We start from the raw sequence: 144179 nt of genomic DNA on the forward strand, positions 1-144179 counted from the left end.
TCTGAGAGTATTTCTCGTGGATATCCTACCTGGGAAAATATTTCTAGTAAGGCAGTGGCAATTTTCTCTGGTTCTGTGGAGGATAAAGCTACCGCCTCAGGATATCTGGTAGCAAAGTCCACCACTGTCAATATATATCTTTCCCCAATCTGGCTAGGGACAGCTAGAGGCCCCACTATAGCCACATCTATTCTCTCATAGAGCTCACTGATAATGGGTAAAGGTTTCAGGGGAGCTCGGGTTGATCGTGGGTCTTGCTTACTCTTTGGCACGCATCACAGGTTTGACAATAGTCAGCTTCGGCTCGAGATACTCCCGGCCAATAGAAATTCTGTGTCAATCTAGTGCATGTGTTGGTCACCCTCTGATGTCCTGCTAGTGGAATATCATGTGCAATCTGTAGGAGTTGTTCTCTGTATGCCCTGGGCACTATAAGCTGCTTGCCTGCTGTCCAGGGCCTATTAGGATCAACAAGATCAGTCTTTCTGTACAAGAAGCCTTCTTTCCATAGGATAAAATCTTTACAAGTCTCACTGGTTACCCAGCCCTCTGCCTCAGGGCTTCCAGGTCAGGATCAGAGCTCTGTGCTTCCTGAAAAGCATGTCTTTGTCCTATATCAGTATCCATATCTGGAAGGGTCTCTGCTGGTGACTCTGACAAATCAGGGTCCAGTCTGATCAATGGGTGTGTCAGTTAAGTCAGGCTGTTCCATACTCATGGTCTCGGTCACCTCTGGAACTGGTACTGCTGGAAGTACTGGAGTGCTTCCTCCTGTCACTTGGAGGGGCATAATCGAACGGCGCCGGCCATCTATTTTGGCGCTGCCGCAAAGAGCTGTCCGGAACTGTATTAGCAAAAAAGATGGCTGGCCATCTTTTGTTTCAATAATACGGTTGGGGCCGGCCAAATGCCATAGATCGCCGGGTTTGAGATGGCCGACTTTGTTTTTCAGCGATAATGGAAACTGGAACCGGCCATCTCAAACCCGGCCAAATCCAAGGCATTTGGCCATGGGAGGGGCCAGCATTCGTAGTGCACTGGTACTTCTGGATATTTAGATCTTGCTGATCAGTTATGTTATGACTTACTTGTTCTGGAGTGCTGTATTTTGTGATACTGTTTTGAGAAATGTTCAATAAAGATCATACAAATTAAAAAAGTCCGTGACGTGCACTTTCCTTAATGGCCATCGTTCTGTTGATGGCCATCTTTCTCCCCAAATGGGAAAATCAAAACTATTCTTGCTCACAGCTTTTTTAGTAGTAACAGTGGGATTTGAACCAGCCACTTCTGCATTACAAGACCAGTGATGTAACCACTTGGCCACAGCTCCATTTACTTGGCTGACCCTCCCTTTTGATTATGCCCCTCCAGGTCTCTCTCAGCCACTCACAGACAGCTAGACGCGCTGTGATTGGCTGAGAGAGACCTGAAGGGGTATAATCAAAAGGGAGGGAAACCCAACTAAGTGGAGCTGTGACCAAGTGGTTATATCAGTGGTCTTGTAATGCAGATGTGGCCAGTTCAAATCCCACTGTTACTCCTAAAAAAGCTATGACCAACAACAGCTTTGATTTCCCTGTGCACGGCAGGGACTTTTAAAATTTGTATGAAGTCTTTATTGAACATTTCTCAAAACAGTATCATAAAATACAGCACTCCAGAACAAGTAAGTCATAACATAACTGATCAGCAAAATCCTTTTTTTTTTTACGAACTGGCCGACTGGCTTCCCCTCCTAAGGAAGGAAATTCGCGTGCAAATGAGCAGCTCATTTGCATGCGATTTCCTTCATACATGCCCTTCCCTTACCGATTCGCTAAGGGATCGGTAAGGGAAGGACTCTTCCGTGCAATTTAGTGCACCTGGCTTTAAATCTGCTCCAGGGACCTGCATACTGCTGTCATGGAGCTGGCTGGCAAAAAAAATGTTTTAAAGTTTTTTTTTTTTTGGGTGGGAGGGGGTTGGTGACCACTGGGGGAGTATGGGGAGGTCATCCCCAATTCCTTACGGTGGTCATCTGGACAGTTTGGGCACCTTTTTGAGACTTGGTCGTGAAAATAAATAGACCAAGAAAACCGGCCAAATGCTTGTCATCGCCGGTTTTCTTTTTTCCATTATCGGCTGAAGCCGGCCATCTCGTAAGCACGCCCACGTCCCGCCTTCGCTACCCTGCCGACACGCCCCCTTGAAGTTTGGTCACCTCTGTGACGGAATGCCGGCGAGTGTGTCCAAAAATCGGCTTTCGATTATACCGATTTGGCCGGTTTTAGGAGATGGCCGGCCATCTCCCGATTTGTGTCGGAAGATCGCCAGCCATCTCTTTCAAAAATAAGCCTGTTGGTCAACTAGTCCCACCTTGACTGGTTCAGGATCTTGAACTGGAGAGGTGATCTCTGCTGCTTCTGCTTGTTGGGTCACCTGGACCCGACTTCAGGTCACCATAGCGGAATGCTGACTCCACTATCAAGGGTAATATTCATTAGACCCATGTCAGTCCCACACAGCATTGGTACTAGTACACTTTTCATTATGCCTACTTCTCTGTATCCAGGCTTGGTACCCAATCCAGGGATTTTCGAGCAATGGGTACAGTCTCTCTGGACCTACTGGTTAACACTACCTCCACAGTGTGGCCTGGTAGAATAGCATCTTCCGGCACTAGCTCTGGTTGTAACAAAGTCATGCTAGAGCCAGTGTCTGCAAGCTTAGCCACCTGGGTCTGATTCACAGTTACTGGGGTGCTGTAGTGTTTTGGGAACCCATCTACTTCCTTGCTGGATGAGTGGCCAGTAACATTTTGTGCTGCAACAACTGTATGGGCCTTTTTCATAGAACTGGAGCCAGCCATGAAAGCCACCAGCCTTGGTGCAGGAACTGGAATGCTCTTTAGTGCAGGCTTGGGCAAGCCGCTTTGCAATGTCCTGTGCACTCGCACTGGTAAAAAAGACATTCATGCCTGAAGTCTTTAGGTTTTTGGGAAACACTGGAGGGTTTGCTGACTGTCCCTGAGGTTACAGGAATATTTGCTTAGGGCCCTGGCTGCCCTTAGATACCGGCTGCTGCGGATACGGACTGCTTCTCATTGCCAACCAGGGACGGTTAGCCATAAAGATGTCAGCCAACTCAGCTGCCTTCTCTGGAGTATGGGGCTAGTGATCTTGAACATGTTCCCTCACCTCTGGATGACAATGCTGAAGAAACTGCTCCAGGACCATCAGGTTTTGGCAGTCCTCCAGGGTGCAGGCGGACCTGGGCTGTGCTGGGGAAAGACCCTCTAAGTGGCCATGGGGTAACCCCAAGCAGGTGGCTAGGCATTTCATCAGACCAATAAATAAATCTTTTCCAGCACCCACTTTTGAGCACCATTTATAGAATGTGGCTCTATACCTCCAATGAATTATATTTATAAAATTGATACTAGGAATCGTGCAGGAATACACTGTTCTCTAGCTGTAGTTTGTACATTTGCTACATTTCATGTTTCAACAGTAAAAATGTACAGGGAAGAGATGGGTGTAATATCACTCAGCTGGTTTAGTCAACAAAAATACAGTTTGACCTCAGATTAAACATGAAATGATTATCAAGAGGGAGCACTGATGTAACTGACAAGCAGCAGTTATGTTGGAGCTCAAGTTAATCTTGTTCTTCTGACAGTGAAAAGTGTTGGAACAGAAACAACCCAACTAGATTAATGCCTCAGCCTCTTCTACCATTCCTAACCAAAAGAAAAAGATTATTTATTTTAATCCATTTTACCTGATTTAGCAGTTCATTGTAGATTCAGCTGTTAGCTGCCTTTCCTTTCATTATTCAAATCTCTTGCCATCCCCGTGAACATGGTAGCCTATAAAATTTAATCTAATATGACACACATTCTAATTTTCCTGATCTGGATATTCTAAGATGATTATTTCAGAAACACTATTTGCCTTTTAAATATGTGCATAAACCAGCCTTTAGGGGAGAGTTTCGATGCAGGCCACAATTAAGACATGCTATTTCACAGTTAACCCCAGATTGTAGTAACTAGTTCTCAATGCAAAAAATGGGACCTGTGCTGAAATAGTAAGAGATAGTGGTAAAATAGCACACTTTAACCATACCCCACATTGATACCTACTACCCCTTAGATATTTATATTATACTAATAAAAAAGGCCCATTTCTGTTTTAAAGGAAATGGGCGCTAGCAAGGTTTTCCTCGGAGTGTGTATGTTTGAGAGTGTGAATGTGCGAGTGTGTGTGTGTGACAGAGAGAGAGTGAGACTGGGTGCGAGTGTGTGTGTGAGAATGAGAATATGTGCCAGGGTCCCCCCTCTCTCCCAGTTCCAGGGTTGTCCTCCCCCAGGTATGTCTCCCATTTGCAGGGGTGTCCCCCCTCCCTCCCTTCCTTCCTTCCTTCCTCCCAGTTGCAGGGTTCCCCCCTCCTCCCCTTTTCCCAGTTGCAGGGTCCCCCCCTCCATCCCTTCCTCCTTTTTTCCCAGTTGCAGGGTCCCCCCTCCCTTTTTCCCAGTTGCAGGGTCCCCCCTCCCCCCTCTCCCCCTTGCAGGGTCCGTGTGTCTCCCCCTCCTTTTGTCCAGTGGAAAAAGCTGTAAAAACGGCAATGAGAAGCAGCTCCTAGGTTTCCTTTTTTTTTTTTTTTTGAGTGTATAGGAATGACGGCTGCTTTGGGGAGTGGAATCAGAGCTTAACCAGTGGGCTTCCTTGCTTACCATAGACTTGCTTTGTTCACTTCCACTCCTGTGTATTGAACGTTCTGCAGCATGTCATAGCAGCCAATCAGTGGCACTTCAGGAATTACATCACTTTTATCACTTTCCTGAGCAGCTCTGGCAGGAAACCACGGTTCCAGGCAGCCTCAGAACGTTGGAGGTGAGAATTATTATATAGGATAATTATATAAACATCTAAATCCCAGTTTTACAATGCTGGGATATGCATGTTTAAAACTGGAAAACATCCACTGTCTTCAACCTCCAGTATATATCAGATAAACCAAGTGCCTCAGCAGTGCACTTTACCGGTTTATACTTTATGCCAGCAAGACTTACGCACCCACCTCCTCATAGGCACATTGGAGATTGAAACTTTTAAAAAATGAAATCAAACAAAATAAAACATGGAAAAGAAAGAAAATAAGATGATACCTTTTTTATTGGACATAACTTAATACATTTCTTGATTAGCTTTCGAAGGTTGCCCTTCTTCGTCAGATCGGAAATAAGCAAATGTGCTAGCTGACAGTGTATATAAGTGAAAACATTCAAGCATTACTATGACAGTCTGACAGGGTGGGAGGATGGGGGTGGGTAGGAGGTATGCATGGGGACATCAAAGCATATCATTGATATTCTAACAGGATGGGTGTGGATAGGTGAGGGGTGGAGTGATCAACAGAGAAATACAGCTTTTATGGTTTATAATGGGCTAGGAACCCCAGATCCTTGTTAATCTGCTTCTTCTCTAGTCAGTATAAGCAAATTATAGAAACGTTCATTTACACAATATGGTTACATGATTTATATAATCTCTAATATATATTGTGGGCATTTTTGTTGCAGCTATCCCACTGGCTTGTTTCTTCTATGACAAACACACAAAAGAAAGGTCCAAATTTCCCGTGAAAATGAAACAAACCACAAAAAATGGCGGAAGATAAACCAAAACAGACCAAAAACCAAGGGAGTAAGAGCGCCAGAAAAGTTTAATAGGACCCTACATGGTCCATGTTTCGGCCAACAGGCCTTCCTCAGGGGTTTTCGCCCTCTCCACTCAACCGAAACTGCGCTTACTAAAGTCTCCAATGACCTATTACTGGCTAAATCCAGAGGTCAATATTCCATCCTCATTCTTCTTGATCTTTCCGCTGCTTTTGACACTGTTGATCACAGCATACTTCTCGATACCCTGTCCTCACTTGGATTCCAGGGCTCTGTCCTTTCCTGGTTCTCTTCCTACCTCTCCCTCCGCACCTTTAGTGTTCACTCTGGTGGATCCTCTTCTACTTCTATCCCTCTGCCTGTCGGCGTACCTCAGGGTTCTGTTCTTGGTCCCCTCCTCTTTTCTATCTACACTTCTTCCCTTGGTTCATTAATCTCATCCCATGGCTTTTCCTACCATCTCTATGCTGATGACTCCCAAATCTACCTTTCTACCCCTGATATCTCACCTTGCATCCAAACCAAAGTTTCAGCGTGCTTGTCTGACATTGCTGTCTGGATGTCTCAACGCCACCTGAAATTAAATATGACCAAAACCGAGCTTCTCATTTTCCCCCCCAAACCCACCTCCCCGCTCCCTCCGTTTTCTATTTCTGTTGATGGCTCTCTCATTCTCCCTGTCTCCTCAGCTCGAAACCTTGGGGTCATCTTTGACTCTTCTCTCTCCTTCTTTGCTCATATCCAGCAGATTGCCAAGACCTGTCGTTTCTTTCTTTACAACATCTGTAAAATCTGCCCCTTTCTTTCCGAGCACTCTACCAAAACCCTCATCCACACCCTTGTCACCTCTCGTTTAGACTACTGCAATCTGCTTCTTGCTGGCCTCCCACTTAGTCACCTCTCCCCTCTCCAGTCGGTTCAAAACTCTGCTGCCCGTCTCATCTTCTTACTTTATTTATTTTTTGTCTATTAGATTGTAAGCTCTTTGAGCAGGGACTGTCTTTCTTCTATGTTTGTGCAGTGCTGAGTACGCCTTGTAACGCTATAGAAATGCTAAATAGTAGTAGTAGTAGTAGGGTCCTGAATCTGACGTTTACAGGTACACCTTCTATGCTCAGGGCTATCTGAGAACTCAATAGTCAGTCTTAAAATCAAAGAGCAGTTCTGTTTTTCTGCTTCACAGGCTTTTAAATTCACATAACACTTTCTGCAGACACACTTTTATCTTATTGTTTTATCTGTAGGTTATTGGTTCCTTATCAGCTTCAGTTAAGGCCCCCCTTGAATTGAAAAATGTTCTCTGCCACAGCTGCTTTTCATCAGACTATTGGTTTGTCTTTCATATTTCCTTAGGCTGAATCCCTACCCATAGTCCAGTGGCATCCAACTGTGGCCCATGGGCTAAATGCAGCCTGTCTGACCTCAGGATGTGACTGGCTTGAAATTTATAGCAACCCCCCCCCCCCCCCCCCCACACCCCTTCAGAACAGATTCACAGATTTGGTTTAGTGTTAATCATGTTATATAACAAGCCAAAATATTCACATAGCCCATAAACATGAATTTAGAAAGATAGAAACAGAAACATAGACACATGATGGCAGATAAAGGCCAAATGGCCCATCTAGTCTACCCATCCACAGCATCTAATATCTCCTCTTCTCCCTAAGCGATCCCACATGCCTGTCCCGCGCTTTCTTGAATTCAGATACAGTCCTTGTCTCCACCACCTCCACTGGGAGGCTGTTCCAAGCATCCACCCCTCTTTCTGTAAATTAACTTCTTAACTTCATTTTATGCCTCCTCATTCTGGAGTTTTCCTTCATTTTGAAAAAAAAAGCTCACCCCTTTTCAATTAATACCACGGAGATATTTAAACATCTCTATCATATCCCCTCTCTCCAGCCTTTCTGATAATTTCTTATCATGTGGACCGTTATAAAAAATTCAAGTGGTCCACACCTGTATAAGTTCTGATCATGTGGCTCACTGTTGAAAAGACAAGGATGCTCAGGCCCTAATCATTTGACATTAACAAGGAGACCTGAATCCAGAAGTGATCTCAGTTTGACTTTCATTTATTTTTGGAGCAATAGTCTCCTGTCAGTTGTTCCCCTTATGCATTAGTGACATACCTCTGAGGAAGGCTTCATGCTGAGACACAACCCGAGTAGGTTCAGGATTGTTTAAGCATTTGGTGGGTAAAGACCGTACATGCATTTGGTACACTGTTGGAGAATAAAGAGTTTTGGGAAGCTTTGAACTTTTTTTTTTTTGACTGACATCCTTGGAATATTATTCTTCCACCCCTTTCTGTTTCTCTTTGTTTTCTGTGGAAGTTTTGCATTTCTCCTCCATCTTGAAGTTCATTTTCTCTTTGCTTCTCTTGGCTGCACTGAAAATGTTCTTCTATGTCTTTCCCTTACTACCTCTCCTGTCCCCTTGATGGTATGTATCACAATGGAAACAAGTATATTATGTTGACTAGAAATCAAATCACAAAAATATGGGAGTACTGTCTCATATGTTCAGCCTCAGATCTGTGTGGTGTTTTCTTTCCTCTCTATTGCATGTCATTTTTAGCATGAAACAACAGGAAAACAGTGGAGAACTGGTTAATCAGAGCACCTTACCGTAACCTGAATATGCTGGGTACCAGGTCTAAACATGGACATCCATCTTTTTGGATGTAGACATCCCTTCCCCTTCTGAAATTGGAGATGGATATTCATAATTTAGCCCCATCCCACCCAAAATTCTCCCCGACCACTCCCTTGACATAAGGATGTCCTTCAGTTTTATATGTATACTAGTAAAAAAGGCCCGTTTCTGACACAAATGAAACGGGCGCTAGCAAGGTTTTCCTCGGAGTGTGTATGTTTGGGAGAGTGTATGTGAGAGTGACTGTGTGAGAGTCAGAGTGAAAGTGTGAGTGTGTGTGTGTGAGAGAGAGAGTGAGTCTGGGTGTGAGTGTGTTTGTGAGAGTGTGTGTGTGAGAATGAGAGTGTGTGCAAGTGTGTATGTGAGACACAGTGTGAGAGTGTGTGTGTGTGTGTGTGTGCGAGAGAGAGAGTGTGTGTGAGAGACACAGATTCTCTGTGAGAGTGAGTGTATGAGACCAAGCGAGTGTGTGAGTAACTGTGTGGCACATAGAGAGTGAATGTGATACATTGTGAGACAGAGTGTGTGAGAGTGAGAGTCAGAAAGACATTGTATATGAGAGAGAGAGTGTGAGCCTTGCCCTCCCAATCCATGCCCATCTGTCCCCTGCACCCTCCATTCATCCTTTTCCAGCAATTCCCCTCTCTCCCTGAGCCCTGCCATCTCAATCCATGCCCATCCATGCTTCTCTGCCCCCTGCCCCCTCCATTCATCCTTTTCCATCAATTCCCCTCTGTTCCTGAGCCCTGCCATCTCAATCCATGCCCATCCATGCTTCTCTGTCCCCTGCCCCCTGCCCCCTCCATTCATCCTTTTCCAGCAATTCCCCTCTCTCCCTTCCATGACCCCCCCTCGCATCCATGCTCTTCTGTCTCCCATGTCCCAGCATGTCCCGCCCCCTTCTTCCCCCCCCTTCGCATCCTTGCTGTCGTTTCTCCTCTGCTCTCCCACTCCCATTGTTCAACTGCCCACCCTCTTCTCTTCCCCCTACATCCTTTTTTTTTTTTTTAATTTACCTCCGTGGCGGCGGTTCCGGCAGCGCAGCGTCAGGGAAGGAGGCGGCGCTCCCGACATCTAGCCTTCCCTTCGTTGTGTTCCGCCTTCTTCTGATGTCATCCTTGACGTCAGAAGAAGGCGGAACACAGCGAAGGGAAGGCTAGAGACGTCGGGAGCGCCGCCTCCTTCCCTGACGCTGCGTTTTTTTTTTTTTTGCGCCGTCGACGTCATGACGTTTGCCCTGGACGTCATGACGTTTGACGCGAGGGCGGGGCAGAGACGGCTGGCAGCCTGGCTGGCTTCACACCACAAACGCCGCGAACCCTTCAGGGAGTGTTTTAGTGACTTCAGAACGTTGTCCTCATTAGAACGTTCACGGTGCGTTTTATTATATTAGATATCCCAGATTTATAAATCAGGACTTGGACATCCATGCAATATGGATGTCTAAATGCCAGTTATTAGATGTCCAAAACACAAATAGAGCTTTTAAAACAAGTGCCATATTTGGCTTAATGCTTAAAAGCCTACCCCAAAGACCCAGATTAATCTCATGAACCCATCTACCTTACATATACTGAAGAGAAAACGACATTGACCCAGAATCCATCTCCCACCTTACCTTCCTCTCTCTATCACCTGTCTCTACCTACCTACCCATCCATTTACTACCTATCCATCCTTCTATTACGTTACATTTAAATTCCTACTTTACATAACAACATTCTGTGTTACCTATTACTATCTAAGCCGCCTTGAGCCTGCTTTTAGTGGGAAAGTGCGGGATACAAATATAATAAATAAATATTGCTCATTATTGTGCTCTCTTTATCAATAGGCACACTATTGCACAGTATTAAGTGATAGGGTGCAATATTTGAACAGCAGAGTGCATTATCATGTAACAGTATGCATTATAACATTTTCTAAAAACAATATAAACATTTTAAAAAAGGATGAATACAATGAAAATGCCATAAAAGACATGGAAAGCTGAACAGCATACAAATTTTTGGCCTGCCCACATTTATAAATCTGTTTCCCTAGTTTTTCACCTTCCCGTTTTTCTCTGCCTCATACCTTTTATTTCCTCATCACCTTCCTACTTTCACCCCATGGCTGCTCCTCCTAACTCACCATGTCTGGTCCTTTGAGTTTCTCTTCTGTTCATATCTCCTTCTTTTCAGATCCTTCTTCTCCTCTTCTTTCACCTTCCCTCAAATTCTTCTTCTTCTTCTTCTCCACATATCTTTGCAAGTTTCTGCCACTCTCTCCTACTTTCATGAGGTTCATGTCCAGACTCCTACCCACTGTTCTCTCTAAGCTGAGCGGGAGTCTTCCACGTATAGTCCTGCCAGTGGGTGGATGCTGTTTCAGCATCACATTTTCCACTGCCGTAGTGAGGGTGGCTGACACCCGGGGAGGGTCGCCGCTGCGCACCCCCCCCCCCCCGGGTGCAGCATGGCGCCCCCCCCTCGGCACGCACCCTCCCCCCCGGAGCGCATTCTTACTTCAATTAGGAAGCGAGGGGCGGGCGAGAGGGCCGATCTGCCCCTGAGTGCACGTCGCTGGGAGCTGCGTTGGCTCCGCTGGTTCCTTGCTCTCTCTGCCCCGGAACAGGAAGTAACCTGTTTCGGGGCAGAGGGAGCAGGGAACCAGCGGAGCCGACACCCCCCCCCCAGCGGCGTGCACCTGGGGCGGACCGCCCCACCGCCCCCCCCCCTTCCTAGGCCACTGACATTTTCAATAGTGAGGGGCAGGTAATCTGTGCAGGACTCCAGGGAACTTGCCTGCCCCTAGTAATTCCACCCTCTACTGGCAGCAATGAATTGCAAGACTCTCACTTGGCTTACAAGGAACAGTAGCTTTCTCCCTCAGTTTAGATTTCTCTCCATCCCCTCATTGAAGTTCTTTTCCTCATTCACACTTTATTTTACCCCCTTCTCTTCCTCTTTCTTCTTCCTTTCAAATTTTTAGCTAATTTTCTCCTGAGAGCAGTGACAGAGAGGCAGTGGCGTAGCAAGGAGGGCTGCCACCCGGGGCAGTTCGCCGCACCCCCCCCCCCGGGTGCAGCATGATGACACCCCCCTCGGCGCATCAACACCCCTCCCGACCCAGTGCCTACTCTCCTCAGCTCCCTCCAACCAGCTCCCGCACCCTACCTTTAAAGAAATTTCGGAAGCCGTGGAGAGGCGAGGCGCAGCGCCTCACGCCTGCATGTAAAAGAAGTGTGGATCGTCATCTGGCCTTCCCTCACGCTGTCTGTCCCGCCCTCCACTGACGCAACTTCCTATTTCCGCAAAGGCGGGACAGACAGCGTGAGGGAAGGCCCGATGACGATCCACACTTCTTTTACATGCAAGCGCGAGGCGCTGCGCCTCGCCTCTCCACAGCTTCCGAAATTTCTTTAAAGGTAGGGTGTGGGAGCTGGTTGGAACCGGAGGGAGCTGAGGAGGGTAGGCACTGGGTCGGGGGGGGGGGGTGTTGATGCGCCGAGGGGGGGGTGTCATCGTGCTGCACCCGGGGGGGGGGGGGGAGCTGGCAGGGAGCACCCCCCTGAGCTGACACCCGGGGCGGACCGCCCCCCCTTGCTACGCCACTGCAGAGAGGTCAGTAGCATGAGGTCATAGTAATCATATATTTCAAGGTCCCATGGTTGCTCTTTACCAAACCAGTGAACTTCATTTCTATGATGCTATCTAGCAGGAAGTCTATGTTCAGGCCTCTAAGACTTGTAGCTTCTAAGTCTTATATCCTGACCTATAACCTCGGTACACCAGTTCACACCTGAAGACTCTATCTCTCTGAAGGTCCTTTATTTGAATAACACAATGTTTACACACTGTCAGCTGTAGATCAGAGGTTCTGCCAATGGCAAAGAGTTCTCCTTGGTACTGAGAACAACATTAGCTCAGAGCTGATTGAATGGTGTACAATATCTTTTTCCGCAAGATATATTCAAGGTAAAAACTAAGTACTCTAACAGAGGGTGACGCAGGAAAGGGTTCTGCACTGTCTAACAAATGGAGCCTACCTCAGACTAAAGGGAACAGAAAAAGGGCACATTGACCCAGTGAGCAGGGGGAAAACCTCCAATGGGAACAGAGCCTGCCAACTAGCAACAGCATAACAAATCATATAACAGTTCTATGCAGACAGGCTAGTGAAGTCACGTTGCCTGATAACTACACCCCCCACAATGCAACGCTCATGTGACTCTGCAGTGAGAAATGACAGAAAAAGTGTCACACCCACCCCAGAGCCACATTACAATCAGAGGACAGAACAGTCTACATGGAATGGTAACAGTACTTGGGATTCACTGTGTCCTTATGTTGTTCCTAACTCTGCTACATTTGGGGATTGAGGTAAGATGTGGGGACAGTTGGGACCAAGTAATCAAGTGTGCTTTTCATCATGACTTCACCTTGACTGGGGTGAAAAAGTGCCAAGAAGAGCACATACCAATGAAAGTTCCCTGCCTGGCACTAATGATTTACTGGGGGAGCCCAAGGTTTATTCTTACAATAAAAATCAAATTCCAAATCATCTTCCTCTTTAAAATATTTTCTAAACTGAAAGCTGCACTACAGAGAGTACATCATTTTGATTCATTTTGAATTCGAGTGTGAAACAACTTTACCAGGACCAAACTTATTTATGAAAAGCTAAACCCATGCCATAGATTATGACAAGGACTGTGACAACAGTAAGGTTACATAAAAAAAACTGAATGCATGTGGAGTTTTATTAGTAAGTGGGAGAGAGTAAGGACCTATAAAATTGTAGCCTTCTGTTACTAACCACTTGGATGATTCTGGACATGCCTTGCAAAATAAATGCAACTGTTTAGCAGGATGTGTTTTGAGATTATTCCAGTAGGTGGCAGAGTCTCTCCCTGGAGTGGGTGAATTTGTGCCTATACGTTCCAGAGCAGCAAGCTGCACTGTTTTATTCTGCCGTCGTTCTCAAATGCAAACTGCAGAAACTATTCTGGCTGCCTGGTAGAACAATACTACTGTTCTCAGAGAAAAAAAATGCAGATTCCATCGTGGTCAACCTGGTCTCAGACTGAAAGGGCTCTAGTGAGAAGCTCTGTTGTGCAAATGCATAAAACTTTCTTGATAGCCCAAGTTCAAGTTCAAATTTATTTGATATACTAGTTATCTTGGCGGTGACATAAAAAACAACAGCCCCCCTCCCCAGAAAAATAAAGCTTTTCCTCCATAAAATGTAGATATCCCCTCCCCTCCCTGACCCATCTACCTACATTAAAGATTTTTTGGGTAGTCTAGTGGCCCAGCCCTCGACACCAACCTAAACTCCAACCCGACCCCTTTCCTGAAATAATAAAATTAAATCCCAGGTGTCTAGTGGTACTCAACCCAACCCTGCCATACCTTAGAAGAGAGGCAGGAGTGATCCCACTTGCTCCTGTCCCCAGTGCCGCCACCTTGAACAAAAGCAGTGCCCTGCCCTGTACGCTGTACCCTGGGGATGCACTGGGCAGGGGCTGTCTGCCATATAAGAGAATTTTCCTTTTTATGGCAGCAGGCCCTGTATGGTGCATCTTCAAGATGTATAGCACAGGGCAGGGAGCAGCCATTTTTCAAGATTGCGGTGTCGGGGGCAGGAGTGAGAAGCATCACTTCTGCCTCTCTTCTAAGGTACAATGGGGAAGGCTCGGGTGGACTGGGGGAGGGGTCGGAGGGTGCCACCAGACACCAGGGATTTAATTTGTCTTATTGAACAAAAGTGTTTGGGTTGAGGAAGGGAGGGAGTGGGACACTAGACTGACAGGGAAAAATATAAATGTGGATGGGAGGATGGGCTACTGGACTACCAGGGAAATCTCAACTGTGTGTGTGTGTGTGTGGGGGGGGGGGGGGGGGGGGTCAGGTCTTTGGAGAAGGGGCTAATGCAGGGATCCAGGGCAATGTAGTTGGGTGGGGTGGGGAGAGAGAGGGTGCCAATAGATACCCACTCCTCTCAACCAACCCATCTATGCTGCTCTGGGCCCTGGCATTATTTTTCTTGTTGAAGTTGTGTGGGCAAAGCTTTTAAAAAATGTTTTAGTTTGCATACTGCGGGGTAGCAAATGTATAACATTCACACTCATTCAAATTCAGTTGTGATCAGGTTTTCGCTATTACTAGCCTGCAGTAAAATTGAGCTAAACTCACAGTGAGCATGTGGGAAGCTTTCTGCATTGGCTCCCGTGACAATGTGCAGGAAAGAAAAGGGGAGGAGGAGAGGGCAAGGTTGCAGCAGAAAGATCAGGGAAGAGCTATTCTGCTTTCAAATACAGTTCCTCTCCTCCTGTCATTCCCAGAGTAGGAGAGGAGGGCGTGAAGTTGTAGTGGACAGATGAGCTATTTTACTTCTTAATCCAGTCCTTTCTTTCCTGTTGTTTCTTCCCACTTTCAGGAATCCTGCAGGGAACAGGAGGTGAGGGCCTTGCACCAGGTCATTTCCAAGCTGTCCCTGGAAATTTCAGTGAAATCCCCGAGTCTCAGACCTAAAATAGTAGATGACAGCAGATAAAAACCTGCATGGTCTGCTCAACAAGATATGTTACATCATATTGTATGTTTGAGTTTAACATATGCATAACTGATCCTGATCTGTTCTTGCCATTTTTGGGCACAGGCCATCGAAGACCCAACTACTGGACTTGCCATCAAACCACAAACCACACTTCAGCCTATCAACATATGTCTAACCAGAATCGAGACATAGACCATAGAAGTCTGGCCACCACTGGCCTTATTTTACAACTTTCTAGAGTTGCGTCAAAGCCCCCCACACCAGCCCATCTAGATCCAGCTCTGTCTAGCCATAATTGGGGCACTGATCGTAGAAGTCTGCCCAGCTCTGGCCTTATTTCTCTATTACTGGAGTTGCTGCCTAAGCACCACTGTTTGTTCTGATGCAATTTTCTTTCTGTATAGGAATCCTTTGTTTTGTGGAGGAGTGGCCTAGTGGTTAGGGTGGTGGACTTTGGTCCTGGGGAACTGAGGAACTGAGTTCAATTTCCAACACAGGCAGCTCCTTGTGACTCTGGGCAAGTCACTTGACCCTCCATTGCCTGCCGCATTGAGCCTGCCATGAGTGGGAAAGCGCAGGGTACAAATGTAACAAAAATAAAAAAATAAATCCCATGCATTTTTGAATTCTGTTCCCATTTTTGTCTCTACCACCTGCCACAGGAGGGCAATCCAGGTATCTACCACCCTCTTTATGAAAAAATACTTCCTGACATTACTTCTAAGTTGACCTCCCTGCAACTTCAATTCATGATAGTTCCCAATTTCTTTCAGCTCAGAGTACAAGATACTACAGTGAGGCGTGAGAAGAATGAATAATAGCAGTTAAGAAAGGGTATCCTGAGCCTATTCATTCAAGCAAAGTAAATAAAATTAAAATAAAATAATTCAGCTGTAGAACTGTTTGGGTGACTATCAGGCTTATTTTCGAAAGAGAAAGACGCCCATATTTCAACCCAAATCGGGAGATGGGCGCCTTTCTCTCATGGGCACCCAAATCGGTATAAATCAAAAGCCGATTTTGGGCGCCTCCAACTGCAGTCTGTCGCGGGAACGGACAAAGTTGATGGGGGCGTGTTGGGGTGTGGTGAAGGTGGGACTGGGGTGTGTTTATCGGCCGAGGAGAGATGGGTACGCTCAGCCTATAATGGAAAAAAGAAGGGTGCCAGAAGCGAGAATTTGGGTCACATTTTTTTGGACCCTTTTTTTCACAAACAAGTCCCCAAAAAGTGCCCCAACTGCCCAGATGACCACTGGAGGGAATCGGGGATGACCTCCCCTGACTCCCCCAGTGGTCACTAACCCCCTCCCACAAAAAAAAGAACTTTAAAAACTTTTTTTCCAGCCTGTATGCCAGCCTCAAATGTCATATCCAGCTCCATCACAGCAGTATACAGGTCCCTGGAGCAGTTGTTAGTGGGTGCAGTGGACTTCAGGCAGGTGGACCCAGGCCCACCCCCCCCCCACCCCACCTGTTACACTTGTGCTGCTAAATGGGAGCACTTCAAACCGCCCCCAAAACCCACTGTACCCACATCTAGGTGCCCCCCTTCAACCATAAGTGCTATGGTAATGGTGTAGAGTTGTGGGCAGTGGGTTTTGGGGGGCTCAGCACCCAAGGTAAGGGAGCTATGGACTTGGGAGGTATCTTAATTTTTTAAAAATTGTTACAAGTGCCCCCTAGGGTGGCCGGTTGGTGTCCTGGCATGTGAGGGGGACCAGTGCACTATGAATCCTGGCCCCTCCCACGACCAAATGCCTTGGATTTGTTCGTTTTTGAGCTGGGCGCCTTTGGTTTCCATTATTGCTGAAAACCGATACCGCCCAGCTCAAATCCGCCCAAATGCGATGCATTTGCCCGGCACAAACCGTATTATCGAAACAAAAGATGGACACCCATCGTTTTCGAAAATACGGTCTGGCCCGCTCCTTCGCGGACCCATCCTTGGAGATAAACGCCCATGGAGATGGGCGTTTGCGTTCGATTATGCCCCTCTATACATAGCAAACTATCTTTAAAGCATTTTAAAACTGCAATTAAAACATTGCTTTTTCAGCAGGCCTATGGAACTTGAGCTGGATTAGGAAATGCTTGACACCACCTTGTTCGGTTTGTTTGTTGGAATGAATATTTGACTTTCATATTTTATACTGTAGTTCCTTTCATTTATATTGTAGTCTGTACATCACTTTGCCCTACTTGTTAGTTACAGTGCTATAGCAAGTGTTGAATGAATAAATAAATTAATAAAAATAAATATATTTCTCCGAGGACAAGCAGGCTGCTTGTTCTCACGACTGGGTGACGTCCGCGGCAGCCCCCACCAACCGGAAGAAGCTTCGCGGGCGGTCCGCACGCGGGGCACGCCCACCGCGCATGCGCGGCCGTCTTCCCGCTCGTGCGTGACCGTTCCCGCCAGTCTTTTCTTTTCCGCGCCTGAGGAGAGTCATGCCGTCGCCGCTCTCCCTTCGCAGCCCCGTAAAGACCGTCGCGTTTACGCGATTTTGTTTAACTTTTGTTTGTTCGGTATACCGCGTGCTCCAGTTTTTCTTTTCTTCAAAAAAAAAAAAAAGAGCACGCGCTCCTTTTTCCCTCGTTTCTAGCGAGGGCGTCGCGTTGCGGCCTTGTGGCCGCGCGATCGATTTATTTTTTCGAGGTGTGATTTCCGCCACCATCGACGACTTTAACTTCGCCGACGCGATTTTTCCGTCGATGTCCTCGAAGGTCCCGAGTGGATTTAAGAAGTGTGGTCGGTGCGGCCGGCCGATCTCGCAGACCGACACCCACGCTTGGTGCCTCCAGTGCCTCGGGCCGGAGCACAATATCAAGTCGTGTTCTCTGTGTCTCGGTCTCCGGAAACGGACTCAGGTTGCGAGGCAAGTTCTGCGGGACCGCCTTTTTGGAACTTGCGCCGGCCCCTCGACGTCGACTTCGACGGCATCGGTATCGACGCCCGGTCCTTCGGTACCGGTATCAATGCCCGAAAAATCGGCACCGATGGCATCGACCCCAGGAGAACAGGTCCCGTCGGCCCGCCGGTCCTCCGGTGAGGGTAGAGGTGAGAGACCGCGTGGGCAGTCAGCCCCGGTCACTCCTTCAGCCCGTGGCCCTCAGGACCGAACCCTGTCTGACCCGGTTCCTCGGGACCGAGGGGGATCGACCTCCTCCTCCTCCATACCACCCGGCACCGGTGACGGGCACCGTAAGAAGGCAAAGAAGCACCGTCACCGGTCGCCCTCGACGCATCCGGCTCTCGGTACCGGAGAGGAGTCGATGCCGAAGCGTCCGCGTCGAGAGGAGAGGTCCCCCTCGGTGGTGGAGGTACCGCCACGTCAGGGTCCCAGCACTTCGGTGCAGTCTCCTGGACCCGAGCAGCTTCCGGCACCGATGCCTCTACCGGCCCCCACGTCTTTCCCGACAGCGGGCCTGGACGAGTGCCTCCGAGCCATCCTTCCGGGGATCCTGGAAGGGCTGATGCGCCAGGCTGTGTCGGCGCCGGGGGTGCTTGCGCCCTCGGCGCTGATGACTGTGGCGCTGGCGAGCTCTAGCCCGGTGCCGAGGCCGTCGACACCGCCGCCGCTTGCGGCGCCGGTCTCGACCGCCACGCAGGTGGAGTCCCCGTCGACGTCGATGGAGGGAGCTTCGTCCCCGCCGGCGCAGGAGTCCACCGCACGACGACATCGAGGCCCCGGCGCCTCGACGTCGAGCCGGGCCCGGTTCAGGACTCAGCTACATGAGCTTATGTCCGATACCGAGGAAGAGGCTTCGTGGGGGGAAGAGGAGGACCCCAGATATTTCTCCTCAGAGGAGTCTGCGGGTCTTCCCTGGGACCCCACGCCTTCACCTGAGAGGAAGCTCTCCCCCCCCTGAGAGTCTCTCTTTTGCCTCCTTTGTGTGGGATATGTCTATTTGCATTCCCTTTCCCGTGGTCTCTGTGGATGAGCCGAGGGCTGAGATGCTCGAGGTCCTCGACTATCCATCACCACCTAGAGAGTCCACCACAGTGCCGCTGCACAATGTCCTCAAGGAGACACTGCTTCGGAACTGGATGCGACCATTATCTAATCCCACCATCCCCAAAAAAGCAGAGTCCCAGTACAGGATCCACTCGGACCCAGAGTTAATGCGGCCACAATTGCCCCATGACTCGGCGGTCGTGGATTCTGCTCTCAAGAGGGCACGGAGTTCCCTGGAGCAGTTGTTAGTGGGTGCAGTGGACTTCAGGCAGGTGGACCCAGGCCCCCCCCCCCCACCTGTTACACTTGTGCTGCTAAATGGGAGCACTCCAAACCGCCCCCAAAACCCACTGTACCCACATCTAGGTGCCCCCCCTTCAACCATAAGTGCTATGGTAATGGTGTAGAGTTGTGGGCAGTGTGTTTTGGGGGGCTCAGCACCCAAGGTAAGGGAGCTATGGACTTGGGAGGTATTTTAATTTTTTTAAAATTGTTACAAGTGCCCCCTAGGGTGCCCGGTTGGTGTCCTGGCATGTGAGGGGGACCAGTGCACTACGAATTCTGGCCCCTCCCACGACCAAATTTGGATTTGTTCGTTTTTGAGCTGGGCGCCTTTGGTTTCCATTATTGCTGAAAACCGATACCGCCCAGCTCAAATCCACCCAAATGCGATGCATTTGCCCGGCACAAACCGTATTATCGAAACAAAAGATGGACGCCTATCGTTTTCGAAAATACGGTCTGGCCCGCTCCTTCGCGGACCCATCCTCGGAGATAAACGCCCATGGAGATGGGCGTTCGCGTTCGATTATGCCCCTCTATACATAGCAAACTATCTTTAAAGCATTTTAAAACTGCAATTAAAACATTGCATTTTCAGCAGGCCTATGGAACTTGAGCTGGATTAGGAAATGCTTGACACCACCTTGTTCTGTTTGTTTGTTGGAATCAGGGGCGTATCTGCGTGGGGCCACAGGGGCCTGGGCCCCCGCAGATTTCGCCCTGGACCCCCCTACCACAGACCCTCTCCACCTCCCCCTCCCTCCCGCCCGCCACCAACCCGTCGCCGATCTTTGCTGGCGGGGGACCCCAAGCCCCCGCCAGCCGAAGTCCTCTCTTCTGTGCAGGATGCAAGTTGCAACGCTTCCTGTTCTTCTGAGTCTGACGTCCTGCACGTACAACGTGCAGAACGTCAGACTCAGAATTTGGAATTCAGTCTGACGTCCTGCGCGTTGTAGGTGCAGGACGTCAGACTCAGAAGAACAGGAAGCATTGCAACTTGCAGCAGCGCAGCCTGCATGGAAGAGAGGACCTCGGCTGGCGGGGGGTTGGGGTCCCCCGCCAGCAAAGGTAAGTGACAGCAGCGGGGGAGGGTTGGCGGCGGCGGGAGGGGGTGGAGAGTGTCATTGGTGGCGAGGGGGGGGGGGCTAGCAGTGGCGGGGGGGGGGGGGGTCCGGAAATGGTGGGGGGGGGATCGGTGGCACCGGGGGGGGGGCTAAAATGTGCCCCCTCCCTCTGGCTCTGGCCCCCCTACCGCCAGAGTCCAGATACGCCCCTGGTTGGAATGAATATTTGACTTTCATATTTTATACTGTAGTTCCTTTCATTTATATTGTAGTCTGTACATCACTTTGCCCTACTTGTTAGTTACAGTGCTATAGCAAGTGTTGAATGAATAAATAAATTAATAAAAATAAATATATGTCAGTGAAAGGTTGTTGGGTTGTTGTTTTTTTGTACACTGCTTTTGAGCATTAGACCTCCATCCCCTGTGCAAGAACTGTCATTGCAATATGAATCCACTGTTCTCAGAGCTTGTCAAATACTATAACTGGAATGCAATTTTATTCAACTGCACTAATTCCTTTGGCAGGTAACATCCAAACTGTGATCACAGTTTTCTCACTGCTAACATGAAATTAAAAGACACCACACTCCTTCCAACTATGGCAATGCCTCAGACAAACACCACCTGTAAACTTACTGGGCAATATTCAAAATGATTAAAATAGGCAGGAGAGACTCCTACCTGCTTAACTTGTACATGGCTAACATTTAGTGGCACTTACACTATCACAGTTAGCACCTGTGCCAAAGCCAGCTAACTTATAGGAGTTGGCAGTTATACACTTAAGTGCCAATACTCTTAATCAGGAAAAAACGCAGTGCCTTATCCTCTCCTTCCAGTTCAACAAGTCTATACCGGGCACGGTTACTGCGCAGAACTTCTCCATTCCTATCGCAGCAAGTTTGAAACTCCTTGGGGTCATTCTGGATCCCCATTTGACTCTTGAGCTTCACGTCTCGTCAATCACGAAGCGAATGTGCCTTTCCATGAGGTCCCTTAGGCATATCCAGGGCTTTTTATGAGGGGGTACTTGAGGGTACTGAGTACCAGCACCTTTTCCATTGTCTCCTAAAATTGACCCATTGAACCCAAATTTTAATGATAGAGCTCAGGCTGTACACACCAATTCTGCCTTGTCATAGATTCTGTGATTGGTTGCAGGACGTTAGACTCAGAAACAGAACGAAGGAAGAAGAGGAACTCGGCTGGCGGGGGATGGGGGTCCCCCGCCAGCAAAGGTAGGTGACAGCGACTGCGGGGGAGGGTTGGCGGCGGGAGGGGGTTGAGAGGGTCGTTGGCAGGGGGGGGTCAAAGTTGGTGGTGGTGGTGGCGGCGGTGGGGGGGGGGTCAGCAATGGTGTGGTGGGTCAGCAGCGCCGGGGGGGGGGGGGCTAAAATGTGCCCCCTCACCTTGGGCTCTGGACCCCCCTCCCACCGAAGTCTGGCTACGCCCCTGCTTAGAATCTGGCCCTTTGTGTCTAATTTTGGTCATGAGCACTTACATCTGTCAAAGGCCAATATAAAAATGCTGGCACCCAACTGATGGCAGCTAGGCATGCAAATGCAGGTATTCCATAACATTGTGCCTATTTTCTGGGAATGCCCCTGATGACCCATACCCCTCTCCCATGGCCACACACACACTTTGGAGTTGCATGCTGTGAAATTTAGGCACACAGGTTATAAAATAGGGCATACTACAGGTCTGCCTGTAACTCCTAATTACTTCTAATTAAATGCTTGTTAACTCTAATAATTGATTGTTAGCACATAGTTGACTAAATAGTTTATGGGATCCACGCCAAATCTAGGTTCCCAAATTTGGGTGATCTATACAGAATTCAGAGTATACTATATGGCTAAAAATGTATTTGTTCAAAGTGTGGTGGGTTTATTGGGGGGGAGGGTTCTGATGGGGGCCAGATGTTATAATGAGAGTAGTGAAATTCAGCTCTCCTGCCTGGATAAACTCCTTTGAATATCATGCCACCAGTAGCTGGCATGATTATACAGAAATAGTTTTATTGATGGCATTTAAAAACAACACTGATCCCTGTACTTGTCCAACTTGTCTGGAAATGAAAATATATATTTCAATCAGGATGGTACTTAAAAGCATACTTGCTGATAGTAAGCAAAACAAAATGTTCATTTCTCGTTGAAATCAGTTTGCATTACTATGCATTACTATGAGGGCCTCGACCTCATAAGAAAATTATTTGGGCATCAGCGCATAAGAATTGGCATTTATTTTCATCTGCTTGATAAATATGCAATGTCAACGTTTTGCACTATTCATCTTGTATTGTAAGCTTCTGTGTTTATTATTGATAACAAAAACTTAAATGGAATAAATCTGCCTCTATATGTTCCAACATTTTAAAATGATTGGGGGGGGGGGGGGGGAACCAAATACAAAACAAGTTACCCTTCCCTGGACACAATGAAAGAGCTTGCTCAATTTTGGGGGTGCTTGGTGCTCACTGGCACCCACAGAGTCAACTCCTATGTCTGCCTCCATTATCAAATATATTTTACTGAAGATGAGACTCAAGTTGTCTACCTAGGGGCATTCCCATTCTTGATAACAAGCTCAGATTGAAAAAGCTGGATATTTCAGTTCTCATGCAAATTCTGCTCTTCAGTGAACTCTGCCTGCCGGGAGCCACACTTAGGAGCTCTGCTCTTTAACTTATTACCAGTGCTCAGTCTTAGGTGGGACGTTATCAATCTGAATTATGGCCATAACGCTTGTTTTTCACCCTTTGACATATGAAAAAGGGCTCTTTTGGTGCTGTAACACAGCCTTAATTAAATTATTGTGGGGTACATATTAATGATATGCAAAACATGCAAATGAATGTAAAGCAGCTCATTAGTATGCAAATACCATAACACATTTTGTGGTGAACACTGCAAAACACTTCAAAACCTGCACCTTAGTCCACAAAATCATCTACGGCATAGTCCCAGGATATATGACAGACCTCATTGATCTACCAACTAGAAACAGACTCGGATCAGCACGATCATACCTAAACCTACATTACCCAAACTGTAAAGGGCTAAAATACAAAACAATTTACGCACTACATAAGCGCATAACTATGGAATGGACTCCCCACATGCAGTGAAAACAATACATGAACATCTAAACTTTAGGAAATCATTGAAAACCCACCTATTCAAAATAGCATATCCCACCAATCCAACATAAATCCCCACACCTAGCAACACAAGATAATCTATGATCGTACTGGACAATTTACTATCCTCGACCCCATGACGCCTGAAACACTTCTACCTGTGACCATAACACAACCTTGTATTTAATATCAACCGTAATGGCAATCACCACTACGATACTTTGTAAGCCACATTGAGCCTGCAAATAGGTGGGAAAATGTGGGGTATAAATGTAACAAACAAATAAATAAATAAAAAATTATAGCTGGAAAAATTGTTCCTTCCCAGGAGAATCGGGCTGCATCTTAGAGTTGTTGATTCTGCTATCTGTTCCCTGATCAAGGACCACCCCGATCCACTTGTTTCTCCCCAAGTATTCCTCGCTTACCAGCATGTGTTCCTGGTGGACCAGTAGATACTGTGGCAGGAGTGATCCTCAGTTTCTCCTGCCCTTTTTTGATCCAGGTACAAAATGATGCTGGTGATCCTTGACAGTATTCTCACAGTACTACCACTAGGGGTAAAGTTGCCATATAAAAGCCCCACATACAGCAACTTGACCCTTAGCAGTAGTACTGTGAGACTACCACTAGGGTTAACCAGTGCCATTTTGAACCCAGCCCCAGAAAGGGTAGGAGCAACTGGGTATTGCTCCTGCCCTAGGACCCATTAGACGACTAGGGATGTGTGCCAGTAGGCCCAAGGGTGCCAGGAAGCTAATAGGAGGAATGCTCTAGAGGACCTCATGGGGATCTTGCTGCAAGTGTGAGTCTTTGGGGAAATGCCTTGATCGGGGAACTGACTGTACAGTCATCCTCTTTAAAATGTGACCCAGGAGCATGGGGCCATTGCTTTGTGGCCCGATGCTCCTGACCATGCGAAGGTGGTCACAAGCAGTATTGTTTAGATAGCATGGAAGTCAGTAACCTGCGGTACTGGGCTACCAACATTTGCTGATTCCTGTGGTAAATCAAGGTGTGCTAAAGGCCTAAAATTTACTCCCCTTAGAGTTCAGCTCCCGGTTCTGGCCATCGTTATAGTACCTGTTGGTACCCTTCACTCCAGCTTGTTCTTGACCACTGTCAACTTCTGCATGAGCCTTAGCCTGCTCCTGATCTCACTACCTGCTGATGTCCTGGACCACTTATGTCTTGCAGTCTTGCTTCCCCATCTGTGTCTTGAAGTATGTAAAAAGTTCAGCAGTGAATAAACAAATAGTGTATTATTTAACTTGAATTGTAGGAGCCCAATGTGAACACAGCCTCTGCTTCCTTCTGTCCTTCCTTTGTACCATATAGTACCTTATATTTATTTTTAACAATGCACTACATATAGGACTAGATTCTATATATGACACCTGGAAAATCAGCACTGAAAATATTTCCGCCTAGGTGTATTCCCTACACCGCACCTAGATTTAGACACAGTTTATAGAATATGCCTAGTGGATTTATAGAATATGCCCCTCCCATGGCCATGCCCCCTTGAGTTGTGCACTATGGGATTTGGGCACCAAAGGGGAGATTCTATATATAGCGCCTGGAAAATCTGCGCAGAAATAATTTTTGCCTAAGCATATTCTGTAAGATTTAGGCGCAGTATATAGAATACGCTTAGCTGATACCCTAGCGCCTAAAATTATGCACATACATGTACACCAACGAAAATGTGATACAAATCCCTGAACTTAAGATTTACGTGGACCAGGGGCGTAGCTACGGGTGGGCCTGGATGGGCCCAGGCCCGCCCAGTTTTTAATCAGGCCCACCCAGATGTCACCGTGTCTCCTCACCCTCTCCCACCCTGCCGTAGCGCTTGTCTTCTACTACGCTATCGGCGCTGCGTCCTCCACCTCACAGTCTCCGAGTCCATCTCCCACTCCCGTGGCAGCTTGCGATTTGCTACCGGCACTGCCTGACAGCTGACAGACACGGCGCAACGTCCTGCTCCGGGGGCGGGGCCTTCCCTCTGCCACGCTGATTCAACTTCCTGTTTACGCAGGGCAGAAGAACGCACGCGGCAGAGGGAAGGTCCTGGAGCAGGTCGTCAGCTCCGCGTCTGTGATGTCAGGCAGCACCGGTAGCAAATTGTTAGCGCTGCCACGGGGGGGGGGGGGGGGGAGACGGAGACTGTGAGGTGGAGGAGGCAGCGCCGATAGCGTCAAATACAAGCGCTGCGGCGGAGGTGGGAAAGGGTGAGGAAGACAGTGGTCTGCTCGCCCTGCAAGGGGAGGGAGCTGAAGGGAAGGGAGAGGTTCTGGATGTGTGTGGGGGAAGGGAGAGGTTCTGGACGTGTGGGGGGAGGTGAGGAAGACAAAGGGGAGAGGGCTGAAGAAGGGAGAGGTTCTGGACGTATGTGGGGGAAGGGAGAGGTTCTGGACATGTGTGGGGGGTGAGGAAGACAAAGGGGAGTGGGCTGAAGGGAAGGGAAAGGTTCTGGACATGTGTGTGGGCATCAGGGAAGGAGTGGGGGAAATCCTGGCCACACTGGATCACAGGAGAGGGGGGCAAGACGAAAGAGAGAAGTGACAGGAAGATGCTGGGAGGGGTGAAGGTGGGGAGAAGAGAGGGAGCAGATGCTGGGCTAGAAGGGTGGAGGGAGAGAGACACTGGGAAAGGTGGAACCATGTGGGAGAGGCCAAGGGGGTGGCAAGGAAATAAACGGGAGGAAGATGGTGATTACAGGGGAAAAATATGGTAATGGGGAATAGATTGAAGATGGAAGGGAATGGATGGCTGGGAAAGTAGAGAGATGGGGAATAGGAGAACTAGTGTGTGGAAAGGAAATGGAAATCTGACAGATATCTGAAAAGTAAAACAAAGGAAAAGGGGTTAGGATAAAATTTGGGTGGACAGAGAAAAGAAAAGAAAAAAAAGAGGAAAGAGCTAAAATGGAAAGGTCAATATCTCAGAGGCAAGTGAAGTGAGGGAATGGAACATGAGAGGAGAAAACGACAAATGGACAGCAGCTGCTTGAAGGAGAAAGAGCAGAAAGATTGGAAAGTTCAAAAGAGAACCTGGATCAACATGATGGAAAAAGAAAATGACCAGACAACAAAGGTAGAAAAGGCATTTTATTTTATTTTGAATCTTAACTGAAATATGATAGCTTGAGAAATGTGCATAGCGGATGTCACTTTCCTCATGAGCTAAAGTGTTTCTGTTTCTATTTTGAGTTGGGAGGTGCTGGGGGAGAGGTGGAGAATAGGGGGAGGAAGGGGCGGGGCAGAGAGAAAATTTTGTGGCCACCCACTTTGGGCTGAGGCCCACCCAAAATTGGCTGTCTGGCAACGCCACTGACGTGGACTGGGCCATATTCTGTAACAGCATGCATACATTTGGGAACGCTCACAAAATGCCCATTTCCCCACCCCTTTTGAACTGCATGCTTTAGAATTTAGGTGCAGTTCATTATAGAATACGATTAGAATTCTAATTGTTGCCCATTAGTGTTTATTATTGCTTGTTAAGTGCTGTTAATGATGCTGAAGTTACGTGCATTTTTATGGAATATGCTTAGAATTTGGCACAGATCTCTAGGCACGCTATATAGAATCCGGGGGCAAATGTTGCAGAATAGCATGCAGCCAGGTGCCTGCACAAATCCTGATAAATGCCAATTAACATCAATAATTGATTATTAGCTGACAATTTTTGCTCATTATTAGAGGAGTGGCCTAGTGGTTAGGGTGGTGGACTTTGGTCCTGGGGAACTGAGGAACTGAGTTCGATTCCCGGCACAGGCAGCTCCTTGTGACTCTGGGCAAGTCACCTAACCCTCCATTGCCCCATGTAAGCCGCATTGAGCCTGCCATGAGTGGGAAAGCGCGGGGTACAAATGTAACAAAACAAACAAAAAAAAATAATTAAGTTGTGTTTGTATCTTGGGATTGTGCCCAAATCTGGGCACCATATATATAGAACCTGGGGGAGAATGTCTTCTGTGCTAAAAAAGCACCCAGAGTGTAAAAGTCCCATGCTTGCTGCTTAATGTTAGAGTGGGTAGGATCTGGGCATAAAAATAAAAATACCCAGTGTACCTGAATGTAACTGGCCTTGAGCTGCTACTGAAAAAGGTGTGAGCAAAATCCAAATAAATAATTAAGGGGACCTTTTACTAAGCCACGTAAGCACCTACGTGCGCCCAAGGTGCGCCAATTCCATGTTAACGCCCAGCTACCGCGTGGCCCTTGTGGTAATTTCATTTTTGCAGCGTGTCCAAAAATACTTTTTATTTTCTGGCGCGCATCAGCTACGCACGCCCAAGTGGCATTTGGCGCATGTAGGTCATTACCGCCCGGCTACCATGCGAGTCTTTACCGCTAGTTCAATGACTGGCGGTAAGGTCTCAGACCCAAAATGGACGCACGACAATTTTCATTTTGCCGTACGTCCGTTTTCGGCAAAAATTTAAAAAGGCCTTTTTTTTTTTACAGGAGCGCTGAAAAATGGTTCTGCGCGCGGCCAAAACCCACGTCTACACTACCGAAGGCCATTTTTAAGTGCACCGTTGTAAAAGGACCCCACCAAAACTGGGTGGGCAGAAAAATGGCTGGCTATGACATCTAGTGGACAGGTTGGTACAGGGGTGTGCTGGTAAATTTTTAACAACCGGCTCTCTCTCCGGGCATAGCCGGCCCTGAAATTTTGTGTGTATGTGTGTGTGTGTGTGGGGGGGGGGGGGGGGAGTACATGTCTCTCTCTCCCCTCCCTTGTGCGGGCATGCTACGCATACCTTTGCTGAGCCCCACCAGCCAATAAATGGACTGCCACCATTCTCTACTGCTTGTTTCTGGCTCTGAGCAGCATGATGGAACCTTCTTGCGCTTGCATGAAAAGTCACAGCCTGATGCTTAGAGTCAGAAACAAGGAGCAGGGAGCAGCAGCAGTCTATTTACTTTGCTGGTGGGGCCAGCATCACTGCCAGCAATGTAAAAGAGAATTCAGGAGGGGGCCCAAGCCCACATTTTGGGAGTCAGTTGTTAAAGTAGCCATGGGGAGGCCTACTTTAACAACCGGCTCCCAAAATTCTTAAAAACTTAACAAACGGCTCTCGCGAGCCCGTGAGAGCCCGCTCCAGCACACCACTGGGTTGGTACCACTTTCTAGCTGTCATGACTGCCAATAATGCAGATGAACTTACTGCCACCTCAAGAGGAGCTGGTAAGTGCAGTTGCATTACCGACACTCCAGTAGCACAGCTACTATTAAAGCAAGTCCCAAGACATGCTCCTCCTCCGTTGTCTGATCCCTCCTCCAATCTGATACCCCTTCAAGTGACGTCCCCGATCCCTCCTTCCATTCTGATCCGTCTTAGAGTGCCAAACCCCAGCTTTTGAAGTGACTAGGCCTTCCCCCTGGCACCTGACACCCCCGGGGCTGGGCAGGAGAGGATCCTCTCTGCTCATGCCCAGGAGTGCACCTGTATCCAAAAAGGCACCCATAAGTTTTTCTCATATTGTGGATTTCTAATTATCCAGCGTTAGAAACCACTGGACTTTCTATCACATAACAAAAATCACACCAAACTTTTCAGCAAAAGTTATCTAATGACTTTTTGTGGTTTTCTTGTGAGTTATCTTCAGTCACATCTGGGCTATATTTACAAAAAAGAACAGGAGGCAGATTAAGGTATCAAGAAGATTCTTCTAGAGGAATAATGAGGTTAATAGAAGAAAAAAAAAAGGAGTAGAATAATAAAGTAACTATATATGAAAAAGAATGTTGGCTTGTCTGTCCCAGCTAATCAGAATGCAGCCTCAGTGTGAATTATTTTATAATGGGGCATAATCCTCTGCATGGAATTTAAATACATGCAGATGTTCCTCAGCTTAGAGATAATGCCCCTGCAGAAATACATTTACAATCAAGCTGCATACACCCAATTAACTTTGGAAACAGAATTAATATATTATATTTCTTAGATCTTGTTGGAGACATTTTTCAAAGGTGAGACACTAAGGTGTGAGGGAAATACATAAGAACTAATGTATCAATATGTGTCAATGAATTAATAAGTGAAATGAGTTCAATACAGTGATGTATAGCTCTTTTCATATTCTGTCTGCAACCGCTATGTAGCATTTTATTACGGTATAAGATTGCAGTATCCTCTTTCAGATAAAGCAACAATCTATGTCTGCTTTTCTTTGTACACACACACAGATCACAAAAAAATACAATAAAAACAGACCTTCTTCTTCTCCCTCTCATGGTAGACTGCTCTGTCAGATAGAGTTCACGATACCTGCACTCAGTGCAGACAGCACTACACATTTCAGATGACAGTAATGCTAAAAATATCAATAAATTTGTCAGCAGTTCTGTTCATTAGAGACTGCCAGAAAGCACAAAGGAAGGGTTAAGTTCAAATGATTTTATTTGTCTAACGTTCTCTGACTTTTTATAAGGAAAAGCACTGCCGTGCTCTCTTTAGTTAATTAATAATTTGGAAAAAAAAGTGGTGCCTATTCCTGTTTCAACTTTATTTCTCTATTCCTAGCAGTTTCTACCTGCTTATTTAAAATTTTAGCGGGCTGGTGTTTGGGTGGTGGGGCTAGTTCTGGGCAAGATTTCTACGGTCTGTGTCCTGAAAATGGCAGATACAAATCAAGGTAAGATATACACAAGAAGTAGCACATATGAGTTTATCTTGTTGGGCAGACTAGATGGACCGTGCAGGTCTTTTTCTGCCATCATCTACTATGTTACCACGTAACTGGAGTTAACATTGAATTCTAGTAACATAAAACAGTCATTTACAGCTACTAAGAGTCTTTCCCTATTTAATAACAATCTTCTAAGTGTGATTTAAACAACTGCTCGGCTGTTTTTACTTTTGTAGTCTGCAGGGCAGGCTTCCTCATCAAGCTAAAAACCTCCTGTGTGTAAAGCTTATTTATGTTTCTTATTTTTTTCAACTTTTTCAACTATTTCTTCATGCGATTCTTTCTCAAAACTTTCTAAATTCATACATGATTTTCATAAGGCCACCATAGTCACTTATCTTTGTTGCTGTGCCATTAGCTGCAGTTTGCTCAACAGAGCGCCTCCGTTTTGCTAATTCTTCAGGAGACAAACCGTGCTTCACAACTTCCTCCCTGTCCCTAGTTGATTTTCTTTGAATGTGCCTTAATGTAGCTGAGCATCTGAAGCCTTTTCCTCCTCGAGAGAAAGTAAAACAACAAGAAAGAAAGAGGCCAATCCGATTAGGGAGGCCGGACACAACTGGGCTGTAGGCCAACAAAGGGAGTAGTGGTCAAGAAAGGGTTAAGGAATGGCAGAGGGCTGAGGGGAGGGGGAGGGCATAAAGGGAAGCTCCACAGGTAAGGAGGAGTAAAGATAACCACTTGTTTAAATCATGCTTAGAAGATTTCTATTAGCAAGTGTTCAGCCAGTTTATTGAAACAAGAGACCTATTTTATAACAACAATTACAGTAACAGGAGCCACAAATCTAAGTTAGCCTGGCAATTAGGCATTTTTGTTGAGAGATTTCTGACCTGGAAATTCAACTCATTTCCTCCCACCCCCAGATGGTACTGCACAATACCATAGATCTGCCTGATAAAGCCATCAGGCCAGTCCTCAGAACCCTTTTAATAATTAGCAAGGATTAATAAAGAAGTATAAAGCAGGGGCGTATCTGAGGTTCGGCTGTAGGGGGGGCAGGGGCTAGAGTGAGGGGGCACATTATAGCCCCCCCCACCGCCGTCAGCCGCCCCCCCCACCGCTGTCAACCCCCCCCCCACCGCCGTCAACCCCTCTACCGCCGTTAACCCTCCCTCCCTCCCACCCCCGCCTACCGCCGTCACCTACCCCGAGGTCCGCTTCCTCCGGCTTTTTAAAATATTGCTTCAGCTGGCGGGGGACCCCAACCCCCCGCCAGCCCAGCTGCGATCCTTAACTTTTTCATCCTCGTCGTGCAGCGCGCCGTGAAAGCTGCATGCATCTTTAGTTCCAGTTGGATGGAGTCTGACGTCGCAGCACGTTGTAACGTCAACGTGCTGCGATGTCAGACTCCATCCAACTGGAACTAAAGATGCATGCAGCTTTCACGGCGCGCTGCACGACGAGGATGAAAAAGTTAAAGATCGCGGCTGGGCTGGCGGGGGGTTGGGGTCCCCCGCCAGCTGAAGCAATATTTTAAAAAGCCGGAGGAAGCGGACCTCGGGGGAAGGTGACGGCGGTAGGCGAGGGAGGGAGGGTTAACGGCGGTAGGGGGGTCCGGGGCAAAATCTGCAGGGGCCCAGGCCCCTGTGGCCCCACGCAGATACGCCCCTGGTATAAAGCAAGACATTATAGCAATACTCTACCTTCCTTATCCTGCCATTACAGGCTTCTGTCATCTTGCACATTCTGGATGAACTTAAAGCTGACTTAGCTAGCATAAAACTTGTTTTGATCTTTAACTACATGGATGGCTATGCTGCAGGAATGCATGCAGGCCCAGGACCAACAGTTAAAGACACTAGGCCACATGACAACCAGATTTAGGCCCAAGACAGTGATTATGAAGGCTTGAACAATTGATCCAGATGAAATAATATAAGAATTTTAGGTCTGTCTGAGGGATCAGAGGGTTCAAATACTATTCAGTTCATAGAATACATTATCCCTTCAATTTACAATTTGAATTGGAAAGGGAGCACTATGCTCCATCACACTGGGTCTCAGGAGTATGCTATCCAAGTCCAATTGTGGCTAAAGTGTTAAGATACCTGCAAGCTTTAACATGTTTTCAAATGGAGAGGCTGCAAAACTTACTCAATACAATGATAATACCATTATGTTAGTCTCGGACCTCCACAAACAGACTCTTGCATGCCATATGGATTGTTTTTTTCTGCTGGAAAGTGGGTTACATTAAATAATAGTACCCACTCTGTTGAGGACCAAGCAGCTTTGCAATGTTATCTTGAAGAGTAGTGTGCTCGTGCTGTGTACAGTTAATAGACTTAATGGGCAGTGGAAACAGCTGACAATGTTAAAGATGTTCTCTATTTGTAGTTTGAGTTCCAATTAGACTTGCAGTGCTTTGTTTGAGCACAGAACTGTTTTGGGTCACAAGTAAGCTGGACGGGAGCGTCACTTTCTGGAATGACTGCTCATATATTCATACGGATGGCCTTGGCTCCAGGACGTTCAGTCATGAAGGCCCATTTTCCACAGCTACAGCTTCTATGCTTGGGCTGGTTTCATTAGTGATGCTTCTTATTTTGCTTGAGTATTATTTCAGGGTCAGCCAAGCCATAGCACGAGGGTGCAGCTATGCACTACTGATACTCAGCGGAATTTAGCTTCAACAAGGATGCCTAGTGCAAATAGGTTATGCTACCTAGACCACAGTGACCTAATGAGGCACAAAGTAGCTTATGATCATACTCATGGAACATTTTAAACAATGTGGCCCAGTGCAGAGATTGCCACTACTCTGTGTCTAGGACTATCTAGTGCTCAGGATTTATTTATTATTTATTTGTTGCATTTGTATCCCACATTTTCCCACCTATTTGCAGGCTCAATGTGGCTTACAATGTTCCATCATGGCATACGCCACTCAAGAGTAAAGAAACAATTGGTAATAAATGAAGAACAAGTATAACATAATAGAGTTGAGCAATCTGGAATAAAAAGAAAACAGTCAGAGTAGCAGGTAATTAGTGATGCGATAGAATTCCTATTATTGATCATTGTGCTATGCCTTATTGAAAAGATACGTCTTTAGTAATTTTGGAAAGTTGAGTAGGTCGTATATAGGATGTACTACCCTACTGTGTGTTTTATTACTCATTTACCCCCAAATTTTATAAATGATGCCACAAGTTAGGATCACAATTGAGCACACATATACGGACTAGGGCAATTTTGTAGATTTTTCTCCTTTGTATGAGGCTATTTGGTCACCCATATTAGCAAGTATAATTTGTACATAAGAGCATAAGAATAGCCATCCTGGGTCAGACCAATCGTCCATCTAGCCCAATCTTCTCCCTTGTATGGACCTACTTTCTGGAATGTTCTCATCTGGCTTATGCAGAATGATCAAAAATCAGCAAAAAAAAGGAGGTAAAAGACCTCACGCACCGTGAGATGTAGAAAAAAAAGTGAGAATGAACCAAGGAGGAATTTTAATATAGTTTTTCAACGGACAATACTCCATTTCGTACGGAGGAGAGATTGAAGGAGGCATTGCATTGTTCATTAATCGAGCATAAATTTTCATCGGTGCAATATTTTCACGCTGCTACACCTGAGATTAATCAAGACCCCTGAGGCAGGCCTTAGGGCCGAAACACGGCCGTGTCCGGTCGCTTTTTGAAAATCCTTAATAAAGTTGTTTGGTATTCCTCCTTGGTTCATCCTCACTTTTTTTCTACATTATGCAGAGTGATGCCAGTAATTGCAGCTACCGTATCAACTTTTCAGCAATTAGAGGGAAGAACTAATTATGAACCCTCATTTCAAATGCAGAACCGGAATAATTTGTGTATCTTAATTAATCCAAAGCTACTGTACCTCAAACAGAAGAGTTCCTGTGCCCTCTTACATGGCCCATGTCATTGGGACCTAGCGGTAAGGGCTCTTGCGCTACTTGTACATTAATCAGGCAGCTTCTGCCAATGTGACTGTGCTGCTACCACCGGGAATGCCCCCCGCGGTAGAAAATAGAAAAATTATTCTCTACCACAGGAAACAGCACGCGCTGACTTCAAAACTATCGCAGGGCACCTGCTCTACCCCTACGGTAGTGCTGATTTGGCGTGCGCTGCGCCTACCACTGCTTAGTATAAGGGTGCCTTGCTGAGTTGATAAAAAGCATTATTTATCTGGTATTGGTTTGGGATGAAATTGTAATCTTATAGGCCTAAACTACAGGAGAAAAATATTATCAGTACATGCTATTATGAAAATAGCTAGAGGTTATATTGCACATTTCTACTGAGTTTACAACATACCAGCTAAAGAACCTTTATTTGAAAGCATATGTTTTTAAAAATGTAATCAAAAGTGTAATCTTTAATTCTATTAAATTACTCATTTAACTAATAAAAAAAATGTATATATTTTCCGAGCACCACATCTAGGCAGGACTCGGGCAACTTATACTTGGCCATGACATTCATAGCCTGGAGGGTCCCAGCACAGAGTGGTTTACGCATAGTTTACAATATTAATCTGAACTGGACAAATCTTTATTACTAAGTGAATCCAGCACACTATTAAGAGTCAAGAGGGGAAAATGCCGACTCATGATAAATAATTCATGTTCACTTTTATGACTGTAGACAGACTTTTCCTTTTGCTATATGAAAAGCATTTTGATAGATGAAACAAATGCTCTGTGACTAACCAGACTGATCAAGAAGAGGGCAGATCACAGGGGAAATCTGCAGAACGGCTGATTCTGGGTGCCTTTCAGGATGTGCATCTGTCAGTGTGCATTTGGATTGTTGGTGTCCTTATATACTTATGTGGTTTAATTGCGTTAACCTACAAATTAATGTGTACTAAATTGGTTAGTGTTTTAAAAGATTTTAGTGTGCTGTGGTAGGCTGGATTAGCGGCTGGCTGCAGGACCTCACAAAATGTGATACTAACAGGTTGCAAGTAAAAGTCAAAGCACTTTATTTATGTACACAAGGGAAATAGCCAGCCCGGTTTCTTCACAGGCTTGGTACTTCTACTAAAGTCTCTTCAATCACAGTCACAGTTTCAGTAGCCTGTCTATGACATGGCTCCGCCCTTCAATATGCAATAAGCTCTCTCAGGCATAATCTCAGTTCCCAAAGCCTGACATGGCTTCACAGTTCCAATAGAAAGGGATAATTGGCCTACCATGGCAGTCTTCAGTTACCTCTCACACAATCCCTGGGGCATACATTTAGGGGCTTTTTCCAAAAACAAGGTGCAAGTGTCTGAGCTCGGTGCCAGGGGTATGCTGGTAAATATTTAACAATGAGCTCTCTCTCCAGGAGTAGCCAATCCTGCAATTTGGGGGGGGGGGGGCAGGGGTGCAGTGGCGTACCGAAGGTGGGGCGGTGGGGGCGGTCCACCCCAGGTGCACACTGCAGGGAGGGGGGGTTCAGGGAGCACGACGATGCACCCGGAGGGAGGGGATGCTGCACCCAGGGGGGCTGCACAGCGGTGATCCTCCCTGCAGGGGTGGACTGGTGGGGGCAATGTATGCCTCTCTTTGCAACCCCCCCCCCCCCCATGCGGGCACACTATGCTTACCTTTGCTGGCAGGGATGCTGAGTCCCACCAGCCAATGAACTGCCACCAGTCCCTGCTGCTTGTTTCTGGCTCTGAGCAGCATGCTGGGATTTCTCTTTTATGCATGAGAAGTCCCAGTCTGCTACTCAGAACTGGAAGCAAGCAGCAGGGAGCAGCAGCAGTCTGTTTACTTGGCTGGCAGGGCTCAGCATCCCCAGCAGCAAAGTTAAAGCGAATTCAGGAGGGGGCCCAAGCCCAAATTTGGGGAGCCGGTTGTTAAAGTAGCCATCCCTTGAGAGCCCACTCCAGCACACCACTGGCTAGAGCCACTTCTGTTCCCTGGAACTCCCCTCAGGTACTCCAGCCAAGCCAGAACACCCTAGGAGGATCTTTGCTCAGGACCTCCCTGTCCTTTAACTTTCTCCCCAAGCTCTGCCTTCCTGGCCAGACAGGCTACAAGGCTATTCCTGCTTTAAGGTAGCTTAGTTTCAGCCTCAATGAGTGTCCTTAAGGAAACCGTGCTTTGTACCACCCATTCCCTCACATATGTATTAAAAAAAAACTTAAAAATGTGTGATATTAACTAAAAAAATCTGGTAAAAAAGTCCAAAATAAAAGGAAATGTACAGATATTTTTAGCCCTGCACACACCCCTATTACTTTTATTAAACGAGAACCTTTTTGACATTCCACATACAGTATGTGCCCTGTTACACAATAACCCCTGGATTCTGTATAAAGCACAGCAAGTAGCACGCGCTAAATTGTGTGCACAGCCAATTTACATGCACTAAATTGAGTAACAAGCCAATTAGTGATAATATAATTAGCCGATACAATTATTGGAATTTATACAAGCTTCTTTTAGGCATATTCTAAAAAGAGGCTTGTGTAAATTCTAACACACGTAAATGAAAAGGGGGCATGGCCATGGAACGCGTGCCAGGGGTGTCAATCACTTTTATGAGCATTGTTATAGAATTTGGGGGAAGGCACATATATTTAGGCGCAGGCATTTACAGCAGGTTTTCAGTGGTGTAAGTGGCCGTGCCCAAATATATGTGTGTTCACCCAGCCTCATTCTCCTTATTATTTTACCACCCACTCAATACTCGGCACATCGCTGGTTTCTAACGATAGTATATTTTTGCTATGGATATGTTTATATATCGTTCGAACATTGACAAATTTGTTTATGCCACTTTTAACCATTCTACTTCTGCTTTGGAGATACCTTTTTATTATCTTTTATTTCTGTATTTGGTCCTTACAGTGAGGCTCAGTTTAATTTTGCGAGTATCCCATGATATGAATGACTGGTTTGTACACTTTTTGATGGCTTTTGTTGTTAGATAAGACCAACGTACCTCTACCTTTTTTCAATTTTTCACCTTTTTTCAATTATTCATTTTTTCACTTTTCTTCGCTCTATTTTTCATTTTTCCTTTTTTTTTGTTGTTATTATTTTTTAATTACTTTTTTGACTACTTTATATTTTTTCATGTTTTTTTACAGAGATAGTTGTTTATGCGCTCCATCATCAGTCAGTATAATATTGAGCACTCATCGATTGGTAGGTTTCTTTCTCATTTATTTGCTATTTCATATTTATGTAATTTATATATGTTTACGTTACATGGTCTGTGCATAATATGGGCTGAATTTGACCCACTAATGAAATAATCAGATCTATATGAAATGTAAGTGCATTTCTGCTATTTAAATGGAAAGGTTTACTTCTTATGATAGCTTACTACAAACTGGGAATATTATGTAGGAATAAAGGAACACCATGTTATTGTTCTGCTGGACATCTCTATATATTTTTATATAAACAAATATTAAAGTTGACAAATACAATATATTATTTTAGTGATTGTTAGATGGCCCAATTTTGAGGCATGTTATGTTACAGAGGTTCTTCTCTTTTTGTCTCTTTATTTATCTGTTCTTTTCCCCTACTATCTATATAGTTAGTGTGCTTGATCTATGATGATGTATAAATTCAATTACAACCATATCTGTTATAATATTTTTAACATATTCATCAATCAATTTTATCAATATAAATATTAAATTTATTGCATTTTTATGTATATATATATATATATATATATATATATATATATATATATATATACAGTATATATATATATATATATATATATATATATATATATATATATATATATATTTTTTTTTTTTTAAATGTCTGTTTTGATTTTAAATTTATTTACTATATATATGTTACTTTGTAGACCCCTGATGAAGGTTTTTTTAAAGCCGAAACACGGACCGTGTAGGGTCCAAATAAAGCTGTATTTGGAGCATCTTATCCTGGTGTTTGGACTGACCTCTTGAAGTTGGTTTCTTTTTCTACTTCTTTTTGTTGGTGTTCCTTATATTTCCCATAGCTGCATGTTCCACAAGTACAGTGCATGTAGTTGCGGACATCCAGGTATGGGAAATATAAGGAACATTCATAAGTGTAAAATACAGTAATCAAGGACATGTTTCTCACAGAACTGCTGAAGGACGTTCCTCTTACAGGCCTGCCATCCTTCATTGGGCTTTGTAAGATGGATGTCTTTCGGCAGTTCTGTGAGAAACATGTCCTTGTTACTGTATTTCACAATATGAATGTTCCTTATATTTATCGTACCTGGATGTCCGCAACTACATGCACTGTACTTACGGAACAACCAGGTACATCAGAGAAGTCCAAAGTATAGTAATAAGGACGTCTTTCTCATTGAACCTCCAAAGGATGTGGATATGGAAGTACAGTGAATGTTTTAGGGACGTCCTTTCGTGGTTCTGGAAGATGAGCGTCCTTTTTACTATACTTTGGGCATCCCTGATTTGGGCGTTTTGAACTGCAATAATGGAATGTCTAAGGACATCCATACTATTTTTCGATTATACTTACCTGATTTTGGCTGACTTCGCAAGGGCGTCCTAATTCATACTTGGACGACCTTTCAAAAATGCCCCTCCATGTGTCTTTGTAAAGCACTACATGCATTTTGCATACACTATAAAAATCATAACAAATCAGAAATAATCATTATCAGGTTGATATTCAGCAAGCCAGTAAGTGAAAAACTTATCCAGACAATGTTATCCAGAAAACAAAATTATGCCTCTGTGTTTGTCAATGGTGTAATTTCACCCTGAGTATGTGTACAATTCTGGATGTCCCATGTGAAAATGGATATGGATGAATTAGAAAATGTTCAGAGAAAAGCAACAGAAGTGATAAAGGTGATGGAGCGCCTTTCTTAGGTAGAGAGGGTTGGGTTCTTCAGAGATAACTGAAAGGGGATATGATAAAAGTTTAGAAAATCATGAGAGTGGTGGAATAGTTTGTTTATACACATATTATATACCACCTTCTTGAAAAAAAAAAGTTAATCCAGTGATTGGTTCTCTTAAATAGGGAATGATGCTTTAACCCTTCAAACCAAACAACTCAATATAATTCCCAACTATCTCTCTGGTAGAAATTATACAATAAAATACAAAACAAACCAGAGTACTACCTTAAGGAGAATTATGGGAAGATTGACCTCAAAGAATATAAACAAAATATAACAAGAATAGAATATTTGTAAGTGAAGGAGAGGTTCTCAGAGTGTTGACTCACCCATGCGAAGCAATACTCAAAGGTCAAGTTTGCTTCTAAGGGTGGACAAGTTTCTCGATCATTGAACGTCTCCAAAAGCTTTTTTGAATATAACGTGAGCAAACAAAAACAGTGCTCTCAAATCAATCGTGGTAAACCTTAATCTAAAGAAAATATTAATATTTAAATTGCTGACTTCACGGTCTATCCTCTCACATTCTCAATCAACCTCATACACACTACTCTCTTCTCTCTACTTACAGGGATATATTTACTCCTACTTGCACCATTCATTATATATCATCAGTCCTAGGAATATATCTACTAAACTAAGCTATTAGCCTGTGAGTCTTAAAAGTCAGCCTGGAACTGTTCTTAAAACATATTTGTTGTAGGCATATCAAATATCTACCTACTTGTACGCATGTGCGTTGTTCATATCGTATCACATGTGGATATAAATCTTCAACTTGTCTCCATACAGGCGACTATCCTTAGAGTTTTATCCCACAAATGTACACTGATGTAATCTCTTGATATACACTCCCAAACTGTGATATTTGCACTCTAAATGTGCCAAATATATTCTAAATAAACTTTACATGGCATTACATTCCATAACCAAGTAATGGAAAAAGGCGCACTTAACTTAATACCGCTGGGTGTGTGCACCGCATCCTGTGGATTAAAACTTCTTTCAGCGTCTCGGCGTCTCAACATTTCTCAATTAAAGATCAAACTTTGTCCAGCTGTATTATTTCACAGGCCCACCCTCGACTCTCCCTGGTGGTATCATAGGGTACTTGTGATGCGGATTGGCCACTGTCAAAGACAGGATGCTTGGCTTTACAGACCTTGCTTTGATTTAGTATTGGTTTAACTTTCATTGTGTTGTGTTCTTATGTGGATAATTTTGTTCACTGAATGTACCTTGATAAAAGTTATCCACATAAAGTTACCCAGATAACTTAAGACAGGGATTGGACATAACCAGCAAAGTTATAGTCCTGAGAATGCCTCCTGCTTAGTGACATACCTAACTTAGTTGCCATCCAGAGGGAATCACCGCATCCTCTATTGTCAACTCTGCCAGTCCCCTGCCCCAGAACAGTTAGTTGATGTCAGAGGGGGCAGGGGACTAGCCAAACTAACAGCCGCACACATGGAGACTGTGGCCCCACGATTGCCCTAAGCACCCTCTTACTGCCTGCACTGTGGCAGACCATACCCTCTGCCCCAGCCTTTGTATGCCACTGCTCTTTTCCTGCCTTATTTTGCCCAAACAAAATTTATTTATTCTGCAGAGAGGAAATTTCAGTCCTATGGACATGTTTGGCTGACTTTCTCCTTCTTCTAGCTCAGTTGGACTTATATTACTAAAAGCCTCTAACAACTATGATGCTTCTCCACTCTCAGTAAGGATCAGTCTGCTTAATGTTAGGGTTATTCATAAAAAAATGTCTCTTTATGAAAGACATTATTCCTGACCTCCGTTTGGATATCCTACTGAAACATGGCTTTCAGAACCAGATGTTTCTTATCTCATTCAATCTAACCCTCCTGATTATACTTTTTTTTTTGATCATAGACACATTAGGAATAGCGAGGTCTGGGCTATCATCTTCTCCAGTCATTTATCTCTTGTCTCTCTTCCTTCTCGTCCTTACAGTCTTACTGAGAATTTCATGTCCCAGCTGGGTAATCAATCACTTATAGATTTTCTCTTGATCTATCAACTACCACCTATTACTCTTACGGCCCTTAGAGAGTTGGAATATATTATAACTCAATATTGACTCCTTTCCTCATGAACAATTATGCCTAGGGATTTTAATATATATATATAGATGATATGTCCGATGAAGCAATACCTGCTGTATCTCAATATGACTTACCCACTAGAAGCCCCTGTGAAACATTACTGTGACATCTATCATTTGACATCTATCATTTGAGAGCTGTATATACTATTACGCATGAAGATTTAGACAGCCAGATAGATCGGGACTTTTTCAAAATTGTTCTTGAACGACAAAGTTTCTACCTGGAATGTTTCCATGCTCTCCGCGCTAGATAGAGTTGCCACTTTCAGACATTCACCCATAGAAACAAGAATCGTGAACCTTAGTATAATCAAGAACTCAGTCTCTTGAGAAGGCAGTTATGACAAAAAGAGTGTAAGTGGTGGAAATGTCACACTCATAATGCTTTCAAGGCTATAAACCTCTCGCATCTCTCTATAAAGAGAAACTCAAACTTGCTTGGATATTGTATTTTTCTAGGCAGATAAATTGAGCCCTAATTACAGCTAAACTCTATAAAATCTTTGCGCTGTAACTTTACCCTCATCAACAAAACACTGACTTCACTGTTCCTTCAGTTATGGAATTGGCTGTCTACTTTAGGAAGAAAATTACTGATACGCTCTTGTCAATTTCTTAACAAACACATCACTAGTCACCATTGTCTTCTCCTTTGCTGTCAGATGCTTCTCTTAAACTCCTGACCAGACTGAAATTGCCAACCCTGGCCCACTAAATTTAATCTACCAACTATCACTGAAATTCAGAAAGCTCTTAAAACAATTAACATAATTATGGCACCACATGATCCTATTCCTTTCATTCTGATGAGGAATTTTAAAATTGTAGAGAGACCACACAAAGGTGGAGGTGCACTTAATCCCCACGAATAAACAGTCCAATGTGGAGCAAAAAGGGAGTAGGGAAGGTAGGCTCTTTCCAATCAGTGAGTTAGATGTATGAATGGTAAAACAGTTTATTACTTCCTGTTCCGGGGCAGAGGGAGCTGCAGCGAACGAGCGAAGTTAGTGAACTTGGAGCAGGCGCGCGCCGCGGCACCCCCCCCAACGGCATGCACCCGGGGTGGTGTCATTTCGCCGGAGGAGGGGGAGGTGTCATTTAGCGGGGGGGGGGGGCACATCGGCGATCCGCCCCGGGTGCCATCCAGGCCAGGAACGCCACTGGAGTTAACTAAAAGAAAAAAAAGAGAGTAGGGGAAAACTTTCCTGTTGAGATCTTTGTAGGTCTCCAGAAATCTGAAAGAAAAGAGAAAAGAAACTTTAAAGAATCTAGTGTCTTGCAAAATTGAATGTGCTTAAATGATTTATGTGACTAATATTTATATTTATCTGAAAATGCTCTCAAGGTTTCTAGAGACTAAACTGATTGATGTTGCAAACCTGTAATTTGCAAGTTGGTAAAATTCAACTGATTGTTAATTAACATTTAAATATAATTCAAATACAAAAAAAATATTTCCTTTTTAATGTTAAACTCTCTGATTGGTGTTGAGTCATTTTGGGAAAACATTGTGACATATTTGGTACCATCATTGTAATACCTTGCTCCGCCACCAGGGGGTTTACAGTAATAAAACAAATAGAGAAGGTAATCGCGGTAAACTGCAGTAATCTGCAGTAAAACCGCAGGAATGGGGAAAATTTTCAAAGTTTTACTGCGGGTGCAAAAAGAGGTTATTTCCTTGCCCCGCAGGAGCGGTAATAACCGCTGCACCCATGGTACAACGGACGCCTACCTTTTTCTCATACTCACTCCCTTCCTTCCAAGTCTGGTGTCGCTCGCTTGCTCTTCCTGCCCCCCCCCCCGCCGCTGCCACACCGTCGGGTCTTGTATCACACTCTCCCTCCCCCCCTGCAAGTTCCAGTGTCACTCTCCGCTGTGATACGACCTTGCAAGGGGGAAGAGGAAGGAAGGAAGGGCATGGGGTATAGGGGAATGAAAGAGAGAAAAGGATGGAGCTGGGGACTGATAGGGTGATGAGATCCAGTGGAGGGTAGATGAGGGCTAATAGGATGGGAATGGGAGCTAAGGAAGTGGGTGAAAAAAGATAGGGGGTTAGGAGACTGGATATTAAGTGAGAGACAGAGGGAGCAATGGTAAAAGCTAGTCGGTAGATGAGAAGTGAAACAGAGACTAAGGTGAGAGAAAGGGGGTTAAACACAAATAAAGGGGGGGAGGGGACATGAAATGAAAGGTCACTGCCAGACAGATGTAGAGAAGGAAAGGAAGAAGCCAAGAGGAGAGAGAAGAAATATATTTTTGTTTCTCTTTTACCAGTGTTTACCTGGTTTTCTTGAGGGAGGTCTCTATTTCAGTTTTTCTGTGGTTCCCTGTTTTGTATAGTGAGAAAAGAATTAAATGTGTGTGGAGTTGTAGAATGATTAGAAAAATTAGTGCTCATTATTGCTTGTTATGTAAATGAATATTCCATCACTGTTTCATTATTGCTTGCCAGACCAGTCCAGTATTATTACATTTTAAGGGCATTTGTTTTAATTCGTTTATGCAGTCCTTACATGCACATGGTTTTGCTTTTTAAACCCAAAGGTAAATCTTAAGTGTGGTTAAGCAGCAAGGCTTCTGTGGATAAGGACAGAGTTCACAGGGACGGGGCGGGGATGAGGACAAACTTTGTCCCCGCGTCGTTCTCTAAAAACAAACAAAGAAAATCCTTCAGAAAATGGAAGAAAGATCTGACTGAAAATAATAGGATATCCACAGGAAAACAGGAGACAACCTCTACAAAGAATCAAGGTAGAGGGTGACACATGATTCTCAAGATGGGAGTAATGGTTGAAAGACTTTATTGACGCAGCAAAGCAAGATCCGACACAGGTGTTTCGGCAGTCTGGCTGCCTGCTCCAGGGGTAACAAACAATACTTCTGAGGCCTCTGCTTTATATGTGGGACTCTTCTGAGATATATCTTCTTTTATACAAATGAAGCAGATTAAATATGTTTTTTTCAATCAACTTATATAGTATATAGTATAACTATATAAGCTGATTGAGATGTGATGTTTTGTATTTTTAATATATACATTTTGGACCGATGATTAGATCTTGTGATGGCATTACATCAGGTGATTGCAAATGCCTGCTGACACTCCTTTCCCTATGAAGGTCCTCAATTATTAATTACAGAGAAATTTAAAATAATTAATTAAAAACAGAAAAAAATGTTGTGGACTGCTACTTTTTTTCAATTTTTTTTAAAATTCTTTATTTATAAGTTTTGACATTTATATCATCAAACACAAATGCTTTGAAATATCAGAAATATAATAAAATGTATGACATAATACTTTATATCATTCAACAAAATAAGGAAAAAAATTGTTATATAATTTGTCCACAATTATTTGGTCAAGATACTAAGAAATAGTTCAAATGAAAAATTATGGTAAATTGACAATTTACTAACAGATGGGAGCAACAAATGTACACAGCCGATACAGCATATTTAAACTAAGGGAGTGCCTCCACGGCAGGAACAGCCTTTTCCCTTGATTCAATAAACTCCAATAACTTCTTGGGAGTAAAGAAAATATAGTTCACCAGATCAATTGAAATACAACATTTACAAGGAAATCTCAGCACCAATGTGCCTCCTAATTTTAACACCCTAGATTTATACAAAAGAAATTCTTTTCTCCTCTTCTGTGTGACCCTTGCTAAATCTGGGAACACTTGAATCTTTTGTCCCATGAAAGAATCGTTAATATGTCGAAAATATAACCGAAGAATATTGTTTCGGTCAAACTCTAGGGCAAAAGTTACCAACAATGTAGTTCTTTCAGATATCAGTTCGAGAGAGTTCTCCAAGAATTCTGTTAAATTTAATGTAGTGCCAGGAGCTGTTTGAGGTTGTTCGTTTAATTGAGCAGATCTACCAGTTATGTATTGGGTTCTCGTTATGGGGGGAAACCCCTCCACTGGAATCCACAATACCTCAGTACAATATTTCTTAAGCATATCTGTAGGATTTATCAATGGTGATTTCGGGAAATTCAAAAGTCTCAAATTGTTCCTGCGCGCATTGTTATCAAGATGTTCCATTTTTCTATCTTGGATTTCTCTTTCTTTAATCAAGACTGAGGAAATATTCTGTAGTTTTTCAACTTCTCCTTCTATTTTCATAATTTTAACTTGCTGCTCCTGAGTTTGAGCTAACAATGTTTGATTGGCCTGTTTCAGGTCCGTTATATCACTTTTGACTGAGTTATTCATCAAGAGTAAAGTATTGTTCATTGCCTGAATGGCATCCCAAAGTGTATTCATAGTTACCACTGCTGGTCTCTTTAGAGCTCCGATAGACGCGGTTGCAATCTCCCGAGAGACAGGAACAGCGGCCTGCACTGAATCCTGTAGTGTTGTTTCCTTTCCCGGGGTTGAAGTGCTCATAGGTCCTCCCTCTACGAGTACCACCGGTCTGGGTAAATCCAGAACCTCAGGTTGTCGTGACCCCACGAGCAAAGAATCGCCTCCGGGTCGCGGAGGTGCAGTGAAGGAAGGAGGACTTAACGTCACTCCTTCTATGCTGTGCTCGGTACCGTGAGAGACCGAGCCAATCGAAGTGGGCATTTGTTCTCCAAGAGGCACCACTCAAAAGCTCTCCAAGGTCATCTGGCGAGTGGCGGGGGTTGATGGCGGAACCGCGGAGGAAGGAACCGTCGTTTTCCCCTTTCTCTTCCCTATAGTAAAATCGGGAAGATCAGTCCTCGCGCCAGAGCGTTTTTGAGTCTCAGGAGCTAAGGTGCCTCACTTCCGTTCCTGACGCCATCTTGACCTACAGTCTTTTCCACTTTTTTTCAATTTTGAACTGTTTTGATTTGTGTGTTATATATTGGCATTACTCATTCAATTAAAAATTAATTGATGATTGAATTTGAGTGTATTTACTGTTGGACTGGTTGGCTATTATAGTTGATTACACTGTTATGTTAATTGAGGGGTTTCTTTGTTTATGATTTTGAGCATTTGTTTGATAAAGGGGATGCAGCAACTTCCCTATGAGGAAGGCTAAAGAGGGTAAGGTTATTCAGCTTGGAGAAGAGATGGCTGCGGCTAGATTTGATGACAAGAATTCAGCCAAGACACATAACCTGACAAGTATAACGGCAGCCATGAGCCCTAGCAGTAATCTGAGGGTACTATTGCTAGGGGTCAGCTTTTAATGTAAAGAGATTGCTATCTAGCACTGCATAGCATTCTGTGCCATGCACTCTGCTTGTACTGCACAGGCTTTGCATTTACTATGCATTCAGTTTTGCATAGAATGCACAAGAAGTGTAAAAGATTACCACCCTTTAGTAAATATGCCCCTAAGTGCACATGCCACTTAATTTACATATCACAAATTTGCAAAGGGGCAGAGCATGGGTGGGACATAAGCAGGGTTACCACTTACATATGTGACTGACTCACTTAGGTGCTCACATTTACACCTGGCTGGCATAAGCATTCATGCCTAAATGTTAGCAATTATGGACTAGATTCTATATATCACGCCTAAAAAATCAGCACCAACAAAGCAATTCTACTATATTGTAGAACTGTATTGGTGGGGCATATTTTCTATTATTTGCAAAGAGTACCTAGAGCATTATAGATACTACATTCTTTATATGTTATTACATCACAATTAGACTTCATTTTTCTTTTTGCCATTAGGATAATGGGGATGAAAATATGCTATTATAGTTTTTTTTTGGGTTCAAGTGTCTACTGTACAGTCTGGTTACAATTTACATAATTAGTTTAATGCCAGTAAGGTTACTTGGCCTTCTGTCCTGTGTCAAGTAATATTTTTTATAATTATTAGTGCATTTAGACACGAAATAAAAGCAGCAGGCCATTACAACAGACAGTTCATGACTTATGATGCCTTCCATCTATGAGAGTGATTAATGATACAGTTTTCTGTAATTACTCATAATTTGGATGAACAAGCAGGATTTCCTTCCTATTCATTCCATATTCTACCCATCTCTTCTATTCCGCAAAGTTCAAGGTGGATTACATATGAAGAGCTAGAACATTTATCTAGGAATTACAGTTTGTCAGATAATAACTAAGTAAAATAAGTAGCAAGTTACAGTTTTTTAAGTAAAACATATTCACTAAACAAAGTGGTTTTTATAGCTGTCTTAAACAGATTAAGACTGGACAAAGATCATATCTTAGGAGACACTAGGTTCCATGACTTTGCCACTTGATAGGAAAATAATAAAGTAAAAAGTTTCCTTAACACACTACCTCTAGGATTACGAAAAGTGAAATCCGTAGAATTACATATCAAATATCTTTTACTGGAGCACGGCAGGCAAGTATAAACATGTAGTGAGGGCTGTTCCCTGAAAGATTTAGGCCAGTACAGCCTAATAAATGATGGAGTTATTCTATCATATTTATACAGATTAAAAATGAAGGGGCCGGTGGTAGTCCTGCCCCCAGCATGCGCCATTTCAGGGGGAAAAAGAAAACCCTGGAAATGGCTTGCACATCAGTAACCCGGCGGTAATGCAGGCATTGTGGTGAGCTGCCTTGTTACCGCTGGGTTAGCACAGGAGCCCCTATTGAGTGGCAGTAAGGGCTCCCTGCCGCATGGCCATGTGTGTCTGGGGATTTTTTACCCGCTGCGGTAAAAAGGGCCCTGGCACATAGGAAAGACGGCCCTTCCATTAGCACAGGGCCCTTTATCCTGCAGCTTGGTAAAAGGACCTCTAAATGACCTGAAACATTTTGCACTTTTTTTATTTTAAAGTTTATATAATACTAAAAAAAAAGATTGAAAAAGAAACATCACAAAGCCCACATCAATAGGAAGAAGGAGAGAAAAACAAACATTATAATCTAAGGAAATTCAGAATAATGCTAACATTCTCATCAAACCTGGATTATCATGACCAAAAAAACATAATGAATTATACCCTCTACTGACAATAATACTTCACCTAAATTCTTTATCAATAAGAAATCTTTCTAATTGTGCTAGGTCAAAGAAAATATAATCCACATCAGCCATCCTAATTAGACACTTGCAGGGAATTTCAAAACAAAACTTCCACCCAATGGTAGTGTCCATTTATTAAACTTAAGAAACAATTTTCTCCTCATTTGCATACTCTTGGCCACTTCAGAAAGCCCCCTAGAGCCTCTGGACCCTCAGGCACTGCCCGGTTGCCCGTATGGTCAGTCTGCCCTTGCACCTTAGTTTTATCTAATTCAGTGAAGAAAGCAACAAGAAAGGTGGCTCTAGTAGCGATTTCATCTTGAGAAGTTTCAGGAAACTCTCTCTCTCCAGTACAGAAGATTTGGGTATATAATAATATGAGGAAATAATTATAGTGTCAGTATCAGTAATGGGTGCTGACATCACTTTTTGAGCCCACAGAAGTGCTGGAATGATGTTACTCTCTGTTCCAGCACAAAATAAGCCCTGCTTCTGAAATTGATTCCTCAGATTGTGTTTCTTGCCCATCAGTTGTTCTCCGGGTTACATGTCTATCCATAATTTCTGCTGTTGCCTTTCCACATACACTTTTTATTCTTGGAGGTACATCAGCTCAATACTCGCTACTCACAAAATAATCAGAGTTCCCTGGCTCTACTTGGCTCTACTTGGGCTCTGAAGGGGTTCCAAAGGGGCAAGGCATTCTCCTTTGGGCACACCCCTTCAGGCATGCTCCTGCAGTCACATGCCTACGCCCTTGCACCACAGAGCAGGCGTGCTTCAGATCTTCCAACGTCGACCTTGCTTGGCGACATCAGTGGGCCAATGTTCACTGCCTCTCAAGATGGTAATTAGCAAAATTCAACAGGAGTCCCTTAGGGCCAGGCATAGCACTCTCTTTCTCCCACTCTGCCACAGAGCAGTCATGCTTAAAATCTTCCAGCATTGGCCCTGCCCAATGAGATCAGCGGGCCAACGCTTACTGCGTCTCAAGAAAGTAATTGGCAAAATCCAACAGAAGCCCCTTAGGGCCAGGTACAGTGTTCTCCTTCTCCCCTTGTACTGTTTGTAATCTCTTTAAAAGCTATTTTGAACAGCCCAAATAGACTATATTACAATGATCCAGTTTGAACAGTAGCAATGATTGAACTACTAGTTTAAATTTTTCTTACTGAATATATTTTCACATTCATTTTAATTTGTGTAGCAAATAAAAACAACTAATTGATTCAATTGGGGTTCTAACATTAGATTGCAATCAAGGGTAATTACTAATATTTTCAAAGAGAATTGTCGTTTAAAAGTTGTGGCATCAATATCAAAATGGTTAATGTATCAATACCTCGCTTTACGTCAAATTCATTAGTAAATATCTAATAAAACAATATTTGACACCATACTAATACAAACATTCCTTTCTAACCACCATACTATTTGCAGTGTAAACCCAAGGTCAACCCTAATCGATACATCATTATGCCTGCTCAATCTAATAGTCCATCTTTTAAATCTTCTGTTATGATGTTTTCCTCTTGAAATCCATTCCTTAATGCTACTTCTGCAAAGTTTTTATCAAGGGGTGTTAATGTTGTTACTTTCTGATAATAATCCAACTTAATCAAGCATAAATGTGATACTCAGCGTTTCAGCAGTCTCCGAGTTTTGACTCAATTGCTTAGATGTTTCAACCTTAATATAGTCTTTGAAACCGCTCTTCATTCAAATAGAAAATGGATAGAACCTCCTTTGTATTTCCACCGCAACAGTTAAATCCTCCTTTGCTTCTCTATGTGGAACCACATTTTGATCAAAATCTTCTTCAGGAGAAGCATCCTATACCTTTAACAAGTGTAAAAATGCAACATATTCACCTTAACTTATAGTCTTATTTTTATCTCAAAGCCAATCATCATTTTGCCATAAACAACTGATACAAAAGACGGTTGTTTACCGGGGGGACTAACGTCCATCAGGTATCGACGCCACGGTGCATTCCAAGCGAATATCCTGCCACCATAATTATGCACTTTAAATAAAGAAACGTGCCCCACAATCGGCACACCCCTCTAAGAGTGGCCAATCACCAGGGCTGACCGTGCGCCACATAAAAATGAATCTTTGTTCTATATTCAGTAATATCTGTTTAACATCACCCCCACCCCCCTCCCAAAGATCACTTGTCGGATCGCCACAAATCAAATTTGTTCTACTTCATGACCTTTCTCCACCCAATGGGTCACTAATGGAGCCTCCTTGCGTGATATTTAGCTGGTTCCTGAAAAGTTGGAGTCAGCCCTGTAACTTGGCACATCGGTGAAAGTCATAGCAAACAGATTCTGTTTTTAATCTCCTGTGCACTTAAGGCTAACTAGGCCAGGCACATTTTCATGGAGATAACATATGCTGAAGTGTCTTAACAGTGGAAAATGTGAGGTAGCTTTCTAATCTAAGAATAGTATCAGAAGACGATTGATTATCTTTGCTGTAAGTATTTCAATTTGCAAGGGTTGACAGAAGGAAAACAAGAAAAAGTGCAGGCTGTTTAAAAATGCTCAGCAACTCGGGATACACCCTTCAGAGACATTCTCAAAACTGTCTGTAGCAAAATGAACTCATGATATTTATTATTATTTATGTTAAAGCATTTAGCTTTGCATTCATATGTTCAAAATAAAACATCACATCCACCTTTTGACTCATCATACGCTGTTTGTCTAGACATGTTGATGTTCTTTTTTTATTGGGAAAATGAAAATAATAATAATAGTCATATTCTCTTCTATTGTGGTACGGACTGTAATGTGGTCAAAACTGTGATATTGTCCACTTTATAAACAAGAATATCCTAAACAATTCTACAGCTAGGCACCTAAATTTAGGCACTCCAATGCTGCGTGTTGAGAGCCTATTCTACAAAGGCATCTGGGAACCCAGATTCCATTGTAGAAATACCGGCGCACCTTACATTCTCATGCCTAGAGTAATTGCAGTCACATGAATGCAGCAAGGATGCACATAACTTACAGTAGTCTGCAAATTGTACATATAAGTGGTACATAAATACATAAGTATTGCCATACTGGGAAAGACCAAAGGTCCATCAAGCCCAGCATCCTGTTTCCAACAGTGGCCAATCCAGGTCACAAATACCTGACAAGATCCCAAAAATGTACAAAACATTTTATATTGCTTATCCCAGAAATAGTGGATTTTCCCCAAGTCCATTTAATAACGGTCTGTGGACTTTTCCTTTAGGAAGCAGTCCAAACCGTTTTTAAACTCCGCTAAGCTAACCACCTTTACCACATTCTCTGGCAACAAATTCCAGAGTTTTATTACATATTGAGTGAAGAAAACTTTTCTCCGATTTGTTTTAAATTTACTATATTGAAGCTTCATCGCATGCCCCCTAATCCTAGTATTTTTGGAAAGCGTGAACAGATGCTTCACATCTACCCGTTCAACTCCACTCATTATTTTATAGACCTCTATCATATCTCCCCTCAGCCGCCTTTTCTCCAAGCTGAAGAGCCCTAGCAGCTTAAGCCTTTCCTCACAGGGAAGTCGTCCCATTCCCTTTATCATTTTCGTCGCCCTTCTCTGCACCTTTTCTAATTCCACTATATCTTTTTTGAGATGCGGTGACCAGAATTGAACACAATATTCGAGGTGCGGTCGCACCATGGAGCGATACAAAGGCATTATAGCATCCTCATTTTTGTTTTCCATTCCTTTCCTAATAATACCTAACATTCTATTTGCTTTCTTAGCCGCAGCAGCACACTGAGCAGAAGGTTTCAGTGTATCATCAACAACCACACCTAGATCCCTTTCTTGGTCCGTGACTCCTAACGTGGAACCTTGCTATATTTCGGGTTCCTCTTTCCCACATGCATCACTTTACACTTGCTCACATTAAACGTCATCTGCCATTTAGATGCCCAGTCTCGTAAGGTCCGCTTGTAATTTTTCACAATCCTCCCGCGATTCAATGCCGGTCACTGGAAACAGCTCGGCAATGAATATCCAGGGTTTAGGGCCGGCATGACATTGCTCACCAATACTCCATCCGTGTGCATGCCTCCTTGCATTAATGTGCCCTACTAGCACTCTGGTGGGGAAGAAGCATAGAAATAGAGAACAAAATGAAGGCAGATAAAGACCACATGGCCTATCCAGTCTGCTCATCCATGCCATCTACTATCTCTTCCTCTCCCGTAGTGATCCTATGAAGCCAATATTTAGCCGGCGGGAGGTGGCCCGCATAAGTGACATGCCGGCCCTAAACCCTGGATATTCATTGCCGAGCTGTTTCCAGTGACCGGCATTGAATATCCAGTTTCATTTTTGGCTACCGGAACTTAACTGGGTAAACCGATATTCAGCACTAACCAGTTAAGTTCCTAGCGGTTAAAGATGAGACTGCTATTTACATGGTCCTATTTAACTTAATTCTTATAGAAAACGCTTAGGTGAAAATGATTTCCACGCGGATTTTCCAGGCACCATATATAGAATCTCCCCTATAATGCTTTCAATATTTAGGTCCATAATGATGACATGATTTTGGCGAAGAGCTCTAGTAGAACAAATCCTCTTTCACTCATTCACGGTTTTGCTTTACTGACTTGAACATTTCAAACCCGGTTTGTGCATGCATGCTTTATATTTTACAAGTAGTGTCACAGCACTTTGCAGAGGGATTCGGAGAAATCAAGAGGAATAAATCAGTGTTCTGTTGCTCTTTGATCATTTTAAATACCATTTACCCCTAGACTAGGATATACACACAATTTGATTACGTTTCTGCTTGAGTACATTTAATCCTCAGAACAAAAATCAATCCCTATTATTTACTGCAGAGACACTGTTTATTTCAAACTTCAGTTTTAGCCTAACCAAAGAATGAAGTGAACAGGGGAAAAAAATAACCTCCAAGAATTTTGTTAAGATCATAAATAGATCAAACATACCAATACACCAAAGAATATTGATATTCAGCATTAAACCACATTAATTAGTTCATATTAACAGCCCATGTCGAAACATACCTATACATTTTGCATTAATTTACTAATATTATTAAGTGCCCTTTTTCTAAGCTGGCTAAAAATTGGTCAGTCCTATTTACACACTGAGGCCACTTTTAGCACAGCCGTAAAATGGCCCCATTTTCCATATTAATGGCCACACGCTACGGACCCTTTTTACCAAGCTGCGGCAAAGGGGGGGGGGGCCTGCGCTGGCATTGGCATGTGTTTTTGACGCGCACCGAGGCTCCCTTTTACTGCATCTGGAAAAGGTAGGTCTTTCTTCTTTTTAAGCAATGGCCATGCGGCAAGTGAAGCATTTGCTGTGAGTTCATTTGGGGGGGGACCCTTACCGCCACCCATTGAGGTGGCGGTAAGGGCTCCAGTGCTAACTTGGTGATAACTGGGTAGTGTGTGGGAATGACTGATTACCGCCAGGTACACACTGGATATGATGGCACGCTGGGGGTGGGAAGTACCGCAGGGCTTCCTCGGTGGTACTTCTTTTTTAGTGAGCGGTAAGCCCGCATTGGGCTTACCACCACTTTCTAAAAAGTGGCCCTATGTTCCCCATTAGCAAGTGAGCACTTACTGATGCCTGTTTTCTAGATGGTAAGGACTAAAATGCTAACCACTTGTTAGTGATTACCACAGCTTAGTAAAAGGGCCCCTATGTATGTATCTATGTTATCAGAAGAACATATTTATTTTTTGCTCACACACTTGGTATTTCCCTATGGCTGGAGGGCTCACAATCTAAGTTTGTACCTGAGGCAATGGAGAATTAAGTGGCTTGCCCAAGATCACAAGGAGCAGCAGTGGGATTTGAACTGGGCACATCTGAATGTTAAGAGCAGTGCTCTAACCACTAGGCCACTCTTTCACTCCCACCTTGAATGTGACACCCACTGTTCCTTCCCCTGTATCCTTCATCCAGCCTTTCAAAGTACTTTCACTGAATTTTAGGGTTGTAATTGTAGCTTTCTGCAAGTTATCACAAACCTTTCGTATAGATTTGATGGTTTGGAGGTTATCATTGTTGTTCCATTCAGGGTAACCCATATGCTGCCTTGCAGTTTTGGGTTACAGCTGGGTAGTAAGCATATGGGGATGGACTTAAGGATCTAGATATGCTTACTTTGGAAGGCAGACAGGAAAGTGGAGATATGACAGAGACTTTTAAATACACCCATGTGTGAGAGGTTAGCAACTGTAAATGGAACGGAGGTGGTAGAGATGAGGATAATACCTGAACTGAGAAAGGCACAGAGGCTCTGAAGGAGTGGAAGGGATTATAGAGCTTACAGTTGTAGCTGGTATGGATGGGAAGACCAGACAGGTGGGCTTTATCTACTGTCATGCATTTATGTTTCTATGCAATCTCTATTCTTTTTTTACTTTGTATCCTCTGTGTTTATCCAATGTTTGTTTGTTTGTTTAATGCAAGTTAATGTTTGCAAAAGCATTAATTCAGTTTAACACTTAAACGTCCAAGTTTGCTAACACAAGATAATAGGAATGGAAACATGTGTACTGAAGAAACTGAATACAATTGGAAACAAAAAAAAAATTCAAAAAAATTGTAGGGTTGATATTCAGCCGGTGGTGCTCAGCATTTTGCCGACTGCCATTGGATTATACCTAGAAATTCAATGCCAGGCAATGTCCAGGCTTTAGCATTGAATTTTCTGGTTTCCAGACCCAGCTAAACCATTGCTAGTTAAGGAGTCCTTTTACTAAGGTGTGCTAATGGATTTCGCACGCACTAATGATTAGTGAATGCTAAATGATAAGATAACCATCATATTGCTATGGGCAACTTATCATTTAGCGTGCGCTAATCATTAGTGCTTGCTAAATCTGTTAGCATGCCTTAGTAAAAGGACCCCTAAGTGTGATATTCAGAACTTAACTGGCTAGGGGGCGCAGCATAAAGATAGGACTGATTTTCATATGGCCCTATTTATGTGGTTATGTTGGCCAGTTAACTTAACAGGCAAGTGTCGACTCTGCTCCTGGAACACCCCCAAAAAGTGGGTTTTGCTTTAGGTGCTAACTGGTTCTTTTTAGTGCCACTAACCAGTTAATTATTGCTGAAAATGACTGGATAGCCCCAACCAAGCAATCTAACCAGCCAGGAGCCATTTCTGGCCGTTTACTATTGACCCCTTTAAGTTTAGGGAGCTATGAATGAAAATAATGATCAGAACTGCTGTTTGGAATAGGATTTATGAGATGTTGCTACTTAAAGTATGTGCAATGTTGCTAATAATACAGAGCTAGCCCAGTAGATGAATGACAGTGCTGTCTACTGTTACATGAAAGGTCCCTGGTTCAGTTCCACATCTGAGTATGGTTGGGGCTGAGGATACTTTAGATTAGGGGTGTCTAACCTCGGTCCACATTCCAGTTGGGTGTTCAGGATTTCCCCAATGAATTTGCATGCACTGCCTCCATTGTATGCAAATAGAACCATGAATATTCATTTTGGAAATCCTGAAAACCTGATGAGAGCCTTTGTTGGGTAGGGGCAGGGGGCCAGAAGGAGAGAATCACAGCCTTTAATAAGAATGACAACTGGTGGCTGGATTTGGAGCCCCAATTCATTGCTCCTAGCCTGAAGCACATTGGTGTAATGACCAGACTAGGTATAGTGTGAATGAAAACTCATAACACTAGAACAGGAGTTTGAAGGCAGAAAAGAATCATTTCATTTTATTTTAGCCTGCGCTACTTCATAATAGCACACACTAATTAGTAAAACTACAAAAGAATATAAGAGTAGCCATACTGGGTCAGACCAATGGTCCATCTAGCCCAGTATCCTGTTTTCCAAACAGTGACCAAGCCAGGTCACAAGTACTTGGCAGAAACCCAAATCGTGGCAACATTCCTTACTACAAAACCCAGGGCAAGCAGTTGCTTCCCATGTCTGCCTCAATAGCCGACTATGGACTTTGGAATTTGTTCAAACCTTTTTTAAACCCAGATACGCTAGCCGCTGTTACCACATCCTCTGGCAAAGAGTTCCAGAGCTTAACTATTTGTTGAGTGAAAAAATATTTCCTCCTATTTGTTTTAAAAGTATTTCCTTTTAACTTCCTCGAGTGTCCCCTAGTATTTGTACTTTTGGAACGAGTAAAAAATCAATTTACTTCTACTCATTCTACACCACTCAGGATTTCATAGACCTCAATCATATCTCACATCTGTGTCATTTCCAAGCTGAAGAGCCCTAACCTCTTTAGCCTTTCCTCGTACAAGAGGAGTTCCATCCCCTTTATCATTTTGGTTGCTCTTCTTTGAACCTTTTCTAATTCCGCTATATCTTTTTTGAGATACGGCGACCAGAACTAAACACAATACTCAGATGTGGACTCACCATGGAGCGATACAAAGGCAATATAGTATTTTTGGTCTCATTCACTAAGGACTCAATTCTGAATGTGTCCTAAGGTAGTGCTTTTTAACCTGTAGTAAGCACGCATTAGTGCTTACCACTGCTTAGTAAAAGGACCCCTGTGTTTTTAATGTTGTAAGCCACCTTGAATATTAGATAGTGAGGCATATACATTTTTAAATTAAAAAAAAAGTAAATAAATGTTGTTACGAAATTAAACCAAAACACAGGGCTATACCAGAATCCCATCAGTGGCTCCCACTGAACTGTTTAATAGCATGTGTGAGTAAGCTGTGGTAAAGTCCCTTTTCACAAAATGGTCAGCTGAGCCCAGGTTCAGTGCAAAACAAAGTCTCTATTCTGCAAAACAAAAAGAATGCCTGCCTTACCTTTTACAGGTTCATAAAAAGATATGGCTTATGATCATACATCAATCTGTGGTCTTTCTCTTTCTGGACTGGGCCTCCTGCCCTTCTCTCTGGACCTAGGCTTTTAACTTCCTTCCTTTCAACCCACCCTCTAAGTCAGGTTCCTCAGCTTTATTCCTGTTAAGGTGGACTGGGCTGTTTTTCCTTAAGGAGAAGATGGGATTTCTGGTATATACTCCTTCACAAACTAAAACATTAAGGAGTAAGGAGAAATTAGTAAGCCAAACTCCCCCACTTTACTCTCAAAATGGCTAATATTATTGTTAATGACCTTTAGCTTTGATGTGCAGTTGGCTTCATATCTGTTTCCAAGTACATCATTAGTATTCTGAAAATAATGGCCCAAAAGTAACCTTTGTAAAGTCCATAGTTAAATTTAATATGACACATGACTCATGGACAGCAAAGCCCTAAATACCAACTGTATCATATATCATAGTGAATGAGTACATTTTGGCCAGTTATAAAAAATCTCAGCCTACAACTGTGGACTTTACCTGACAAAAAACAAAGCTCATTACCGCTGCAGTAATCAATAATCTCTGCTAATGTGTTCAGCTGGCGACATAGACCAGATCAATAAAACCTGCCACATGCTTTTGTTTTAGGAAATGAAGCCTTTTAGTTCTTAATTAAGACCTCACATCCTTAATGATGTTTGCAATGAATGTTGCCACAGAGGACAAGGGGAATATACATTGAGGTTTGCATTTCAAGAGTTTGACAAAGTAATAACAGCAGCAATACGACTTGCTATGCTATGATATGCTACTGGAGTTTTATATCTCGCAAAATCCCTTTCCAGATTCAAAGCGGGTTACAAACATACAAACAATCTTAATACACTGCTTATCTCAAAAAATAAACAAAGCAGAATAATAACAAACTAAATTCTCAAATAACCATGTCTTAACTTGTTTACGAAAGATAATATAGATTGGACTTAAACGAACGATTAAACGAAGAGCATTCCAAATCTCAACTGCACAAGAGTAATAAGATCCTGAATGTATTCTACTGTGCTTAATACCTTTACATGATGGAAAAAGTAACAATAGACGCTTGTTATTTCTAGTCCTAGACTGCTCTCCCATCAAATTAATTAACAGTGGAAAATCATCAGGGCCATCCCCATATAGGATTTTAAACACCAAGCAGCATATCTTAAATGTAATCCTCAATTCCAACAGAAGCCAATGTAAGTCTAAGAAATAAAGGAGTCACATGATCAGATCTTGATATTTGGTAAATTAATCTTGGTCTAAGATTATTTAAATTAAATTAAAATATATAAAAAGTTGAAGTGTGTAGCTAGAGAATTTAAAAATGCACATGCCATAAGATGCAGAAGCAACAACAAGAATGTAGTATGTTGGGGAAACTTGCAAAAGTGAGAAGATCACTATTTAGTACTTCTTGTAACATGAAAAGTACAAATTCAGTAGTCTTCTTAATGAAAAGGTGGACACACAATCAACATTTAGAGTAGTCATGGTGGCACTGCACAAAAGAAATTTATAATAGTGTCCACCACTTAAATTATGGAAAATAGCAAAAGACCAGCTAACAAAGCACCTAAAAGAAAATTAATGGTCCTGGGGGGATAGGGGGAGACTGATCTCAGGACTTGAACTGGAGTAAATTAAAAACCACTGGTAAAAAGGAAAAACAGACATAAAAAGAGTGTTTCTAAATAAAACACCTTTACTAGATTATCCGCCATAATAAGTGCAGCTTTTAATGTCAGACAAAAACAGTAGGCATGACTGAGGGACCTTGAAAACGCCTCTGTACCCTCTGTCCTTGAGCTTTCCAGTGTCTGCAAAAACAGGTCTTTCCTCCTCTAAACCCCACCCTGGAACTGGATTGGAGAAGGATAACTGTCTCTAGCAGTACCTCAGGCACACCCAGCCAGTTTTCAGGATGCCCATCAATGAATATGCATGAGGAAGATTTGCATATCAAAGAGGCAGAGCATGCAAATCTCACCCATACTCATTGTGGATATGTTTGTGTTTATTAATGATTTGATGAATTGCCAAGTCCTAGGAAATCCCATATCTAAGCAACTTACAAAATTTCACAAAAGAAAACAGAATGCCACTGAGGGCCAGATGCACTAAACTTAACGAGCCCTTAACAAGCCATTAACAAGCAAGTAGTAAACCCTGGCATGCACTAAACACTTTTTTCTGACAACGGTAGCAGCTAACGAAAACGGAATGCAGATGAGCAAATCGTGTAGAAACCCTATTGTAATGAGATGCACTAACCTTTTCCGATTGCCTTAACACTGGAAAACGGTGGAAAATCTAAGGCAAGGTCTGAACCTCTCTTTGGGGCTGCGCGGGATTGGAAAAATTATTAAAATGTAAAAAAAAAAAAACGGGGGGGGGGGGGGGGGGGCTAAAATGGCCAAGTGCTCATCATGGACGGCCATTATGGCCATTCTACACCCGAAAAACCGCCCAAGTGCTCGTCACTTTATTGATAAATGTTCAATAAAGACTTCATACAACTTAAAAAAGTGGGAAAAAATCCAAGTGCTCTCCTTTTTTTTTTAAACGAGATTATTAGGGGGATTTGAACCCACCACCTCTGGATTACAAAACCACAGCTTTAACCACTTGGCCACAACTGTACTTAGTTGGCTGTCCCTCCCTTACTTCCAGGTCTCTGAGCTGAGTGAAGCATGGCTAAAAAGGACTTTTTTATTATTGCGTGGGGGGGGGGGGCACACAAAATGGATGTTTTTTTTTAAGCGAAGCTTTATTAAAAAAAATCAAACAGACTCCGATGCTGCAGGCTCTTTTTTGGACATTCAACCCCGCTATAATAAAAAGGTCCTTTTTGGCAGTGCTTCACTCAGCTGAGAGATCTGGAAGTCTCTGAGCCAATCACAGCGATTTTTATTATAGCGGGGTTGAATGTCCAAAAAAGAGCCTACAGCATCGGAGCCTGCTTGATTTTTTTTAAAATAAAGCTTCGCTTCAAAATAATTGTCCATTTTGTGCGCCCCCCCCCCCCCCCCCACGAAATAATAAAAACATCCTTTTTAGCCATGCTTCACTCAGCTCAGGGACCTGGATGTAAGGGAGGGATATACAAGTAAGTACAGTTGTGGCCAAGTGGTTAGAGCTGTGGTCTTGTAATCCAGAGGTGGTGGGTTCAAACCCCATTAATAGTTTTGTTAAAAAAAAAGATGCACACTTGGATTTTTTTTGGCATGCGCACAGCAGCCAGCATAACGCTTTGCTGCTCTGCGCATGCTTGACCGGCGGATTGGACGACAGTTTTACGATGGATTAGAGAATGCAAGTGAGCTACAATGAATAGCTCATTTGCATTCCCTTTCCTTGATGCATAGCCGTTCCCTACTGATTCGCTATGGAAATAGGTACGGAACGGCTCTAACGACGACTTTAGTGCATCCCCCCCCCCTGAGTGACAGGACAGATCCTAGGTACAGAAGAAAGCAGACACACCCAAAACTAACTTTAGAAAGCTACAGAGGAAAGCAGAGGCTACTAAAACTTAACAAGTAAAAGCTGTGACTAAATGTTGTTGCTGGAAAGTTCACCAGAACTATCGCATATTAAAAGCCACAGCAAAAAGATGGGTCTTGAGTTTTTTCTTAAAGGACTGAAAGGATTGCTTGCAAGTCTAGAGGTAAATTATTGCAGAGGCAAGGGGACAGGAAGAAAAAGGCAGAAGATCTTGTAGATTCCCAACGAGCCTGAGATGGAGAAGGAAGAACTAGTCTATGATCATTGAGAGATCACAACAGTCATGTAAGGACTTGTAAAACAAGATAAGTAATCTGGAATACCATCATGTAAGGCCTTGACCATTAGAGATAGAATCTTGAACTGAATGTGGGCCTGAATGGGAAGCCTATGCAATTTCAAGAAAAGTGGAGTGACAGAGTACTGGCGCCTTGCTCTGCACAAAAAGAATAAAAGAGGTGACAAGACGAGAGGAATTACCTGACATAGACACCCAAAAAGAACAACCTGAAAGAAAAGAGGAGAACCACTCATAGACTTGATCCAATAGCCCCAAAGCTGATAACCTTCACAGAAGGAGTGAATAACATCCTGAATGCCTGACTGGCTGGGTGTGCCCTGAGGACTGGGTTAAGAAGCACTGCTCTAGTGTTCAAGGGCTTTCCCTCTTCTGCCTCCCCCCCCCCCCCCCCCCCACTTGCATTTCATGGTGCCAGCCTATTATGCAACTTGTTTCAGCCTATTATACAACTTCCTATTGGGGCTGGAGCTGATTCCTGGATTCTGATCCCCACCTTTCCTCTTTTCCCTTACCCTTGGGTTCAATAAGTGATGGAAAAATAACCACCATCAGAAACCCCACAAAGTTGTAAAAAGTAATTCATGCTGTTAATAGCGTTTTTTCATTGTATACCATTAGGAAGCAGTAAGTCATTAGACACCATATACATGCCGTAGGGGCTTGTTACAAAAAACCACCAAAAAAGAAGATGTGGGGACTAGTAAATCATCAATATAAATGTGTCCCAAACATCAGTATGGAACGTAGATCATGAACAAATAATATTTTAATTTTTTAATCTTTTAATTTTGATATCTGGAGACCATCAGATCTAACTGCCTCACACAACCATCAGAACATATATTTGTTCTATCGCAATAAGCGAAATGGTGTGGTGCAAATCCTCATTGGCTCCTCCCATTATTCAACAGCATTCTTATATTATGTATATTGCTTCTATTTTTAATTCTATTTCCTTGTATAATCCACATATAACTCATGGAAAAGTTAATATTTATAAAGACACTTATCTTAAATGATAGCAGCTTAAAGATAGCAGAGATATCAGAGATATCAGGGAACCCTTGATATCAGGGCTTGTTAAGCATCACCCTACATCCAATAGAAGACTCCTGAAGAAAGCCTTTTTATGCCGAAACATGACTCGCATTGTGGATGTTATAATAAAGCCAACTCTTTTTTGGACATCGTCTGCTGCTCTTTTGTCACCCTCGCAGTGTTTGTTTGTGTGACTTCAAGGGTTACTGTTTTTCTGTTTCTTTGCACATGTCTGAAACATATTAGTCAGAGTTCAGGGTCATGGAAATTCATTGGATGTAGGTTCAGGAGCAAATAGAATATATGAAGAAGACCACATCTCTGGTTTATTTTCTGATAAAATATATCACCCTCATTTTTTACTACTATCCTTTAACATATGTACTGGGAGCGACTGGATAAACTTCACTCTCTTTGGCTTAATTAAGTTAGGCTCCCATAATCCAAGTTTACTGTCAAAGCCAGCTGAATAGATTAGTACAAAATCCTGCAGATATGCAGCACTAATTATCCAAGCTAAGGTGGCTCAGTGAGTTTAATCTGTGTTGTTATACCACTTCTTATTTCAAACCCATTTGATTAAGGGCTATTACATTCAGGCTGAAGGTAATTAAAACAATAATCCTACGCCCTTTGCTTTTTCTGAGTAAGGATTTTGCAAGCTGTTTTGTTGCTTGACTAAGAGCCCATATTCTGAAGAGGAGACCTTTAAGCAGCCCTTCTGCACTGTAGTTTGTAACCCTAGGTTCTGGTGGTTATACATATAAACAGACATCACAACAGGCTAGGAGACCTCCTGGAACATGACTTTGAATCCCCAGGCTATATTTGACCCCTTGATAAGTCCTTTCATCCTTGTGTGTCTCAGTAGCACTAACTGTAATTAGATATGCATTGTTCTGTCTGCCCTCAGGAAACTGTCACTCATTTCAGGAGGCAGAAATGTACTGAATAGCTATTAACCCAAAGATAGCTACACACAAATTTCTTGTGTAGCACAGGGCTGAAAAGAGAACTTCAATAATAGCAAAGGGAAACAATAAACTGAAAATACTTTATTACAAGGCTCTGCTCTCATTTTAATCTAATCAAGGTATGACACAGAATACCATGTAGAATTTCATATGAAAAGCATCAAATTATCTGTCTCACTCTTGAAAATAACTCCAGACCAGAAATCCATCAGTCTATTGTGCCCCTTTCCTCTTGCTAGGTTATCCTTGGCTATTAAAGAAAGGGAAAAGTGAAGCCTAAGGAGATGGAGACAGGATTATTTAAATGTTGCTATTTGAATTTCACGGTGCACCTTCCCTTTCCCTTTGTCCCACATTATAGAGCACAATGGCAGATAGGGAGCATAAGTTTCATCTAATTTACCAAAATAAAACATGAAAAAGAAAATAAGATGATACCTTTTTTATTGGACATAACTTAGTACATTTCTTGATTAGCTTTCGAAGGTTCTTCATCAGATCGTTATCAATAGAAATCAAACAAAATAAAACATGGAAAAGAAAATAAAGAAAATAAGATGATACCTTTTTTATTGGACATAACTTAATACATTTCTTGATTAGCTTTCGAAGGTTGCCCTTCTTCCTCAGATCGGAAATAAGCAAATGTGCTAGCTGACAGTGTATATAAGTGAAAACATTCAAGCATTACTATGACAGTCTGACAGGGTGGGAGGATGGGGTGGGTCGGAGGTATGCATGGGGACATCAAAGCATATCATTGATATTCTAACAGGATGGGTGTGGATAGGTGAGGGGTGGGGTGATCAACAGAGACATACAGCTTTATGGTTTATAATGGGCTAGGACCCCCAGATCCTTGTTAAGTCCTTTCTGTTGGGTGTTAAAATATTCAATCATTCTGACTTCAAAGGTCTTACGTTCTTGTATGGTTTTAAAGTTACCTTTCAGGATTCTCACTGTGAAGTCACTGGTACAGTGTCCTGGTCCTGTAAAATGTTGACCAACAGATCGGAAATAAGCAAATCTTGGTAGATGACAGTATATATAAGTGACTTGGATATAACAAAAGAGAGGGAATGAAGTACAAACTAAAGTCCAAACAAAAAAAACAGCACCACGGGCTGGATACAGAAAGTGAAAGTGCCTTGGTGCTTTGTAGCTTTTACTATATGAGACGTGGGGTAAGGAATAATATATTGTAGAGGAATATATTTGAGTTATTCCCCAAGTTTTCCACGTCATCATTGTGACCCCTGACGCAGGTGCTAGTCACCGAAACACGGCCCGTGTCGGGTCTTTTTGTCAAGGCTCATTCATTAAAGAACTGTGTTCCATTTTTAAAGGCCCGTGGTGCTGTTTTTTTTGTTAGTATATATAAGTGAGACATCAAAGCATTTCAGTGACAATCTAACAGGGTGGGGATGGAGGTGGATGGGTGAGACAGGGGGATATGCATGGAGACAGGAGAGTGACAAACAAAGCAGGACAATTTACAATTTTATGGCTTATAATGGGCTAGAAAGCCCAGATCTCTGTTAAGTCCTGTCTGGTGGGTGTCAAAATATTTAATCATTCTGACTTCAAAGGTCTTACATTCCTGTATTGTTTTAAAGTTACCTTTCAGGATTCTTACTATGAAATCACTAGTACAGTGTTCTGTTTTTGTAAAGTGTTGCCCTACAGGCGTGGCATCCTGGCTGGCAATGGCGTTTTTCATGTGATGTCTATGTAAGTTAAATCTTGGTTTTAGCATCTGGCTTGTTTCTCCAATATAGCATCCTTGGTCACATTATTTACACCGGATGGTGGAGTGGCCTAGTGGTTAGGGTGGTGGACTTTGGTCCTGGGGAATTGAGTTCAATTCCCACTTCAGGCACAGGCAGCTCCTTGTGACTCTGGGCAAATCACTTAACCCTCCATTGCCACATTGAGCCTACCATGAGTGGAAAAGCACAGGGTACAAAGGTAACAAAAATAAAACATATCACATTGGAAGATGAGCATGTGAAGGATTCCTTTATGTTGAATGTTTTTCCTTTGTGAATGACTGTGGGGTCCTGTGAGATGTTTTGGCATAGTTTGCAGCTGGATATATTGCAAGGATGTGTGCCATTCTCTTCTTTTTGAGTGTGTTAGGAGCTTACTTCTAATTAGCTTGTGTTTTAAGTTGGGTGGCTGTCTGAAAGCTAGTACTGGTGGGGATGGGAATATCTCTTTCAGTAATTCATCCTCCTGGAGTAAAGGCTGTAGATCTTTTATGATCTACCCAAATGTCTTCCAACAGAACCTAGTTTATATCTGGTATATTTTTCACTTCTTGGCCACGAAGGATCCTACACTTTATTGAATGTAATAGATATTTTTGCCTGCATCACCATTCACCACCACTTTCTGTGAACAAACAAGGTCCAATATTTTTCCTGACACTATCCCTTTGGAGCCTCACATTGGGCTCCTTTTACTAAGTGGTGGTCAGCCCAGTACCAATGGGCTACTGCAGCAGCCTGGCGGTACTTCCCACCCCTAGCACGCCGTCATTTCCAGCACTACAAAAATGTATTTATTTTTGTAGCATTAGAGTGTACCCGGTGGTAATCGGGCAGTGCCATGCGCTGCCTGGTTACTGCCTGGTTAACACAGGAGCCCTTACTGCCACCTCAACGGCCATTTCCTGCAGGAAGGTGAGACTTCCATTTTACCAGCTGCAGTAAAAGGGGGCCTCAGCAAGCATGTAAAACATGCGCAGATGACAGCATCGGGCCCCCCTTTTGCCGCAGCTTGGTAAAAGGGGCCCATTATGACCTCTTATTCTAGATACTCCTTTCCACTGGGAAAAATGGTCTATTTCTTGTACATTGGTGTGTTTGAATGTATCTATTAAAGCCCATCTCTTTTAGGGTGAATGTGCTTAAATTTTACAGGGCTTTTGGTTTTGGTTCTGCACCATTTTGGTAATGAACTACCTTTATTCAGGCATTATCCTTTTAAAGGTACAACCTCCAAAACCAGCCTCCCTATGGGACTGAAGTCTCAGCAGCAACTTGGAAGAAAGCATCATCACTTTTTTTTCTACTACTCACACCTCATCCAGGATCTCTCACATTTCAGACTTACAATGTAAATTGTAAAGTGATGTGGTAGCCCTGTTAGACCACTTTTAAATGTAATAAATATAATTAAAACAAAACATAGAAAAGAAAAAAAAATGATACCTTTTTTATTGGACTGACAATATATTTTTTGATTAGCTTTTGAATATAACCCTTCCCCCTCCCACCTCCTCTGCTCTTTAATTCTTTAGTGAAACCTGATCCAGTGCTCTTCTTGGCAGCTGGAATAGCTGCCAAGGGGGAAGGGTTACCTTCAAAAGCTAATCAAAACATGTATTTAGCCCAATAAAATATATATCATCTTATTTTCTTTTCTTTGTTTTCTTTGTATTTATTAGACTTACAATGGAAAGCATTGTGGAATAATTTCCATATAGAGGTCCTTTTATGAGTTTCCGCTGCCAGCCTGCAGGAGACTCCATTATTGGGGGAGTTTTTCTGGGGTGAATTTCTGAGCATCTACGACTTGGTGTCAGTGTGCTTCATCAGGCAGTCTAGTCATTCTATTCACCCCATGCCTGTTTCCAGCCAGAAGCCATCTTGTTCTTGTATGACTCTTACATAAACGTGGAGGGGCATTTTCGAAAGAAACGTCCAAGTTGCGATTTGGATGCCTTGGCAAAACGTCCAGATCCAGGGGTGGGGAAAACTGTATTTTCAAAAAAAGATGTACGTCCATCGAAAATACCGTCAGAAACGTCCAAATCCTTAAATGTGGATGTCCCTAGACATGGACGTCTTTGACTTTTGGCGATTTTTGAAACCAAAGACGTCCATGTCAATAACGTCCAAATGCAAGCCATTTGGTCGTGGGAGGAGCCAGCATTTCTAGTGCACTGGTCCCCCTGACATTACAGGACACCAACCGGGCACCCTAGGGGGAACTGCAGTGGACCTTAAAATGCTCCCAGGAACATAGCCCTTACGGGTGAAGGGGGGGCACCTATATATGGGTACAGTGGGTTTGTGGTGGGTTTTGAAGAGCTCGTTGTTTCCTCCACAAAAGTAACAGGTAGGGGGGTATGGGCCTGGGTCCACCTGTCTAAAGTGCACAGCACCCACTAAAACTGCTCCTGTGATCTGCACGCACTGTCATGGACCTGAGTATGACATCTGAGGCTGGCATAGAGGCTGGCACAACATATTTTTAAAGATGTTTTTTTGAGGATGGGAGGGGGGTTAGTGACCACTGGCGGAGTAACGGGAGGTCATCCCCGATTCCCTACGGTGGTCATCTGGTCATTTCGGACACCATTTTGTGCCTTATTCGTAAAAAAAAACATGTCCGGGTGAAAACATCAGTGTTTGTCAGGGACGTCCTTGCTTTTTTTGATTATGGGTCAAAGCCGTCCAAGTGTTAGGCACACCCTAGTCCCGCCTTCGCTATGCCTTCGACATGCCCCCTTGAAATTTGGACATCCTTGCGATGGATTTCAGTTGGAGACATCCAAAATCGGGTTTCGATTATACCGATTTGGACGTTTCTGTGAGAAGGATGTCCATCTTCCGGTTTGTGTCGAAAGATGGATGTCCTTCTGTTTTGAAAATTAGCCCGATAGTCCCTGTCTGGTTTCCTTGCCAGAGCTTGGTTTGTATTACTTGGTGTCATTCTTTGGCTGCCTGCTTCTCACCAGATCCTATTGTATGAAGCTTCTTGATCCTGCTCCAGTTCTTGCTGGACCTTAGCTTTTTTCCTGCCTTGGTGATTGCCCCACTTTGCTGCTTCTGCTGGTGTTCCTCTGCTTTCCGTTTCTCTCCTTGGGTTCTGGGATTTGGTAGCAAAGACTTAGCAGCCAGCAGCACCAGAAAGCTCACCCCACCCTATATTTCTCTAGACCCAGGAGCCACATCGTGTGGGGAACCTGTCAATGGATATAGGATGCTCTCCACTCCTGAGCCTCTTCTACTGACAAGAACTATCACATCCTTAGCAAATTACCTCATGATGTAATCCAGGGCCTACTCATATCCACATCTATCTCCTCTTACAGTCATTGCAAATGAAACAGCAAAAGATGCATAATATTTTTAAAAGTACTAAAAATACTTTGGGCCCAATATACAAAGGGACTTGTATGTGTGAAAGCCAGTTTTATAACTGGGCTCCCACATTTACACGTCTCTTGCATGTGTTAATTTACAAACTACTAGTGCTTATGTGCATAAGTGTACTCTTACCAGCAAAAGTGCTATTTTAGACAGATCCCATTTTATGCAGTATGGATGTAGTTTCTAATAAATAACATATTTTAATGGTAGCCCACATTGATAGATTTCACCCATATACATTTAGCAGTAGCCACTAACCCCCAGATTTTATATAGTGCGCTTAGATTTAGGTGCCAAAATCGGTGCAGATTCTGTAACAACGTGCGTAACTTAATTGGCTTAACAAGCTAATGAGCACTTATATCAGCACTTAACAAGCAATAATGAGCACTAATTGGCACTGATTAGAATTTAGGTGCACAACTCACTAAGCGTATTCTGTAAAGATGTATGCCGAACTTCTAACATGCATAAGCAAAAAGGAGCGTGGTTATAGGCGGGGAAATGGGCGTTTTGTAGGTATTCTGAAATTTAGGCGCCTAGTTATAGAATATGGCCCAGTGTGCCTAAATCTATGTGCTGGGATTTATGCCATGTTTTACTTTGTGTAAATGGATGCGTGCAGATTTAGGCACTGAAATATCAACTATGCGTATTCTATAATCGGTGCCGATTATAGAATACGCTTAGTTGGCACTGATTTCAGTGCCGATTTTTTAGATGCCGTATATACAATCTCCTCCTAATGGGGCAATTCTGTAACTGGGTGTCTTCATCTAGGTGCCCCAAAGGTAGCCCACATTGACAACTACATCAGTAACACAGTATTGTTGAAAATCCCTCTAAATATTTCAGCACTATCCAGATAGTGTTGGGAGGAGTTAGGGCAGAGCAATAGAGTTCTACCCAACTGTGTGTGTGTGTGTGTGTGTGTGTGTGTGTGTGTGTGTGTGTGTGTATATATATATATATATATATATATATATATATATATATATATATATATATATATATATATATATAGTAGTGATATTCAGCCCATATACAGTTAAATGGTGCAATTTAGGCTAATATTATATATATAAAGAGAGAGAGAGAGAGATTATTAGGATTTATTAGGATATATAGATATGTTGGACATTGTTATTGGATTGGCATTGCCTGTAATAGTTTACAATGCTTGTGCCTTTAAGAAAGGCAGGAAGTGCCTTTGGAGTACAAATATTAGTCTTCCTGCAGTGTTCTGTAATAGGCTTTTCCTGAGCACATGTCCCAGTTCCCTATGCCTTATGGGACTTTTCCTATTGGCAGGCTTTTGCCCCCTATGTATGCTGGGATGTAGCTTGCCTTCTTCTCCCCTTTTGGGGACTGAGATTGTGACTGCAGCATGGTAAGCTAACTTTGCTGTCTCTGTTGCAAACCCCCCTTTCAAGATCTGTATATGACCAGATTTTTACCATTTAAAAGTATTGTCAGCATCTATTTATCAGCCAATGCTGAGATTTCCTGGCTTCCCTGGTTACAGGGTGATCTGGTAGAGAACAGACTCCCAGTTCTGCAAGGTAGAGACTCCTGTTCCGCACATCTAACTGTAAGTCATATTTCCTTTGTTTGATTTGCATTAAAGAAGATTTGGTTCAAGAGATCTGATTCTTCACAGTGATGTTCTATACTCTGGTTAACTGCATGCTAATCTCCTGAGTAGACATGAGCCTATCAGGAAACAGAACAGAACAATTAATCTGTCCTACATTAAACTGCTCCACTGGATGTATAGCGGCTGATTATATAGGGGCAAGTATTCAGCTTGTGGCGGTAAGAGGCTTGTAAGCCACTCACAGCCATGGGCTGAACTAACCCGGGTATTCAATGCCAGGGCATGCAGTGGACAATCTTTTTTTGCTGTCCTAACTTAATGCACTTACTTAGCTGGTGAGCAGCCCAAATATCACTGCTAACTGGACAAGTTATAGTCTGCCCTAACTCTGAGTCTAGTTTTCCCCTAACTTAGCTAGTTAGGAAATGGTCAATTAGTGGAAATGTTCAGCTGCACCACTCAGTTAAATACAGAAGCATTTCTTCAGCATTAACACCTTTTCTTCATCCCTTTGCACACACTGGTTTTGAGCACTTTTCACTGTTACAGTTCCATCTCTTGCCTTCCTCTGAACTAACTAGAAAATTAGTTCTTTTTAAGTGAACATTCAAGAGATTATAATTCCCCTGAAAAGTTCCATTGAAATTCTCTGTGTCATGAAATGATGTCATGAAAAAACTGAGAGCAATCCAAAGTTATTTTGAACCCGATTAGTTTAGGTTGCTGGTTCTGGCACTGATTATTTCAAGGCTAGATTAATTGCAGTGGCGTTCCTGGGGGGGCTGGCACCCGGGGCGGATCGCCGATGCGCCCCGCCCCCCGGGTGCAGCGCCCCCCCGATGCAGCGTGGAACCCCCGGTGAAAGGACACCCCCACGAAGGACCCCCCCCCCCCCCCGCCGGGTGCACACCGCTGGGGGGGTGCCGCGCACGCCTGTCCTCGTTGTTCCATGCTTCTTCTCTGTCCCGGAACAGGAAGTAACCTGTTCCGGGGCAGAGAAGAAGCATGGAACAACGGAGGACAGGCGTGCGCGGCACCCCTCTAGCGGCGTGCACCCGGGGCGGACCACACCCACTGCCCCCCCTAGGAACGCCACTGATTAATTGCAATGTCATTTATATCAATTGTTCTAAGAGTTGATCAAGTGTCTAAAATTTATTCAGAACACTGCAGCTCTGCTGATTTATTTGGCAAATAAGTTTGATTCTGTTATCCTGTTGTTTAGAAAAGTACACTGGCTTCTGGTGGAGGTGCGGGTACAGTGTAAGCTTTGTATGATTGTTTTCAAAGTTTTGCATGGCAGTGCCCCTTTGCATTTGTGCGATTGGGTCAAACGTCTCTATGGTAATGCCAATCGCATGGGTAAAATCCATAACCAAATGTTATTATGCTTACCCTCAGTGAAACAGGTTATCAAGCAAAGAGTGTTTAATTCCTCTTTTCAGTATCAAGTTGCTTCAATGTGGAATTCTTTTCCTTCCTTGCTCCGCTTGCTGACTAACTATAAAGCCCTTAAAACTATTTTATTCACAAAGTACGCATAGAGGGGCATAATCGAACTGAAATGCCTATCTCCATGGGCGTTTATCTCTGAGAACGGGTCCGTGAAGGGGCGGGCCGAACCGTATTTTCGAAAAAATGAACGTTTTTGAGCTGGGTGTTTGTTTTTTTTTAGCGATAATGGAAACTAAAAACGCCCAGCTCAAAAACGTCCTAATCTGAGCCATTTGGTCGTGGGAGGGGCCACGATTCGTAGTACACTCGCCCCCCTGATATGCCAGGACACCAACTGGGCACCCTACGTCAGTGCGGTGGACTTCAGAAAAAGCTCCCACATGCATAGCTCCCTTACCAAGGGTGCTGAACACCCAACCCCCCTCCCCCAAAACCCACAAATGTACAACACTACCATAGCTCTTAGGGGTGAAGGGGGCACCTACATGTGGGTACAGTGGGTTTTGGAGGCCTCCCATTTACCAGCACAAGTGTTACAGGTGGGGGGGGGGATGGGCCTGGGGCCACCTGGCTGAAGTGCACTGCAGTACCCACTAAAAGTGCTCCAGGGACCTGCATACACGCAGGCCTCTAGGACTGGTTGCTGCTATATAACCTTGGCACACTAGTTGACACCTGAAGACTAATCTCTACGAAAACGTCCTTTATTGGAATAACCGCCTTTACTCACAGTTAACTGCAGATCAGAGGTTGTGCCCCACTGGCAACGAGTCTCCCTGGTACTGAGATGAGCAGTAGGTCAGAACTGGCAGAATGCTGTATAATGCCCTCATTCAGCCACATTCAAGGGAAGAACTAAGTTGTCTAACGTGGCTAACACAGGAAAGGGAACTAAAACTGGCTTACAAAAATGGCCACTACCGCATGGACTACAACAGGAAACACAACAGGGCACACTCTGACCTAGTAGGCAGGGGGAAAAGCACCATGGGAGAAGAGCCTACCAACTACCAATATTGTGAGACTGTAACACAAGCTAATGAAATCACGGAGCCCAATACCCTACACCCACCACAATGCAATGCTGATGTGACCCTGTACTGCACCTGAGAGCCACATCTGACCCAGCGAAAGGCTGTGACAGGATCGTACACATTCTGCTGTCATGGAGGTGGGTAAGGCATTTGAGGCTGGCATACAGGCTGGGAAAAAAGTTTTTAAAGTGGGTTTTTGTTTTTGTGGGAGGGGGTTAGTGACCACTGGGTGAGTCAGGGGAGGTCATCCCCGATTCCCTCCAGTGGTCATCTGGGCAGTTGGGGCACTTTTTTGGGACTTGTTTGTGAAAAAAAAGGGTCCAAAAAAAGTGACCCAAAATCACGGTAAAAACGCCTTTTTTTTCGATTATCAGCTAAAGACACCCATCTCTCCTCGGCTGATAACCACGCCCCAGTTCCGCCTTCACCATGCCTCCGACACCCCCCCGTCAAATTTATTCATTTCCGCGATGGAGTGCAGTTGGAAACCCCCAAAATCGACTTTCGATTATACCGATTTGGGCGCCTTTGCGAGACAAACGTCTATCTCCAGATTTAGGTCGCACTATAGGCGTTTTTCTCTTTCAAAAATAAGCTGGATAGTCTTTTTTCCTGTTATTGATGATTTCTGACTGTTGATGTAATTGGTCTGGTTATTTTATCCAGTTCTGCTTTTACGCTTGGTGTGATGCGCATTGAACTATTAGTGGTACTTGCGGAATACGAGACTTGTATAACATAACAGCGCCTAAGTAATGTTACATTTGTAACTGGAAATTGGTGCCAATTAACAACACTTATGGGTCATTACTGACAGTTAAAGCCAATTAGTGCCTACTTAAACTATTAAGTTAGGCGCTATTGTACAAATTGTGCATGCTATCTGTTTATATAATTAGGGACTAATGTCCTCTAGTTCTTTGGAAAAGGTTTGTTCATTTATGCCTTTCAAGTATTTACACATCTGTGTCATATCTCCCCTATTCCTCCTCACCTTTAGGGTGCTCATATTATGTCTTCAAGTCTCTACTTATATATCTTCTGCTGCAGACCCTGCACTATTTTGGTCTTCTTCCTCTAAACTATTTCTAGTCTTTTATATCCTTAGTGAGATATAGGGGCTCATTTTCAAACCACTTAGACTTACAAAGTTCCATAGGTTACACGTGTGACTTTGAAAGGCTGAGTACTTTTGAAAATGTGCCTCATAGCCTCCAAAACTGAGCACAATACTTCAGGTAAAGCATCACTAATGGCATATAGATATGCAATATCACCTCATTCTTTCTGTTGGTTATGCCACTTTCTATACAGCTTAGCTTCCTTCTAACTAGCTTCATCACAGTGTTTTACAACCTTGAGATCATCACCCCAAATTAGTACATAAGTACATAAGCACTGCCACGCTGGGAAAAGACCAAAGGTCCATCAAGCCCAATTCTCTCTCCTAGTCCTTGCAAATCAGCCTCTCATCCCCTATTGCACAGAGCTCCTTTGGATTTCTCCATCCCAAGTGGCTCACTTCTTCATATTAAAGTTTAACTTTCAAGCATTAGAATATTCTAATGTTTGCAGATTATTTCTCACGTTGTCTTACCCCCCCCCCCCCCCAAGGTGTTCATTCAATTGCCAATCTCAGTGTTATATGTAAAAAGGCAAACTTTTCCTTCTAATCCTTCAAGATCACTCACAAAGATATCAAACAGAAACATCCTAGGACTAATCTTGATGCACTGCATCAGTCACCTTTCTTTCCTCTGAGCGAATTCTACTCACCGCCACCCTCTATTTATACAACTAGTTCATCACCTTGGGTCCTAACTTTAGGTCTCTCAGTTTATTCATGAACCTCTTGGTGAGGAAGAGTATCAAAGGCTTTGCTGAAATCTAAGTAGACCACACACAAAAGGCAGGCCCCTAGACCATGCTGGCTAGCGTTTCATTGCACTGCAAGATAAGAGCTGGCAGTACACTTGGGCATCCCTCAATAAGTTCTTCAGTTCATCTAATGCTGTGCCGTATCTTCAGGTCTCCAATTGAACTCAGTTTTCTACTTGAGCTAAGGATGAACATATTTCAGAGAATCCAGGTTTGAACTTTGCTAGATACTATGCCATCCCAATAATCTTGAGACCCCTTGTTTCTTTGTGGGAGCAGGCATATTGTCTATCTATTGATTTAGTTCTCTGTTCACCCAATTGAAGAAATCAATCTGATTGTTTGGCATGATATATCTTTGGTAAAACTATTGTTGCCTCAGATCTTGCAACCCATTAGATTATAGAAAGTTTACTATGTTTTCCTTCAAATTACTTTTCCAACCACTGATGTAAGGCTTATAGACCTGCAATTTACCACCTCTTTTGTGTTACCAATTTTGTGAAGAGTGAACACATTGATTCTTTTTCAAAGCAGTGTCTCCAAATGGCTAGTTTTGCACATACCATAATGTATTGAACCTCACTCCTATGCCAGGGTATGTGGAGAATGATCTCAGTCTCTCAAATTTAATACCAATGTTCACTGTAGTACTTGTATCATGCCAAACAGAGCTTCTTTCTGGAGTTCATAAGATGTGGCATGTATAGACACTTTATCAAGGTGTGCTTGAAAATTCCTTTGAATCAAGTCAATATAATAGGGAATATTTCTGTACTTTCATATTTCTTGGTCTCTGACTTGGTAGTACTGTGATACTATCACTAAACGTCACAACAGCCATTTTGAAGCTGAAGCAGTGATAGACAGGAGTGAGTAGAGATCGCTCCTGTCCTCTGGACCCTATACCACAAGATATCTTAAAGGTAGGTCTGGGGAGGGGTGGCTACAGGTTGGGGCGGTCCATGTTGGGAGGGACTTTGCTCTTATGTAGGGGGAGGGAGGGATGGAGGAAGGGGAGTACAATGGAAAGGGACCTTGCTCTTGAGGGGGGAGGGAGGGAGGGGACCAATAGGACTTTTAAGGCCATAACCCAGACGTTTTTCAGGCACTGGCCATTATGAAATTTTACATTTCACATGCTGTTTAAAATGAATGCACATCCTTGGTTTAACCCATTTTTCCTCAAATTTTGATTTCCACCCTACATTTCTAAACACAATTTTGGAACACTGAGCAAAAACTGGTTAAATATACTTTGCAGCATAAATGTAGAAGTTCATTATCTCCTCTTTGTCTATTTAATTGTAGTTAATCCTCTGAACGTTTTCATTATCTACTGTGGTTTATGTTCTGTTGCAGTGGGTCCATAAGCAAGTTCACCATGACCGTTACCTGCAGCTTGGATGTTATCTCCATCTCCAATATCTGCACTATCACTACTACCATCTCTAGCCCTACCGCATAAGCACCTTTTTATCTTGGGTGACATGCAGTCAGTATTCTCCCTTTTCTTTCCTTCTATATTTCAATTGTATTGTCACCTTGCTGAGAGTTGGTATAGATGGAGTGGAGGAGTGGCTTAGTGGTTAGGGTGGGGGACTTTGGTCCTGAGGAACTGAGTTCTATCCCCACTTCAGGCACAGGCAGCTCCTTGTGACTCTGGGCAAGTCACTTAACCCTCCATTGCCCCATGTAAGCCACATTGAGCCTGCCATGAGTGAGAAAGCACGGGGTACAAATGTAACAAAAATAAAATAGATGCTATTGGAGATTCTACATGGAATGTTGCTACTATTGGAGATTCTACGTGGAATGTTGCTATTTCACTAGCAACATTCCATGTAGAAGGCTGCACAGGCTTTTTTTTCTGTGAGTCTGACGTCCTGCACGTATGTGCAGGACGTCAGACTCACAGAAGCAAAAGCCTGCGCGGCCACATTGGTGATCTGCAAGGGCCGACTTCTACATGGAATGTTGCTAGTGGAATAGCAACATTCCATGTAGAATCTCAAATAGTAGCAACAGTGGAGGAGTGGCCTAGTGGTTAGGGTGGTGGACTTTGGTCCTGGGGAACAGAGGCACTGAGTTCCATCCCCACTTCAGGCACAGGCAGCTTCTTGTGACTCTGGGCAAGTCACTTAACCTTCCATTGCCCCAGGTACAAATAAGTACCTGTACACAATATGTAAGCTGCATTGAGCCTGCCATGAGTGGGAAAGCACAGGGTACAAAAATAAAATAAATGTTATACACCGGGGCTGCCAAGCAACAGTACTATGCAAGAATGGAGAAAAAAACTACTATTCTCTCCCCCTTCCCCAAGAGATGCACAACAATTCGCCAGCTGTAGCTGTTGAATTTTATGCTGCGCTTCCTTGATATTGGAGGATATATCTCATCTGGTCACATGGCTTTGTCTACTTTCACTCTTGCAAGTTGTTTATGATCATTTTCTTCTATGAATGATGTGGTATTACTCCATTCCAATATGTACCTCTGTCATCCAGTGGCGTAGCCAAGGGTGGGCCTGGGTGGGCCCAGGCCCACCCACTTTGGGCTCAGGCCCACCCAGTAGCAGCACACCTATGCAGCACACCTATGATGTGGCTGGCAGGGATTTTCAAGCCCCACCAGCCAAAAACTCCCAACAACTGTCCCTCCTGCATACCTTGTAAATAGCAGATCTTCACCTGCAGCGAGCAGTGACTGATACATACTATTCGCACCGGCCCCACAGCCACTTATGTGGAAACAGGAAGTTGCATCAGAGGGAAGACTGTGGGGCTGACATGAGCAGTGTGTATTAGTTGCTGCTTGCTGACGGTGAAAATCTGCTATTTAAAAGGTATTTGGGGGATGGGATTTTTAAAAGACCATATGGCATGCAGATGAGAAAGGGAGAGACCAAATCACTTGTGGGACAGGGTGGAGTTCTTCTGCCCACCCATCTTGGGCCCAGGCCCACTCAAAATTGGGTTTCTGGCTATGCCCCTGCTGTCATCCATCTGTGGTTCTTCTCCACTGAATAGAAGCATTCCTTTAGCATTAACACCTTGCCTTCATCCCTTTGCACACACTGGTCTGTTGGGGTCCCTCAAGGATCTGTCCTTGGACCGCTTCTTTTCTCGATATACACCTCCTCCCTGGGCTCCTTGATCTCATCACATGGATTCCAGTACCATCTCTATGCTGATGACACCCAGCTTTACCTCTCCACTCCCGACATCACAGTCGAAACCCAGGCCAAAGTTTCGGCCTGCCTCTCCGACATCACTGCTTGGATGTCCAACCGGCATCTGAAACTGAACATGGCTAAGACTGAGCTCCTTGTCTTCCCACCCAAACCCTCTTCTCCTCTTCCCCCACTCTCCGTCTCTGTTGACAATGCCCTCATCCTCCCCGTCTCCTCAGCCCGCAATCTCGGAGTCATTTTCGACTCCTCCCTCTCCTTCTCTGCCCATATCCAACAGAAAGCTAAGACCTGTCGCTTCTTCCTCTATAATATTAGCAAAATTCGCCCATTCCTTTCTGAACAGACCACCCGAACTCTCGTCCACTCACTCGTTACCTCTCGTCTTGACTATTGCAACCTTCTCCTCGCTGGCCTCCCGCTTAGCCACCTATCCCCCCTTCAATCTGTCCAAAACTCCGCCGCACGTCTTATCTACCGCGTGAACCGATACTCTCATATCACCCCTCTCCTCAAGTCGCTTCACTGGCTCCCGATCCACTACCGTATACAATTCAAGCTTCTCCTATTGACCTTCAAGTGCACTCAATCTGCAGCCCCCCATTACCTCTCTACCCTCCTCTCCCCATATGTTCCCACCCGTAACCTCCGCTCTCAGGACAAATCACTCCTATCTGTACCCTTCTCCACCACCGCTAACTCCAGACTCCGCCCCTTCTGCCTCGCCTCACCTTATGCCTGGAACAGACTTCCTGAGCCCATACGACGTGCGCCCTCCCTGCCCATTTTCAAGTCCTTACTCAAGGCCCATCTCTTCTCTCTTGCTTTTGGCGCCTAACCACCTTCTCCATTCCAGATACATACACTGACTACCTTTAGATTGTAAGCTCTCTTGAGCAGGGACTGTCCTTCCCCTTGTCTAAACTTGTACAGCGCTGCGTAACCCTGGCAGCGCTATAGAAATGCTAAGTAGTAGTAGTAGTAGTAGTCTTGAGCACCTTTCAGTGTTACAATTCCATTAGTTCTCTTAAAGTGAACATTCAAGAAATTATAATTCCCCTGAAAAGTTCCATTAAAATCTTCTGTGTCATTTTTGATAATAGCTTAAACATTGATGCCCATATTTCTAATATTGTTCAAAAATCATTCCGCAGCCTTAAGCAGCTCTGTTCTTTTAACTCTCGTGGATCAGAGTGCGCTCCATCTCTTATTACACTTGCTATTTTTTTTTCTAGGCTAGGTTGTTGTAATTCCTTGTATCAAGGTCTGGCTTTAACTAAAATTAAACCACTTCAGCTCATTCAAAACACTGCTGTGAGACTCAAGGCTCGCTCAGCCTTCAACAGCAGTGAACATATGTTTGCCAAGACTTTCTTGTCAAAATAATCTAATTTCAATATGCATGTGTTTTAACTAACATATCATATTAGCTCAAAGATAAGTTATTTTAACAGCCTGATGGTGTCCTGCTGTTTCACTCTAAGGCTTCTTCAGGTGTTTGATTTCAATTTTATAACTGTAAAACAAAGAAAAAATATCAGCAGGCATTCAATCTTCAAATGCCTTACTTCAATCTTATCTCGCTTCCAGCATGTAGTACTAATGACACAAAATGGCACGCATGCCTTTTCAGGACACTGACACTGAAATTAATCCAATCAGAACTCACCATTGAAATCATGTGATTCTTCATTTATTAATACCAATATTGCATATTCTCAATATAGCTTGTTACTTTGTGTGTGCTGAAAAGAATACACTCCATTCTATGGCATTGTTCAGACCCTTTGTGTTATAAAATTCAAGCCCAACCCCTGAAGAAACCTTACAGTAAAACAGCAGGCCACCGCAGGGCTGTTATGATAACTTTACTTTAAGCGTCTATGATATGGAGTAGCCTAGTGGTTAGTGCAGAGGACTTTAATCCTGGAGAACTGGGTTCAATTCCCACTGCAGCTCCTTGTGAGCTTGGGCAAGTCACTTAACCCTCCATTACCTCAGGTACCAAAAACTTAGAGTGTGAGCCCTCTAGGGACAGAGAAAGTACCCACATATAATGTGTACAGTGCTGCATATGTCTAGTAATGCTATAGAAATGATTAGTAGTAGTAGATTATATCAGGGACGTGGCCAGACCTCGCCAGGAGGGGGGGCCAGAGCCCGAGGTGGGGGGGCACTGTTTAGCCACCCCCCACCCCCGAGCCACCACCACCACATCGCCCCCCCCCCCCCCGCCGGCCTGCCCATGATCCCCTTCAACCCCCCTCCCGCCACCTACTCTTCCCCGCCGTCGCTGCAAATGATACCTTTTTTGAAGAGAGACTTCCTTCCGCGCTCGAGTAGCGCCTTTCTTCAACAAAGTTCCGGCGATCAGCTGTTTCGACGCCTATATCCGTAGGCGCCTATTTCCGTGAACGGGACAACCCGTATTTTCGAAAAAAGATGGGCGCCCATCTTTTTTTCTGATAATACAGGTTGTGCAGGGCAAATGCCTAGGAGTTGGCCGTTTTTCAGCTGGGTGCTATCGGTTTTCAGCGATAATGGAAACCGAAGGCGCCCATCTCAAAAACGAACAAATCCAAGGCATTGGGTCGTGGGAGGGGCCAGGATTCGTAGTGCACTGGTCCCCCTCACATGCCAGGACACCAACTGCGCACCCTAGGGGGCACTTTTACAAATTAACAAAAAACAGTAAAAGAGGTAAAGAATTTGGGCGGGGCGTTAAAGGGGGCAGAGCAAGATGGCGGCCGCAATACTCTACCGCGAATAACCTCGAGAAACTTTGCCGGAGTTAAACCTTTCTCAAGTGTTTCTACTGTTGTTAAAACAACGTTTTACTTCTTACTTGTTTGCCACAATGCCTCATACTAAGAGAATGGCTTTTGTTAGAACAGGAGCCCAGCCGGTTCTTACATCGACACCAACCCAGCAAACAATCGAGGGATATCTCGCGAGAACCAGTCAGGCGTTGGGAGTTCCCGCAGAGCAACGTGTGCAAGGAGAAGCCATACTCCAGGGACAGGACATATCGTTGTCCCCCCCGCAACCGGCAGAGATCAGCTCTAGAGGTGAATCACGAACCCACGAAAGTGGAGGACTGGTATCTCATCTGGGCCCTATAGCTGAAACTTCTCCCGGGGTCCTTCTACCATCGGAGGCTCAAGCTGCGCCGGTAACACTTGAGGCAATATGGGGGACACTCCATACTGTTTTGGCATCAACAAGTAAGATAGAATCTTTAGTAGTAAATGTTCAGACTTTGACTTCATCTCTTACTACTATGAAAAATGATGTTGCAGATAAGATAAATCATTTATCTGAAGAAAATATTAAGTTGAAGGAAACCACTGTAAAATTAATACAAGATAATACTTTGATACATGGGAGGTTGGAATATTTTGAGAATTTTAATAGGAAATTAAACCTACGCTTTTTGAATTTCCCCAAGACTCCAATTTACCCACCGCATGAAATTTTCAAAAGATATCTAATAGAAAATTTGAAATTCTCTGAAGATAATATACCTCCGCTGAATAAAATATATTATCTTCCAATGAAAAAAGTGAAGGAAAAAGATTGCGATATTCAACAGGAGGGAAATGATCTCAACGTATCAGAACTATTGGAATCTTCATTAACAGAGTTAACTGAGCGCCAAACTCTTCTGGTATCATTTATTTTTCATCAGGACTTGGAAAATGTTAGGAAAATTGCGCTGAGAAACTTACAAACCCCATTCTATGGGGGCAAAATCTGGGTATTTCCAGACGTTACAAAGCAGACGCAAGCCAGGAGAAAAGAGGTTTTGGCACTTTGACTAGCAAGTGGCCTAGTGGTTAGGGTGGTGGACTTTGGTCCTGAGGAACTGAGTTTGATTCCCACCACAGACAGCTCCTTGTGACTCTGGGCAAGTCACTTAACCCTCCATTACCTGCCACATTGAGCCTGCCATGAGTGGGAAAGTGTGGGGTACAAATGTAACAAAAAAAAATAAACATTGGCTCTAGGAGCCTCTTTCAACCTGAACTACCCATGTAAATGCAACATCAAATATCTGCTAAGCTAACTGCCTTCACCACATTTTCCGGCAATGAATTCCAGAGTTTAATTACACGTTGGGTGAAGAAAAATTTTCTCCAATTTGTTTTAAATATACTACACTATAGTTTAATCGCATGCCCCCTAGTCCTAATATTTTTGGAAAGCGTGAACAGATGCTTCACATCCACCTGTTCCACTCCACATTTTTTTATTTTGTTACATTTGTACCCCACGCTTTCCCACTCATGGCAGGCTCAATGCAGCTTACATGGGGCAATGGAAAATTAAGTGACTTGCCCAAAGTCACAAGGAGCTGCCTGTGCCGGGAATTGAACTCAGTTCCTCAGGACCAAAGTCCACCAGCCCAACCACTAGGCCATTCCTCCACTCATTTATATACCTCTATCATGTCTCCCCTCAGCCGTCTCTTCTCCAAGCTGAATAGCCCTAGCCTCCTTAGTCTTTCTTCATAGGGAAGTCGTCCCATTCCCGCTATCATTTTAGTCGCCCTTCACTGCACCTTTTCCAATTGTACTATATCTTTCTTGAGATGCGGCGACCAGAATTGAACACAATACTCAAGGTGCGGTCGCACCATGGAGCGATACAACGGCATTATAACATCCTCACACCTGTTTTCCATACCTTTCCTAATACCCAACAGTCTATTCGCTTTCCTAGCCGCAGCAGCACACTGAGCAGAAGGTTTCAGTGTGTTATCGACGACGACACCCAGATCCCTTTCTTGGTCCGTAACTCCTAACGTGGAACCTTGTATGACGTAGCTATAATTCGGGTTCTTTTTTCCCACATGCATCACCTTGCACTTGCTCACATTAAACGTCATCTGCCATTTAGCCGCCCAGTCTCCCAGTCTCGTAAGGTCCTCTTGTAATTTTTCACAATCCTGTCGCGAGTTAACGACTTTGAACAACTTTGTGTCATCAGCAAATTTAATTACCTCGCTAGTTACTCCCATCTCTAAATCATTTATAAATATATTAAAAAGCAGCGGTCCTAGCACAGACCCCTGAGGAACCCCACTAACTACCCTTCTCCATTGTGAATACTGCCCATTTAACCCCACTCTCTGTTTCCTATCCTTCAACCAGTTTTTAATCCACAATAGGACATTTCCTCCTATCCCATGACCCTCCAATTTCCTCTGTAGCCTTTCATGAGCCTTCCTGTTACAGATTATGTTGTACTGTTTTTCTTAATTTGAATCTCATCTCCTGAGTAACTGCTTAACCCCCCACCTCATGGTGGTCTAATGCAAGTGATACAATTTTTGCTTTATTATTTATGGCTATATTATTTAATATGTACTACTTTACTTATTCAAGATGTAAATGCTTGTGAAAAAATTGAAATTGATAAATAAAAGATTTAAAAAAAACAGTAAAAGAGCTCCCAGGTGCATAGCACCTTTCTCTTGTGTGCTGAGCCCCCCAAATCCCCCCAAAACCCACTGCCCACAAGTCTACACTATTATCATAGCCCTAAGGGGTGAAGGGGGGCACCTACATGTAGGTACAGTGGGTTTTTTTTTTTTTTTGGAGGGCTCAGCATTAACCAGCACAAGTGTAACAGGTAGGGGGGGATGGGCCTGAGTCCACCTGGCTGAAGTCCACTGCACCCACTAACAACTGCTCCAGGGACCTGCATACTGCTGTGATGAAGCTGGGTATGACATTTGAGGCTGGCATACAGGCTGGGAAAAAAGTTGTTAAAGTTCTTTTTTTTTGGTAGGAGGGGGTTAGTGACCACTGGGGGAGTCAGGGGAGGTCATCCCCGATTCCCTCCGGTGGTCATCTGGTCATTTAGGGCACTTTTTTGGGACTTGTTCATGAAAAAAAAGGGTAAAAAAAAAGTGACCTAAATTCTCGCTAAAAACGGCTATTTTTTCCATTATCGGCGAAAGCCGCCCATTTCTGTTCAGCCGATAACCACGCCCCAGTCTCTCCTTCACCACGCCTCCGACACCCCCCCGTCAACTTTGGCCGTTTCCACGACGGATTGCAGTTGAAGACTCCCAAAATTGGCTGTCGATTATACCGATTTGGCTGCCCGTGGGAGAAAGACGCCCATCTCCCGATTTGGGTCGAAATATGGGCGTCTTTCTCTTTTGAAAATAAGGCGGAAAGTGATTAAGTGTTTGTCTTCCCTTCCGTTCTGTGCACTTGCCTCCACTGATGTTCGTACCTCCCTGTATATGATTGTTTGTTAGAGATTCAATCCACTCCACTTCCCTCCTCCAAGTTCCGTTCTGTCTGATTGGTTCTTCGTTGACAGTGAGAGCCAATGAAACGCTGAACTACAGACTTACGAACCCTACACTGCCACAGTGCCATGGAGTCAGGTTCAGAATGTTGGAGGTGCTTTTTATTACATAGGATTTCTTCATCTGTCTGTTTGTTCTGTCCCTGTGGATGGTAGTACAGCCCTACCAGTATACTTTTTCCCTTCACACATTTAATTTCTATCCACAAGGATTCTATCCACAAGGATTCTGTTTCATGTAGAATATTTATTTTGTTTGACTCAATTCCCTCTTTAACATATAGCGCAACCCCTCCCTCCAATTTGATCCACTCTATCATTGCAATATAAATTTTACCCTGATAACACAATGTCCCATTGATTGTCCTCCTTCCACCAGGTCTCTGAGATGCCATATCTACCACTTCGTTTAATGCTATATACTCCAACTGCAACTCTACCATCTTATTTTTTTAGGTTTCTACAATTCTTACTTTTTTAGACTCCTCCCATGATTGTAAGTAAAGCAACAGAGAAGCAAAAGAGCTGAATGATGATTCTAAACTTGCTAATAACATTTTTTGGGTCAATATTCAAACCGATTTATCAAGATAATGGCCTCCATTATGTGCAAAAATAGCTTAGCTAGCACTGGCCATAGATATTCAAAGGCACTATCTGGATTGTGGTAGATTGGGTGGAGTGAGAGTGAAGCCAGTAGTTATCAGGAAAGTCACAATATTCAAACTACTAGCCAGTTAACTACCTGTTCAAAATGTGACTAGAAAAATTCTTGACTTCTTTATTTGGATTTTGCTCACACCTTTTTCAGTAGTATCTCAAGGTGAGTTACATTCAGGTACATTGGGTATTCCCTGTTCCTGGAGAACTCACAGTCTTAAGTTTGTACCTGAGGCATTGGAGGGTTAATTGACTTGCCCAAGATCACAAGGAGGAACAGTGGGATTTGAACTGGCCACCTCTGGCTGGCAAGACCAGTGCTCTAACAAGTAGGCCACTCTGATAAAGTTAAAGTCTTAACTTTTTCCACTTAGCTATCCTAATAGTAGTTTGAATATCACTATTATCCAGGTAGCTTCGACACCGACTGCAGTGCTCAGATATTCTGCACCAGCTGCAATTCAGATACCTGTGCGCTACAGATAGTGTTTAAGAACAATGCTGTTGTGGAGGTTCAGTGTTGATCTGTTTGCTTTTAAATAGATTTTTGACTGTCCTGGGCTCCACCTTACTTTTTAAAATAAACAGGGGTCCCAAAGTAAAGAGTGATGCTGTAAACATTGCATTGACTAAATATATTACTTTCATAAAAAGATATTCCCATATTAAATGGTTTGTAAACAAAACCTCTGCTGAGCAGGTTTTTCCTTTTATCTAATTGGGAACCACTTTCATCGCAGTTTTGAATTGAATTATTATTTTATTGTTCCATTTTTCATTAGTGCTTTTGCAATCAATACCATCAGCTAATGTGCTGAGCTGGCGACAGAGGCCAGGGTCGATAAACTCTGCCACATGCTTTTGTATTAGGAAATGCAGTCTTTTAAAGCTTAATTAAAGGACAGGCTCCAACTCCTCATAATGTTTACCTTGACTATATCTACGGCGGGCACTAACAAGGAGCTTATGGCTAGATGGAAAGATGCACCATAAATTGTTTAGGAAACATAATTCCTGAGACCAGGGATGGGGTGTAATAAAGAATTCTCATGTACACAGAAAGGATTTGCTTTGAAGATGTGAAGGACTTTAGTGCATTCAAAATCATTACTCCTAACCAAATGCATTTGCTTATTATACCTTAGATAATTTGTTCACATCCTGAATGTTAGTTCTGGTTGTTGCTTTTGTTATCACTTTTATGACACATATTATTTTTCAGCATGTTGCAAGCTTCTAATTTTATAGTGCAATATGAACAGTTAGATGTGGGCTCTTTGTAAATTAATAGTGTTCTTCACGTAAACTGCTTAGCCTTAGAAAACTGTAAAATGCATTAGTGTTTCAAAAGACTGTTTTCTAAATCTGTTTCTGAAATTTGGTGAAAGCTTCTCCTACCCTCAGAATCACCTTCGTTGGGTCACTCGAGAGAATAAGAATGTTTGCTGAAACTTACATAATAATAGTTTATTTACAAATTGAGAAGAGGAATTTGGGTTCTTTTAAATGCAACATATATTTTACAGCCTGGGGCAACATCTTTATTCCCTTTCTTCAATACAATTTCCCTAGTGATTCTAAATTCCCTCAACCTTTGGTCCATCCCTACTAGTCCTTGTGCCCTCTCACTCCCTTGTGGTCTTTGTGATTCCCAGGCCCCTACTAGGGCTCAATCCCAAAGCTACCCCCTTTCTATTTATACCCCGCCTTTTCCCCCAGTGATCGTCCATCATAATACACCTGCCACCCCATATCGATCTCCGTGTGGGTCAATGTGAGTTGGCTATTTCTGATACAAACTCATTTCAGAGTAAAACGCAGTAGGGAATCTACAAAGTGTATATTTTTTTGAAACATCAAAGGGATTCTCAAAATGCCAAGTTAAGACAAGATAACAAAGTGTCCTGGCCTACTTTTCTAAATCACACTTATCAAATATGAACTCATTTGAGTGCAAAGAGTAGTTGGAAATCTGCAAAGTGGATGCTAAGTGATAATCTTCAGGACAGCCTCAAAATGCTGAAAAATATAAACTTGGCAATGAAAAGCATGACCCTATCTACCATGTATAGTGTGGGCAACATGATCTTGGTAAGTAGGGCAGCCTCATAATGCTGAAAAGAGTAAAGTTGGTAATGAAATGTACTGCCCTACTTACCGTATGAAATGCAGACAACAAGATCTTGGTCAAAAGGGCTACTTTTTTTTTGCTATTTCCATGTAGTAAAGCATGGTTACTGCAGCAGCCTGAGAACCTACGGTTTGATTTCCAATGAAGCTCCTCGTGACTCTGGGCAAGCCCCTTAACCCTCCATTGCCCCAGGTACAAAATAAGTACCTGTATATAATATGTAAACTGCTTTGATTGTAACCACAGAAGAGCAGTATATTAAATCCCAACTCTATAGTATCCACTTTGCAGATTTTCTACTGCTTTTTGCAATGAAATGATTTTGTCAAAGGACGTACCTTGAAGGATTACACAGTACAAGTAATATTTGTTTGCATTTATGTAAACAAATCAGAGTTCAAAGCAGTTTGACAGATTTATTCTTCAAACTAAATTTTTAAGTTAACAAAATGTAAAAATTTTAAGTTGTCTAATTATTCAAATATCTACCATTATTGACATTTTTAAACTGAGTGAACATTGCTATTGTTTTAAGGGAACTATGTCATATTTTATTATGCACAGTTGCATTGTGAAGATTATTAATTTTGAAGAAAGTGATGTTACCTACAAAAAAATTCTGGCAGTCCACAAAAAAGCAGAATACACGTTTTATGTTTTGATTATACAGTTTAAGCACCTGACGCAGTCTCTAGGAAAGCGAACTGTGGCCGTGTCGGGCATTGTATGTTTCAGAGTGATTGGAATAAAGTTTTTCCAACATCATAAGATGTGTATTCTGCTTTTTGCAGACTACTTGGTATTATTTGCAGATTACAGTTTCCTTTTCTTGGATTTCCCTAGAAAAAATCCCATAAAACTAGTTTCTCTCAGGGGTAATGCTCCAAGTGGGCTAGTTTTGCGTAAGAAGTGAGGTTCGTTATCTTCATGGCAGTAATTAACTTCACTTCTTAGCTATGGTATGTGGACTATAATCTCAGTCTCTCAATACAAGTATGTGCCTACTTATCATTGTGTATACCTTTGTTCAGGGGGTGGGAATAATTTTATCAAGAAACTTTTACACCTTGCCTTTAATTCTTATTATTTAACCCTTATTCACCTGTTCCATACCCAGGTCTGTTTTAATTATTCCCACAACAAGTAACTCCCTATTCGCTTATTTGTCTGTTTTTATTAGATCTCAGAGACTGTCTTTTACATATATTATGTACAATGCTGCATTATAGAAATGATAGTAATAGAAGTAACAGTTGTACCCTTGCCAGTCAGGCTTCCATGAGGTCCACAGTATAGAAACTACACTAGTATCAATGATTAGAAATGTTCACAAACATTTATACAAAGGATTGGTTGCTCTAATTATGTCAATGGATTTATCAGCTGTTTTTAATCTCATTGAGCACAATCTACTTCTTTATTTTAAAAGAAAAATGACTTAAAAGTAATTTTTCAATGGTTCTGTTCATTCCTATCTGATATGTATCCCATAATCAAGAGGAATTTGATCTCCAGAATCTATCATGTGGAGTCCTACAAGGCTCCATTGCTGTTTAACGTATTACTAAGCCTGCTGGCATTTCTAACTCAAGAGCTTGGAATCTCAGTACACTTTTTCGCAGATGACATTCAACTCATTACATATGTAGATCTGAGGCAGCCAATCTTTTCAGATTTGAATACTGCTTCTCAGGAAGTGACATTGTGGTTGGAGAAACATGGTCTAAAGCTATGCCTGACCAAATATAAAGCAATTTGGATAACTGACTTTTTTTTAATCTACACTAAAAATGGCACCTGGACTTCCAGGCCATACTCTGTCAATCAACTATTAAAATTTCCTTAGACTTCCTCCTTTCATTGGTGTCACATATTGCTTCAGTTATGTGTAGTTGTTATAGTGCTCTGTGAATGATTAGATTTGTTCACTGTTTTTAGATAAGCCATCACTTTTTAAACTTGTACACACATTCATTCTGAGCAGGCTTGATTATGGGAACTCTTTGTTTAATTGTCTACCCAAATACACAATCGTTTATAGACAATCCAAAATACTGCTATTAGAATTATTACTGAAGCAAACGGTTTTGAATGGGTTACATCACTTTTAAAAAAGAGGCTCATTGGCCGCCATTTTCATACCACATGAAATACTTTATGGTCCTTGCACATAAGGCATTTTACCTTGAAGAACCACAATATTTGACTAATCTGTTTGTTCCCTATTGTTCAACATGGGCACTGAGATCCCAGACACAAAACTGGCTGGTTATTCCATCACTTTCACATACTAGACTAGTTTCCATGTGGGAGGCTACCTTTTTTACTTAGCATCAGTTTTAGGGAATTCACTTCCTTAATCTCTCTGATTAGAATCCTGACCTTGAGCTTTTCTGATGTTGAGGATGGAATACCTTCCAGCCTCATGCTTAGATAATTTTAATGTTAGCTACACCTTGTTTTGTTTTAAACTTTAATGTTAATGAATATTGTTAACTTGGTTAGTCATTGAACCAGAACTATAAACTGCATTGATTGGTATACATCAGAAGGGTGGTATATCAAGCATTTTAATAAATAAATAAATAAATAAATAAATAAATAAATAAATAAATAAATAAGAAAGAAACCTTTTATATATGTACACTGGCATATACATGTGCAAAACCCTTTATAAAATTACCTCATTTATGGGAACTCAGAAGAATCCTCATGGGGTAGTTGGATGCCACTCTCCAGCCTTTGCTCCTCTTATCCATAATGCTCTGTAATGGCTGTTCTTGCAATATTCCCAGATTCTACAGTGTGCCTAGAGATACCCGCCAAAATCCAGGTGTATTCTAACAATGCATGTAACTTAATTGACTTAACAAGTTAATTAACGTTAATAACAGCACTTAACAAGCAATAATGAGCATTAATTGGCAATAATTGGAGTTTACGCACACAACTCGCTAAGGGGGCGATTCTATATATGGTGCCTAAAAAATCTGAACGGAAAACATTTCCGCCTAAATATATTCTATAAGCAGCACCTAGATTTAGGCATGGTATATAGAATACACTTAGTTGATATTCCAGTGCTTAAAACTAAGCACCTACATTTATACCAACGAAAACATGGCATAAATCCCATTGCATAGATTTAGACACAAAGGGCTATATTCCATAACAATAATCATAAATTTCAGAATGTCCACAAAACACCCATTTCTCTGCCCATATCCACGCCCATTTTGTCTGCGCACATTAGGCGTTAGGTGCAGTACATTACAGAATACACGTGGAGGGGCATAATCGAAAGGGATGCCAAGTTTTCCTGAGGATGTCCTCTCAAAACATCCTGATGGAGGAGCGGGGAAACCCATATTATTGAAACAAGATGGATGCCCGTCTTTCATTTCGATAATATGATCGGGGACGCCCAAATCTTGAAATTTAGGTCGTCCTTAGAGATGGTCGTCCTTAGACTTTGTAGTTTCTTATTTTCGGCGATAATGGAAACTAAGGACGCCCATCTCAGAAACGACCAAATGCAAGCCCTTTGGTCGTGGGAGGAGCCAGCATTTGTAGTGCCCTAGTCCCCTTGACATGCCAGGACACCAACCGGGCACCCTAGGGGGCACTGCAGTGGACTTCATAAAATACTCCCAGGTACATTGTTCCCTTACCTTGTGTGCTGAGCCCCCCCAACCCCCCCCCAAACCCACTACCCCCAACTGTACACCACTACCATAGCCCTTACGGGTGAAGGGGGTACCTAGATGTGGGTACAGTGGGTTTGTGCTGGATTTTGGAGGACTCACATTTACCACCACAAACATAACAGGTGGGGGGGATGGGCCTGGGTCTGCCTGCCTGAAGTGCACTGCACCCACTAAAACTGCTCCAGGGACCTTCATACTGCTGTAATGGACCTGAGTATGACATTTGAGGAGCTCAGAAAATGTAGGGGCCCTTTTACAAAGGCAAGTAAGGCGCTACGCATGTGCAGCCTAACTTGCCACCCAGAAATGCTAAAAGATCAGCCCACACATTCCTTAATCTATACTTCCCCAGCTGCAAAGGACTAAAATACAGACTAACACATACGTCCAGCTTTTCCTACATGAGCACGCAGTTGTGGAATGCATTGCCAAGCAACTTAAAATCAATTTACGAACTAATCAACTTTCATAAATCCCTGAAGACCTGTCTCTTCAACAAGACATACCATAACAATCAATAATTGTAATTGTAACACATCACCACTTACCCTACATCATGACTGGTTCTTTCTACGCCTGTTTGCTTAATTCTATTATGTCTTCCTATTCTCTATGTAACACCAACTATATCTTTACTCTGAAATGGCGAATGCCATAACGGAACATTGTAAGCCACATTGAGCCTGCAAATAAGTGGGAAAATGTGGGATACAAATGCAAAAAACAAACAAACAAACAAATAAATAAATAAACGAGACTACTGCCAGGCTACCACACCTGCCTGGCAGTAATTTTAGATCTGGCACGTGCCCGTAATGCCTAGATGAATTATTTATGTATTTCCTCCCACGTGCGTCGTTTTGCACGGCAATCGGCAGTTGGCACGCGCCGACCAGTCACTGCACGTGTAACATGTGAGCTCTTACCACTAGATTAATGGGTGGCATTACGGGCTCAGGTCGGTTTTGAACGCGCGCCGGTTTCAGTTTTACCTCATGTCCTTTTCTAGTCCCATTAAAAAAAAAGGTCTTTATTTCAAATCAATAAAACAACGACCCGACACGAATCATGTTTCGGCTGTAAAGGCCTGCGTCAGGGGTCTATTAACTTCCAATATAGAAAATAATCATGTGGATCAAATTGACAAACAGTTAACTTTCTGCAAACTGAAATGATTTCATAGCCACCACCGAGGCCTGCACACACTCAATACAACCTCCAGCAACAGACCGTAAAACGTGAAACACAGAAGCACGCCTGTTGCTGGAGGTTGTATTGAGTGTGTGCAGGCCTCGGTGGTGGCTATGAAATCATTTCAGTTTGCAGAAAGTTAACTGTTTATCAATTTGATCCACATGATTATTTTCTATATTGGAAGTTAATAGACCCCTGACGCAGGCCTTTACGGCCGAAACACGATTCGTGTCGGGTCGTTGTTTTATTGATTTGAAATAAAGACCTTGTTTAAGGAGACACCACTTGTGAGAGGACTTTTTTGGATCCACTGTTTCCTTTGCTTTGCTGTTTTCCAGTGGAGAGAACACCTTCTGTGTGTGTTGGCCCCATTAAAAAAAAGCCTTTTTTTGCAGATGCGGTAAAAACTGGCCTGGTGCGTGCCCAATACACATGCCTATACTACCGCAGGCCATTTTTTACCATGGCTTAGTAAAAGGACCCTTAAATGGCCTACTGTTATTTATTTATTAATTAGGATTTATTTACCGCGTTTTGGAAAGAATTCACTCAAGGCGGTGTACAGTAAGAATAAATCAAACATAAGCAATAGACAATTACTATGCAACACACACATAGTTGTTCCTAGGGACAGGGTCAGCACTTATGCATGGGTTTAATAAATTATTACTTTTTGCAGCTACCTTTAGAAAGGTTGTGTTATAAAAGGCATATTTGTTGCTTACATGCTTAGGTGATATGCTATACAATTACCATCCCTGTGACATTTTAATGTTTGCATACAACTTATCACTGATGTACACATTAGAACTGTTTAGTGTAAAATTCTACCACATCTGTTTCTTCATCTGAGGTTCTTTCTTGGTGAAAAATAGATTCCTATTATCTTCTTCTTACCAGATATATAGAGATTTATGCTTCGATTGCAGCTTTTTAAGAACAAAGACTAAGAGGACTAGTACTGCATGTTTCAGTGGCAAGGGATGATGAAACCTTATTGTGCCTCGGATACAAACTTTTTGGACAGCAAAGAGCAGCTGGAGTAGCTGTGTATTTTTGTTGTTGTATAAGCTGCATTAATAAGTCATGCCTCTTGTACAATGCTTGTAATAATGCTATTACATTAAACTTTAGCAGAAGAAATGAGTGGAGGTGTTGCAAAACCTGAAGCAATCTCGCTAACAAAATCTCGTGAAAATGGAAACGTCTCACGAGCAGAAGAGGAAGAAACCAATTTCGGAAAAGACAAAAGTATACATAGCCCACTGTAATCAAAAGCTGACTGTTTTCTTAGAAGAGCAATGACATATAATAAATACAGTACATATTCTGAATTGTTTGCAGTGGGAGGAAAGCAAAACACCTTTTAAACATTCCAAGAATTTTGTCAGCAGTTGTTTTCCATTAAAAACAATTTCTCTCTATGGCTCTGCATGAATTAGAATCATGAACAAACATAAAGCTTCATTCCCCAATAGCATATAGAGTCTTTTTCCAATTTACCTATGCCCTGACTTCTATCAATAGATAGCAAGATATATATGAAAGCAAAAACAAGAATATGTAGCCCATTCCATGCTCTTCAGACCTGCAAGCATGCTGATTTTAACTCAAGTAGATAAAAATACCCCTGCAGAGCTAAAATACACTGCCCTAAGTACATTAGCATCAAGTCTAGGCATGCATATGATAAAATCTATTTATATTGTTGGGTATGCTGAATGATGAATAATAATATTTAATTATGTGTATAATAGGACTCTACATTTAATGCATTAATGATACGATTAACGTGTTAAATGTTTAACGTGCATTAAAATTTTTAACATACGTTAAAGAGCAGCTCCTTTTCACCCACCCACAACCATCCAGCCTCACCTGAGCTACATAAACCGGCTGCTGGGTCAGCCCTGCTGCTGTAGCAAGAAGAGGCAGGTTCCGAGTCCCTACTGTGCAAGAGAAGCAGAGCCAGCCATGCGCACCCGTGAACCAGAAGTAACAGCGGAGGTATGAGTCTGCGGCACTTCTAGACTGGGGCAAGGCAGGAGAGACCCTAGGCAGCAGTGTTGGGGCCCGATGAAGGCATGCATTCTATCTCTAATGCTGCTTCTATCTGCCTCCTGCGACCTTGCGTTTAATGCTGAAGGCAGACTGCATCTTTGTCACCCGAAGTCTCTCTCGCTCTCTCTCTGTCTCTCTCTCTCTCTCTGTGGCATCCCACCTCTTCTGACAGAACTTCTGGGTTCTGGGCGGGACGCTACAGAGAGAGAGAGAGGACAGGAGAAAATATGAAGGAGCACTTTATATGATTAATCACAAGATGAAACGTTTTGATTGCAATTAATCGTGTGATTAAAACTTTTAATCAATGAACAGACCTAGTGTATAGCATTTATAGTACAGACAAAGGGGTGAATTTATAAAAAGTTTTTATTGGCTAACTTTTCAAGACTTGGCAAGTCAATCCACAGCATTAAAATATTTTCTCTCATTGACTGTCTAAACTTAAAAACATAATTCACAAGGGGATTCTTTTATAAAGCTATGGTAAAAAGTGGCCTGCGGTAGTGTGGGCATGTCTTTTAGGCATGCGCTGGTCCATTTTTTTTACCACAGCTGGGAAAAAGGGCTTTTTTTAATAGGCCGGGAAATGGGCCTGCTCTGAAACCAAAACTAATACATGCCTATTTACAGCCTGAGCCCTTACCGCACCCATTGACTTAGTGGTAAAAGTCCATGTGCTACCTGTGCGGTAACCATGCAGTGTGTGCCAGCTGCTGATTACCACCAGGAATGCCCCTTGCAGTAGAAAATGGAAAATTATTTTCTACCGAAGGATTCAGTGCTCGCCAACCTCAGAATTACAACCGGGCGCATTTGCTAGCCCAGTGGTAGTGCCGATTTGGCGCATGCTACCCACACATTATCCTTCCCACACCTTGGTAAACGGTCCCCAAGGTGAACAAATTTAGCTACCTAAATTCACAAGGTGATCAAATTTAAAAGGGGTAGTTATTAAGGTATCTCTGTACCACAGATGGCTGACTCCCTTGGTAAACAACGAACACTGTTGATGATCTACCTTTGCAAGCAGTGGCAGTCTAGAAGCCTGGGAGCATGGGGTTGCCAAGCTGTGGCTTGCTCATGGGCACTGCCTTAAAAGGGCTGGCAGGCCAGACTTAACCTGCCCCCCTCCTTAATGGTGAAAACCTCTTTTAGGATGCCCCAATCCATTACTTCCCTCCCCTCCACTGTGTGGCATCCCCCAGTCTCCTACGGTTGTACCCCAACCCAGCACCCTCCAAATTATAACCCCTCCCCAGGTACACCTCCACCCTGCTACCCTCCCGAAGGCCCTCATGCCTATCTACTGGCAAATATCCTAGAAGCTAGGTATAGGCAGGAGCAATCCCCAGTCTCTCCACTCTCGCTGGCACCATCACCCAACATGCAGTACTTCTTCTAGGGGGTCATCTTTCCATATAAGGGCAAAGAAGCATTTGCATGTTTTGCATTTCATGTCTATATGCCCCATGTTGAATTAAGTAATGCTGTATTAGGGCAAGACATCCTGTATTACTGCCCTTTAAGTTGCATTAAGGGTAAATAACGTTGGTTATTGCCCTAACATAGCTTGGTAACTTCCCCTCTTGACAAAAAAGGGGGGAGGGGTGGCACTTGGGATGTTCTTAGGAAAGACATAACTTGACTACCATATTAATTTGCTGTCTGAAAATTGACCACTCCCAATGTGACTACAAGTCTGTGCATTGTACTTGATGTGCAGACATTTAGACACATTAAGATGAGGTAGTTATGGAGACCTGCTTAGACTGGGGGAGGTAAAATATGTATGAAGACAAAGAGATCAATATTCAGCCACTGGCAGTAAGTGTTTCTTTTTCTTTTCTTTTTTTTTTTTTTTGACTGACTACCAAAGGTTGAATTAGACCCAGACATTCAGTACCAGGGCCTAACCCTGATACCGGCACTGAATATGCAGAACTTTTGCAGACACAAAGAATTATCCAGGTTTGGCTGATAGTCAGTGCTGGTACCTGGATAACAAATCGGGCACTGTTAGGACTACTTTGTATGCAGCCCCAGTTGCCTAGTTAATTACCTGGGCACTGATATCAAATATTGGTAGTGCCAGGATAACTTCTGGTTCCTTCACAATTCCACCCCTGAACGTCCCTGGCACTAACTGGATAGTGCTAGAGTGGTCAGATCTGATTTTTGGCAGCATTATTCTGTTTGAGTGCTATCAAAGTATTATGAGGCTACTTCTAGAGGTCATGGCAACAATTTTGTAAAGGCAGCTGCTAGTGGCAGGAGCGAGTGGGGTTTGTTCCTACCTCTATTGCTCCACTGGACCACCAGGGACTTCAGGTAGGCTCAAATTGGCCTATCCTGACTGGGAGATAAGGGGGTCTTGCTTCATGGGGGAGGGGGGTAGGAAGGGGGCTTTGGACATTGTTGGGGGTGAAGGGGGGGATCAGAGGGACACAACCATTTTTTTAATGCATGAACTGACTGATATTCAGAGCTAGATTCTATATATGACTCAAAAAAAAAATCAACACCGAAAAAGCGCTATTCTTTAAAGTTAGGTTCGGTTTATAGAAGGGCATTTATGCCCAGGGGTCGCATTTAAATGTAGCCACTGGCATTTGCACCAATGAGAAAGTGATGCACATGCCCGTACCTAAGTTTACATGCAGTGCCCCTATATTCTATAATGACACACATAACTTAAAACCACACCTCCGATCCGCTCTGAAATGTCCCTGACCCTCCCATTACTGTGCCTCCTTTTTTGGACTGTGCATAAAATGTAGGCATGTAAGTTGTAATTAAATCTAATTAATGCCAATAATTGCTTGTTAAAAAACCAGTTATTGGCACTAATTGGCTCATTATGTAATTGCACGCACAAATTCAGCACGTGCTAAAATTTGTGCTCACAATTTTTACAGAATTTGGGGGTCAATGTCAGGAGCTGCATAGCTACCCAGACAAACTTAGGAAAGCTTTGAAGTTGTTCTAAATTTGCCCTTTTTGCTATAGTTGCCAGCACTAAATACTGCCAGCACCTGCATAACTGCAGACTTTCTCCCCAGCTTTTCCCCCAGTACTGCCCCCAATCTGCCCACTTTTGATATGGCCATTTTCTACCGATATTCAACAGCACTGCCCAATTAAGGGGGTATTTTACGAAAACGTATCTCGAGTTATCTTCAACAGGGCTCATAGAAATAAAATGGGCTCTGCTACAGATAACTCGAGCTAAGCTTTAGTAAAAGACCCCCAAGTGCCCTGAATATTGGTGGTTAGGTGGCTACAGGTGATTTAATTTTATAGCTATACCAGTCCCGGAGGCACCCCAGCCAGTCTGGTTTTCAAATTATCCACAATGAATATTTATAAGATAAATTTGCATGCAGTGGAGACAGTTTATGCAAATCTCTCTAATTGAATATTCATTGTGGATATCGTGAAAACCTGACTGGCTGGGGTGCCTCCAAGACCAGGTATGGGAACCACTGGTTTATACAATCTTTCCTAGCATACAGCTGAAAGCCCTCCTCATAAAGATATCCTCACCATTAAACCTATGCATGTGTTGTTTTGAATGATCAGTTCATGGATAACAAAGGCAGCTTGCTATGACTTGCTTCTGAGATTTTTTTTTAATCTAGTTAGTCCATCAGTTGTGTTTGTTTGTTTTTTTAGTCCCCTTTTTTCATTCTCTCACATTTATTACTCAGTTTCTTCTTCTCAGATGTTTTAGAATTTTTGATCAGATATATGCATAATTACGCAGAGACACCGTGAAACCATTGGAGCTGTCATCATTCTACTGTAGAAGTGGTTTTTGTGCTCATTGAAACACACTTAATGACATTCAGGAGAATTGAGCATAGGATCTGCCGTAGAGTCAAGAACAGAATGAACCAATTAATTCCGCAGGCTGTGTGCTCCCTGATATGTTATGCACTAACACTCCCGAAATGCAGGATGAATAGACAGGATATCCTAATGTTTGAAAATTAAATGGGCAATTTTTGAGGCTAAAAGTCAGAATATGTAAGCACACAAATAAATTTCTCCATAACTTCCCGAGGACTATCCAATAACAGCAGAGGTCTCTGGGCAAACCATGCTCACTTAAATGCTTGCTGTATACTTCTCTGAGGATAACCTCTGTCTGCCAATTTCACCACCAGTTCCTGAGCTTGTTGTCTAAACAAGAGCCACAGAAATTGATCTACTGGGGGGGGGGGGGTGACTTGTAAACTTAAGCAAGGTGTTCTCATGTGTAGGCTTGCAATACACAGTGACACCTATTTGATGTTTTTCTTTAAAGACCCAAGTGTCCAAATACACCACATTCTGGTGACTATAAGTCATTGAGAATTTCAGATGAATATCCAAAGAATTTAACCATTAAATGAACAGATATTACTGTTGTTCTGAAGCAGCCCATATCAAACAGACATCATCGATAAAAAATTACCATACAAAAATATGAGTACATTTCAGAATGGTATAAAGATACGTCTCCTCAAAGGCACTGACATACAAGTTAGCTACACTGGGTGCTGCTGTGCTGCTGCGGTACCCATAGCAACAACCTGTGTTTGCAAGTAAAATTGACAACCAAACATAAAATAGTTCTTAGATAACATAAACTCAGCCAACTCCATCAAAACAGAGGTGGGTTAATGCGCTTCAGGAAATCTTTGTTGTAATACTTTTTGAATGATGTTCAAAGCCGATGTCTGAGGAATATTAGATTACAATGCTTCTAGATCCAATGTAACAAAAATCATATCAGCTGTGTTATCTGTCCCAAGGTAGAACAATTTCAGCTTAATTCTGACACAACAAAAATTTTATCGTATAGTAATTATTTACATTCTATTCTTTCTTTGATATCAGTAGATCAATATAACTCTCGCCCTGTGGTATAAAACATCGTCAATCCTGGGCATTATTTTTGAGTCTCCTCTTTTATTTGAATAAGATATTTTTTAAATTGAAACAATTGAGACTGGTCCATTCCTATTTTCATAATAAGCATTTTGCTCTTCTGATTCGATCTTTTATACTTTTTCAACTGGATTATTTGGTTTATGTTGGACTCCCACAGAAGCAACTTGATAGATTACAATTATTAAAGAGCACTGCCACTAAAATGATTTTTCGAGGTAATAAGTATGATAGAATTATTCCTTTGTTACTTGATTTACATTGGTTATTCTTGATTATTTACAAGATTTCTTGTTTAGTTTTTAAATCATTTCATGACCAGATTCCTGTTTACGTACATGATTTACTTTTTCATTCTCTTTCTAAGTTAACATTCAGATTCAAGGATAATAATTCTTTCTTTATTCTCCTGCTCAAAGTCTAGTATCGAAGAGACATTATGAATATTTATATCCTTTTTCAGGCTGCCTTTCATTGGAATTCTCTGTTGATTGAATTAAGAACTGAAAATTCATATTCTTTATTTCATAAAAATCTTAGGACATTTTTATTGAATGAATATCTACTTGTAACTTCTATTTAAAGAATATTTATTAGTAATTTTGTTTAAACTGTAAGATTTAATTTATTTTGTGCTTTTTAAACTTTTGTATACCACCTTGGACCTTTTTAGGATTTAGCGTTTAATAAGTGCTAAATTAGATTAGATAAGACTAGACAGTACTATCTCCTGTGAAGTATTGCATGGGAGGCAACTTTTCTAAATTGTTGGGGATGCTAAACCCAACAGAAATCACCCATCTCTGGACACAGTCCAAGACTTTTTTCAATATTGGAGGTGCTCAAGCACCGACAGCACTCACAGAGCTGGCTTCCATAGCAGTATGGACCACAGGTCTCCCCATAAAATAATCCAAATCTAGTGAAGGTCTACAGTTATAAAGTGTTCTTTCTATGGTATAATCACCCATATTTTACTTTTCACTTTCTATGTGCCTTATTGGAATGACTGTGTAAACAACCTCTGTCTTGATTGATTTCCTCCTCTCTGCCCCAAGGTCAATGGTACAGCACATATTGTAACAAAATTTATTATATTATGTCTTAGATTCTGGACCGATGGGAATTCACATAGCTGTTTCCTTGCATTGCAATTTTTCAAGGCTATCTGAGAAGCTTTTGTTCTCTCAGAGGCCTGTTCTTCTTAAGTTGGTTGTGAATATAGCTACATAACTCTCTACTTGTTAAGCTGTGAGAATAGTACCTTGGTAGAGTTTGGTCAGTGGTTCTGGCCTATACAATGGGAGTCTTGTGGATTTGGATGAATCTCATTGCATTAACTTATAACTCCCCATCCTGAAACAATGCTGAGCATGAAACAATGCTGTAGGGGTGTAGATAGCACATAACCACTGTATGATCATGCCAAAGCCCACCTATGTAATGTATTCTTTCGCCCTGATTTTAGACTAACTTTGGATTTTGAAGATTGCCCCCTCAGTCCAGGTCAACAAAACAGGTCACCACATTCCATTTTTTTTAAATGTTATATTTATCGAATTTATAATATGAATAGTCAAAATTAACTTGAACAGGAAATCAAGGTGCCATAGAGAAAAGAAAAAAAAAACAGGAATACCATTACACATGAAAAAGTACTATAGCAAATAGCTCAAGTCTTCAATATATACAGAGAGGCAGGAGAAGAAATGATATATAGGCAGATAAAAGTAATTATTACACAATCAGAGCTATCACCTAGAGATCAGAGAAAAATAAAAATTCATCAGTTGAGGTAAGACCAACCATTAATCTTGTCCCCGTAGGACCTCATCTTCCTGGCCAAGATTAACACAACCTTTGGCTACCATTTTATTACTCAAAAACATAAGTCATATTTAACTAAACAGCGCTAGCGATTCCCAGAGCAGCAAATGCATCGCTGCCCATTCATTTTGAATGGGCTGTGTGGGAATCACTAGTGTAGTTTAGTAAAAGAGTCCCGTGGAGGGGCATTTTCGATCGTGGACGCCCATCTCTAAGGGTGCCCTTCTCCGAGGACGGTGCCACGAAGGGTCGGGGCCAACCATATTTTCGAAACGAGATGGCCGTCCATCTTTCGTTTTGATAATACGGTTGGGGCCGCCCAAATGTCAGAGATGGCCGGGTTTGAGATGGCCGGCCTCGGCTTTTGCCCATAATGGAAACCGAGGCCGGCGATCTCAAACCCGGCCAAATCCAAGGCATTTGGTCATGGGAGGGGCCAGCATTTGTAGTGAACTGGTCCCCCTGACATACCTTGAGTGCTGAACCCCCCCAATCCCCCCCCAAAACCCACTCCCCACAACTCTACACCATTACCATAGCCCTTATGGGTGAAGGGGGGCACCTACATGTGGGTACAGTGGGTTTGGGGGGGGGGTTGGAGGGCTCCCATTTACCACCACAAGTGTAACAGGTAGGGGGGGAATGGGCCTGGGTCCGCCTGCCTGAAGTCCACTGCACCCACTAAAACTGCTCCAGGGACCTGCATACTACTGCGATGGACCTGAGTATGGCATTTGAGGCTGGCATAGAGGCTGGCAAAAAAAGTTTTTAAAGTTGTTTTTTTGAGGGTGGGAGGGGGTTACTGACCACTGGGAGAGTCAGGGGAGGTGATCCCCAATTCCCTCTGGTGGTCATCTGGTCAGTTCGGCCACTTTTTTGGGACTTGGACCTGAAAAAAAGGGGGCCAAATAAAGTGGACCAAATTCTCGCCAGGGACGCCCTTCTTTTTTCCATTATCGGCCGAGGGCGCCCATCTCTTAAGCACGCCCCGGCACGCCCCTGTCCCGCCTTCGCTACCCTTCCGACACACCCCCAGGAACGTTGGCCGGCTCTGCGACGGAAAGCAGTTGGAGCCGGCCAAAATCGGCTTTCGATTATACCGATGTGGCTGGCTTCAGGAGATGGCCGGCCATCTCCCGATTTGTGTTGGAAGATGTCCGGCGATCTCCTTCGTAAATAAGCTGGATAGTTAACTGCGAGGACTCAAAAATATGTATATCAGACTTCAATATTTAATTATACATTTACAGGGAAATTTAAGCAAAAATAATGTGCCCATAGCCCAAACTCTAGGACACAGAAAAATAATTATGTCTCTGCTGACTTTTTTGCAATGTCTAGAAAAAATATTTTCAAGGTGCAAAACAAGGAGACCCAATGTCTAAAATAAAGCCTTAATACCAATCCTGTTCATGATCCAAAGTCATAGTCACCAGAAGAGTGGAGGGAATAGCAGGTTCATCATAAGAAGGTTCTAAGAAAGCAGTTAGGTTCAAACAATACTGTGAAATAGGAGATAGTCCCACATTATGAATCCCCTCTCGACCACGTTCCATTTTTATGACAGATCCTAGTTCTGACTACATCTGTGCTTTGAGCTACAACTCTATCCTTTTAACCTGGAGGCCTAGTTGCAGTGTGTATGTGTGAGTGTGTGTATTTATTAGGATAAATATACCACATTTTTGAAGAAGTTTACCCAAGGCAATGTTCAACAAGAATAAGATGGACATTGCCTTGGGTAAACTTCTTCAAAAGAATAATATAGACATAGACAATAGATAACGACAGTAATGAAAACATTCAAATACCAGTACACATTAAGACACAGTATGCTACTTACAATATTTACACAATATACATTAAAGCATCTTAATGGACAGCAGAGAGTATGTTCAGAAGAGGAACATATAAACAGACATGATATAATACAGCAGTTAGACAGAAAATAAGGGTGACTATATGAAATCATATGCTTCAGGCACTATGTCAGATATTTAGGTCCAGAAAAAAAGTAATTTGGCTCTGAAACTATAGGATAGAGATGATCGGTGAGGGAGGCAAACAGAGTACAGAGAATAAGAAAATTAGGAATGTGCACAGACCAAAACTATTTCCAGCCTTTGGGCTTTTTTTCTGAATTTTAGGGTGTTTTCATAGTTTATTTCACAATTGTGTTATTAACTTTTTTTTAATTGTACATTAGAACCTTTTATCATAGGGTGAGGAGAAGGTAAGAACCCTACAAGTTAAAGAGGTTAAGTGCAGTCATAGATGCTGATCAGTTTTTGGTGTGACCTATATGAGTTACAAAAGTTAACCACGTGCGATCACAAGTGCCGATCAGAACCTGAATCAGGCATTTATTTGCCAAAAGACTAGAGATGTTATGTAGGAATACTTTATTAATGCAGATGTTGAGGGACCCGACACGGCCCATGTTTCGGCGTATCACACCGCCTACATCAGGGGTCAAATAAATAATTTGTCCAAAGGAACTTATATTCAACACTGCATATATCAAATCAAGGAACTGTGATCCATTCGAAATGATCAAAGGACATGCGCCAATAAAACCACCGCTTGCAAACTCTATGCTCGAGCAGACCTCATAGAGTTTGCAAGTGGTGGTTTATTTGCGCATGTCCTTTGATCATTTCAAATGTATCATAGTTCTTCAATTTGATATATGCAGAGTTGAATATAAGTTCTTTTGGACAAATTATTTATTTGACCCTGATGTAGATGGTGTGATATGCCGAAACACGGGCTGTGTCGGGTCCCTCAACATCTGCATTAATAAAGTATTTCTACATAATATCTCCAGTGTTGGATTCGCCTTTGATCAGCTTCTACTTTTTCCTGTATGGGCGGAGAGTGGGCATTCCTATTTTATCTTCCATCACATTAGGATTACTGTGTACTAACTGGATAATGCAGGGTTAGCGCAGGAGTGCTTAGGATATCCTAAATAGGAGGCGCTAAGGGCCAGATTCTATATAAGTGCCTAAAAAATCCACACAGTAAATATTTCCACCTAAGCATATTCTATAAGTGGCGCCTAGATTTTGGCGCAGTATATAGATTACGCTTAGTTGATATCCCAGTACTTTAAACTATGTGCCCCAATTTATATCAACGAAAATGTGGCATAAATCTCCATGTGTAATTTTAGGAATGCCCATTTCCCTGCCCATAGCACGCCCCTTTTGAACTGCACACATTAGAATTTATGAACAGTTCATTACAGAATACGCTTAGCGAGTTGTGTGCAAATTTTAATTATTGCCAATTAACGCTCATTATTGCTTGTTAAGTGCTGTTATCAATGCTGATTAGCTTGTTAAGCTAATTTAGTTACACGGGTTGTTACAGAATACGTCTGGATCTTGGTGCAGATCTCTAGGCGAACTATCAGGGGCACCCATCTTTCGACACAAATCGGGAGATGGGTGTTCTTCTCTCATGGTCGCCCAAATCGGCATAATCGAAAGCCGATTTTGGGCATCCCCAACTGCTTTCTGTTGTGGGGATGACCAAAGTTCCTGGGGGCGTGTCGGCACCGTAGAAAAGGCGGGACTGGGGCGTGATTAAGAGATGGGCGTCCTTGGCCGATAATGGAAAAAAGGAGGGCGTCCCTGACGAGCACTTGACCGACTTTACTTGGTCCATTTTTTTCCACGACCAAAAAAGTGTCCGAACTGAGCAGATGATCACCGGAGGGAATTGGGGATGACCTCCCCTGACTCCCCCAGTGGTCACTAACCCCCTGCCACCTTCAAAAAAACAACTTAAATGTTTTTTTTTTTGGCCAGCCTCTATGCCAGCCTCAAATGTCATACTCAGGTCCATTGCAGCAGTATGCAGGTCCCTGGAGCAGTTTTAGTGGGTGCAGTGCACCTCAGACATGCGGACCCAGGCCCATCCTCCCCCTACTTGTTACACTTGTGGTGGTAAATGTTGAGCCCTCCAAAACCCACCACAAACCCACTGTACCCACATAAGGGCTATGGTAGTGGTGTACAGTTGTGGGGAGTGGGTTTTAGGGGGCTCAGCACCCAAGGTGAGGGAGCTATGCACTTGGGACCAATTTCTGAAGTCCACTGCAGTGCCCCTCAGGCTGCCCGGTTGGTGTCCTGGCATGTGAGGGGGACCAGTGCACTATGAATGCTGGCTCCTCCCACGACCAAATTACTTGGATTTGGTCATTTTTGAGATGGGCGTCCTCAGTTTCCATTATGGGTGAAAACCGGAGACGACCATCTCTAAGTTCGCCCATCTCAACATTTAGGTCAACCATCTCTAAAGTTGACCTAAATGTTGAGATTTGGGCGTCCCCAACCGTATTATCGAAATGAAAGATGGACGCCCATCTTGTTTCGATAATATGGGTTTCCCCGCCCCTTCATGGCGCCCTTATAGATGGGCACCCTTAGAGATGGTCGACCCCATTCCATTATGCCCCTCTATATAGAATCTGGCAATAAGTGGTTCTGCATTATTTTTGTGCAGGTTCCATGTGCTTATGGGAACTTTAGCACATTAACTGCAAAAAACAAACAAACAAACAAAAGCAAAAATAAAATCCTACAATAATTCCACAATAAATCTGAGCTTATTATGCAGAAAACTCCTGCATTAGAAAACTCTAAGCTCAGATTTTAATGCATATGAGTAAAAGGGCCCCATAATTACTCTCTTTGTAATACATATTGGAAGTGAGTAAATAGAGGAGTCCTTCTACTAAGGTGCACTGAAAAATGGCCTGCGGTAGTGTAGGCATGGGTTTTGGGCGCTTGCAGAATCAATTTTCAGTACACCTGTAAAAAAGGCCTTTTTAAATTTTTGCCGAAAATGGACGTGCAGCAAAATGAAAATTGCCGCATGTCCATTTTGGATCTGAGCCCTTACCGCCAGCCATTGACCTAGTGGTAAAGACTCACACAGTAACCGGGCAGTAATGACCTACACACGTCAAATGCCACTTGGTGTGCGTCAGAAAATAAAAAATAAAAAATGAAATTACTGCAAGGGCCACGGACGGTAACTTGGAACTGGTGCGTGTTGGGCACGCGTGAGCGCTTACACAGCTTGGTAAAAGGGCCCCTAACATTGCAACTGCAATTACAAATATGTGCTGTTTATATTCTACCATAAGCTCTCCAAATCCACTGTCACTTCAGGCAAGAATGACCAGTTCAGACATCTGCTAGAAATAGTAAAGCTAGTTCATTTTCATGGGCATTTTCTGATCTTTTACATTTTGCTGATTTTTTCAAAGTTCTAAGAACTTGATATGTCTTTTATTTTTTAATATACATTAAATATATCCTTTCAATATTCTTATTGTCCTCAGATGTAATTGCTATTATTATTCCTCAAGATGGATGATCGAGTTATATGGGAGGGGAGAAAGGGAAGAAATATAAATTAGTGAAAACTATGAATTGGAAGGAAAATTAGGGTCTCTGAACCATTTTCCCAGTTTGAGTAGGATCTGAGTAATGTAGAAGGAGGAAACTGCCAAATACTAGTAATTATATTCAACATTACTATTATGCTTGCTCTGTCAGGCTGGGACATGTACAGTCCTAAGCAACTATCAGAGCAGCATACGTTTATGAACAAGTCATTTGCAGAAAGAAAGGTCAACAGCAAAAAAAAAGGAAAGTGATACTTTTTAAAAATTTGACTAACAATGAATTCGTTGACTAGCTTTTGGGAGTTCTATCTTCTTCTTCTTCAGGCCAAAAAACAAGGGCTCATTTTACTAAGCGGTGGTAAGCCCAACGCAGGCTTACAGCTCGCTATAATGGAAATACCACCAGGCTACTGCAGCAGCCCGGAGCTCCTTCCCACCCCTACCGCGCAGTCATTCCCGACGCTACAAAAATGTATTTATTTTTGTAGCGCCAGACTGTACCCGGTGGTAATCGGGCAATGCCGCACACTGCCCGGTTACCGCCAGGTTAGCACAGGAGCCCTTATCCCCACCTCAATGGGTGGCGGTAAGGGCTCCCCCTGAAATGGCCACTTGGCAAGTGCTTTTCTTGCCGCCTGGCCATTTCCTGCAGGAAAGCGAGACCTTCCCTTTTACCAGCTATGGTAAAAGGGGGCCTTGGCGCTGGCCCCCCTTTTGCCACAGCTTGGTAAAAGGGGCCCCAAATCAGCAGGGCAAAGTTCACATTACAGTGGTGATTTGATGAGAGAAAGGGAAAGGACAAGAAGAGAGAGGAATACGATTTCAGCAATAAGAGGATGACAAAATGAGACAGGGCCAGCTTAACCTATGGATAAGGTGAGCACTGGCTCAGGGTGCCGGAGATAAAGGGCACCAAATCTCCTCCTGTCTTCCCTCCCCCACCTGCCTAAACACCTATGGTCTAGCTTCACCTTCTCTCTGTATTCCCCCCCCCCCCCCCTCAGATTACCTTTACCTTTCTAGAGAATGCCAGCAGTGGCTGCAATCCTTACGAGAGAGGTTTAATAAGACAGGAGACGGCATGGCATCAAAAAGTTGAAGCCGGTTTCCCCCAGCAGCCGCCATATTGGTGTACCCAAAACAAACCCCCTTGAAAACACCCTAACCCCCCCAGCTCCCCTCCTAACAGAAAGAATGCAAAACCAAGAGGTTTAATAAAGCAATATAAACCTCACAAGTTTGCAATTATTTTCAATAGTGTCTGCAAATGTTTTGTGTCACTCAATATGGCAGCAAGCTTCAGTCCACATTATGGACCAGATAGGCTCATGTCGTCTCCTGTCTTATTAAACCTCCTTTATCCATACACATTGCCTGTGCCTGGCTCTGAGCCTTCCCTGTGTTGCGTCCTGTCCCCTCTGACACAACTTCCTGTTTCTAGATGGGCAGCATGCAGCACAGGAAAAGCGCCGGGCTTGGCACAGCCAGTGTGTATGGAATGCTACCGCTGCTGGTAGAGAGTTAGAAAGCCCAAATCTTTATTTATTTATTTATTTTATTGGGATTTATTAACCGCCTTTATGAAGAGATTCACCCAAGGTGGTGTACAGCAGGTAAAGTTAACATAAAACTTACAATTTTAACAGCATAACAATAGTAAAATTACCAAATATAATCATAAATACAATAAACAAGGTAAACTTGAAAAGAGCAACTTAAAACCTAATAATAGGACTACCATGAAGCAATAACAAAAACATACACATTTAACACACTTCTTTCAAATAACATAGGTATAATATGATGTCAGCATTATACCTATGAAACACCTAACAAGCATTCATTAGAACATTCCAGGGCCGCTGAGAGACTGAGCTGGGCCCGGGGCAAGGTTGCCCCCAGGACCCTGCCGCCCCCGCCCCCCAAATCGCAACTCAGGCCAGCTGGCGCCGCAGTCTCTGGTCTCACCCGCCCACCCTCGGCTCCATTGACCGTCCGCCACCAGGCCCCCTGCATTCAAATCGGCAGCGCCGAAGCCTCACCGCCCTGTGAAAGCGCAAGATCGTCTCCCTTCGGGCCTTCCCTCCCTGTGACCCACCCTCACGGAAACAGGAAATTACATCAGATGAGGGCAGGACACAGGGAGGGAAGGCCCGAAGGGAGGTGATCTTGCGCTTTCACAGGGAGATGAGGCCGCGGCACTCGGCGGCCCTGGAACATTCAAATAACATACAGTAGATATGATACTAATACTTTTCTACAAGGCAGGTTACCATGTAGCTGAAGGGCCAAGTGCAGATATATAGACAGGGACAAGATGGGTACTGCAGAGTCAGTTGGGATAAATAGATGGGTGGCTAAACTCAAGGCAAGCTCTTTGTACAGTTAAACAAGATATAAGGAACTGGCTAAGTTACAATGTGTATAAAAAGCGAGTCCAGGCACAGAATGATTGTATAGTTAGTCACGCTATGTATTAAAGGCTTGGGAGAAGATTTTTTGTTACATTTGTACCCCGCGCTTTCCCACTCATGTCAGGCTCAATGCGGCTTACATATTGTATACAGGTACTTATTTGTACCTGGGGCAATGGAGGGTTAAGTGACTTGCCCAGAGTCACAAGGAGCTATCCTGCGCTGCTCGCTGCCGACAAAGAAACCTCCCCGCCCCGTCGGCAGCCGTTTAAGCGGCGCATGGAGACCCTGAAGCTCCTCCCCCCGGCTCCCCCAACCAGCGGTAGGCAGGGTCCTGCCACGTCAGGGGGAAGCCGGAAGGGGGGAGGGAGCTCATGCTGGAGAGCTGCCGTGTGGCAGCCGGCATGTTACCTGCGGCTGCTCGGCATGCTCCTTGCCGGCCTTCTTTTCTTTAAGTACTCTGGCTCATTTTGTCTGAGGACCTTGAACATCAAACATAGAGTTTTAAATTAACCCTGTAAGGTACTGGTAGCCAGTCAAGTGTTTGCAAGAAGGATGTGATGCGGTTACGCCGTTTGCAGTCTTCTTTTATTCATGCTGCAGCATTCTGAATTAGTTGGAGCTGATGCTAACTATTTTTGATTTGACCAGTGTACAAAGCTGGTGGGAGCTTTGATGGGACTCTCTGTAGGTCCTGATGGAGACCTTTAATTTTGTTGGCAAAGTAATCTAGATATGAACAGAATACCAGATCTATGGCTGATGTAAGTGATCATGCCTAAAATCTAGGTGTGTTTTTCAGCTGTTACCCACAAGGGTGATTCTATAAGAGGGCACCTTTTTTTAGGTACGAAGAACATGCCTATTTAGAGGCTTTTCTATAAAGTGATATACACCCCCAATATTCAAAAGCATTTAACGGGCCAGAATCGGCACCTGGCCTGCACAATAATCGGCTATCTGTGAGTTTTCAACAGGAAATGGCTGGCCATAACCCGCTGAAATTCGTGGTTAGTGGCTAGCTGGTTATAGTGCGTGGTGTAACCTGCTATCCACCGATTTTCAGCACAAGTTTGGCGGCCATATTTGGCCATGTGAATACTAGACCTATGTTTGGCTAGCTCGAATTTAACTGGCCAGCGCTGAATATCGGCTTGGCTGGTTAAGTTTGAACTGGCCAAAAATAAACCGGATATTTAATGCTGGTCACAGGAACTGGCCCAGCATTGAATGTCTGGGAGTTAGCCAGACTAAGTCCCATGTTCTGAATTTCGGGCCCAAAGGCTCCCCATGGTAAAGGCAGAGGACAACAATAAATTATACTATCATAGACAATAATTTAGATTATTCTTCAATTAAAATATTCGGATTGTTTAGATCAGGGCCAATACTACTAACCTAGGCACCTCTGCTATGTGAGTGTCTGCATTTCTGCTTGGGCTTGTACTTATTACTATTTAGGGGGTAGTAAGTGCTCCTGGGTTAACTCTATGTTAGCCAGTTAGCACATGGTAAGCGTAATGTGCTAGCTAGTTAGTGCTTCCATACTCACTCTCTGCCTATGCCATGCCCCTGACAAATCCTGAAAAATTCAGCAACGTGCGGTTTAATGCACCATAACAAAATCTGATAACACAGTTGCATAGTAGCCTGTTTCTAAGTGTTAGTCACCTGTTCAGCACTTAGTAAAATGGCCCCTGAGCCTTCATTTGCTCCATCCCTGATATTTGGGGAAACATATGCATGCTTTGATAAGCATACACATTTTTTTGCTGTAAGGAAAAGAGGTGTTGGGAATAGGCTAAAGCATACTCAGGGGTTTCATTTTCAAATACATTTTACCCCACCTGGTAAAGGAGACCTATAGCACAGGCTCACTATTGATATATAAAAAAAACTCTTGGAAGAGTCACACTGAACATTTGCTTGACGGCCTATGGAACAGAGAATGTCTCCCTTACAGAACCCCAAAGCTCTTAATGATTTCTGAACTTAAAATACATTGAACTTGGCATAAGTAATGCTAGCATAATTAAAAAATGAGTTCTGATCATATTTCAAGCTTATAATATCTAGATTTACTATGTTATTTTGCATAGAACAGTTTCATAAATTAAGATATTTAATCATGTCCACAAAATAAATTTGCCTTACTGGCAGATTATATTTCTAGTTGTAAGGTTTTTTTTTTTTAAGTTATTTTAAGGTTTCTTGTTCCTTATTTTATCCTTGTTGTAAATATCTACCATTACCAACTGTTCGACATGGTCTTGTCTTTCAGTTGAGGGAGCAAAGAAGGGGGGGGGGGGTGAGGTCAGAAAGCAATTATGGGATGTCAAATAAGTAGGATTAGGGATGGGTAGATGAGTTCAGATTCAATCTTTAAATGAGGAGTTCATTGGAACTGGGACCATCCAAGCTTAAACAGTCTCTTCTTCATGGATCAACTGAATTTCTCAGTTTTTGAACCAGTTCAATAAAATCCAAGTCAGCCTTGACTTGGCTCCAGTTCGGTTCCTAATTCTGGTATAGCTTTTTGTGAGAAATTTTCAGACTGTCCATTTTGGGATTAATGAACTTTCTCTTTGAAAACTGTTCACCTTTTGCACCTGCTTCTTGTGAAGGTTCATTTTTAAGGAAAATGTGCATAAATTTGAAAATGTAATCAACTGTGTTATTTTCTTATCTCACCCAAAGTAAATCCCTCTGGAAAGCCTCCCCCAGATGCAGCTGTGAAACCTCCCACATTCCTTTAGCTGTATTGAGGGATGGCCATTTTCTGACAGTTAATTTTCATAAGCAGATTTTATTTGAAGGTAATTTTCAGACTGTTTACTGTGTGAAAATGTCTACAAATACTTTCCTTTATATCTGATTTTGTGAAGTAGATGTTAGAGCAAAACTATTGCATACCAAGACATTAACGAACCCCGCTTCTAAGCCAGGGTATCTACAGCATTATCTCAGTCTCTTATAGTTGCTGCTAACACTTGCATCACGCCAAAGACAGCTTCCTTCTGGAGTTCATAAGATGTATAGGGAAGGGGATGGGATTTGATATACCACCTTTCTGTGGTTGGAATCAAAGGGCCCTATTTACTAAGGTGCGTTAGTGTTTTTAGTGCACCTACACTTAGCATGTGCACTAACCATATGGGCACCTATAGGGATATTGTAGGCATATACATGGTTAACGCACGTATATGGTTAACGAGCGTTAAAAATGTTAATGCACCTATAACGCTGCTTAGTAAACAGGGTCCAAAGTGATTTACTTATTATATACATGCATTTATTTTGTACCTGGGGCAATGGAGGGTTAAATACCTTACCCAGAGTCACAAGGACCTGTAGTGGGAATCAAATGCAGTTCTCCTGTTTCTCAGGGCAGTGCATTAACCATTAGGCTACTCTTCTGTGCTCAGGCAGCCTATCAAGGCATGTTTGAAAATTCCTTTTAATCAGGTCTGTGTCACTCTTTGTAATGGGAAATATTTTCTGTATCTTTTTGCACTTAAAAGAGAAGAACCAAAACCCTGCAGATGTAGAACAGTAAACAAAAAGAGCAGGGATGACAAAGGAGATGAGACTGAGGACACCAAAGTTCCAATACCTCAAAATTTATTAAAGCATCAAAACATAACAATTCCAATTAACTGACATGGCTGTGTTTTGGCATAAGATCGCCTGCCTCAGGGATCCGAAAAAGTTCTGTAACATGAACCTGCATCAGGGGCAAAGATTAATATTCAAGTTTCCAATGGTCACAGAAAAAAGAAGGAATGCGCTTTTCACAATCAGTTATAGAATGTGTATCATGTCTTTTGTTTCTAAGATGAACTGCCTTAAGCCAGTACTGGAGAGAGTGTGACATAAATACATGAGTTGTCTTCTCTGTCTTTGTAGGGATGATACACATTCCAAAATTGATTGTGAAAAATGCATTTCTTCTTTTTATTGTGACCTTTGGAAATGTAGATATTAATTTTTGCCCTTGATGCAGGTTTTAGCAAAAACATGGCTGTCCCAGTCTCCTTTTACATCAAATGAATACACTTCACTCAAAGAGATCATTACCATACTGTTGTTTCTTGTGATTACTGTTCAACCCTGTGCTATGTCTATGGTTTGTGTGTTAGATATTGCCTCTACTTTTGACTGTCTACACATTTCTACAGCTATATCAGCCATAGTTCATTCAACTTAGGATACACCTAAAGATCATGCTACTATTTTTTGGTTTCCGACTGAGATCTGACCATATATATAGACATTCATATGGGTACCTCTGAGCATATATAGTGTTGGGAGAAATATTGGACATTGTTAGAAGAGCTATGACAACACCTTTACTACACAGCCACTGAGTCATGACATCAAGTCTTATATTGCTTGCCTAATATGCATCACTGTAATCCATACTCTCTGTGTACAACCTGCTTTGACTATTCAATAAGGAACCACAGTGCATATAGTTAGTATAGGGATATAAGCACGTCTAAGATTTAGGGAGTTGAGTTGCCATAAGAAGTGCTTCTGGCACTGTGCTTTATGTTCTACACAAATGTGTCTATTTTGGTCAAGGCCTTTGTTATTGCACACCTACAGTACATCAGCAGGACCAAATTTGGTATTGCCAAAAGTTCTTCTGTAATAGCACATCATTCTTATAACTTTGAAGGCCTTATCAATGTCATAGATTACATGTATCATTTGTTGTGTGGTATAGGTACCAAGACATATAGAGTCTCATGCCAACATTTTATAGGGTATGACAAGTCAGGAAGGCAAATACCAAAAGAGGGGTGAAGGGTGGAGCCAAGATCCACACATGATAATAACAGAGAAGCAAGTGATAGGAAGGATAAAGGCCAGTGTGCAGGATCCCATACAAAGCATATACACAAAGATGGTGTCCATATGTGATACTGTGCATATTGCTATTCAAGTCAGCATGTAAGCTTTCACACTGTTGTCCCCTGAAATGCCATCAAATATCATTATACACCAATCCATTGAATGCCTTCATCACACTAAGAATGAGTATTGTGGTACAGAGGGCAGCCAATTTATTTTAGGTGCTACATATAAGAGTATGACTACTGTGTCATGGTGGTTTCCATAGTTCTCACAACATTCCTAACACTATAAAACATTAGCCACAATAGGCCAGATAGAAGCATATACACATATTTATATCTGCAATGTGTAATTGAAACAACAGTAAGGAAATAATGAAACGTTTAGAGCTTTGACGTTCAGCTCAAAGGTAGAAGGACAGATAGCAAGTTTGTATATATTCCCCATCTACATCACAATAAAATGCAATGGTCTCAATCTAGGTAGCCTAAAGATCAGGACACAGAAACGAAAGTTGGGTTCTGATGAGCTGCCATAACCACAAGTCAACATCTCCATATCAGCAACTATTATACCACTTCTTCCCATAGGTACATCCAAAATAACATCAACATAAGCACATTCATGCAATGGCCCAGAAACACCTTCCAGCTGATATCTAAAACCATTTAACTGGCTAGGAACAGCTCCTGACCAGTTAAATGGTACTTAATCAGCTGACAATATTCAGTGGGAGATTGCTGGCTGTCTCCCACTGAAAATTGTCGGTTAGTCCCGCTGAATATCGTCGGTTATGCTTAGTGGATAGCCAGTTATGTAGCACAATATAACCAGTTATATGCTAATATTCAGCGCATTGCTGGCTAAGTTTGGCAGCCAAATTAGGCCACGAAAATAGTAGGCCTATCTTTGGCTGGTTTCAACTTAACCAGCCTGTGCTAAATATCGACTTGGCTGTTTAAGTTGAAACCAGCCCAAAACACCTGGCTATTCAATGCCAGTCTCCGGAAACAGCCCTGCACTGAATATCCAGGCTCAGCGCTGACTGGCAACCTGGCTACCTCCCATGGACTGAATATCACCCCCCCTTCTGTACAACATCATTAAAAACCATACTTCCCTCACATGCATATATACATTTGCAAACTAGCCCTGGGGTCCCCCTCTAAAACATATGTAGAAAGTCTCTGATGCTTGTTCATTAAATGAGGCTGTGGAAGTTTGGAATATGACTTTGAGTGATGCATTAGATGTGGTGGCACCCATTAAAGAGATTAATTTGATAAGTGGTTATTTAGCTTGTCTTTGGAGATCTGCTGTTGTTCAGGTGAGATGTGAGTTACACCGGACAGAGAGGATTTGGTGAAAATCTCAAGATAGCGATGATTTAGATAGTTATCAGATTAGACTGTGTAAACATCTTAGTTTTTGTCAGGTTGAAAGGAATACTTATTTTCAAAAGAAGATTGGGAATGCGTTGAATAGGCCTAAGGAATTATATAATGCTGTATGGTTTTTGTTGGATGGTTGCAAGATTGTTAATATGGATATTGGACCGAGTGTTGATCAGTATGCTGACTATTTGGAGAATAAATTAAAATCTTTGGGTATGCAGTGTTCAGGAAGTTGTAGGGACACTGTGAGGGCTAATAATCGGTCTTGGACCGTTTTTGATGATATTGGAGTGGAGGGTGTAAAAGATGTGATTGCTAAGGTGGCACCTACACGATCATTGTTGGATCCTTGTTGATTGGGTGTGATTTGGCAACTGGAAGATGTAGTTACGCCAGTGTTGGTATTTGTCTGGATAATTGTAAGCAGGTGACAGTTAAGCCCTTTTTGAAGAAACAGAATCTTGATGTTACAGTGATAAACAGCTATAGGCCAATTTCTTTGGTACCGCTTTTGGGTATAAAGTGTTAGAGAAGGTGGTTTTGCGACAATTGGAGGAGTTTGTGGATGAAGTTGGTTGTTTAGATCTGAATCAGTTTGGATTCCTGGAAGGATCATGGGGTGGAATTGTTCTTGCTTTCTACAGTTGATAAATTGAGGAGAGGGATGGACAGAAATGTTTGTTTTTGTCTAGTTTCCTTGGATGTTTCTGGGGCCTTTGATTCTGTGGATATTCAGTTACTGTTATCTATGATGGGTAGTTTAGGGATGGGCAGAGTAGTGTTGGTTTTCATCTTATTTGGAAGGACGGAAATTGAGTGTGCGTAGTGGGGGTTGTGTTTCTCGGGAAATGTCTATGGAGAGGGGTGTTCCGCAGGTTTCGGCCCTGTTGGCACTGTTATTTAAATTTATATGTCTTTTCCAGGGGATGTTTGTAGAGAATTGGGTGTGAGTTATTGTTTGTATGCAGATGACATACAATTTTTTCCCCATTTCATCTTGGGGTGCTGCCCTTGATGCACAGTTGCAGTTGTTGTTGGATCAGATTAATGTGTGAATGAATCAACATGGTCTTCTTTTGAATGCTGGGAAGTCTGAAGTGATCATTGTGGAGAAAAAAAAAGCAGGAACGTAGTCCAATTTCATTTGATCTTAAGGGAACTAAGCTGCCTATACTGCGTGTTATGAAGTTATTGGGTGTTTATTTAGACTCTGAATTATCTATTAAAGATCAAGTATCTAATGTCATTCAGACTTGTTTTTCTCAGTTTCGGCTGCTGTTTAGACTTAAACCAATGTTGCCTCCTCATGATTTTTGTGGTGCTATTCGGAGTATGGTGTTATTGTGTTTGGACTACTGCAATGCTTTTTATCTTGGTATGGTGAAGACCAGGGTTGGGGCATTGCAGTTAGTTCAAAATTCTGCTGCTAGGTGTTACAGGTGTAACACGGGTAACACATATTACTCCAATTTTGAGACAGTTACATTGGTTACCTGTGTAGAGCAGAATACAGTTTAAGGTTCTTTGCTACGTGCACCAAGCTGTCTATAGCTCTGCTCCGTTATACTTGAAAGATACCTTTTGTGTGTATCGCCTGTTAGGAGTTCGAGATCAGAGATTGCAATGCTTTTATCATCTGATGTAGTGGCTCGGGTTAGGTATTGCAAAACTAGATCTGCTATGGAAGGTCAACTGAGATTATGTACTGAAATTTTACATCTTAAGCAGCTATTGAAGACTGCATTGTCTGTGGAGGCATTTATGTAAAGCTAGCATTAATTGATATAGTTTGTGTTGTGTGTTTCTGAAATGAAATAATGATGTCTGGATTTTATTGGTATTTTTTGTATTTTATTTTAAATGTTTTTATTGTAAACTGCTCTGATTTAAGCGGTCTATAAATGTGAAAATAAATAAATAAAAGCAATTAAAATATCTTGCCTCCCCCCAACACACATAAATAAAATTGATTTAATTCACATTCCTCATATGCATGTATGCTGATGAATGCATATACCTAACAAAAGTTTGTTCCTACTTTATCAATTAGTACTGTTTTTGGATCCAAGGTTTATGCTTGATATTTTATTTCCATCCATGCAGTACAACATATTTTATGAAGGAAGAAATGGGCCAGGTGGTGAGTTGGATTTCTTTAGGGCTTTCGTAATATTATATATCATATTACAGCACATAGTTAATGAAACTTATTACATTTTAACAAAATAATCTAATACCATCTGTTGTATTTTGTTTGATATATTCTTATTACTGGTAACAGATATTAACATGTTTGAAATATATGCCCCCTTATATCAAGGTGATCATGTTCTTAAATGGGAGTTGCATAATATTATATTATATATCATGCAGTGTGGATTTGTTGGTCTAATAAAAATCTTAAAAACCTGTATAGAATCTTTGTATAGTGTCCAAAATCTCAGTCTTTAAGTATTTTTTTTTATCACTGTTAGAAATTTCTCTGCTGAGTATCTGCCACCATTCATATTGGCTGGGCTCCAGGATCTAGCTACATGCTGTCATGCTCCAGAATCACATATGATTAGTCCTTCTTTTCTGATTATATTTCTTAACTCTTTGGGGACTTTCAAATGTAGACTCACTCTGCAGTACCTCAGACACAATTTATCAGTACTGTGCAACTGAAGTTCCTGTACTATTTTGAATGAGACAGCAAAGTTATAGTTCTAACCTGCTCAGCCCTACAATGAAGTCAGTTCAACATCAGTCTGAAAAGTTATTCAAAAATGTTGTGCCAATCTGGCTTCTCTGTAGGGGACATTTAACATTTTTTATACAGTGAAAACAAACTGAGAGGGCCGCACCCTTCCTCACACTGTATCTCTGGCATGTTAGAGGCATCATATATTAGTCTATAAAGCTTCCAAACTGCCGTGCCTCTCCCAACCAACTGTTTTTACTTGTGAATCCTCTGTCAACTCTAGACATGGATGTAGATTGCAGGAAAAAAGTCAGGAAGTACTTTTTCACAGAGAGGTGGTAGACGCCTGGAATGCCCTCCTCTGGGAGATAGTGGAGATGAAAATGGTACCGGAATTCAAAAATGTGTGAGATAAACACAAAAGAATCCTATGTGGAAGGCATGGAACCAAACAAGCTTGGCAGTGATTAGATGGCAACACCAATAATTGAGAAGCAAAGCCAGTCCTGGGCAGACTTCTACGGGTTGTGCCCAGAGTATTAATAGAACTAAAAAATGAACTTGCGGAGCTACTGTTAGAAATATGCAATCTGTCCCTAAAATCGAGTGTAATACCGGAAGACTGGAGGGTAGCCAATGTTACTCCGATTTTTAAGAAGGGTTCCAGAGGAGATCCGGGAAATTATAGACCGGTGAGTCTGACGTCGGTGCCGGGCAAGATGGTGGAGGCTATTATTAAGAATAAAATTGCAGAGCATATACAAAAACATGGACTGATGAGACAAAGTCAGCACGGATTTAGTGAAGGGAAGTCTTGCCTCACCAATCTAATGCATTTTTTTGAGGGGGTAAGCAAACATGTGGACAATGGGGAGCCGGTTGATATTGTATATCTGGATTTTCAGAAGGCGTTTGACAAAGTGCCGCACGAAAGACTCCTGAAGAAATTGCAGAGTCATGGAATCGGAGGTAGGGTACTATTATGGATTAAGAACTGGTTGAAAGATAGGAAGCAGAGAGTAGGATTGCGTGGCCAGTATTCTCAGTGGAGGAGGGTAGTTAGTGGGGTCCCGCAGGGGTCTGTGCTGGGTCCGTTGCTTTTTAATGTATTTATAAATGACCTAGAGATGGGAATAACTAGTGAGGTAATTAAATTCGCCGATGACACAAAATTATTCAGGGTCGTCAAGTCGCAGGAGGAATGTGAACGATTACAGGAGGACCTTGCGAGACTGGGAGAATGGGCGTGCAAGTGGCAGATGAAGTTCAATGTTGACAAGTGCAAAGTGATGCATGTGGGTAAGAGGAACCCGAATTATAGCTACGTCTTGCAAGGTTCCACGTTAGGAGTTACGGATCAAGAAAGGGATCTGGGTGTCGTCGTCGATGATACGCTGAAACCTTCTGCTCAGTGTGCTGCTGCGGCTAGGAAAGCGAATAGAATGTTGGGTGTTATTAGGAAGGGTATGGAGTCCAGGTGTGCGGATGTTATAATGCCGTTGTATCGCTCCATGGTGCGACCGCACCTGGAGTATTGTGTTCAGTACTGGTCTCCGTATCTCAAAAAAGATATAGTAGAATTGGAAAAGGTACAGCGAAGGGCGACGAAAATGATAGTGGGGATGGGACGACTTTCCTATGAAGAGAGGCTGAGAAGGCTAGGGCTTTTCAGCTTGGAGAAGAGACGGCTGAGGGGAGATATGATAGAAGTGTATAAAATAATGAGTGGAATGGATCGGGTGGATGTGAAGCGACTGTTCACGCTACCCAAAAATACTAGGACTAGAGGGCATGAGTTGAAGCTACAGTGTGGTAAATTTAAAACGAATCGGAGAAAATATTTCTTCACCCAACGTGTAATTAGACTCTGGAATTCGTTGCCGGAGAACGTGGTACGGGCGGTTAGCTTGACGGAGTTTAAAAAGGGGTTAGATAGATTCCTAAAGGATAAGTCCATAGACCGCTATTAAATGGACTTGGAAAAATTCCGCATTTTTAGGTATAACTTGTCTGGAATGTTTTTACGTTTAGGGAGCGTGCCAGGTGCCCTTGACCTGGATTGGCCACTGTCGGTGACAGGATGCTGGGCTAGATGGACCTTTGGTCTTTCCCAGTATGGCACTACTTATGTACTTATGTACTTATGTACTTCATGGCTGGACAGATTGAGCTTCAGTAGCTGGAGAACAAGGCCAGTGCTGGGCAGACTTCTATAATCTGTGCCCTGAAAATGGCAAGAACAAATCAAGGTCAAGTATGCATATGCAGTGTCACATCTTACCTTATGCTATGAGTTTATCTTGTTGGGCATACTGGACAGACCGTACGGGTCGTTATCTGCCACCATCTACTAAGCTACTATCAGGCTCATTTTCAAAAGAGAAAAACGTCCAAAAGTGACATAAGTAATTTGGACGTTTATCTCACAAAAAAGTCCAAATCAGTATTTTTGAAACCTCTTTTTAGACGTTTTTCTCTGAAGTCTGTCTAAATCTCAAGGGGGCGTGCCAGGGGCGGGTTCAAGGCGAGACTTGAGCATTCCTAAGACTTAGACGTCTTTCAGCCATAATGGAACAAAACAAAAACGTCCAAGATTAAAACTTAAACATTTTGAGGTAGACCTGTTTTTATAATGAAATAGCTGCAGTGGGGATTGAATCCACTTCCCCAGGATCAAGGTCTGCTACACTAACCACTAGGCTACTCCTCTACTCCACACAAGAGGTGCCCCAAATGACCAGATGATCACCTCCCCTTACTCCCCAGTGGTCACTAGCCCCCTCCCACCCCAAAAAAATGATTAAAAATATTATTTGCCAGCCTCAGATGTTATACTCAGGCCCATTAGAATGGCATATAGGTCCCTGAAGTAGTCTTGTAGTAGTGCAGTGCACTGCAGACAGGTGGACCCAGGCTTCTACCTCTCCCTACTTTTTTTTTGTTATTTTTGTTACATTTGTACCCCGCGCTTTCCCACTCATGGCAGGCTGTGAGCCCTCCAAAACCCACCAGAAACCCACTGTACTCACATGTTGGTGCCCCCTTCACTTGTAAGGGCTATGGTAGTGGTGTACAGTTGGGAGTAGTAGGTTTTGGGGGCTCAGCAGACAATGTAAGGGAGAAATGTGTCCACTGCAGTGCCCCCCAGGGATGCCCTATTGCTTTCCTGGGATGTCACTTTTTCACTATTCTACCTGATGCCAAGTTTCTATTTGTTTTTTTTTTTAATAACATCTGAGCCTTGTGTCTATTGTTTATCATTAGATTTGGGCTTTGAATTCAGATCTATAGATGAAAAGGAGGTCTCATTACATATATCTAAATACCAGAGTGCTATTTTTCCATACTTCATAGTAAGAGTGTACATTCCCTAATGTGACCCTATGGGTTAAATTTTAAAAGATTATCTGGCTCCTTCTAGATCTGGTGTAGAGACTGTGAGCAGCAGTGCAGTGAAACTGAGTGGTCTGTGTGCATGCGCTGAGTGTTTCGCATGCTGATGGAACTTTCAGGAGAGTGACAAACAGCTCAGACTGGCATTTGGGAGGTAAGAGAGAAGCTGTACGGTCATATGTTAGAGGTCTGTGAACAGCTGAGACAGAAAATCTGTTTAAAGAACAGATTTTGGGGATCTTTTAAAGTTCTTGTTGATGTTGAGTGTGGAGAGGGTGATCTAGACTAATTACTTAACTTGAAAAGCCTGTCGCGATTTTAGGGGCTTTTAGAGAGGCGACTGATAGCTGATTGAAGGGCTGTGGTGTTAGAAATAAAATAACACAATAAATCCTACCAGGATATTAATGTTTTGATGAGCTAGGAAGACTGGTTCTCATAGCCAGGATAGTAGGTGCAGAGCCAGAATAACTGGCAGAAGACAGAAAGCTGAGCCATAAGGCAGAGAAACTTTCCAGAGAGGAGTCACTGAGCCTCAACAGGAAAGTCTTCAGTTCTCCGAACCGAGTTTAACAAGAGAGTGGCATCTAAAAGAAAAAAACTGAGGCTTTTGTGTGCACACAAACGCATTAAAATTCCAGAATACAAAAGCTCAAACACAAGAGAATATTGAAAAGAATTTTAATCCCCCCCCCCCCCCAAAAAAACCTAAAGAGTCCATTTACTAAGGCGCATAGATGCCTATGCATGTACAACGTGAGTCAAATTAGAACTGCTGCCCGGCTACTACATGCTCTGGGCGGTAATTCTAATTTTTACATGTGTCTGATACATGCGGCAGAAAATATTTTTTATTTTCTACCATGTGGTGCTAACCAGGCAGTAATCGGCAGTGTACATGCACTGATGATTGCCACCAGGTTAGTGCGTGAAACCTTACTGCTAAGTCATAAAATAATGAGTGGAGTTGAACGGGTAGATGTGAAGCATCTGTTTACGCTTTCCAAAAATACTAGGACTAGGGGGCATGTGATGAAGCTACAATGTAGTAAATTTAAAACGAATCGGAGAAATTTTTCTTCACTCAATGTGTAATTAAACTCTGGAATTTGTTGCCAGAGAATGTGGTAAAAGCGGTTAGCTTAGCAGTGTTTTAAAAAGGTTTGGACGGCTTCCTAAAGGAAAAGTCCATAGACCATTATTAAATGGACTTGGGGAAAATCCACTATTTCTGGGATAAGCAGTATAAAATGTTTTGTACTTTTTGGGGATCTTGCCAGGTATTTGTGACCTGGATTGGCCACTGTTGGAAACAGGATGCTGGAGTTGATGGACCTTTGGTCTTTCCCAGTATGGCAATACTTATGTCAATGGGTGGTGGTAAGGTCTCAGGCCCAAAATGGACACGCACCAATTTTTATTTTGTTGCACGTCCATTTTCGTCCAAAAAAAAAAGAGACCTTTTTGCAGGCATGCCATTTTTCAGCACACCTTAGTAAAAGGGCCCTTAAATTACACAAACTACTGACACAGAAAAGACCCCCCCCCCCCCCCCCCCCCGCTTTCTAAGCCGCACACCAATGCCAACACAGCCCATTCACTAAGCGTAGCTTAGTAAACAGAAGGGATATATAATATACCTTCCTGAAATGCACTTTGTGTAAAGCCTGAGCCTGATTAATCTGGAGAAGTAGTCTGAAGGTACAGAACAACTTGAAAAACAAAAATAATCAAAGGACTTCTAAAGAGTCAAAGCCTTTTAACAATGAGAGTAGAGAAGTAGACAATTAAATGAAAATATTAGAGATATACTTTTTATATTTATCTGATGTTGTTGATGAGTTTTAACAGTAGTGAAGGGAATCTTCCCGACAGTTTTGAGTTATGAGAATCTGTAAAATTTAATAGAAGAAATGTACATGAGACTTGCAAGGTTTGACCATCTTCTGAAATAATATCCATGTTTGCTTTGCCTTTATTTAAGAGTAAATCTGAGAAATAAACTTTTAACATCTTATTAAAGTGAATTTGTGAAGTTTCTTTCATATATTGAATGTGTTTCTATCAAAGTATTAAGAGGTTCTTTTACTAAAGTGCACTAATGGATTTAGCACATGCTAAATGATAACAAGCTATTTTATTCCTATGGGAGTCTTATCATTTAGGGGGTCTTTGACTAAGGTGTGCTAGTGTATTTAGCTCACGCTAGAAATCAGCTGGTGCTAAACGCTGAGACATCCATAATGGCGTGTGTTTTTGATGCACTGAGGCCCACTTTTACCACATCAGTAAACGGCGGGATTTTTTTGGACGTGTGGCAAGTGAAGCACGTGCTGTGTGCCTATTTCAGGTGGGAGCACTTACCACCGCCCATTGAGGTGGTGGTAAGGGCTTCCTCGCTACCCCAGTGGTAACCAGGCAGTACGTGGCACTGCCCAATTACCACCGGGTACACACTGGTGATGCAGAAATAAAAATATTATTGTAGCACCAGAAATTGCATAGGCAGGGTTGGGAACTACCACTGGGCTGCTGTGGTAGCTCAGCAGTACTTCCCTTTAAGTAAGCGGCGCCCACGTTGTGCTTACCTCCACTTTGTAAAAGGGTCCAAAAGTGCATAGACTTTTCTGGTATTTAAGGGGTCCAAAACTATATCAAGTTCTTATATTTAGCATGGAATATAAAGGCCCTTTTACTAAGGCACATTGGCGCCTACACACGGCCAAAGTGCGCCAAATTAGAACTACCACCTGGCTACCGCGACCCTGGGTGGTAATTCCATTTTTGACCCACGTCCAAAAGATGCAGTAGAAAATATTTTCTATTTTCTATCACGTAGCGCTTACCTGGCAGTAATCGGCAGTTTACGCTCACTGGCCGCTTACCACCCGGTTAGCACGTGAGACCTTACCACTAAGTCAATGGGTGGTGGTAAGGTCTCAGGCCAAAAATGGACACACACTACCTTTAATTTTGCCGTACGTCCATTTTCAGCCACAAAAAAGCCTTTTTTCCAGGCCTGCTTAAAAAGTGACCTGTGTGTGAAAGAGATACTTGGGTTTACAGATGATATTATTCTCCCTCTGACTCAAGTTTATTATCTACCAAGTCGGATAATAGAAGCTTCTACACAACAACCTGATCAACCATTAGATGTTTCTGCAATATTATAAACCTCAACTGTGGACCTAGTAACTTCAGCAACATTATTAGTAACTTTGGCTTTAACTATGGATAAAATATTGATCATGAGTGGAGGAGTGGCCTAGTGGTTAGGGTGGTGGACTTTGGTCCTGAGGAACTGAATTTGATTCCCACTTCAGGCACAGGCAGCTCCTTGTGACTCTGGGCAAGTCACTTAATCCTCCATTGCCCCATGTAGGCCGCATTGAGCCTGCCATGAGTGGGAAAGCGTGGGGTACAAATGTAACAAAACAAACAAAAAAAATCTTTAAAATAGGGATAAAGTGTTTCTGGGTCTCAAAGTTCGTATATTTCCTGATGTCTCTAAAGAGACTCAAAAAAATAAATGTAGACAGTTTTTGTTATTGAAACCAGGGGGTGCTCCAGCTGGGTGCCACCTTCTATCTACGTTATCCCTGTAAATGTATTGTTTGTTATCAGTCGATCAAGTATGTTTTTTTTTTTAGTCTTTGCAACTTACAGAATTTATCGCAGCTAAGAGATCTATGGGGTGAAATGTGTTAAGGTTTATATTAACATGTAAGAGCTCAAAATGATAATGGAATCTACCAATAGACTGGTTCAATTTCCTTAAAATGATTTAATAGTATATCTCCACATAAGTTAATCTTGGATCATAATTGAGGACTTGAGAGTACTTAGTCAAAAATTTGCCTTATTTGTTTGTTATGTAAAAATATTCAATGTACCTTTTCTGTTCAAGTGTAATACTTGGTAAATAACTGAAATAAATAAATAAATAAATAAATAAATGGGGAAAAAAAAGTGACCTGTGTGTGTCCAAAACAAGCGCCTACACCAGCACAGGCCACTTTTAGGCATGTTTTAGTAAAAGGGCCCTTTAGGATCCTAAAATTAGTTGAAAATAGCATGGGCATAGTTTGACTGTTTCATTTGGGGGGGGGGGGGGGGCAAAGGATGGGGTGGAGCATATTAGCATATCCATTTGCATATATATATGCAAATGAATAGGCTAATATGGAGGAAGGAAGGAAGGGAAAAAGAGCTGGCTTTTTTGGGAATAACCATAATGAATATGTATGAGGTATTATCAAGCCAGCTCTTTCTCCAGAAACTAGGCAAGTCTAAATAATAGAATTATCTTATTATGGCTTATATACAGCTCAGACCAATTTAAAAGCAGAAACCCAGAGCAAGTTGTAGGGTTATCAGTCTGATTTGGACCTCCTAAATTCTAATTGAATAAGAATATCACTAGGTGAGCAAGAGGGAAATGGTTTAAACCGGGACAGCTTCCTTAAGTACTAAGAGATCCTGACCGTTGTTTCTTCTAATGCACGAAAACGCCAGTAGCGGGGATTTAGGGCGTAGATCTGGCCTTCGACAATGGAAACAATCGTAAAAGTCTTTTACCTGAAGAAAGGGTTGCCCTCGCTCGGAGTTTGAACTGGGCAGATCTGTTTTGAGTGAACGGCGACGGCTGCGCGGGGGAGTGGAAACAGAGACAGATTTCATTTACCAAATGGCTTTGCCTTCTTCCTTCCTTGCTTACAGTGTGGACTGGCTGGCTCACTTCCACTAGTACCAGCGAGAAGAAGAGTGGCGAATTCCGAACTGGCGGTAGTAAAAGCACCAAACAGGAAGCACCTCAACTCCGTCCTTCGCTTCCCTGCCCTCAGCGTTCTGCCCGCCCAAAAGGAAATGACATCAGAGGAAGGCGGGCGGGATGCTGAGAGGGCAGGGAAGCGAAGGATGGAGTCGAGCTGCCTGTTTGGTGCTTTTACTACTAGCGCCCCGCGACTTCCGGTAAGAAGATAATTTGGGGGGCAATGCCCCCCTCACCCCCCAGTCTACGCCCATGGAAAATAGTATCCTAAACCAGGCACCTAAATTGAAGCACTAGGCATCCATTGAATATCAGGCTATACACATTTAAGATTGTGCAAACTAATTTTGAAGAAAGGATAGTAAAAGTATTAAGAAAACCTTGGGGGGAAAAAACAGAGATTCCTTAGAGGTGAAGGACTGATCAACTAAGGTAAATTGTCCAGAGTAGGCTTCCTAAATCTTACCATCCATCATAATCTCTGGGTTTGTTTGTTTGTTTGTTTGTTTTGATATGAAAATCCTAATTTAATATAATTTTCTGTCTATTTTTAGTAGCATTTTTTTTTACTAAGACAAGAATTCAGCACATTTTAGTGCTTTGTTGCATAAACCTGGAATTTATTTTTCACGTGAGGCTATTAAACCAACATTGAGTGAAAAATTAGAAGAACAGTCGAATATAAGTGTTGACCGCTTAGGTCCTTAGAGCTAAAAAAAAAAAAAAAATCACCACAACCATGATGTAACTTGGCTGTATAAAACACTTGACATTCTCAAGTTCATTGTTTTAATTTGAGTAGAATATGGGGCTGGTTACGGAGGAAAGTAAAACAAGCTAAAACCTGCTAAATTTGGTTGCCTGTGCTTTCAACTCTGAGCATAAATAGCAGATATAAATTGGTGAAATTCTTCATGTGAAAATGCTGAAAATCTGGCAAAGGGTTCAAATTTGATGTGGCTCCAATTAGTAGACTAATGTTTTCTCTCTGATTTTTAGTGTGTATTTTCCCTCTTTTATAATCTTTTTGATGTGGACTTAAGAATTCTTTGCTGTAATTAGTTTCCTATGCCAAATGTTGGGGAGATTATTGCTTGGATTTTCTCCTTTACTGCTATGATTTTTGCTGGATGAAAATTGCAATTGCAAATTTAAAAAAATGCTGAAAATCTTCATAATTTTGAATGCCTATCACCTATATTTGTAAGGAAAAGAAAGCGCCGGGAGCAGCTTTAGCTTTTGGTGTAGACCAGTGAAACGAACTCTCACTTTAATGCAATTTGAAATGCATTATTTAGGAAACAAAATGTGAAAAATGAGCAGGAATACTTTTACAAAGCACTGGGTATTATCATGTCAAAGGTAGTTGGTCAATAAGTTTGGTAAAGGCAGGCAAATGTATCCCCTTAGCCTTACTTGGTAATGATGAGCAGAGCAATACAACAGCTGTCAAAAAAGCACATCTACTAATGTTTTCCATATGACACAAGACATCTTTAAGGTATAACCCTGTATTAATGTACCAACCTTAAACAGCTCTTGCCATTAGAAATCATGAAGCAGTGCTTTTTAGTTTGACAAAGCAATCATGCTTCCTGCAACAACCCAATGCAAATAGATTTCTGTTAAATGAACACACTTGTCAAAAAGGTCCACATACCATATTAAAGATTACATCTATGCTAGAAAAAGAAGCATCTCACAAATATCTAACAATGAAGGACACGACTATTTGAATTGTATTTGTTTTAAAACTCCAGTATTACAATTTGAGTAAAGGTAAAGTTCTGCACGATCATGAAAATGAATTCGACTGCATTGCAAAATGATCATGATGTTTCTCATGCAAGCCTGATTGTAACTTGCTAGTAAAGAGTTAACTTGTACCAACTGTTCACAAAGAGGTTCATGTTTCTGATTTCTATTAATGAATAAATTTACTGCAGTACAGATTTCAAAGATTACAGCTAGACAGTAAAGAAAATACTTATATTAGTTTCCTGTGATTACATTATTTAAAATTGTCTATGATACAGTTCAATGGACATTAATTGGTGTAGGAGAATAGGAATTTGCATTCATTTAAAAAAATATTTCACTAAAATGCTGTATTTTGTTTATTTAAAAAATAAACAAAAAGATAAAAAGAATAAAATATCTTCATTATATCATTAAAAAAAACCCTTTGGCAGGGAAAGCTAGTCTCAGTTTCCCATCTCTCCTGAAAATCTTCATGGTCACCCAAGATAAAGTCTCCCTCCCTGCTGACTCAGAATGACCCCTGAGACTCTTCTAACCTCTCTTATACTATCCTGGTTTAAATGGAACAAGCATGAACACCAGTCATCCCTGACCCATTACTGTTATAAATTGGCTCACACCATTTTGTTGTATGCAAGAATCATCCTGCAACAAAATGGTAAAAGCCTCAGTTCATCAGGTGCCATTTTGAAAGATAGCTGTGGTGAGAGAAGAATAACTGAGGATCACTCTTATCCCAATATAAACTCATGGATGGGATAAGAAAGAGTGCAGGAGGGCTTAGAAGACTTTTCATAAACTGTGGCAGGAGGAAAGGGGGTGTTATTTCCTTTTCCGACTGTCAAAAAAGAGCACCAAGAGCTTTAAAATACGGGACAAAACTTCCTTTAATCACACAGTTAGGACAACAACCTTCAAAAGAAAAGACCTGACATGTCAGGGGTCGCAGGAGTAGTGATATCCAATGTGTGCAGTGACGAGACTTGCTCCTCTGCACATAAACTGTAGTAAGAACGTCGTCCCTTAGTGTTAGGGTCAAACTGTTTGAAGATTGTTGTCCTAACTGTGTGACTAAATGAAGTTTTGTCCCATATTTGAAGACTCTTGGTGCTCTTTTTTGACACTTGGACCTTGTTCTGTACTTCGAACCTTCTCCGTGTTGTGATTTCCTTTTCCGACACAATGACAAAAAGAAGCGAACAAGATAACAAAATGATTTTAAATTAATTAGTGCACACCCCTATAGGTGATACATTTCTAAAAAGAACTGATTTTATTTGCATTCAGATGCAGAAAAGTAATCTTCTTGATAGACATCCCAAGTCAAATTCAACCTAAGTTGGTGGTTTTGCAGAGAATGCTTTCTTAAGTGTGTTTATATCTAAATATCTATATCTATATATACAAACACATATATTAAAACACACACACACACACACACACACACACACACATATATATATATATATATATATATATATATATATATAACACACTTTAGAAAGCATTCTCTACAAAACCACCAGCTTAGGCTGAATTTGACTTGGGATGTCTATCAAGAAGATTACTTTTCTGCCTCTGAATGCAAATTTATCTGTGCCTAATTTTCTAAGTCAAAGGGTCTAAGAGGGCTACACTGGGTGAGAAATCTTGAGATGACAATTCTAGGTGTCAATGTGTTTCTGATGCTATTAAATGATAATCACAGCTGAATGCAATTAACATGTATTTAAAGTGTGTTAATAATCTAACCTCCACCTGATGCTGTCTCTGACATTTACTTCCTTGGGCATATACTTCCTTAGGCAGAGCCATATAAATATCAGAAGGGCAAAACTCTCGTAGTACAGTTGCACTTTGAATGATTATCATAGTCTCAGTAGCATCCTGATTCTCTGAAATAAAATCTGGTGTTCCATTGCTTTCTGCAATGTGAAGAAAGACCATTTGATAATGGTGGAGCAGAAGCTTGCAACCAGATCATCTTTAAAATGTTTTCTTTGCATTAAATTATTCCACATCAGTGAGAGGTTTGTTCGTAATAATACACCATTAGCAATTAGCATTTTACGTTTCAATAATTGATAACCATGTATAATTTAGCCACTCAGCATGGTTTACATTTAACTTAAATCAAGTCCTAAATAGAACAAATTGATAATGTAATCAATCAGCTAGAATTTTAAAACTAGAGTGGCTTTATTACAGATGCTTGCATATAACAGAGAAAACGAAGAGAGTTAATTTTTAATCATTTTAAAGGGGAACATTTCACTTTAATTTTTCAGTTTGATGCATTTTGTTGATTAAAAGTGGGCTCATTTAGGCTCTTTTTGTCAAACTAAAGGTTCCTTTTACAAATTGGTGCTACCGATTAGCGGCTCGCTGAATTCCAAGAAGCCCATTCAGTTCCCGTGGGTTTCTTGGCATTGAGCGCATGCTAATTGGTAGCTCCACTGTGTAAAAGGAACCTTTGTAAGTAGATAAACTAAACTCTTAGGGCCCCTTTTTACCAAGCTGCGACAATAGGGGGCCTGCACTAGTGTCGGCGCGCATCAGAAACACGAGCCGATGCCAATGCAGGCCCTCTTTTACTGTGGGTAAAAGGTAGGTCTTTCTTTTTTTTCATGAAATGGCCATGAGGCAAGTGAAGCACCTGCCGCGTGGTCATTTCAGGTCATTTCAGGTCATTGAGGTGGCAGTAAGGGCTCCCACGCTAACCTGGCAGTAACCGGACAGTGTGCAGCAGTGCCTGATTACCACTGGGAACACACTGGCGCTACCGGAGATGGTGTGCTCTGGGAGTGGTAGCCTAGCGGTACTTCCTTAGGACCCTGTTTACTAAGGTGCATTAGCATTTTTAGTGTGCACTAAAAATTAGCATGCACTAGGATTGCATGTGTGTCTCTAGCATTAGAGCATGCTAATTTTTAGCACACGCAAAAATCATTAGTGCACCTACCGTGCAGCTTAGTAAACAGGGCCCTTAATTTTCACTCAAGTTTGAGTCTGACCACAGAGACTTGTTTTCTGTTTTTCTTTTTGTTTAACATGTTTACTACTGGCTTGTTCCTTGTTACTGTATTACTCTATTTCTTTTTATAACAAAAGAATATGTTAATTTTCATGGTTAATTATACCAACCTATTGTTGCTTTGAAAATTCAACAAATAAAATGAACAAAAATATGTGTCAGGAAAGTTTGACAGTTTGTACAGAGAATGAAAACCAACCTTAGCCCAGACATTCACCTACAAGAAAGTCAAATTCTGTTTCTCCTCTAAATAATGATAGAAATGGCATATTCAAAATTTGTGATCTGTGGATCATAATTCATGGATTCTGTGAATTTTTCTTATCCTGCCTAGTTATTCAAAGATCTGGATTCTGAATTGAAGATCACTTTTGTAATATACTAACAGGGGAAGTTAGTAAGCTGCATTAGGGCTCTAACCCACATTGGGACAGATTCGATATATGGCACTGAAATAATCAGCACCAAAAAAACTAAAACAAAAATGCTCTTAGCGCTGTTCTATAAACCTTGCCAAAAGCTGGATGCAGTTTATAGAATATACATAGTTGCCATCCCCTTGAGTAAAATTAAAGTGCAACCATTTATGTAACCTAGAACCTTTGTTTTTTTTATTCCTGATTGTAGTATAGCTATTTTATTAATTGGGAATAAAACATTCACAATGTGTACATTTGATTGCATTGGGAAGGTTAATAAAGTTTCTTTTGCAGTGACATCATGCTGGTATCAACATCAGAAGTTATCCCGCCTTCATGGGAGCCTATATTAGTACCATGCTAGTGGATTGTCAACCAGGCTGGCAGTGAATCTAATGGAGAGACAGCCCTAACCTGATTTGAAACCCACGGTGTCAGGTGACCTTGATACTTCAGGGGAGAGCAGTCTTCTCATTATGATGCGAAGGAGATAACAACATGGGAGCCCTTAGCATCCGGTTTCACCGATGCAGGGCTCAACAGATCAGTGAAATTATTTAGAATGATCTATTTTCATTGCTTAGGTTTGATTCGATGCGATGGTCATTTATGCTGGCTTAATTGGTCTAAGACAGTGCATTTGGTTGGTTGGCTTTTAAAAGGCACACAATTGCACCAAGCACAAAAAAGCACATTATTGCACAAAAGAACCATTATTATGAGTGAGCGACCCAATGAATGAAGTGCAATATCTCACCTGTTAGTGGTTTTTTATGACTACCACATGGGTGTTTGAATATCTGAAAGCGTTTTGATTATGCTTTTAAAGATTAACCAAAATTCACTTCAAATAGCAAAATTGTTGACTACGTCTCTCAGCGATATGAATTGCTAACATGAACACATCATGAAAAAACTGCACTTAGCTTAATTCTCGTTTTCTTGATCCAACACTGTCACTTTTGAACGTCACTTTGGCTCCTTAGGAAATTTCCACTTCTGGGTGGTGTGATAACTCCTTCCTAAACCTTCAGCACATTCCTAGGACAATATAAGAGAAAGGAAAACACTCCAGAGCTTCAATGTTACCTAGTTCCAGGAAGGAAACATTTTGGTCAGCCATGGTTTTCAACTTATATCCCAATACAGGTTGATATTTTTAATCCCTATTGAAATTAGGGGTGCTTGTTCTGTAATACATAGTTATCAGAAAACCAAGACTGGCCTAAAATCTCCCTGCTAGATTGGGAGCGGCTGGCACTCCTCTGAAGACACCCCACATTAGAGAGTGCCAAACTAGAACTCACTGCATCTCTCTGAGCTCATCACTCGGAGAATTCAATTGCCTCCTGACCAATTGTTAAAGTGTAGCACCAAAACAGAGCAGACAAATATCGCTTTGTTATATACATATCTTTCACTGTAAAACCATTTCAAGTACTGGGGGGGGGGGGGGGGACATCAGACATACAGTATCAGGCAAAAACATATACACTTCATGTTTAATTCTTTTTTTATTGACTGAAAGATCAATGCAGACAAGAATAAACCTTTAACATGAACACTGTTCAAGAAAATCATCCAGCATTCCCACCGTTGTCAATAAATTTTCTTTTATCCCCAAACACCCCAACCCTCCATCCCTGTTTTCTCTAATTATGTGTGAATCATATTTATTCATGAGGCCACAAGAAAAATGTGCGGTGCAGACCAACCATAATCTAACAACATCAAGATTCTGCTTACCCCTTCCTCCCTCTCCTTTCCAATAACTTCCTCTCCCCGCCCTCCCCCAAAACCTACACATCTCCCCCCCAACCCAACCCCCCCCCCCCCCGAAACCCCATCCCTCCCCTCCCATCAGCACATGATTCTGATCTTAGGTCTTTATCATTGTCACTGTCCATGGTACTGCTAATTGAGGATTCTACTTCTTGCTGTAGGTTGTAGTGTGTCCCAGAAGTTCGTCCACATTTTTTGAAGCATTTGACCCTCCCTTGGTGTCAGGTCATGAATTCCACGCCTCTCCAACTTCAAAAATTCTATCATTATAAAGATGTTCAAGATGCATAACATGAATTAGATAAGCAGTGTCCCTTGCAAGGTAAGAGAACATTTTATACAGGTATGCAGTAGAGGGGAGGGAAGAAGAAGATGAAGACATGGGAGTCATTCACTGTTTTCTCTTTGATGATATGTTTTACTGGTTTGTAAAGGTCAAAAGTTGTTGGACCTTCCTTATCCACCCCATGTTTTGGGACCTTGCCATCTCAAGCTGCTTCCTGAAATCTGGTATCAGTCCACTGATAGATATGAATGGGGTCATAACACTTTGATGCCTTGATGATAGGTGTTCATGACCTTCTTCACAAAACATCATATATGAAGAATTTATGATAGATGCAGATGAGAACTGCTATTGTTAGTGAACCAAGAAAGAGAAATTTGATATGACCTTAAACTGCTTGTTTATCAATACTTAATGGGTACGTGCTGAACATTGTAAGGTAGGCAAAAATGGTGACATGAAAATCATTTATACTTGCAAAAGGAATCTCATTATTTTATTTAATTGCATTCAAAGCAAAAAATGAAGCCAAAATTAAAATGACTTCAGCCCTCTTACTCAATGGTGTTTTTAATACAATAATTAGAATTTTAGCCAGGCCTGCTCAAATAAGATTTTGATTTTGGATTCTGTTCTGCATGCAAAATTAATAAATAAATGCATAAATGCATACATATTTATGCAAGGCAGTATATGTTAAAGACTAAGGGGGTCTTTTACTAAGCCGCGACAGTGTTTTTAGCTCACAGTAAAAATCAGCTGGCGGTAAATGCTATGACGCCCATGGGCGTCTTGACATTTACTGCTACCTGATTTCTACCATGAGCTAAAAATGCTATTGTGGCTTAGTTAAAGATCCCCTAAGGGACTCTTTCACTAAATCACACTAGTGACTCCCGGTGCAGCGAATGCACCGCAGCCCATTCATTATGAATGGGCTGCGTCATATTTGCCAAGCAGGAATTGCTAGCGTGGTTTAGTAAAAAAGGCCCTAAGTAGCAATTCTGAATAAATGTATGGTTTCTAGCCTTCAGTATATCAAAAACATATCATATAACAATCTAGGGTGAAATAGTTTTACTTATGAATCATAGGTAAATTAGAGCAAGGGTTCGTCTTCTTGGCATCCTCTGCGAAATTACTTTGCAGGATTGATGGTAGGGTTAGCTGCTGAAATTCAGAAACAGATGAGCAAGCTGAATTTTGAAAATGTATGAAACAAAGCAAGCAGCAACTGAACAGCAGGATCCATTTCCTTAACATGATTGTAAATAAAGCCGACACTAGTTTGCAAAGAGACTGTTAAAACAGCTCTGCTAGGAAGCAGTGACAAATTTGGCAGTTAAAAAAAAAACTAACAAAACCTTTAAGATCCTAATTTTGTATTTCTTGCTTTCATATCCTGAGGCGATGTTTGAGTTGCTCCTACTTAGCTACTACCTCACTACCTCTCTACCCTCATCTCCCCTTACGCTCCTACCCGTAACCTCCGCTCACAGGACAAATCCCTCCTCTCAGTACCCTTCTCCACCACCGCCAACTCCAGACTCCGCCCTTTCTGCCTCGCCTCACCCTATGCTTGAAATAAACTCCCTGAGCCCATACGCCAAGCCCCCTCCCTACCCATCTTCAAATACTTGCTCAAAGCCCACCTTTTCAATGTCGCTTTTGGCACCTAACCATTGTACCTCTATCCAGGAAATCTAGACTGCCTCAATCTTGATTGACTGCACTTTTTGTCCTTTAGATTGTAAGCTCCTTTGAGCAGGGACTGTCCTTCTTTGTTAATTGTACAGCGCTGCGCAACCCTGGTACTTTAGAAATGTTAAATAGTAGTAGTAGTACTTTTAATTTGTATATGCTGAATTGAGGTGCCGGTATTTTGACTCTAACACTGGCATCATATAAAGCATGAATTCAGAGCCAGAGATGCTGAAACCTATAACTTTAATCTTGAAGCAAACTCCTGGGCCTACCTTATGTTAATTGCTGGAGGAGTGGGTGGAAGAATGGTTAATTAGTTCCTCAGCTAGATTTAAAAGCTTTCATACATCATCCTCATATTGCAATGCCAAGCTCTCTGTCTGAAGGGCACAGAGTGGTGCTTTGAAATCCCACAGTATATGAAGACAGACTAAAATTCAGGATTTTAACCACATCAGCAGCTGGGTCTGTCTGGCAGGCTACTAGTTCTATAATTAACTAGAAGCCCTAGTGGAAAAACAGACTTGCTCATGTAGCCGGGTCTGTCTGGTAGACTACGCAGAAAATCTATGAGACCGGATGTTGCTGGCTGCATAGATTATTGAAGAGCCCCTTGTGTAAGCATGAGAAAAAGTGGGGTGCTGGAGGGAACTAAATAGGCAGCTTCCACGATTGTCTAATCATGGTATTGGAGTGCAAAAGGAAGGAACACATGGACTGTCCTAGATGGGGAAAATGTTGCAGGTGGTCACACTCTGTGGCCAGCAGCTGGGAACTATTCTTCCCAGCAAGGCTAGAATATCTGGCCAGACCAAATGATCTGGATGCCTTTTTCTGCCATCATTTCATAAACTAAACTAAATCTACCAGTTTCGGACACCCTAAAAATCCTTGGAGTCACCATTGATCGACACCTAACTCTCGAGAACCATGCAAATAACATAACTAAAAAGATGTTTCATTCAATGTGGAAACTAAAAAGAGTTAGACCATTTTTTCCAAGAACTGTCTTTCGCAATCTGGTACAATCATTGGTACTCAGTCATCTGGACTATTGTAACTCACTCTACGCTGGCTGTAAAGAGCAAATACTTAAAAAAACTCCAGCCAGACTAATATTCAGCACATCAAAATACGAAAGCGCGAAACCCCTACGAGAAAACTACACTGGCTCCCACTAAAAGAACGCATCACGTTCAAACTTTGCACCCTAGTCCATAAAATCATCCATGGTAACGCCCCAGCCTACATGTCAGACCTAATAGAAATACCACCCAGGAACACAAAAAAATCTTCTCGCACATTCCTTAATCTTCATCCTCCCAAGTGTAAGGGTCTGAAATACAAATCAATGCATGCATATACCTTCTCCTATACGAGCATGCAGCTCTGGAATGCGCTGCCACGTAACTTGAAAACGGTCTATGAATTGACCAATTTCCGCAAACTATTGAAAACCTATCTCTTTGACAAGATATATCACAAAGATCAACATGTGTAACTGTATAATCTTTAAAACTTCCAGAACTGTCTTATAATGTCTTTTGCTTTAACACCATCATGTATTTCACCACCATGTAACACAAAACCCTCTGTAAACCAAATGTATATTCACTTCTATTTCCAGTATCCATGATGAACTGTAAGCCACATTGAGCCTGCAGAGAGGTGGGATAATGTGGGATACAAATGCAATAAATAAATAAATAAATAAAGAAGCAACCCCAGCCATTTCTGTGGGTAAAATGCTACTTTAGCTACAGATTCCAAGGTTTTGATTATTGCCTACTGTGCGGTAACAAACACAAGTTTTTTCCACTGTCTTTTTTCTGGGAATGTCATTTCAGTCTCTAGTTTTCTGAAATGCTCCTGACTCTGGTAACTTAACATTGAGCATTCTAGAAGGGATTTGCATATAAATGTAGAGAAACAGCAGGTAACAAAAATAAAAGACCATCTAATCTGCTCAGCCTTACCTCCCACTCAGCACTCCCATCCCTCCCTCTCCCTTAAAGAAAACTTTGTGCTTGACCTGCACCTTTTTGAACTCTGACATGTTCTTGTCTCCCCCACATTCTTGGAAGGCCATTCCATGCATCTGTCATCCCTTTTGATTTATTGTTTTTGCTATTGATTTGTAATTTGCTATCAGATTTCCTTTAAACAGAGAAACACACATGGAAATAACTATTTATAAGGATCTGAGGTAAAAAAATGTGCAATCCCATACCTGAAAAATGAGATTGTGTATGTATATGTCAAAAACACAAGTATATGTGTATACAAGAACTGACCTTGGTAAACATGTCTGGCAATCTTTGTCTTCAAAATAGAATCTTTGAAAAGTAGAACGTCGTGGTCTGAAAAGGAAATGCTAAAACTGAAATATGTATGCAATGTGAATGTGAATGACAAGGGCAAAATGTATCATGAAAGAAAAACTGCAAAGTGAACAGAGTGAATGAAAACTATTTTAATTTGCATTTTAGGAGTTTAATTTTCAATGTTTATGCTTTTATTCTTCTCCTTGATATACACTCCACATTAGAATTTAGGCGCTGTGCATTACAGAATACGCTCTGCAAGTTATGTGTGTAAATTCGAATTACTGCTAATTTTTGCTCATTATTTCCTGTTAAGTGCTGTTAAAATGCTGATTAGCTTGTTTTGCCAACTAAGTTACATGCATTGCTATAGAATACACTTGGGTTTCAGCGCAGAACTCTAGACGCAATATATAGAATATGGCGATTAGCACAGAACACACTTACTCTCCATCCCCAGACCCACCCCTAGAGCCAAAAAGTAAGTTTGTTTAGCACATGGGTAGCATGCACCAATATCAAAATTACCGCAGGACACCTGAGTGCTTCCCGAGGTAAGGCATTTTTTACTGCAGCATGCACACATTAATGTTTACCTCTTGCTTGCTAAAAGGGCACCCAAATGAGATACTTTGAATGTGTTTGGTTCACAACATCTTATAAACCTGCCTTCTTAGCAAATATCAACCAAATGACTAATAAATAAATCACAATTTAATACACATCGCATAAAAATAAAATATATACATCAATTATCAACATAAATAACATAAAAATGCAATAGTAAAAAAGTACTGAAAAACCTGAACTCAAGGAAATGGGGAAAGAAACCTAGAAAACCAACTCCTCTACAATCTTGATGAGCTCTTATTAGCCTGCTTGTGGCTCCCAGACGGGTGTTCTGCTATGAAAAGGGGCCTATTCTAGACAGAAGAGAGGGGATCTAGGGGTTAGGCTGCAAGTGAGGGAAGGTTTCCTGAAATAATGAAAAGAATCCTTCCTCAACTCTGTTGCAGTTTGTTAACTGTACCCTGTCTCCTGGTTCTTACCAGGCTTGGGCCTTAACAAGATATACTACAAACGTTTACCATAACAAAAGAGCAAACTTGGCAAAATTTTATTTTCACAAATGATGCCTATGCATAAAAAGAAAAAAATAATTAAAAAGCAGAAAGTGTCTGTTTTTGTGCATTTTGGAACATTTTATGTATTTGTCAAACATCAGTACATCACCTTGAGGTGAAAATGGAAAAACAGTAGAAATATTTTAGATCTCAGCAACAATGAAGTGCACTTTGATATGACTGAAATCTGCTAAGTATTCAAGGTCAAATTTGTATCTTTAAAAAGACAGGAGTCAATATTCAAAATGATTTATTCAGGCAAGAAAAGTTTCTGCCTGGGGGAGGAGAAGCACAAAAAATAAATAGCAAAATAAGAGGTCCTTTTACTAAAGTCTGCTAATGCATTGCATGCTATCAGTTAGCGTACCCTAAATACTAAGAATCCCATAAGTATAAAATGGGCTTCTTAGCATTTAGCACACTTTAATTATTAGTGCACTTTAAATCCATTAGCATGTCTTAGTAAAAGAAGAGAGAAGGGATAGGCAAGGATACCATCTATACAGAAGGGAAGTATATTGGGGGGGGAAAACACAAACATGGTACAGATTTCTCTTACTCATTGTTCATAAGCAGATCCAGCTCAAGTAACAATGAGGGATATGGAGTTATTGAAGTTGTTAATTTGAAGCTTTCAGGTAGTTTGCAGAAAAATGAAAAACTCTGAACAGTGATTTAAATTTACTAAGGGAGGATTCGGATCTAAGATAGATGAGGAAGCTATTTGATAAGGTTGGGCCTGAAACACAAGGGGTCTTTTACTAAAGGTTAGCTTGAGTTATCTACAGCAGGTCCCATTTTATTCCTATGGGCCCTGCTGCAGATAACTCGAGCTAATCTTTAGTAAAAGACCCCCTAAAAGAAGAGGTTCAAATAGTATCCAAATACAACTGAGGAAATGAAGGTACAACCAGCAATGCGGAGTGTTCTGTTTTGGTCTGATAATCAAAAGCACGTATACATTAAGAGGGGTTGTTCTACATGATACCCGCAAGCAAGCCTTCTCCGGAGTAGCCCCCACACTCTGGAATGCATTGCCTGAAAGGCTCCGCTTAACACAAGACTATCTCTACTTCAGGAAGCAGGTGAAAGCTTGGCTCTTCAACCAAGCCTTTAATGGAAGAAGTAACTAACTTGTTAGTCTCACTCACACACACAAGGATTGACTCGGGCTGCACATACTGCAGCGGGACATGTTTATCCACTCCTAGCCTAACTGAGATAATATTTAACCATTTCTCTGACATCATGTGCAACTTTCTTCAAATCAGTCACCTTACTTTCAAAGTCTACCTACTTTCTTACTCATCTATATGTTACACTTTGCCTTACCCTTCACTACCAATTGTAATGTTCTATTACGTATTGTGTTGTCATTGCAAGTAGTATACCATTCTAATTCTAATGTTGTATTACCACGTGGTGTTCAAAATATTCTGCTTCAAACAACTGCAGCTGGTTATAAATCACACTTGTTTCTTCTTACTTTTATTAAGAGGACCTCAAATCTTCCCAGCTTGGCTGTTCTATTCAGAACTCATTTGCATGATATTTTCTTACATGCGCTCAAGCTGTTTTCTGAAAGTATTTATTATCACTGGTCCTGTATTTACTATCAAAATCTTTCAGAGGTCAGGTTTCTTACCTCACTGAAAAAAACTCCCCATTGGAGAAAAACCAGTGACTCCTGCCCTCTGAAAAACAGCTTCCCCTTGTACCAAGCAGAATATTTTCTGCAACTGATTCTGTCATTCATTTACATTTGAATAGGGTTAAATGCAGTGCTCAATCTTCACATTATCCAACCCAGCTTTTCTCAAGTGGTAATACAACATTAGAATTAGAATAGATCACCAGTGGTCCCTATTTAGGTATTTTTGTGGTTTAACACAAAGTAGTATACCATGCCATATTTTGTATTGTTACTTGAATATTTGTACTGCTGTAATTGCCTATTGTTCATGTTTGATCTATTCTTACAGTTACATAGTAAATGACTACAGATAAAGACCTGAACGGTCCATCCAGTCTGCCCAACAAGATAAACTCATTTTACATGGTATACAAGACTTTATATGTATATCCGAGTTTGATTTGTCCCTGCCTTCTAAACAGGAGTCCTTTGTGTTTATTTATTGCATTTGTATCCCACATTTTCCCACCTATTTGCAGGCTCAATGTGGCTGACATAGTATCGTGATGGCAATCGCCAATTCCGGTATGAGAAATACAGAGTGGTATTGCGTTAGAAATCATGAGTGACAGAGTAAATTAGGTAATCAAGGAGGGAGAGTTAAAAGTTTTGTCCAGTTCTGGTATAGGTTTTGTTGTGTTGCAGGGTTCAGGTGTTTAAGTTGGATCGTTATGGTATGCCTTTTTGAACAAGTTGATTTTTAATGATTTCCGGAAGTTTGTAAGGTTGTGCATTTATCCCACGCATGTTTGAATTCCATTACCGTTTTCATCTCCACCACCTCCCGCAGGAGGGCATTCCATGTATCCACCACTCTCTCTTCCTTTAGTGAATTCCTTCAAAAAGGCGGTAAATAAATCCTAATAAATAAATAAATAAATAAATAATATAGGTGCCCAAAAGGTGAAAGTAAAGAAGAGGTTGGGAACTACAGGCCAGTAAGTCTGACTTCCTATGGCAAGTAAATTAATGGAAACACTTTTAAAATGGAAAATAGTGAAGTAGGATCTGAGACAACATGGTTTTTCACTAGAGGCAGATCTTGTTGGACAAATCTGATGAATTTCTTTGGGTGACCAGAGAGTTGGATCGAGGGAGAGTGTTAGATGTGGTGCATTTAGATTTTAGCAAAACCTTTGACAGGATTCCACATAGACAACAGGGTAGACACCCCTGATGGTGTGGATAGCATGAGAAGCACCTAGCAAAGCTTGAGAAACGGTCTGGAATTTGGCAGCTAAGATTTAATACTTAAAAATGCAGGGTCATGCATTTGGCTGCAAAACCCCAAGGGGAAAATACAGCTTATGGGGAGAAGAACTTTTGTGCATGAAAGAGGAGCAGGACTTGGGTGTGATCGTATGTGATGATCTTAAGATGGCCAAACAGGTAGAAAAGGCAATGGCAAAAGCTAGAAGGATGCTTAGGGAGAGGAATGGCCAGTAAGAAAAAAAGAGGTGAAGATGCCCCTATATAAGAGTCTGGTGAGATCTCATGTAGATATTGTGTACAATTTTGTAGACCACACCCTCAAAAAGAAATAAACAAGATGGAGTCAGTTCAGAGGGAAGCTACTAAAATGGTCAGTGGTCTTCATCAGAAAATGTATGGGAACAGACTTAAAATCTCAATATATATACTTTGGAAGAAAGATAGGAGAGGGGAGATATGATAGAGATGTTTAAATATCTAATGAGGCATAAATGCACAGTAGGTGAGTTTCTTTCAATTGAAAGTAAACTCTGGAAACAGGGGGCATAGGATGAAGGTGAAAGGGGATAGACTCAGAAGTAACCTGAAGAAATACTTCTTCACAGAAAGGGTGGAGAATTCATTCAACGGCCTCCCAGTGGAGGTTGTAGAGACGAATTCAAGAAAGTTTGGGACAAGTATGCTCTAAGGGCTGTGTCTGACGTCAGGACAGCTGTGCATGCTGGACACTCCCCCACTTGGCTCTAGCTGATACTCTAGGGATAGCGGTAGGACGGTCTTCCAATCTCCACCTGACTATCCTGGGCGCTGGCCCGAGTCACGGTGAGGCCGTGACAAGTGGCTTCCCCCATGTCCATCTCAATAACAGACTCTGGACTTTTCCTCTAAGAACTTGTCCAAATCTTTTTAAAACCCAGATACGCTAACTTCTGTTACCATATCCTCTGGCAATGAGTTCCAGAGCTTAACTATTCTTTGAGTGAAAACGTATTTCTTCCTATTTGTTTTAAAAGTATTTCCATGTAACTTAATTGAGTGTCTTTGTACTTTTTGAAAGAGTGAAAAATCAATTCACTTTTACCCCTTCTACACCAGTCAGGATTTTGTAGACCTCAGTCATATCCCACCTCAGCCAACTTTGTCCACAACTTTTCTCTGTCAACTGAAAAGACTTTATTTAGCCAAGGTAGTCTTCCATTCTGTGTCCCATAAAAGTTTTGAGATATCAGCCTTCAATTAAAGAAAAAAAAAGAAAAGAAAAAAGAAATCCTAAGTGGTATAAGAATTAAAGTGCAAATGTCAGCCTCTATCCACATCGCAAGTAGGGCATTTTAGGAGAAGTAGAGAAATCTTGGAATCAGAAAGCAGCCATTATATCATTAATAATAATAAGGCAATAATTTCAATGCCCTATTGGCTAATAATATTGTCACCATATTCTACTGCATTGTTATCATTGCCAACTGGAAGCAGATAACAGTCAATTCAAAAATATGGCATATGTTTTGTTTTTTAAAATGTTTTTAGAAAAAGCACAGACCTTTATTCTTTTTAAAGTAATACATATGTACAGCAGTTGCCCAAACCAAGTGCCAGCTAAGATGCCATTTCATATATATTTGAAGAAAACAATAGGTCACTTGTTGATGGATACCTAATGTAACAGATTTCTGAAGGATATTTTCTCCGGCTAAAACTGTGATAACTCAGGTTGCAAAAATATCCAGAGAACAGAAATAGTGCAAGGATAGATAGGCCAGATGAGGCCTGTACTGTTACTGAAAGTGATATTGTTAGATGCATTAAGGAAACTGATATGTATGAGATGATGACTCTTTCAGAACGAAGGTAACTTAAGAAGTGATTCTGTCTCAACAGCATTCCTGCTAACAGCTCAGCAGCCCAATCATATAAAGCAGAACACAGCGAGGGGCTGCAATATCAGAATGCTCCATTTTGGAGTTCATTTTAAAAGCTTCTCCATGTCTAATGGCAACATTTACATGTGCAGATAGGCCACGTGAAAAGGGTGATTTCAGAATGCTCTAACTTTCTCATTTTTCAATCCCAAAAAAATCCCTATATAATACAAAGATGGGGTAAATTCAAGGAAGGGTGCCTACTGTTAGGTGCTCTGATAGAATGCTCTAAGGACTAGATTCTATAAATCACACCTAAAAAAAAATTGGCGCTGAAACGAAATACACCCAGGCGTATTCTATAAAGTACAACTAAATTTTATAGAATAGGCTTAAATTTCCAAGCGGTATATAGACTTACGCTGAGCGCCTCGCACACAATCAAATTTACGCCATGTTTTACTTGGTGTAAATCCTGATGCCAAAATTAGTCTGTAACAACATGCATAGGTTTTAGAAATGCCCATGCCCTACCCATGGCCACAACTTAGAATTTACGTGCACCACACTACAAAATACGCTTAGTGAGTTCTGCACGTAAATCTTAATTAATTAATGCCAATTAGTGCTGATTATTGCTTGTTAACATCCAATTGATAGCGCTCAGGGATCATGGCAAATCCTCCCGCACTTGTTTGACAGGTCCGGGCTGTCAAAAGCCCAGATTTGTCAAACATAGGGGGTGGAGGTCAGTGGGACCCACAGACCACCCTGTAACTGCAAAGCCCTGGTGGCCTAGTGCCCCCTGAACCCCCACCTCACCACTTCAATGTGGTGAAGCCCCACACAACGCATCCCAGGGCAGGGCTGTGCGTCACCATTTTCAAGACGGTGCTGGAAGAGGAAGGAGTGTACTCCCTCTTCCATCACTAAGGTACGGGGGGAAGGGGGTTGATAGACCACCAGGTTGGGGGGCTTCCATTGCTTTTTTGGGGTGTGGGGGGCTAGAGATCTCCAGACCCCGTGAACTTGTGTCAGGTGGGTGGGGTCAGGGGAACTGGATGTCCACCGGATCTCCAGCCCCTGTGTCGCTGGCTTGGGGTGGGGAGTGGGGATTCAAAAGGGGGCACTAGGCCACCAGGGCCTTGCAGTTTCAGTGGGGTCTGCTTTCATGTCAGTGTTCGGGGACACATTTGGAAATGAAGCTAAGTAGTACTTCTTTTCATATTTTCTTATAAAAGTGGGTTGTGACAAAATGCACACATTTTTGATGATGGACTAAAGCATATTTGAAAAATATTTGGACCAATGATTACATTTTTCTGACACAGACGGAGATTGGAATAATTTGACATCTCTGAATATTAGGAGTATAATGGTCCTTAATTTTAATTTTTTTTGTTTGTTTATCTATATAAGAAAATGTACCTGTATTGTCTGAGGAATGTTTTTTTTTACTATTGTGTATTTTATAAAAGCAACATAGGCACTTACCTGTCTTTATAAAATGGGATCCCAGGACCAGTCCCAATAATGCACAAATGCTGATGGACCTGATGGACCTAGTCTAAAAACGGTACACATTTGTGCATGTACTGAGCATATTTACATGCATGTTTTATTAACTATGTACACTTCAATTCTGCCTCTATTCCACCCAAATTACAACTGCTAGAGTGCCACATGTAGGTTGCATAAAAATGGGGGCACATTTTGGACTAAATTCTGTAAATGGCTCCTAAAAAGTCAGCACAAAAAAATAGCATATTCAAGATGGCCGCTGCAGTGGTTTGACCTACCAGTCGCTCTCTCTGATTTCCGCGTTTGGGATGCCATCACCCTCCACCGCTCCTTAGCGGCATAACCCGCCTGGTTTAGGCAATATTCGAACATTTCTACAGGGAGCATCAGTTCCAGCAATGTCGGAAAGGAACCTGCTAGATAGCCCCGGAATGAATGGAGATTCTGGAGTAATCGCTGGGTTAGAGCTTTCGCTCTCCCTCAACACGAGAGCTCCTCCTCTGCAGCCATCTGGTATTAGCACTCCACTAACGGCATCTCCAGCCCTGTTACCTAAGAATGGAACAGGGGAAGGGAGATAGGAGGAGATACAATCGGTCGGAGAAATCCGAGGAGTAGGAGATCTAAAATCTCAGGTGGAAGCGTTGTCTCTAACAACATCATTGACGATGCAGGAAAAAGGAGCTGTTGGTTTGGAACAAATTTCCTGTACTC

This window comes from Microcaecilia unicolor, chromosome 4, assembly GCF_901765095.1.
Source record: "Microcaecilia unicolor chromosome 4, aMicUni1.1, whole genome shotgun sequence".
Classification (NCBI taxonomy): Eukaryota; Metazoa; Chordata; class Amphibia; order Gymnophiona; family Siphonopidae; genus Microcaecilia; species Microcaecilia unicolor.